The sequence below is a fragment of the Nipponia nippon genome, unplaced genomic scaffold, assembly GCF_047370975.1.
Source record: "Nipponia nippon isolate SJK-2023a ecotype South Korea unplaced genomic scaffold, ASM4737097v1 scaffold_16, whole genome shotgun sequence".
Taxonomy (NCBI): domain Eukaryota; kingdom Metazoa; phylum Chordata; class Aves; order Pelecaniformes; family Threskiornithidae; genus Nipponia; species Nipponia nippon.
The window spans coordinates 12678072-12799967 of record NW_028262332.1 but is presented as its reverse complement, the minus strand read 5'-3'; the positions used below and the strand labels follow the sequence as shown (position 1 = coordinate 12799967).

Here is a 121896-nt window from a genome sequence, read left to right as displayed (position 1 = left end):
AGTGGTGCACCCAGGCTTGACATGACCCCAGGTATACCCAGAATGCTACTGGGCCTATTGCAGTTGACTAGTCATAGCCATGTGCTTCAGAGTAAGCCTTCCTGGCACTGCCAGGAGCAAGAAACGCCTGCCCCACACACATCTTGGGCCTGACAGAGCTCCATCTGAGTGGCTGGTCTGGTTGCACCATCTTTAATTCCCACAGACCTCTCCTGTCCTAAACTAGTCCATGCAAAAATGGTTGAGGGCCGTGATGATGTGTAAAAGATCATCCCCATCCCTGCAGAGGAGCTCTCAACCTGCAGAGGAGCTCTCAACCTGCAGAGGCCAAAGAATAGGGTGAAAGGAGACTCTGCCATTGCCCTTGCTGTGTCTCCCCTTGGAAGAAAGGAGGGCACCCACTGAGCAGCCTGGGCTGTTCCACAGCACTAAAAATATTAATGCAGTGCTCAGCTGTCACAGTCCCCTGGTTTTCCTGCCTGAGAGAACAGTGGTGCCATGCCCAGTATACAGAGAACACGCTTCCAGTCTGCAAAAGCAAAGAAAGAACTGCACACTGAAAGAAAATCCTGCTTTGTTTACAGGTTCCTTTTATTTACAAATATACTGAAGTGTAACCTCTCTCTTTTTTTTTTCTTTTTCTGTTTTTGTTTTGTGTGTGTGTGTGTGTGTGCGCACGTGCACATAGGAAGGAGCATAATGTATGAGAAACTTATGTATCTTAGCTGCCAGGCAATGGTGGCAGGAAAAAAAAATGCAGTGAAATGAAATTTAAAAACACTAATAAATAATTTAACAATGACAAGTAATTAAATTAAAAAAAAAAATCCGATCTACATACATTATGGTGGTTTGTTACCAACACAGAGGGAAAGGAGCAGAGAATCTACGGTGAGAGGCAGATGGTTAAGTATGAGAGAGCGTAGTCATATTTTTTACAAGTTAAACAAATTGTAACAGACAACTACAAAATACTACATTTCGATAACATAAATACAGAATATATAAATATACAAGTAATACAGCCATACACAGCTAAAAAATAGGGTGTTCACTTAAAAACAGAGTTCCCAATGCAAAGTATCTGACAGTCCCTTCACAGTCACTGCTGAGCAGAAACAGGGTGTGCAGCACCAAGGGGACCCAGGCTGCATCCTTGCAGAGGGCAAATTGTTGTCAGTTTATTCAGATAGGCCTCAAATGAGCAAGACCGCGCTTAAATCCCACCAAAGCCAAAAGACTTCAGGTACCGGCCAAGAGGTAAGCAAGCGCCCAAGTACCCAAGTACCCCGTAGCCAGAGAGAACAGACATCTGAAGCCCTGGCCATGCTGCTGTGGGTGCAGCTGTTGGCTGTCCCATGCCACCAGGGTGAGGAGGGTGGGCTGGAGATGGACCTGTGCACACAGGGAGCATCTGCTGTTCAGAAATGCATGACGTGGTTTGGGCATGGGATTGTGTAAAGCACTAACCTGAGCACTTGAGACTTTGGGTACTGTGGCTCCAGCTCCCATGGCTTTGACGTGCTTCAGTAGCCTCTCTGTCCTTTCACTGTTGTGACCAAGCTCCAGGCTTGTAAGAACCCTTCCCTTCCTCCTGGATTCTGCTGTTAATTTCTAGTGACTTTTAGGGACAACCAGAATTATTATGACACAGTTCAAGGAGGCACGCTCACAAACCCCAGCAGCGTCCCTAGCAGCATCACAGAGCCGGGTTCCCTGGGGCACCTGGGGCGGTGGCTTGGGACATACTTCTGATCCTTAAGGAAACCGGAAGGGAGCCCTGAGCACAGTAGGAAGAGGTAAGTGGGTTCACATCATTCCTGGAAGGTTTGCCAGCATGAAGAACCTTCTCCATGCAATGAGGGCGCAGCGAGGTGGCTGAGTTGCTGCTGACAGAGCGGCAATGACCCCTTCAAAGGACCTGGTAATACTCATCCGACTTGTGCAGCGTGGGTCTGAAAAATCCACTCAGCAGCCATCGTGAGACTCACGTGAGTCACATCTCAGGCATGGTTAGCAGCAACTGAGCCAAGTGATCTGGATGTTTTTGATGACAAGAGTTTAAAGAAAAGGAGATCAAAATGCCTAGGATGGTGTTTCAATCTTAGTGATTGCAACCACCATGCTTTACTTACAGCAACACAATTGTCTTCCATGTCGTGACTGTGAAACACATTTACCACCGGCACCTAACTGCTTATGATACAGGGTTTAATCCATAGTGCTGTGGTAAACAGGGGGCTGAGAACAGCAGTGCACGGTAGGAATCATCCCCTCGACAGTCAGCCATGCAATGGAAACATGCTGAAGCCCAGCTGAGAGCCCAGCAGTGGGATCAAGGGCCACACTGCTCCGTAACCATTTCTGAACGCTGGGAAATCTCTATGTGCCACCATTACAGATCTGGTAACTGCACAATAAAGACCTCTGAGGAAGCTAGTACCTAGCATATTCATTCTGGTCTCACAATCATCTTTTTTAAACATTATTGAGCAAACACTGAAACCTAATCAATCATCTTTTACTTAATTGCATCTTGTCACCACTTTAGCTTAACATGTATTCCTTGCTTAGCCAAAACAACGTGATTGAAACACCGTGAAGAGCTCACTTGATGCATTTATATTAGAGAGGGGTTAATTTCCTAGGGAAAATGATCACTGTAAGGTGCATGTAATAAACTGCTGTCATGACCTCTAGCCTTCAAGCTCCCATATGTGCAATCATTGTTTGTGGTTTCCGTGGAAGTGCCAGATGCTAAGAATTTTTGGCAAGAGTTTATCAATTTGACTCAGTGTAAGATATTACTGTGATATGGCCTATTAAACATTTTACTTTCACCTGATCGGTGACATTCCCTTGACAATAGAAGAGTAAAGCAGAAATCAAAAAGGTCAGAGGTTGCTATATAATCTTTTACTGCAGGTCCCAGGTTAAAACCACAATGATCACACTCCAGTAGGGTAATTCATTCCACAAAAAAAAAGTGACATTTATTTTGCTTTAATAAACTTTGGCCTTTGCCAGATATAACGGGTCCACTGGAAATCATTGGCTATGCATTCCTTCCCTTGACCAGCAGCAACCCACAGTGGCATGGGAAATGTTACGCATGCCAGAGGGCTTGACTGTGTCGTGCACATGGCACCAGAGATGGTATAATATGTGGGAACAAACAGCTAAGGCATCATCATACAACACACCAAGGGACGAGGAGATGGTATGTACAAGCAATGAAAAGGGGGAAAAAAAAAAGGTCATCCAAAAAATCAGCAGAAGATTATGGTTACTTCAGCTATAAAATGGGATATCTGATTCTTTTCTTGGAAATGGGCTGTTTTTTCAACATCCAGCCCAGAAGCAGAGGTAGAATTGGGACAAGGCAGTTCTCCAAACTGTAGGTCACATTATAATTCTCATAAAAGTCCCTGTAAACACGAAAAATGCCATTTTGATCCTGCCAGTAATGAGGGATGAAGCAAGGTTGTGTCTATGTGTAGTCTATAAACCCGGTATGTTTGAGATGGTGAAGATCTTTTTCTATGACTTTAAAGTAGCACAGCAGAAGGGTGGGGAGGAAAACTTGATGAATCCATTGAGATCAGTGGTGACAAATGTTTATAATGTGCCATATGAAATCTGCTTGCCTTCTGCCCTGCAAGCAGTGAGGATCACCTGAGTTCTTTATAGATGTTTGCTATCATGCAGAGAGAGAGGAAATTGTTATTTATTTTGATACACAAGGAAAATGAAAAATAATTGAAAGGGATGGGTAACAAAAGAAAATTCTTCCAATTTCAAAACATATCCAGGGGCTCACAACCTTCAACTGAAAATCCACATCCCTGTCAGAAAGCGAGAGAATGGTTGCTAGTAAAAGCATATGGGTGCGATGGACCCATCTCCCTGGGCATGGCAGCCAGCAGTTTGGACTGCTGCTGTGGAGGGAGGAGATGGGAACCTGCAGGGAGGGGAGTGTCACTCTGACATCCTTGGAGAGACATCGGTCCCTTTGCTCGCGAAGGGCTGTGTGTGCGGCAGATGGCAGGTCTGCCACCACACAGCAGCAAGAAGGGTTTGCCTCGGGTCTGCGCTTTGCTCTCCTGCACTGCACACACATAGTCTTCTCCCCCAGTGCTTTCCTCGTCTCCACAGAGTGAAAAATGCATGCACTTATCTTGCAGATAAAACTTTACTTTCTCAAGAAACCTTTAACATGCTTGGTCCACGTTTCCACGCTGGGGAGGAATGTGATCTTATTTTTTCCCTTGGACCTATTATCCAGTCCTCGCCATCCACCCCTCCCGAGACACAAGGAGGATCTTTCTCTGTCAGCAAAGGGGCTGGCAGCTGTCTGTGGGGCTTCCCAGCAGGACCCCCTCTGCTGTGGCCGTGGTGCCCTGGGCACTCAGTGGAGCTGCTCTCTCCCCAGCTGCTGAGGCTGTGGGGGCCCCGCTCTGCCCCCTGCCACAACCGGAGTCCCAGAGAGTCCCGTGGTCCTGCAGAAGGTGCTAAGCCCCACGGGAGACTCTGCAGCACTGGCCTGGTACCAGTCCTCAGCCTGGAGGAGTTGGATTAACCAACACTTTGGACTTGTTTTGGGCTATTAGGGTCAATATATTAAAGGTATTTATTTAAGAAAGTACCTATCCTGCCAATCTTTCCCCATGAGCTCTATTTTGAACACACCCTATAATTACTGATATTACCCTGGCAAATTTTCCCCATGAAGTTTTCTCCACTAAGAGCCATGACCGTACTTGTCTGCCTCTCCACATTATAATTATCACCAGGCAATATTTATAACTATACTATTATTATTTATGATATTTTATGCCCTACGAAAACCTATATGACATATGCTCAAACTTCAGCATCTGAGACATTCAGACTTCAGCTGGGACATTCCCTTCAATCTGTGTATTTGTTCTTCTTACATTTGCACTAATAGGTTAGTTGGAGTATTTAATGTAAATACAGGAGTCCCGTCAGTGTGAAACCTGCAGGACTTAGGTTGGACTCCAGCTCAACATATCTAAACCTCCCATAGTGATCTTTCATACTTTTTTTCCCCCAGTTGGTGCACATTTCAGGACTTCTGGTGGTTCAAGCTAGAACTGTATATCATAGAATCTTGCTGAGGCAAGATAATTAACTAAAGGAGTGCTTAATTATTCCAGATGGACAATGGAGCATAGCACATTTATGCCTCGTGCAAAACATAAATAAACAGAACAGAATGAACAACACATGTTTGCCAGTCATGGTCTAGACTTGAAATTTGGCACTGCAATACTTACAAACAAATGTAAATGTTTTATTCTCACACTTCAAAAAAAAATTAAATAAAACTCTGTCTTATAAGCACCTTTAGTTTTAATTATTTAAGATCAATACTAACCTAAATGCCTCTGTCCCTAACATGCATCTCCTTTCCAGGGTCATAGACCTTTCTTATGAAATCACTGGCTTTCTCCACAAATATTACTGTTAACCAGTTTCCTCAGTATCATATGCATAAGGGCTATAAACTAATGAGCAGATCTAGGTTATGTAGAAAAAGTGTAGAAAGGAAACAAATGTTGAACGTCACATTTACATTAACTTCTCACAGTTCAAATGGCAATTTATCCACAACATAGTATGAATCATGCAGGAAGAAAAGGGAGGAATCTCCAGTTTCTTTCATTTATTTGTCATATGGTCGACTGATGTCAGTATCGGTGGCTTTAAAAAAAAATGTTTAAACATCCAAAAGAAAGGAAGAGAGAAAGGAGGAAAAGGTCTAGCTTTCCGCAAAATCCATTTCCTTTACAACGATGAGCTCAAACCAAACCAAACCAAAGGTTGCTGACGAGCAGGGTCTTCTGTTCCTTCCGTGCTTGTCTCGTGGTCTGGTGCAAGCTGGGAATCAAGGGTATGGGACTGGTGGATGTGTTTTGTTTATACATATATGTATGTATGTAGGCAGGTATTAATATATATATACATACATACACATATATGCACACAGATACAGTCTTCCTAAAAATACTCTTTGCAGTCCAGAGGCAGCAGGAGTCACTGTGAAGGAAGAGCTGGGCAACATATGGCTGTAGAGTCTGCACTGGAAAAAGTCACTGGCTAAATATACGCCGGCTGCTTGTTTTCTTTTATTTTCATGAGGCGAAATATGAGCTCTGCATAGAGTACAGCCTGTCAATGGGGTTTCCTACTCTAGCCTGCATGGAGTTAACTTCAGAAGAGGCAAGAAAACAGTCGCTCAAGCTAGTTAAAGAGGTATCACTGTCGATATCATGAAAAATGGAGTCGTTTCCTGCAAATGAAACGTATATGTTAAGCTGGAGTCTGTGCAGCCAGAAGAGGACACAGTACACGTGGATGCTCATAAGTTGCGCACTGCAGCAAAAGGGAATGCTCCTGGCTTTGTTTTTAAACGTTAACGTAATTTCGCTCTAAGGGTCTGACCTACAAAGAAGGCGGCTAGCAACCAATTCACAGAGTTCAACTAGCAGCAGTGCCACTGAAAGCTGCTGGGATTTAATTTATACTTCAGTCAGCAGCACAAAAGAGAGTCTTGGCTGACGATGGGAGCAAAGAGTGCCGGGGAGGAGCAGGTCTCTGGCTCTCCGTGAGCTGGGATCCAGCATTCATGAGGGCACCAGAGCCACCGAGGAAGGTGGAACCAGACACCGAGTGCCCGTGACAGCAAAAAGTGGTCCAAGAGCCATAACCAGTAACGGTCTTCATTTACACACAAGGTAAAAGACAGATCTACGAATGCGATGGGACCCAGGAGGAGACCCAGCTTCCCTGGCCTCAAGTGAGCTACAGTTGTAAACATGCTTTCATTTCAGAAAATTCCACTCTTTTTGGGCTGGTTTGGAACAGCACCTTTTATTTCCCTTAGCAACTAAGATTTCAGCTTACTTCAACTCTTAAGGTACCAGAAAGAGCTCTGGCTCAAGTCCTGTGAGCACTAAGGAAGTGTTAGTCTGGATCTTTTTCCTCATGCACTCATTTGAAATGGCTTTGTGCTATCTATCTCCTGCACTGGTCATAGAACCTGCCTCTCAAGAAGTTTTGCTTAGAAAGCCAAGCAAATTGTTAGCAACAAAATCACAAGCCATCTAATGCTCATTGACACTTTGGATGTCCTCAGCTCCTTACAGGATTTACCAAATTGCCTGGTGTGTGTCGTGGACTTGTCTCAGTAGGAAAGTAATAACTCAGACCCAAAGGAGATTTCTTGTTGGCCTGTGCATGCCATGCTCATGAAAGTGATATGCATGTGGACCTCTACAGCGAAGTGCTCCTGGTCAGCAGAAACGAGTCTGATGTAACAGGCCCTTGTGGGCTACAGCAAGGCCACTAATCACAGTCTGAGAAATCCTCTTAAATTTTATTTAAATGCCACACTGCAATTGTCCAGAATCAATTATCAGGCATTTAATGCTTGTGGTGCGTTTGGTGCACCTACCCACTTGATGGTGTGTGGTAAGGAAATCCTGAAAGTAAACCATCATCTTGATTTTGGGCAGAGAATAAAATTACGTAGGAGAAACGTCCTGTGGTAACAAATCCATGCATCCAATCTGAGGGATCTTAGAGGGGTGCTTATTCATTTTGGAATGAATAGATTACTTCTCTTTATTAGACCACTTTTCAAGGCACTTTTTTCCCAAAGCTTCTAAGAAAAAGGAAAAACTTGTGAGGGAGCTAGAATTTGGTACTGTTTATTTTTCAATGTCTTGGATAGTGGTTTAAAAAAGTGGAGCTTGAGAGGTGATGTTGCTTGGTTTATCATTTATCAGAATTATACTGTGAAATAGTTCTGAAGGGTGTCCAGAGCCTCAGATGAGCTCTCTTCTACCCCCTTATGTGTACATGAAAATATATACACAAAACTGACTGGTACAAATTCCCTGGTACAAATCCCAGAAAAGATATCATAAAAGCAAGTAACTCTACTGAACTTTCGGTGTGTGAACTAGCGTACGAACCCTGCTATTTCTGATGAGGCAGAATGACGCATGCCTTACCATAAGGGTTCATGTGGTCGCCTGGCATTTGTGGAGGGGTAAGACCCTGCTGAAAGGGGTCTGTGCCATAACTGCTTTGATCCATTGCTACAATCTGCTGCTGTGGTGGTGCAAGTGGTGTGTAAGATGTCATCATCCCTTCCATTCGGTTGGACATTACTTCTGCAAAGCAAACAGGAGGGCACAGTCACTGCTTAGGAACAAAGAGGCAGCAGACCCTAGCATCAGTGGCAATACTGAACCCAAGTGCAGAGTGAACGCAGCTAGGTGTGTCCCATCATTCAGAGGAGCCTTCCAAATTTTGTCTGAAAGTACAACCCTGAGCAGTAAGTTGAAAGACTTGTAATTTCTGACTACATTTCTGGAGCTCTTGGGTGCTGGACCATATCTTCCCAAAGCCTGTCCTGTGCGTGACATAGCCCTATTATTCCCTAACTTCTGTTGGTACCAGTTTTTCTGGCTCTGTGTAAAGAGGAGGATTTGAGGCTGCAAGGCCTTGGGAGTTGGAGAACCTCAAGAGCATCCACAGAGCAGCAGGGCAAGCCCTGGTGCCTCTGTGCAGCTCCTGCCCCAGCTGCTGGGGCACAGGAGGGGCTCCCTGTGCCTTGGCTGTGGCAGCGATGCTGACGCCGTTGCAAGCAGCCTGCAGATGCCGAGCTGAGCATGGTCCCCCTTTCTTCAGGAGAAAGCAAACTGGAGGATCTACCTGGAGTGAGCCTCCTGGAAATCTCCTCCAGTGAAAGTGCCTCTGTACTGCACGCTTCTAGAAAGGAGGAGGCAGCTTCTGTGTAAGCACCTCCAGGGGCTGGCCCCATGGGAGAACTCTGGGATAACCTGGGGCGGGCACTCAGACACAGCACCTCTGTGTGTTTCCACTGAGGATGGCACACATTATCCACAGACTTGTGCATGCCCTGTATGGCTGTGCTTAAGACATTATGTGGGAATAGCACTTCAAGAAACTGGGCAGATTCTTTTTCCCTTGCTTTGCCTTCATCACAAATCCCCTACCTTGCCCTAGACGCTGCGAGTTTTGTTGCTCCTGCTGCTGCTGATGCCTTCGTGCCAGTTTTTTCATCTGAATAAAAGAGGAAAAACAGAACAATCTCATGGCTGTGAATGCAACAATTTTGTTTCCTTACAAAACTCTCTGCAAACATCGAATCAATTAATACTGACCATTTCTATTCATGCAGACACCACTGTGGGTTCAGTTTCATTTCTAAGCTTAAACATTTCAGTTTCCAGTTCATATTTGCATGCAAAATTTACTCCCAACCTCATGTTGCTTTGAGCACAAGAACTTAATGTCTGTGTTTGAAAGTTGCCTTTCTTGTATGGATGTAGACACCAGTGCATGCAAAATATGTACAGTTCAGTCCCTGGGATCTCCATGGTATGTACTACATCTAAGGGGAGGAGGAAATCTGTGTTGGAGGACCATTTGCGCTTCACTTTTGAGAACTTGACAAGCAACCTACCTTTGCTCTTTGGTTTTGAAACCAGACCTGGACAACTCGCACACTGAGTCCTGTTTCAGCTGCTAGTGTTTCTCTGACCTACAGGAGGAAATGTTTAATGATGTAATTTTTTATATTTTTTAAAAAAAGCTGATCAGTTATGTTAGGAGGAATATGCCTGCACTTACACTAAAAACTGCATGTACAGAATTGCTTTTAAAAATTCCTCATATCTTTGCATAGTTTGTTCAAGTTCTGCCCTTCATATGGCTACTAGTTTCATAAGTACTGAACAAATAGTCTGAGCTGTGTAAAAATGACACTGTCGTTTAAAGATTTTTATTTTACCCATGAAACAGTTCTGTGCAAAAAGATACAAATTTGGCTATGAACATTTTTTTATATTATTGAGGTACAATTTCATACTTTAAAATGGCAAAAAGGCACATTGCACTGTCCCAAAAGACACAACTTGGTACGTCAGAAGGAGAATGTCACTTTTTGCAAAACTGACAGCTTTCAGGATGCAACTCCATTTTTTTTTCCAATCAAACTTAGGAGGAAACAGTTATCTGGGATGCTTTTCACAAATATTTGATTTTCACCAGCTTCATCAGTGAAGCAATACGTTATACCTTTCCCTAGCTGCTATAAACAAGATCAACAGCAGGGTTAAGTTTCATAAAAAAGCAAGACTGGAAGGACAAGTAGTGGCACCAAAGCTGAGCACCCGTCTCACTAAATAGTGACTTCCTCTGTGGTGGGACAGAGAAGGGCAAAAGCCACTTGTTTACCTGGGCTCTGACAGTCAAAGACTACTTCATGATTTATAAGAACCAAATATTGCTGTGCAGCAGGAATCAGTCATAGAGCTGCTCCACGTACTGTGGGTGAATATCCAGAAATAACAATGAGCTGGTCCTAAGCTGCTGATTGCTCCAGGCTGAGATGGTACTTGGGTGAGCATTGCCACATGCTGGCCTGGTTTCTGTATTCACTCCAAGGCACCTGCTGCTGTCCCGGGAAGGGGCAGGGAGATATCTGGAGCTGTGGCCTGACCCTGTCACCTCCGTGGCCTGGTGTCAGAGCTGACTTCAGGTCCCTGATGAAGCACCTACCTTCCTACAGGGCTTGGAAGACACTTCAAAGGATGCTTTGAATGCTCGTCTCTGCTGCGTAGTAAGTATTGTCCTTGGTCGTTTAGGTCTTCTTGGGTCCTTCCCATCATCACTTCCTTTTCCTTGGGTTACTTGTCCTTTGGTGGGCTTAACATCTCCGTCTTCATCATCGCTTTTAACTGGTGAAAAATAAACAGGATATAAAATTGTACTTGTTCCACCAAGATAACAGGGTTTTAAGAACTGCTCTTCAGCTGCCAAACTAGCCAACAGGTTCAACTATTATTCCATGTTTATTTGAATACCTAAAGTAACTATGGGCAGGAAGAGACTAGCTTAGATTTGTGTGTACTGCCTAAATCAAATGCCATGAAAACATAAAAATATGTTTAATTTTTAATTGAGGGCATGGGACTGATCAGGGGATGGAAATTCAGAACATGCTTCAATGTTTCCAAGAATTGGTACAGAGAGACTTTGTGCCCTTCCAGCATCGCTTGGTCCCCTGTGTGCAACCACACCGACTGACACACACTTTTCCCTTTACAGCAGAGCAGCATCTTCTCCTGAAGCATTCGCTGCAGACAGGTACTACTGCCCGCACTGCTATGGCAGCAAAACAGTGTAAACGCAAATATCACAAAAATATCTCAAAGTCTGTTTAGCTAAATCTCGTGTAGATTACAGTTATTGTTCTGAGTATTTTGAAGCTCCAGAGATAATATTAAATATAATCTTTGCCATCTCATTTCTGTGTCCCACAGAAAACGTCAGTATTCTTTCTCTGTGTATTTCAATGTATCTATATGTGCATGCACAAATTTCTCTTTCTTGCTAAATACATACAAGTATAGATGTGCTTGTGTAGACCAAATAGGTTATTTGTATTTTCTACAGTTAAATTCTGAATATTCATAGAATCTGGTGCAATTACGTGTGCTAGTATATTGTACTGGGAAATCTCAGTCACAGTGGCAGAGGTTGAAGAGTAAGTACAAATTTTGTTGTGAAAAACAACTTTTCAAGTAAGCATATTTTATTTCACCAGGCTACTGATTTTTCTTCCAGAAAACATTAATATACTATTATAGGGACTTCAACATGAAGAAACACACTGTCATTTTTATACACTTGAATGTTACGTTTGGGGAATTAACAAATTAGACTTTAATTCATTTTAGGGTCTGATTATTATGCACCTAGCAATCTAATCACCTTTTACTTTAATAAGCATCTTTTGCCTAAAGATTAAAGAGAAGTTCAGTCATTTTAATAACCATGACATTATTAACTTTCCAGCATGCCATTTCTAAGGAAAGGTTTGTGAGGATTAATATTGCTCATTGGAGAGTTACTTTTGTGTCCAGTGGATAAATATTTGATTGGAGAAGGACACATTCTCAGCCAGGGCTATGTGAAATCATTTGCTCTCACACAGACATCTGGGAGATCTGTGTTTTCAATGTATTAGACAATGGGAGAGAAAACATCCCATTTAATTTGTCAACTTGTTTTTCAGGTTTGGGTTTGGCTAACAGAGAATAATGAGGGGAAAAAAGCATCTCCAGGAGTAAGAACCTACCCCTTGTGCCAAGGGGAAATGAAATTGAAACCAAGGTTGTTTTGTGCTGCTGTGGTAGCTTACTGCTGATCAGAAAATACAAAGTCTGGTCCTGAAGGAGATCCCAGCTGTGCCCAAAGCAGATCTCAAATGCAGCCAGCTGGCAAATAGCAGCCACCAGTGCCCGCGCAGTGAGTAAGGAAGGCAGGGGAGCAGGGTCCCCATGCCCATTGCTGCAGCATGGGGACTGCCCTGCACATGCAGCTTTTCAAAGGGGGTTTGTCTGGACATAGACAGGCGGACAGCAGGATGTTGAAGTTGGCGATGAGAGAATGACACACTGAAGGGCAAGTAGGAAACTCACATGCCTCGGGCAAATTCACAAAGAGCCCAAACCCTGCAACATGAGATTTACAGAGAAGAGCGCTCAAGGTCCTGCAAATACAGTATGGCAATAAATAACATGCTGCTCCAAGAAAGGCCCCAGTCCCACACGTCCTGCTGACTCAGCCGTGACCTTTGTCTTGCAGCATTCCTGACACGAAAATATAAATTTCAGCAATGTGGAGAATATGGCGCTCAGATTAGAGATTAAGGATAATTACTGCTCCTAGCTAAATTGGAATAATGCATTTTCCCATAAACCAGAGGCAAACATTCATGTCATTTGTACGCTTAATGGAATGGTAATTGTTGATTTTCTTAGACATTTTCTTGGGAAACAAGTGTGCAATTGTGATGGCTAGCAGCAATTTGTGTACATGCTGTCTCTAGCCTTGCTATCAGCCAGGGCACACCGGCAGCAGCAGGTTTCCAGTCTCCTTGAGTGCATATGGCAGAGGAAGGAGGCATCCCATCTCTCCTGGAACTGTCTGTGAGCCTGAAAGCCAGTCCTCACTGTAACCACTGCTAGATCCCCTGGGTTTTGGACTGCAGAACCCAAATCCACTGTATGAACTACTTGTCCTGTGCAGTACTGTGTTTCCAGTCCTGGACAGACAGCAAGCAGCTTTTGCTCACTCTCTTTTAAAACCTTCCCTAGGAAATGGGTGGAGGAAAGGAAGTATTTGTCTCTCCATCACTGTGAAGAACTCAGGGAAGACACCCATCAGCTGCTACCAGGTGTGAGGGCTCCACTGTCGTCTTCAGGAGCAGGCAAAAGCTCTGGTCACAGTGTGGTGACCCTCTGCCTTAACTCCCAGGCCAAGTGGTGCAGACTCTTGCAATCATACTGTTCAAACCCCAGGTCCCTCTGAAGAGGGAGGTCACACCGCAGATTAGTAGTAGTGCATTTTAGTAAGATGTCAAGCCTGTTGTCCCTTGATCCTAAACAGTTTGCATTCATCAGGAACAGCGCAGGACCTCAAGGACACTCCTGGAGATCTGTAACAGGCAAACTTTGCATGTTTCACTTCTGTACTATATGTAGCATACAAACCTTAGTGGAGCTATCCTTGGGACAACACATAGATGATCTCCTAGGCTGGCACCAGAATGGTGCTCAGGCACAAAATAGCAGGTAGGCAACAGAGATGATCAGAAACTAGAGCCTGAGTAGCACAGAAGAGACATACCAGCAGGGAGAAGTCTGGATGGAAGTCAGGAGAACCAAGCATTGTACCTGGCCTGAAAGGATCCAGACACAGGCTCCCCTAAACTCCTCATTCAAGTTACTGCTTTTTATTTTTCTTCTTGTGTGAGTCCCCTCACCTGCCTTAACGGGAGTGGATATGCAGGCAGCCGCCCTGGCTTCCTGCACTGCACATGCTATTGCTGCAGCACAAACCCACTTCTCAATTTCCTTCAGATTCTCCTCAGTACTTCTGTGTTGTAGTTTTTCTTAAAGTTACTATTTGTGATTGGCAGAGAGAATACTCTTGAAAATAATATTACTACTTTTCCTAGCTCAGTGCTGAAAGTGTGTGTGCAGAAGATCCCCTGAAAAATATGTTAAATGGATGGAAGAATGCCTATGGAAAACAGCACACTTTGAATGAGGCCTCAGGTAACTGAAGTCACTCTGATTCACATTTTGTGATCTTACAGAAAAATACCTTGGGGAAAACAAAAAGTTTTTGTCCTTTACTAAGCAGCAAGTTAAGGAAGGGAGTCAAGTTAGGGAGAACAGACTGCAAGTAAGGATTTTTTTAGCTGTGCCTGCTAAATTGCATGGGTGGCATGTGCATATAGATAAAGTGGATGTGTAAATGGATATACTTTTCTATAAGAAAGCTCTACAAACCCTTGCGGCTTTTCCAATTGGAGCAGGTGTGGGAAAAGCTCACCTGAGTCTGAGTCGTCTGGGCTGACTGAGCTCAACAAGTCTTTCTCTTTTTCATAGTCACTTTTGCAGAGCAACTGCCCTTCCTTAAGAACAAATTCGTCCCCTTTCCTCAGCTGTCGTTCGCAAACACAGCAGCAGAAGCAGGTTAAGTGGTAAACACACTCCAGGGCTCTCATCACGAATTCTGTTGGGGCGATCTTTTCCATGCAGCCACTGCACTTAGCAGCAAACAGCCTGTAAGAAAGAGAGGCAGCAAAGTCAAAGGGAATGTCAGATCATACACTGCATGAATTTAAATACAGCAAATTCTTTAATTTAACTACAGATCAGCTTGGCTCATGCTTTTGCACACTGGGAGACTTGCGTCCTTAGTCTTGGAAACATCACAGACACGCAATTTATTCAAATCTCAATCCCTTTGGTCTAGAGATTCCCAAATCACCTTTGCTGGATAAAAAAATCACTAAGATTTGTCCTTATCTCACGGTTTTGTTCCTCTGCAAAAAGAGAAACAAATAGGAGCTCTCAGAGTTTGGATAACTTGTTCAAAACCGAATTTATTTTAATTCACCTTTTAAAGGAAGGGCCAATTCATGCTTTGTTTTATACAGGCGCTCTGGTTTCAGCACTTAAACCCTATTCTGAATAGATTTCATGACTTTCCATTTTTGGTATTGTCTGTCTCTGAGGGGGCTGATAAATGAACACAGAAACAAGCATAAAAACTTAGTGCTATTGCTGAGGAGAAGATGACACACACACAAGCAATCGCACACATGCAATTGATAAAGAGAGGAATGAAATAACAGGGCTTTTCTTTGGATGTTGAGTTATTCCAGAACAACCTGTCTCTGAAGAGAGTACTGTGCATTTTAAATGGTGTGAAACATCCTTTGGCAGAGATAGGTAGTGATACAATCTGCTAAATTACCACTATAATCGCAGCCTCTAGAATATACACTGTATTCCAGACTAGTTGTTATTAAACCTTTATAAACCCCCTCTTTCATCCATCATTAATTTTCTAAGTTAAAGTTAGAATGATTTAGATTAATTTTATTTTGCTTTTCTAATGGCAACTAGGAATCTCCCTAAGTGAGCTTTTAGGAAGAGGGCTGCTTCAAATAAAGACGAATAGCTAAGTTACATCCCTGTATCACACAGTGGGCTTGGTGATTTGAAATTCAGTGTCTTTTATGGCAATATATCAAAGTGCAAGGTGCATTAATATTTACATTTCGGCAATGAAATTAACACAACTGCACCCATGTGTTCACAGGAAAAAAGGAGATTCTGCCTTTTAGGATGGGGTATGCTGATTTTTTTTTTTCATCCTCAAAATTACCCCTTTTTTATAAAAGGCAATTATCTTCAATTTTAGAAGGCACAGGCTGTGGTAGTTACTGATTCCTCCAAAGCCTCCATTTTGTCTGAGCTGAGAATTACAGCAAAATGGCAGTCACTGGCTGCTCAGCAAAATGATAGAGTCACAGAATGGGCAGGAGGGAAAAGAAAATGTAAATACATTTGCATATGGCATCCAAAGAAAGGCTAAGTGCCCAAGAACTTGTGGGTTTTCCCCATCTGTATCTTTCGATCTAATAAAAGAGATCTACATGATTAACCTCGCCAGCTCGGTGTGTACCTGTGCACCACCACAGCCACAAGATAAGCGCTGTGCTCTGTACAAGCCATGCGAGGTGGACTGAGTGGCTCTTTTTTGGGTATGTAATGAATGAAATCTATTAAAGGGAAACTGATGCCACGCAGGACCCACAGCCTCTGCTAGTAAATAGGCCATCTTATTTCGTACAGTCTATTGGGTTTGTCTGCAAGGTTTTTCTTCTGTTAGAGGCAAACTTTAACAGAAAGAGAGAAACATGATTTTATGTTCTGACTAGTAAACATCACAAAAATATGACAATGCTTTAGCTAGCAAATTCCTAAACAGGAAACATTTTTATCTATACACAATAACATATCTGAAAGGATTAAAACACAAAGGGAAAAAAAGAGCAAACAGATTTTAAGCACTTTAAAAAGTTGTTTCTATTTAACTGCTTAAACCTATTTGACTCAGTTTAATTAAGCTTGTATCTTTTGTCTGAAGATTGTTGTTATGATGGAGCACACTTAAAGACTCCAAAGATTAGCAAATCTGGTGTGAAGGCATCCGGCTCCCCTAACTGGCATCAGTTCATTTGTACCACTGTGACAGTTAACCTGTGTACGCTTCAGTAAAATTCAATCGATGGCTATCAGGAGGGATGGGACAGACCCTATGTGTGGTACCATCTCTGACAGCTGCAGATGTAACAGCCAGACCGGGAAACGCGGCTGCTGTTGCTGTTTCTGCAGCCTCCAGGTTCCTGGCTCCGTTTGCATTTCAAATCAGTGCTGCTGGTCTGAGAAATATTAAAAAAGAAACTCCAGGAAGTGACCGTGATCCTGCCACTACAGGCACTGCGATCTGTCTGAAAACCTTTGCAATGCTGCTGAGATAACGACGATAAAACCCCAGCACTGTGGTCGTGCTGTTGATAAAAATAACGCCGAGTGATCAGCGTACTTCGCATCGAAGAGTTAATGTAGGATGCCTGCTCCACCAGCCCCCTTTGTAGGCAGACCACAGAGGCCAGGCTCGGACAGACACTGAGAGCATAAGGACTTCTTTCTCTTTGAAAGAAGAAACGGGAGGAGATGCTGGCTCCAGCGGACCGCACATTAGGTCCTGCTGAACCAAGCCATCCCCGATGCCAGCTGGCCGAACCTCCGCACAGCTCCGCGTAGGCAGCGCAGAGCTGGAATGGCCAGGCAGAAGGCAGCTGCAGGCAGCAGGCAGGCAGCAGGCAGGCAGCTTCCTGCCTCCCCACCTCAGCGAGGAGAGAATAGGGAGCCTTCCCTGGGAGGGGTCCGGCTGCAGCACGGAGCCGATGTGCGGTGTGGGGCCCGAAACAAGCGGGACGGGCGCTGCGGTGGCTGCTGCATCGCCACAAGTAAGGCCGCACTGCCTCCAGTTTTCTTCCAAGCAAACCACAAAATACGCCACCATCCAGTGAAAGTGAAAACACAAACGTAATACGGTTTACAAATAATTTTAAGTAGGAAAGCATATACCCCCCTTCACATTTCTTCTAACTGGGACATAAAAATAATCTACTTCTTAGCCTTGTGCTACAGAGTGTATTGTTTACCTGAGTAGCACCTCTGCTGTCATACTGCTTTACTGAGTGTTTGGGGTTTTTTTTCTTCAAAATAAAAGATGTCTAGCACATAAATAGAAAATATTTTGTGATATTTATTGGCAATTGAGTATTGCCAGAAAGATGGCGCTTTCACAGCAATGTTTCCAAAGGCAGTCTTTTAGTAACAACGAATTACATTGTCGTCAATGTAGTATTAACTCATTCAAATTAACATTAAATTGGCCTGACAATACTGCATGGACTTCATATCTTTAATGTGTCCTTTGTCAACATAAGAAAATTCCATACTCTGTACTCGGGTACTTTCTACATTATAACATGTACTCATACAAATACACACATACATACTGCATCGTGTTGGATTTAATTCTGAGATTATAAAATCTTCATTAAATCTATCTTATAAAGTGTTTATAGGTATTTTTTCAGCTTCCAGAGAGTAACCCAAGGTTATGCACTTTTTTTGCACAAGGCAATCTCACAACAGGAAACTAATCTTGACAAATGACCAGACTTTGATATCTGTGATCTAAACCACTGCTCATTAGACTGTTCATTTTATAAACGAATGGTAATAAACCTGTTGAGAAGTGTAGGATAGCAGGAATACTTTACAGATCACCCCTTTACAGGTTTCAATCAAAGCCATAAATTTGAAGGGGAGCATGCAGATATTCTGTGCTGAGACAAAGACTTCGTCCCACACCAACCACATTTAAAGTAGTATTTCTTTTGCTTTCTATACATTTTACAAATAATTTGCATAACTGACTTTTTACCCCCATTGCTGATTATCTCCACCTCTCTTAAGTTAATGTCAAACCTCAAAATCCTTGGACTTGTTAAAGTATGTGGAGAGTGGAAATCAAATGCCTTTATTAGGAGCCCCAGGAAATCTCCAACTCCTAAGCACAACGAAAACATTCCAAAGAAAATTGTTCAAAGAGGACAAAGGAGAAAAGCAGAACAAGAAAACCTTGTTTTGAATCAACGATTGCAAGAGTTTTATAAATAAATTCTGTTGCCTGGACAATTTTGAAAGACAACTCAATAGGTTTAGGAGTTTTTAAGTGTGTTTGCCTCTATGCCTGAAACACTTGGGGGATTCAGCTGAGCTAAAGCTTGGAACAATGGCCTGTCTGTCCATCTGAGTATTTGTAATAATCGCTGTGAAGCAACTTTACAGTACTAGATAGTAAAAAAATCTTTACCAGCTAAAAGTGGGTGAACTTAAATTAATTTTGCATATATATTAGGGGCAATGAAAATGCTAAGACATGTGGTCCTGTCTTTAAACGGTAGATGAAAATGTTCACCAGCGGAAGAGGCCATAAAGATTTTATTTGTTAGGATATCCCTGTGAAGTCAGGCTGAATCAGTAATCCTTAGAAACAACCACAGTTACATGATCCATTGTGCCTTCCTGCATGGGCACAACCATCTGGTGTTTAATATGTACTACTGATTTATTATCTCTCGCATAGTTATCTTGCAGCAAGTTTGACCCTGCTATGCTCCTGAGAATCACAGTTCTGCTGTTTACTCTTCTGATGTCCTGACAACCCACCCTTTACCTTTCTATTGCTCACCCAGGTCCTTCATTTCCTCCTGTCTGTGGGCAAATAGATTTTAATTGTTTTATTATAACTAATTTAATCTGTGCTGAGAGATCTCCACGTGCAGTGTGAAATTTGCTGTTCATATTAAGTGTGGTTCAAGAGGTTTGTGATACAGGACAGAGGTATAAAAATAGACTAATTCAGTCAGGTTGTTTATTTACTGGACCTCTGCCGTGAAGCAGTAAATAGGAAGTTATTAAGCTGTGTTTGATATATGCAAGAGGACAGATGCTGCTCTCTACCTATCAGAGACATTAAATCATTTTCCTTTCTGTGTTACTCTGACATTACGTGTTGCAAGAAACTACAGCAGATACCTGGCTTTTCTTTAATAAATATGCAAAGATGATGGTCACCAAGATTTTGTAAATATTGTAGGTATAGTCTCTAGCTCTGACGCTTTTCCTTCTGATAATAGCCTGTATATGACATCCCTATCGTGCCTATATAGCCAGCTGGGAGTTTGCTTGGCACTCGTATAGTACAAAATATGTTAGAGCTGAAGTAAAATATATTATGCTTTTCACACAACTGAGTTTTATTAAGAGAAGAAATTAAATTACTAATGAATGACATCTGTTACTTGGTCTTTGGGAGAAATTTTGATACTTCCGTCTTCTTTAGATGACATAGAATGGGGAAAACACTATGCATGAGGTTTTTTTCCAGCATAGGACTTGAACATTTTTGTAGTGTCATATAGCACGTGGGTGCTTATAAAAAAGAAAAACTGTTGCTTGGTTGCACTGAATTCTGAACATTCAAAACATCTCAAATGCACTAAAGCAAAACAGAAATATTATAATTTTATTATTTTCAAAAAAAATTCTAAAAAAAGAAACTATCCATTTAAAATATTTTCCCTGCAGAAAAAATAATTACGTAGTTTATTAAAGCCAATTTCATAGCTGAAACTTCAGTGAAAGGAAGCTAATTCCCTTTCACCGAGTAGTAATAAAACATGAGCAAAAATTAAAAGCTTCTAGGAAAAAAAAAGGAATATTTAGAGAGAAACTAAAACAAAGAAACCTTTTTCTTCTTCAGGGAGAACTGAAGAAAATATTTATTAACCCTCTCTCCACAGGTGCTGTAGTAAGAACACCAGCTACTGGTGAAAGCTTGCGTTTAAAACTGTGCTTCACGATGTGGATTTGGATTCACAGATTAAAACATAGCATACCTTGGGACTGAGTTACTTTTTCTTCCCATGAACATTTTATCTGTATTTTCATGAGAAGTGCCGTACTGCCATGCAAAGGCAACCTAATGGATAAAATAACGACAGAGACCACATGTTACCCCATGCTAAGTGAAATCCTGCTCTGAAGCTGGTGGGAGTTTGACCATGGACACTGTCAGAGCCACAAGCTCACGTGACTGCTCTGTCCACCAAACACAGGCCGCAGGCAGCATCACAGGATGGCCATACCCAGATGATGGCTTTTCTCATGACCATATCCACAAAAATATTACCCTTTGTTTGATTTCCTTCCCATTGGAATAAGAGGAAAAAGTCCCGTTTGCCTCGATAGGAGCAGGATTTGGTTAATTTTTAGACTGCTTCCCATTAGCGGCAGGGACAGCAGCACTGCGCGTACCTCTGTGCCATGTGGCAGCTCCATCCAGACCACCATCACTGGCCTCTACCGCAACAGAAATGACAACTGCCAAAAAGTCTCCTGCCCTGTGTTAATTTTCTCTCTTTACATAGTTTCAACAAAGGAAAAAGTCATCTGTGGACAGCGAGCTGATGCCCCCTCTTGAGCAGACAGAGCTCAGGACCCTGCAGGATCCCCACAGCCACTCCACCAGCGAGGGCCAGTCCAGAGGGCCATTCGTGCAGACCAGCCATTCCCAGCTCCCTCCCAACATGCCAAGATAGGTCTTGGCTGCCGCCTGCTCTGATGGGGCGGGTGTTTGGCAGGGGAATGGACTGGGACAGCCGCCCCCTCATGGGGTGACTGCTCGTCACCTTCTCGAGAGGTCCTCAGGCAGCCGGGCACAGGACTCCCCAGCCAGCCGGTACCCAGCCTCAGCTCATGCAGCTGAGGCGTCTCAAAATCCCTTCCACGGGTGGGCCAAGTGCTCGCGGACCAGGCCAAAGCTCTGTGCACTGGTGGTTCCGGGGTCGGAACCATGATGCTGAGATAAATGGAAAAGACCCAACGAATGGATTCACTAAAATGCATAAAGACACAGAATTCAAAGCAGCCATCCTAATATAACTTGTGCAAGTGTGGCCAGAACTACCTAAAAAGTTACATCTTCCTTAACTATAAAGTAAAACATAAAATGTAAAGTGCAAAGGAATTTCTTGCTTCAAGCAGAAAGTGACAGAATGGATTCTTCTCTTTGCTTAATTTTCATCCCCTAATTGACCACTTTGTTCAACTGTCTTCCATCACTGCCATGCAGTTCTATTTTATAGCATTTCTCCTTACAACACTTTGATGGAAAAATTTATGAAGAATCGAATTATTGCTGTTAGAAGGGAATTAAAACAATTTTTCATTTACAAAGTCACTGATATTGCTCTACTGTGCTCCACCTTTGGGAATCCAATTGCTCTTCTCAGCTACTCCCATTCCTCTTTAGAGCACGGCAATTGCACTGTACAGATTATGGCTGCAATTTTCTCCTAATCTCTTCTGTAGAATAGAAACTGTTATAAAAGTTAAGGGCTTCAATTGAATTGATAAAGCCAGGGCTGCAATTAAGAAACCTAATGGATTAACAAAATACGATGATTTTGTTAGAATTATATTTTTAGGCAGTCCAAACATTTGGGAAATAATGTTATTTTTGTCTATGAGTTTTAAAAAGGCTAACCAGGCTTCTGCTGTTGTGCTTTTTGTATTGCTTCAAATTATACTGAAGCGCTATAAAAGCATAGTACGTGTCGAGGAGTTTGTACTTCTGCTGCAACTCTGCTGAGCTAGGTCATTACTGAAAACCAATGGGTTTTTTTTTTTTCATTTTTCTTCCTTTGGATTTTTATTCAGTTATTTACACATATTAAACTAAATCCATCTTTATTTCCTACCTGTACAACCTCACTGATTTCCAGTGGGTGAAATGGCTCGCACTCTCCATGGACAGGGGGCTTTATTTCATAGCCCAGCTCTGTGTGAGGACCGCCTGTCTCCAGCATGCTGAATATTCACTAGTCTGATGAGACGTCTTATCCTTCTTGTTCACTAAGTGGCATACTGAATTTACAGTTGCCTTTGAATTTACATTGCCAACAACACAGGGAAATTCTTCTAATATAATTTTTATATGAAAATTCACCCTAAAGGCCCTATAAGCAGGGAAATTGTACTATCGGTGATTCACTGCCCCGGCCTTCACTTTTACAGAAAAAAATAATCATGTGTCAAAGCAATTCAAATGTAATTTCTAAGTTATTTCTTGGCTGGCATGAATGACTTAGGGAAAGAATTTACACAGGGCCTTTCCTCTCAACTAGGAACATTAAGAGGAAGAAACGATATTTGCCAGTATAAAACAAAATAACTTCCTGTGCCTGCTGCACTGATGCTGTACAAGAGCTTGTGCCCAAACCCATCAGCACAGCCAATTTAGCAACTGATTTGCAAGGGAAAGATACCTTAAGTCCTGTGGTGTTAATGTCTTTACAGTGGGGGGTCTATTGCCAGCTTCTCCAAACTCATCAACACAATCTATTATTAATACCCAGAAAGGCTTTATAGTATCTTTATAGCACAAGGCAATGAAAGCTCTGTGGTGTAATCTGTTATCTATATTGCAAAAACATGTGAAATAAAACAAAACATAGACACTTCATAAACAAAATGTTTCATCTGTTACATCTCTCTGCCTCTCCTATATATAAAGCAGTAGGGTGCAGGAAAGGCATTCAGAGAGATTTGCTGTTAGATGTGGGACTGGCTTCTTTTTAAATTTTATTTGTAATGTGACAAACTTTAAACTGAATGAAAATTTCTGCTTCTTTCACTGAGATGAAAACATTCGGATCTTTGCAAAATTAGGCTGCATTTGATTTGTAGAGCAAAGGGTTTTAGGAGCAAAATACAGCATCTAAAAATCCTAAAGGTAAGCTCTTTATGATATAGTGATGAGCTGGTCAACACAACGTAAGGACGCAGCTGTGGTGGGGTGAGGAGGGAGGTGCCGTCTCTGCTCCTGTGGTGGCTGAGCATGGTACCCAGGCAGAGGCAGGACCAGGTACTTATGTCACGGGCATTGCCATGGTAAGAGCTGAAGAATTTGTCTCCAGTAAGCAGCAGCAAAACCAAGTGCCCACTGGCATTCTCCTAGAGGCAGTTATTTCTTTGAAAGCATTCAAGAACAGAATCTGAGCAGAGTTGGGTCTTTTCTTCTGTTATTGATCTACATGTCAATATTTTATATGAAAAGCCTAGAATTACTCTACACTTAGTCCCTAGGAACAGACACAATTAGAAATATCATTTAGCAGCAAATAAATAAACACACAATTTAAAAACCAAGAAGATGTTGTTTTGAACAAACAGACTGTGGCAAAGGTGGAACTGAGAAAGCGGTACGGAGAAAGTTTTGTATACTTGGTGCATATATGTTTGCAATACAGTAAGAACCAAAAAAGCCCTCAATACAGGCCTGTCTTATTTCCCAGATGCCCTTTTATTTTCTTTGCCTTTTGAAAATAAATTGTTCTTTTGTAGTGTTTCTCTTTTCAGTCCGACTGTCAGCTATTATTTTTCTATTTCCTCTTTTTGTCACTTTGCATTATTTTTGGTGCTGTAATTCCCATTTGTTCCCACTCCTATCTTCCTGTCTCCCATTGTTCCATTTTTTAATCCCCAGTTTTACTCTTCTTCGGCTCTTTTTTGGCCCATTCTCAGTAGGGTTTGAGAGAATACCCAGGCGTGACTCCCTGCTATAGCAACCACACCTCCCCAGGAAAGCCACAACAATCTCTTCGGGAGGAGGAAAGTCTTTCACAAGCTGGCAGCAAAAGTAAATCCTTCTTCAAGGAACAAGAAGGATTAGCAGAGAGCAGTGGGCTGCAGACTTAACCCTACCCCTCATTTCTTTAGAGCACCAGTCACTCAGAACCCTGCTGTGATGTACAATTAAACAGAACCCAAAAAAATCCTGAATGACACAAGAGCCGGATTGTGTAAAGGTTTAATTCCACTTTAATACCTTTCCAAGTTCAGAACTCAAAGATAGCAATTTAACCCAAGAATCCCCATCTGAGCATGAAAAGTTGCCATTTGTCTTACAGAAGTCCCCGCTATATTCCGCTCTAAATCATGCACTATTAGCCTGACCTTTAATGGATGAAATTTTTTTCATCTCACATAGTTTCTCTTTATTGTCCTTCTTTCACAAACTTTGTTCTTCTGATAAGACAGAAGAGTCTTATCAGAGGCACAGAGCTTTGGGAGAAACTCTGTAAAAAGGACCACTGGAAAAGGAAAAGGAACACTAAAAAAACAAACCCAACCAAAACCCAAAAGCTCAGGCAACAAAGGTGTGTCCTGCAACATCTAGGAATGATAATTTATTCTTGTAATGTGGAGTCACTCTTATTAACATCATGTCAATTACTTATTATTAATATTACGATGGAAAATAAATAGCACTCTTAATATAGGCTTTTTTTGAAAACTCCAAACATCTGACTCATCTTTTTTACATTAATGAACAGACATCTGATTCATCTTAAGTTAATGAACAGACTAGCCTGGTTATTCTAGTACAGACGATTACTATAGTTGCTCTACAAACTGAATTTTTAGATTAACACGGAACTACCAAAATCTCCTAGCCCTGATAGAGTCCTAAAGACTTAGCTATTGGCATCTGTGTGTGTATTCAGGCTCTGGTAAACTAGATTCTCTAAACCCATACAAAAAGATTTATCAATAAGCAAGGCCCTATAGCATGTCCAGACCTTCCTTTTGCCTGGGACATTAGTACAGATTTTAAGTTATTCCAGCAGTTAAACATATATCACACAGGACACTTCTACATGTGTGAAAATGAAATCCCATTAGACACCAACAACATTATTAGGCATGCAAAGAGGATTATTCCCTTAAGCTCACAAGACTGAAAGGTTTGTCTAAACATTTTATTAACTTTTTCAGATTTTTTTTTTAATTAAATGAAAACTTGTAAGTAGGTCAAAGCTGGAAAATACTACTTAACTTTTGGTTATGTGTATGTATATATATTATACACACACATGCACAAACACATGCATACAGAGAAAAAATAGAGATGCCTGTTAGAGAGAAAGTATACAAAATCCCCACCACATCATATCAGTATGGCATTCCTTTCTTTTGGCGAGAAAATTTTTACGGCTTGAAATTGTTCTATAAAAGCACAGAAATATGCCATGGTATTCCTGAGGGTTCCATAAATGTTTCCAAAAATTAGGCACTTTGTTGACTATCTGGTTGAAAAAAAATCCTGCTCTGACTGTACCCTCCTTTCTACAAAGTTGACAAAGCACCTTTTTTTTTTTTTTTAAACAGAATATTTGCTGAAATAGAATGAAGTTTGCTCACCAATAATTCTGAGGTTAAGATCATCTGCTAAAGATAAAGAAAGGAGGAGAAGCTGTGTCAGTTTTTCCTTCAAGTAAGTGAAATGAAGAATTCCTTTGACACCATCAGGAACAGGATTGGGTCCTCATTCACAGGTAAGACGACTTTAAAAACGCGTAGCTCCACTGAGAGTTCGGTCCTAAATCTATTTTCTACTACTCCCTCACAGAATCCCCAGCTTTGACATTAAAGTGTTGTTAGCAGTGTCTCAATTTACTGGTGGAAGGAAAATTATACCTTTTTCGGATCTCACATCAACACATGTCACAATTCACAAAACAGCTCGCACTGGAAATTTTGTGAACGCCATAGGCGACACTCCAGCACATGCTTGTACGTGCTACCTGCTGGTCACGATGGACACGTCAGATGGTCACGTAAGGGGCACGGCTGATCTGCACATTTCTCTTGTTCTCATTTCGCTGACAATAGGCATTAAAATATTCAAGATTTGCTTCTAGCGCTGCACCAAGCAGGCAGGAAATGTAGAAGCTTGGGTGTACAAGTTAATGAAATATGGTTGGGTGAACATAAGCTCTTCATTTAGACAATAACAGTTATCGCTGCAGTTTCTTTGTACCCGCTTTATGAAAGTCATAAACTCTCCAAAGAAAAGCATGAGCTATTTTACCCTGATGGTCTTTGACTCTCTCTCACTACCTGCTGGCACAGTTAGAAAGTATGAACTGCCTTTGAACAGATTAGGACCAAGTTAAAGTGTGACAACATCTTAAGCTTTCTCCACATGTTGCCAATGATTTCCAACTAAAGATGTTACCCTCATCACTTCTGCCACAATGATAAGAATCTATAGCCCACTCACTTGAGGAGATAAAAGCGGTTTAGCTGGAAGTATAAGGTACTCTGACTTGCTAAGCTGAGTGACTGGCTGTCCCAACCTAGCTGAATTTTTCCTCTACAAAGCACAAAATCCTTATCATTAGGGACTTAAGCTGCTTTTTATTTTGAGACAAAAAGAATACTGTTTATTGGCATCCAACTCAAACCAGCTGTAAACAGTTGCTTTGATGAAGCAGCAGCTACAACTTCAGTATGCCCGAAGGCACATACCCACTGAGTGTCAATCATTAAAGGAAGAATGTAAGGTGTATACAGGGTCAAAAGAAGGCCAAGGGACATTTAAGACCTCAGGGATCCGGGATAGCCCGGTTTGCCTTTAGAACCAAAAGAGGATTTTAAGCTATCTTCTTTTCCATACAGCAGTATGACCTTTATCTCAAGTGGCAGCTCTGTGGCTAGGCTCAGCCCTGAATTTACCCACAGGAACAGCAGACTTGCAGTGTTAGGATTTTCTCCCCAACGTGACTGTGGAAGCAGCATGGTGAGCTTTGATTTGACAGAGCCTAAATGGCTCCAGAATGCTGCACTTCACGACAAACTCAGGATCCACACAGAAGACTTTGACAGCAGAAGTCCTGCTGGTTTCTACAGATATTTGAGTCACAATGTGCAGGGCACTCTAAGTAATTTTAATTCTTGTATTTACCCTTCTCGTAACTTATTTCTTTCATCAAGAATCACTTTACTGGCTGCAATAACTATTTAAGTTAGACATGCCCCACCAACCATTTTGGTGTGAGAAGTATAAAGTTATTGTAGAATTAAAGATGAAATGGCAGGAAGATCAAAAATGTAATTAAAAATAAGTTTGAGAACGAACAGCAATAGCTCCATCATGAAACATGTCTCCACAGTTATAAATCCTCTTGTAATCAGATACATACCAGCAAAAAGCCCAAACTTCAGGACAAGAGTCTCGAGAGTGCCTAGGGAATTCACAGATTCTGCTTCAAAAATAGTTGCTCTTGGATGTGGACTTGGAAGGGGTTCATAGTCATCAGAAGAAAGCAAAATAATCCCATTTTTGTCATATAGTTCACTCTGAAGCTGCCAGCTCTTTTCTGTTTCCTGGAGTGGGCTAGTCCAGTTACTACTGTCATCAGAGTCAGATTAGGTCTCAAGCAACCTTCCTGGCCCCACGTATTAACACAACCTCACAGCAGAAGCATTTGCCCAAAAAACGCTGGCCTGAAACACGGAGCAACACAGAGTGAAAATGCAATCACTGCTCCCAAGGACTCAGGGAACTGGCACTCCCCAGTGACAGCCAGCGTGTGGACAGGGGACACAGTGCCTGCAGCCCCACCACTAGCTTCAAGGTAGCCCAGGGTGAGCCTCGCACACTTCGTGTCACTGTCTAGGAGTCAGCTGGGTAATTCCAATGTACGTGGAACTAAATACTGAGACCAACCTGAGGCCTCCTTCATGGGAAACTCCGTCTTACACTCCAAAAGGACCCTTTTATAACATTTAAGTAAAAAGAGACTGCTATCAGCCACTCCATCCCCAGTCCAGTGCTGAAACTACCTGTAAACCTGTGTCACATTTGAGGCTCAACCTCATCAGCAAGGTACCATGTACAAGAAGCACATCCCATTCCAGCAGGGAATAAAGGACTGAAGAAATGTGCAGGTGAGGCTGAGGAAGAGCATAAGAGGGCATCACTGACAGAGGTGACACCTGGGGAGGGATCTGCAGAGTAAGGACAGCCCTGGGGGTTGGTCTCCCGCAGGATTCCAAACCTGGGGGAACTCTGGAGCATGGCCAATGCCAGCACACCCAGTGCAGGGCTGCTACTCAGCTCTGCGCTCTTGGCACCGCGGCAGGGCATAGCTGGGACAGACAGCACTTCAGGCAGTTGGTGCCTCACTTCTGCATCCCTGCAACACTCTCCAAGTCCCCTGATGTGGCTCTATTTGCAACCCTGCTTGTCTTGTGTGGCTGCGTGCAGCCTCCCCATGCTCGTGCAACTCCTCCCTGCAGGAGCTACACAACCGTTTGCAGCCTGCACGGTTGTAAGAGACCCAGCCCATGGCCCACACCTGCACACATGCCAGTCTCACAGCTAACACTTGGCTCCCGTAGCCAAGAAATACAGAAGCCCCAGGCCAGTCCTAAGCTCCACCACCCATCTCCTGCGGGTGGAAGGAAAGCAGAGCGCCTGTTCTGTGGCGTGCTGGAGACAACAGGCTTTCTAAAGACCAGTCGCATGGATGCAGACGTTCCCTCATCATGGGAACAAAGACACTCTGGGGAAGCTTGGCCACCCGTGCCTACAGCTTCGTGCTGCAGCCAGACTGACATGGACCCTTACAAAGGTTAAACGCCAGCTGCTCTGGGCAGCCCATGAGGGTGGGCTGGCATCAGCTGCTGGCCCTCTGGCCACCTTTCCTCCTCATCAGACCCTCTGCCTGGTGGATGCTGATGTTTGACAGTTGGTCCAGGCTTCCTCCCACTCCCTATCCCCGGCACAGCAAGAGAGCTGTCCCAAAACGAGCAGCAGTACAAAGGGTTTCAGCACTTAATGGCAGCACCAATCATCGGGTCATGGAGTTTATGCTCCTTCAGAAGACCAGAGAGACTGTTTCAGCGTGAATTCAAATGCTAAGTTAACTTAGCTACTAGGTGGGACAGGCTAACCAGATCTTTCACGCCACACGAGCTGGAACAGCTACATATTTTATAGAAAGTATTATTTCTGTAGAAGGCCCTGGTGCCACCAGAGATGTGGCTCCTCCAGGCATGGGCTCAGCACCTCCTCCTCCTCCCATGGCTGGGAAGATACACACCAGTTTTACCAGTTCCTCTGGTAGATACAGGGTGCATCTCCCTGCCCACATCCTCACAGACACCACAAACAAGTACCCTTGGTTTGGGGATTCAGTTCAAAATTGCTGCCCGGGCTTGGAACCCTCTCCTGGGCTCTTGGCAACCTCACAGCCTCTCCCTGTCCCCAGCCGTATCTGTACCCACAGCACCATCCTCCCACTGCCCACTCACGCTGCCCAACCAAGAGCCAGGCTTTCCTGCTGCCGCTGCTGCTCTCCCCCACCCTTTCACAGACCGCATCCACAGAAACATCTCTAGCCCTCGCTGTGCTGGTACCTGCCTGGCGTTCAGCTTCTGAACGTTCATTTGATGTAGTCTCTCCTCCCAGGTACACCTCACACTGCTGGAATTACATGTAATATTTTGGGGTTGCATGACAGGCTAAAGACAGCAGAAAGTTTGTGGTGCTGTTAGATTATACAACATTATGTACGTAGTATAAAAAAAATAAGCCTTTGTAATTTATTCTGTTAAGAAATTTTCCTGCATAAAACCTCATAAAATCTTTTTTAAAAGAGACAGTAGTTCATCTTCATTGTCACGTTGATCTCTTTATAAACTTACTCTAGTGATCTATAGGAAAAGCAAACCAGACAGCTCTGTATTTATGGGCATGTTTAAAAAGCCTCTTATATTTAACAACTGCATTTAGCTGCGTTAACTGCAAGTTGCAGTAATAAAGGCTCTGCACACTTCGATGCTAAATTAAAAAAAGTTCTGCTGTTCAATAATACATAGATGCTGTTTTTTTCATTACTCTTTAATATCATTTCCATTTAGTTTATAAATAATTGTAGCTAGCTAATGAAACGAAATAAAACCTGCCTCCAACCCATTCCCTAGAGCAAACTAAACTCCTCTTTTTAAAGCTTCTTAATCACCGCCCAGTTCTTACAAAATTAGCATAGTAATGGGCTTTAAATTGAGCCTCTTTGTTTTTTAATTAAGCTCCCAGCAGGTAAAAATAAAACAGATTATTGAAGAATATGCCAACACTAATAGCCTGAAACTCTTTTGACAATTAAAAAGATCCCATGTTAACCCTTTTGAGGAATCCTGCATGCTAATTAGTCACTCTGAGGCCCAAATCCATCAATATTCCATCTAGACACCTTGTAAAGTTGAGATGGTGAAACCGATCTCCGTCAATACCCACTATCATTTCCAACAGAAAGGTGAGGCACAAACTCGCCGTGGCAGCAGGACTGTGTGGGACCGCAGTTACGGACCCGCCAGCCATCACCTTGTAGGCGCTAATATAGCGGTTTGTGCTGGACACGTGTGGGCAGCATATCCACAGAGCATGGGCTCGGGAAGCCCTCGGATGATGCACGCTTTCATGCCATCCGCTGGATTCCCATTGCTGGCTGGGCTTGCCGACTGGCGGCAGCAGCAGGGCAGAGCTGGGGAGAGCTGCGCGGCAGCGGGCGAGGGGAGGCTGGCACAGGTATCGCTGGAGCTGCTCCTCGTGGCGGAGGCCACCCTGCGCTGGCTAGTGCCCGCTGAGCCCGCAGCCTGGGCAAGGCCGCAGCTCCAGGGTCTGCTCTGGCTCCCAGCCCTGCACAGGCAGCGTCCCAGCCCCAGGGCCTCTGCTTCAAGCTCCTGGCTCCCTTACAGCTCGCTCTGGTGCTCAGACAAAGAGCCCCTCTCTCACTCTTTTAACTCCAGCGTTCGCTGTTTGGCGATGCCTCCTTGGAGCCTCTGCTGCGTTTTGTACAAAAAAAATTAACTGGATGCCAGAGGTAGCAGCCCTGGTCGGCATTGCAGCCCCTGAGGCTTATTTGAAGTGTCTGCCTAGCAGCACGAGTGCCCCAAACATGCCAGAGACACAACTACTCTTTTTTGCTTAGCAACATGAAACTGCTCCAGAGGCAAAGGTAAATCTTAAGCAGAACAAGGGGGTTAAGAAAGAGCAATGTCGAAGCCATGTCATGGACAGCAGCGATTCTCTGGGAAAATTTACTAGATATTGCTGGCAGCCTAGAAATAGGAATAGCACTGAGTTTCACTGGTAGTTCTCTGTCAAATATTTGGAAACCCCCTTCCGAATCCCACACTTTATTTTCAGTGTCTGATTCAAGCGTCAGAGTGTGAAGTGCTGGCTGCACTCTGCTCATATCCAGCCAGGACTATTAATCCCTCGCTTTTGGGAGCGCGGTGTCCATCCCCAGAAATGAAATCAACAACATGAAAAGACCATTCATTTCCAAGAACGCTGATCACTCTGCATCCTTCAGAGACTCGCAGTAAATGGTACCAAATGCTCCTGTGTACTCAGTAAAACCCAGTCAGGTCTTAGGCAGCTGCAGTAACTACTGTCAGTTGCTGCTTTATATTACACCTTATACTGCGAGGGTCACAGTGATAGAATTAGGGGCCAACAGAGAATGTGATCACATTTAAGGGCAGACTCTAGCCATGAATATATGCTGCCTTCTTTCACTGAAGCATTTGGGAGCCTGTGACATATGTCCTAACGTTTCATTTTCAAAGGTAAGTGGCATTTCTTGTGTCTCTTAACTGATACCAGATAATTTGGAAAAAGAAGGTACACTTTGCTTAGATTAGAATATAAATTCATTAGGCAAGGACCTTCATTTACCCTCTGCACAGGGACAAGCATTACAGACTTCACTGGGCATCTCTGGACCGTGCGCCCTGTCACAAATAAATATCACTAACAGAATCATTCAAAACAACATAAATCCATCACAACTGAATTAACTTCCCCTGAACTACCCTGGAGTAGATCACATATAATTTATATAAGAACTAGAGAGGCTGGACTGCAAGATGGTGAAGATGACAGTTTCTTAGATGGGATTCTCGGTCCCACAACCCCTCTCCTCCGTGCCTCTGCTGGGCCTGATGGAGAGACAGCTTATGTGTACAGAAATGCTAATTCCTCCTGGGACCATTTCGATTATGGGGACCTCTCCAGGAATGTATTTTCTTTAAAGAAAAAAGCCGCAATGTTGAGAATAAGCTTGCAATATTTTCAGCACATCTGGTTGAGAACAGCTGGAGAGGCAGTATTCAGAACAAACTTCTCTATCCTTGTGCTTGAGGTTTGTCAGCTATTGGTGGGGCTCCAGGGGGCCTAGAGAAGAGAGCAGCAACTGAGTGAGGCGTTTCTCAAATTCCCACAGAACTGCATTTAGAAAACGCAGAATCCACTGCAGCAAACAACTGAACTCCAACCATTTCATACTGAAAACTTCCCACCAGACTGAGGATAACAATTCCCTATGCCTACGAGATTTATACTACAGATGTCAAACTGGAAAGCGTGTATGCATACATACATTTTTGCATTACATACCTTGTGCCATGTCACATTAAACAAGCTATTCTATGAAATTGTGCTAGCATAACCATTTTGGAGACATGCATTTATCCCAATGCATCTCAAGGACGTAGAAATACAAGAGATGCTCAGCACAGTGGTGCATTTAAAAATACTTCTGCCTTTTTGACAGTTTTTACCAGGCCCAGAGACATTCCTTACTATATGAATAATCCCTCTCCCACCACAGAATCAGTCAAAATGGAAGAAACTTTTTTCCGTGTCTAATCATGATTGGTTTTCAGCTGCGGCTGCAGATGGAACTACAACAAACCTACCAACTTTTGCTCTGTGTGCACAGGCTGTTATCTCCACCAGCGTCTGACCTTTTGCAAATGTGATCCAAGGTGACCTTTTACTATTATTGCAGCAGTAAATGCAGTTTTTCAAGGAATTCTCACTGGAGCATGTTTTACATTAGTAGTTGGTATGCATCAGAAAATCCAACTTCTCTGCTGTGTAGGGTTTATTAACACAGCTATCTCTATAGAGATGTACAATTTTATATGAACCTTATATGAAACTAGCATTATTATCACCAGGCCACTATCAAGCAGCACCTTTCAATGGGCAATGCAGCTGTCCAAACAGTGCCTGTTGTACCTGGGCGGCATATAGGTACTTGTTTACTCTCTTCCAGCAGAATACACAGAGGTAATTCTTCTGGATTTCATCACCGTCCCTTGTTTTATGCTTTATATTCAACCTCTCAGGAAATCAGAGAAAGGTATTACTTCCTAACAAAAATATCTGTCATCTGATCGCAGCTGGCAGCTTTAACCTCCCTTCTGCCCCCCCCAGACAAGTGCCTTTGTTTAATGTCTCCTTGGCAGGAGCATTTTATACCAGTAAAGTGTAATACAGTTTCTTTTGGATAGACTATCCAGCCATTGCTTGTTGAAAGCTCACACCATCTTTTGTCTCATAATGAAGCTGGACTTAATGGTTGCTCGGTAGAAGGAAAAAAAAAAAAAAGGCTACACATTGATTTTTTGTTTGAAAATTAGACTCTCAACAGATCAAAATGTCAGTCCAGAACCAAATCTGCCGATCCACAAAAGAGACTCCCTAATAACTTGGAAGCACATTCAGAAGTTAACAAATGCAAACAATAATAACAACATGAAAAGAACCCTGTTTGGATCCTAATGGTCTTTTAAGAGTACAGGTACTGGGAAAAACGTATCTGCAAAGGACCAAGATCAGAAACTGGACAGCAGTGCCACAGACTTCAGTTTTTCACTACACCCTCCCTCCTGCACTCATCTGGTTCACTGAAAAAATTGCACAGCCTTGTCCATATTAATCCACATATTCAAAAACTGGCATAGAATTTATTTCTTCACAGTGCACTTTTTTAATCACTTCCAGACGGCACCTGTGAAGCCTTGTGGGACCCCCAAAGTCCTCACACAGCTTCGCTTCACTCCTGCTCCACCAACCACTGTGGACTGCCAGTGACAAAAACTGTTTCACCCACCACTTGGGGACGATCATATTTCCCAAGGGTCTGGAGAGGCTTTGAAGAGCAGTTTCCAGGCATGTGCCTGCTGCAGCCGTCAGGCGCTGCTGCATACAGCTAGCAGATGAGACAGATCCTACACCTTCAGCAACTCTAGCTCATGTTTTCTTACCAAGAAATAAATGAAACTTGACAGCAGCAAGGAAACAGATAGGTCAGGGCTGGCTTTGAGCTGGCTGCATTTGTTCCTGCTGGTCTTTTCCAGTGAGAGCTCTGTGTATTGCCACTGGTTCTCCCCTCATCTGGAGAGTGGCACCTCATCTGAGGAATGCCTATGAGCGGGTGGTGATCTAGTAGATCTGTTCTGGCCCATGCACCATCTGTGCTCAACAGGGCAGGGAGATAAAACTCAGAGAAAGGCTTATAAATTTCTGGTGGCGATGACCCCAGCATTCCTGGTGTAAGAGCCACCTCTGTGTAGACAGACACAAAAAGCAGTGAAGATCAGATAGGGACCTGGGAGGAGACAGTTGTCACCTTGTGAGGGACCGAGGTGGGGTTACACAAGAAAACAGTTATTGGCAACTTGGAGATGCTCTGCGTGAGGACAAATGATTTAAAGATCCCTGAGCATTTACTCTGCTTGAAGACAGAGCAGCTACTGATGGCATTGCTTCCCACTTTGAACACCTGAACATGTTGAGGGAACCTCCTTCCAGCTCCTCATCTTGAGGACTTTTCACAGTAAAACACAGGCATTTCCCAAGAACATTTGCATTTTCTGAAAAGGTGCAAATTCTTTTGGCCAGGAAGACATTGTCTCACGGTTGTATGCTATGAAAACCTCTATTTGCTAATACAAATGACTAAATTTTACCATTGATTAAATTTATGAGGTTTAATGAAATCCATAGCTTTCATATGAGTAAATTTGGTATGAAAATCCTAAGGACAAACACAATCAGCCACTCTTCCACACTCTTTGAGACAGATATCTAAGGGAGATGACAGACCTGTTGAATCACTAGAGTTGCAATCTCATTTGGAAAATATACATGCTTTTTTATTTCCAAATTCTGTCGGAACTGGGAGGAAGATTGTGCAGGCTTGGTAGCTAATAGCACAGCAGAAATCAGCATTTTCCCAACACAAGGCTCTGGAAAGAAGTTGAAATACCAAGACTGTGTGCAATAGTCACCTGTACAGGAACTCCTGGGTTGGTCAAGAAAAGTTCATGTCCCTTTGTGAATAAGTACAGGATGAACAGATTAACAGGGCACCTTTCCAAATGAGCGCTTATTGACAAACATTATTGAATGTAGGAGAAGAATATCATGAAAGCTACCAACGATGCCATCAGCAATCATAGATACAGCGAAGTTTTGGGATGTCACTGGCAGAAAACATAAAACAAAAAGGGGAGCACCTGATTCAGATATCATGAGGATGCAAGCAGCAAGTCTGTGCATTTGTACTCTGAAGCTGGTGCATACCAGATAACAACCTACCTTAAGTTTCTATCACTTGTCAGTTCATGAAAAATTAATAAAAGCTTGTCAGTAACTTCCAACAAAAGCCCTAGCCTTTCTTGATAAGGCTCTGCTCCCAATTTTGTTAAATCGTCTTATAGTAAAGACTAGGATTAACCTACAAGAAGGACATTGAGGTGCTGGAGCATGTCCAGAGAAGGGCAACAAGGCTGGTGAAGGGTCTAGAGCACAAGTCTTGTGAGGACCGGCTGAGGAAACTGGGGTTGTTTAGTTTGGAGAAGAGGAGGCTGAGGGGAGACCTTACGGCTCTCTACAACTGCCTGAAAGGAGGTTGTAGCAAGGTGGGGGGTTAGCCTCTTCTCCCAAGTAACAAGCGACAGGACAAGAGGAAACGGCCTCAAGTTGTGCTAGGGGAGGTTTAGGTTGGATATTAGGAAAAATTTCTTCACCGAAAGGGTGGTCAGGCACTGGAAGAGGCTGCCCAGGAAGTGGTTGACTCCCCATCCCTGGAGGTATTTAAAAGACGGGGAGTTGTGGTGCTTCGGGACATGGTTTAGTGGTGGGCTTGGCAATGCTGGGTCAACAGTTGGACGCGATGATCTTAAAGGTCTTTTCCAACCTAAATGATTCTATGATAAATGCAAAAAGATGCAAAGCAATTAGAGTGGTTTCTGTAGTAAGACAGGGATGCAAGTGAAATTTCGTACAGCTGATGGTGTTCTGCCTCCTGGCATTAAACACACACTCTGGAGCAGGAAGATGGCCCCAGCGCTGAATAGCACAGCCTCTATGCACATGAGAACTGGAACATTTCTGCCATGCTATGTTTACATTGCGCTGAGAAAGGGGAGATCACAAAGCAGAAGAAAAAAGTGTGTGGGTTGGTTTTGGGGGGTTTTTTGTTTGTTGGGCGGAAAGGGGTGTTTTTCTTCTGTTTTGCCCCCTTGGGAGACTGCAGAGACTTGATGTGCTGCTGTTCTGTTTGTTTGTAAAGAAATTATGCCCGTACTGTCAGTATTTGTTGAAGGGAAGTAGATAGAAGGAGGAAGGGGATTGGTTCTGGTTTTCTGTGTCAGAGAACTCCAACACAGATGAGATACTGCAGGAGAACACTTTGGGGTGCCCTGCTGAGGGTGATGATAGCTGACATTAAAGTCAAACTGCACGAAGGGAGAGCGAGCACCTATACAGCAATGACTTACACTCCCACATTAGGAAAGGGCAGGGTCTCAGCCTAGAAATATTAAGAGGGAATAAATAGGGAAGTGAAATTTTGGTCAGTTCAGGAGGAGAAACAAGAGACAGACCTTTGTATTGTATCAAATATTACATTACCTATAGAGGTTTCAGAGATACACATCCATAGTATGTTTAATTGTGCACTTTTGCAAACTGGGCAGATCTATAAACTTTGAGGTGTTTATGTGTGTATGCATATCTAAATTGCAATGCACTTTCTGAGCCCTGTGATGGTAACTGCACAGAACCTCCACCACAGGGAGCTCCCGGGCCCGCAGCACCCTGCAAAGCTTCAGGCCATTCTGCAGTGGTGCCCGTGGGCTCACCAGGGCAGGCTGCTCTGCAAGCCTGCTGTTAGGGAGCAGGGGTCATCCCAGCCCTGCACCTCTGTCATTAATTACTCACAGAAGATGTTTCTTTACTGCCCTTTATTTAAGGATCACTGCCACACCCCAGGCAGACACAAGGGTAAAGGTGTGACTTGTCAAATTTCTACTGTTTAACTCTGTTCAGAAGAAATCTTTAACTCCTTATCGCCACATCATACTTTCTCATCCCACCATTGTGTCCGCTCTCATTTTCCTTTCTCGCTGTGCTCCACCCCATAAGGCACTGTGACTCTAATGAAGTATTTACCTCTTGTTCACTGCACGCTCTTTGCCTTTGCCTGGCTTTTCCATGTATACTCCAAGTTCTTCAAGGCAGCAGCTTTCTGCTTTCCTGCGCTGTAGGGTGCCGAGCCCAGCAAGCTAGGATCACTTCTGTCATAGCCGTGACTAACAGTGCTGATCTAACCCAGACTTAACTCTAGCAGTGAGTATGGGAGAACCAAGGCTGAGGAAGCAGGGCTGCTGCCTTGTGTTTTAGAGCAGTGCTCAGAACTGGGGAAGGGCTGGAGGAGCGGCTGTGCGGGATCCTGGTGCACGGGGGCCAGCTTCACTTCTCCCGCTGATCCGCAGTTGTGTCCCACTGGCAGCTACACAGAGAGCAGGGTTACACCTCCTGTATTTTTCTTGCTTATTATATAAGCTGACTTTGGTCATCAGCTGCCAAATGGCAGAAACAGAATAGGATAAATGTACGTGGAGCTGAACACCAAGCCCAGAAGCGTCATTTAGCCCTGCAGCTTCTTTTGCTCCCATGCACACTTCAGTATTTGACATTTCACAGAATGTATCGGTCAAAACTATCACCTAATTGCAGTAACGATGTCTTGGTTAAGAGCGAACTCTTGGCAAAGCTTCAAGCCCTAATCATTTCAGCTGAATCCAACCGCAAGAAAACTACCACCTCTAAAGCCGTCATTTCTGATAGCACGACCATTACTGCCACCCCGTGAAGCATACATGCCACGTCCTCTAAGTCCATCCTCTAGCTGACCCACATCAGCCCTCGAAATTCCAGTGGTTTTGTGATTCCCATTAAAAAGACCAAATTCTGGACAGTTTTGTGCATAAGGCAGACTTTTACCTGACAGTAACTCAGCAAACAATTTTGTAAATCTGAAAAAGATAATTAAACAAAAAGTAGCAAAATATGCCTCCTGGGCTCAAGACGTTGTCTTCAAATTTTCTCTCATATTTTTGAAGCAATATTTTCCAATTTAATTTTTGTCTATCTCAAATTATCTGAAAGTGAGATAAGCTATCCATGAATATTTTATTAGACTTGGCATTATGCAAATTAGAGAAGTTTGGACTTAACCATAAATTAGCTCTCAGTCCCCCAGAGGACTGCTCACATGATTTCCCACCTACTAAACACTGACCCTCAGCATTCTTCTGCTCTGGAGGAGCTGAAAGCAATTCCTGACTTGACCCTGTACAGATAGAGAGAGTGAGATAGGTTAGACCTTTAAAAGCCAGCCTGGAAAGCAGACCTCCTTCGGCTGTTGATGGAAGCGTAATTATTTTTAAAAACCTTTCAATGTAAGTGACATACAGAAAACAGGTATGAACACTATTTATATGACTTCCACACTCTGAAACAGTGATTTTGACTGGGCTTATAGCACTGTAGCGGTTTAATTCAGCAATTCTGCCCACTCATCTCACAAACTAATAGGGAAATCCATAATTAAAGGCAGATTGAAATGCTGAACTCAAAGTCTTCTGACTTGCCTGTTCCTCCCCTGCAATGTACGAACACGAATTAGAGCACCTAAGTGCAAGTACAGCCCTGCAATAACCATCTAAATACACCCCTTGATCCAAAGGCAAAAGAAACAACAAGGTATTTCTTAGGAAACTCTTACAATGATTATTACTTACAGCACACAGTTTATCTGCAACCACCAAACACTACAGGCTGGATGAATCTCCAAGCTCTTCTTTTTGTTACCCACCAGAATTAGAAGTATGATATGCTTAATTTAAACCATATTTCTCAAACTTCTAAGTGGTTTAACAGAGTGAAAAGCTCGTCATCCTGTAGAAAACAATTTTATGTCATTTTTCTATCAAAAATTCACAAGCTCCGATAAGCAAACTGAAAAAATAAATGACGAACATGTTCTTCCCAACACATACGTTCTTCCTTTAACACACATTTTCTTGAGCCCATGGCAGACTTTCTATACAGCACATTACAGCATAGCAAGATGCATTTGCCACAGGTATGTAACTTAAAACTGTTTGTAAGAAACATCCTAAACATGTCCCCTGCTGTAAATGTGACATCTTTACAGCATATGCTTAGTAAATGAAAGCCCTGGGAAAAGGAGGAAAGTCAGGATACCTCCCATATAACTGATTGTAAATTCTTGGGCACCAGGTTTATATTCTTAATAACCTACTAGTTAGACTTAGTGTGCCTGTTCCATCTAAGTCAATTTAAATGAGGTGTACCAGATACAGTACATAAAGTGTTTCATACTTGTGGAGATATGTTTAACTATTGTTTCTTTAGGAAAATCTAATAGCTAGCTCCATTTAATCACTGTCAGATGTTCTACATGTTGCAAGTGGTAACTTCCTTGACACAAACTGCTTTTAATCAGGAATCTCCAACATATCTTGCATACATCTCAGACTGACTTTTGCGATACATTAAAAAGTTTTTATAGTATTTATTTTTTGGTCACGTTACCCTGGTTTACTTTTTGCTTTACTGGGTACTTAGGAAAAACCCTACAAGGTAACTTTTTCTTTCTCTGGAAAAGGTCATGAATTCCATGGGGTTTCATAAAAATTAAAACACAAATGCAACACTCCCCATCTTCCCCTCCCACAAGTTCTCACAACACTTACTTGGAGTCTGGGTTCATACAATCAATTCTGTCAAACTGGTGCAAAACCCAGCCTTGGGCCCAGAGCAGTATTACTGTTCTCCCTGATCTCAACGGCTGTTTGTAAACACATCTCACATCTTTGGCTGCGAGCATGCGGATGGAGCACTGATAATAAGAGCCTTCAAACTATGTTCTTTAACTTCTCTGACTCTCAAAAGGCAATCAAAGCCACCCCCCAATGTGTGATTAAATACACGCAGGGGATAATCTCACCTCCAAAAAGCTGGAGAAAAGGTGGTGTCGAGACTGGTTTGAAGTGGCCTCCTTAATAGAAAAGGACGGTCCCTTTCTGTGTACATCATGATTTGCTTTGGGATTTCTGTTGTGCCCCGTAAGCCTACAGGATATTACAGCAGCTTTTGTGTCGTTGGTGACCCAGCTGTTCATTATTGAAAAATTCCACTGCTTGATGCTGAGGGCAGGAAGGCTGACCCCTCATCTTATGGACATTACTGTCTTTCAAAAGATACAGGATTAAAGGGCCGAGCAAAATCTGGAGGAAAGCTATGTCTGGTTTTCTGTGTTTTCGTTGTCTTTCGCTATATTGGCCCAGAGAGGGATGTTTGTACAGGATTTAATTAGTTGGAATCAGGCTGAGATTATTGTTGAGACTATTTACTCAGCAAATCTCCAGTCTGAGCCGGAGCTCGAAATGAGTCTGAATAAGAAAACCTAGGAGTGCTCAGTCTTACTGCTCATATTCTGTAACAAGAAGCGGGCCACGGATGTGAAGAGTCTGATCATGTGAGGTGCTGAATGCCCTTCGTTCCCACTGGGATCAGTATAGCATGGGGGAACTATCATTATATCACATGATTGAGCCTTAATCAGCTATAAATAGCAAGTGAGAAGATCACAAAAGCCCCAGGGGTTTAAGAAGAACTTTCACTGCATTCTCTTGGGGAGCACAGCAATAACACTAGTGCATGATACAGCACAAGATGCGATAAAAGGCATGTTGTTATCACTACTACAGTTGTGGGGATCCAGTCATTCCATATAGATCAACTTCTTATTATAAAAAAGGTTAGGAATAGAATATTTTTTTTTTAATATTTATTTTTTAAAATCAAGCATCAAGATTTGGACATGAGACTCTGGACCCATCAACTTCAGTGGAAAAGAATACATTGCATCTTGTAGATACGAGTAAGGTAGCTGGAAGTGGAAGCTGGAGGGGCAATTTATGTGGGAGAAAGCAAGGAACGCAGTTCTGCAGGAGGACATGAGCGTCTCTGAGAACACAGCACATTTGCTGTCGGGCCTCCCCTGGCTCGGGGAAGGAGGAGATTCTGGCAGGAGATTCCCTGGGATTCACATCTTAAACCCCTCAATAATTCAAGGCTCTGAGCTCTCTGCATTTCAAGGGGAGGATAGTCACTATTAGGAAAGGTTTGTAAAGGTCAATAAGCTGCTGTTCATACTTTGTACAATAACACAGGCGCTTCAGTCACCATGTGCAAACACAGAGATACCGATGTACTTTCTGGGGCTCTGGAGGGAGCAGAAGTGGTCCCTCCATCTACCCTTCCAACAGTGCTCCTCTGTGCAAGCATTCAGGTGGAAAGCCACTGCAATACAGTTATCGGACTACATTTCCTTGTAGAAGGACCTCTACCAAAATTATGAATAGCTGCTTGCAGATGCAGGTGGTCATTGTCCACTGTATTAGAGGAAGCACCAAGATTGCTAGACAGGAGAAAAATGTGTGGGGTCAGGTCCCCTTAGCCAGGCACAATCCTAATCAAAAAATTACTCCCTGTGATTTATTAGGATTGAAATCTTGATGATGACCCAGAGCTAGCCACCAGGACCTCATGTCTTGAACCCTAAACAAGCCCAACAGTACTACTGCAGCAACATCCCATCATTAGATGAGAGTGCACAGAAACCAAAATATTTCTGCCATGTAGAAGGATGTTTAAGGTGAGGCGGCCGTTGCTTTGGTTGCACTGGTTACTATGGCATGAACCTGGCCCTGCCTGCGAGGGAACAGGGAGCTTTGCAGGCATGTTGGTCTGCAGATGTTACCATTCATGAAGCTGCTCACTGTGGAGGGGAAAAGCCCTTCCCGGAGGAACAAGGCCCCTTGTTGCCTGGCTGCACTATTTCAGTCCAAATAATATTGTTTTAAAGTCACACTCACCACACTGAAGAGTAACAGATACAGAGAAAGCAAACACAAACTCCAGCAGATCCTCACCAGTCAGACACCAGTGACCGCCCATTTCAACAGACAAAAGCACTCTCTGACCCACGCCTCAAAGCAAAAGGCAGCAGGCATACTGAACATCTCCTCAACTACTGGAAAATTAAAATAAAGCAAGGAAGTAGAGGAAAATTCTGTGCTGCTCTCAGATCCCAGCTCTGACTTTTTAGCAGTTCTGAGCAAACTCTTGGCATCGGCTCAAAAGGCTTTCTGTGAGCAAGCATGTTGTCAGCATTTTTCCTTTAAAGACATATAACCTAAAGTAAAAGAATAAAGCCAGATTGAGATTTATGCTGCAGCTTGCTTTCACTCCCCTTCCCCCCCATTTTGGTAAATTACTGATGTTGATGTATTAGTCAGCTCTGCAAGCTGTGGGCATATGACTTCAAAGGCAGAGGTTTACCCTACCAGGAGAGACGACAGGATGGACCTCTCCAGTGCCAGGGGTGTGGATCCTGCAGCTGAGCAAGGCAGAAAGACATCTTATCTGTAGCTGCTGTGTAGCACTGGGAACTTCCCCAGACCTTTGCCAACTGTTCTCAACATGCCTGATGGATCACAGGGCCTAAGGAAATTATTGCCATGTTTATATTACATGGTTATATTATCTGCTTGCAGAAACCATAGCCCCCTTGTGCACTCAGACTCTTCTCCCTAAAGAAAGGAAGAGAATTTGAACAGAATAGAGTCTGAATAGCAGCGAGATGCAGCAGACAATGAACAGAAAAACATCTTTCAAATATTTTGCTAGTGATCCTGTATGAAATGACAAGTGTGCATTCCTCTCTGAAATGCCTTGTATGAGCTTTTGTAAATAAAGATTTTTCTGAAAGTTAAGAAAGAGCTGCATGGCTCAGCTCACAGGCAGAAATCCCCGGGCACTGTGCAGAGCGCTGCCGGGGTGCCTGATCCAGCTCTGCAGTTGGAGGGGGTCGGGCTGCAGCTCAGGCTTCAGGAGAGAGATGGCTTGACTGAATGGCTTCCTGCACTACTCAGCAAGTACTGAACATGTAATGTGTCTTGTAAAAGTGGGTAAACTGTTTATCTCCTCCAAGAGGAAAATTGCACATATTCACTGAATTATTAGTTAAGAAATTAACCATGAAGTTTTCTTTTTTCTTTAAGTAGTGGGAAAAACCTGATAATTTTAAACAAGGTAAAGCTCTGTGAGGACCGGCTCATTTAAAATAACCATGCCTCAGAGGTTTACGTATGTCCAAGCTGCAGTGAAACTCAAACCCTTCTGTTTTAAAACTCTGAAGCACAAAGGAGCACCACAGGAACACAGCACAGACTGTGAGCATGTCCACAGCTGATGCTGGACTGCCAGCACAGGCACTCACTGGCCACAGTGCCACTGGAAAGTGAACCGAGAGCAGGTTTGAGGCTGGAATATACGTGGGACATGGTGTTTTGGTGTGCCTGGGCCGACACAGGTAGATGGTGGACACACAGCAGTACCCCAAGGGCAAACCATTTTAATCCTTTACTACTGATGTAAACAAAGATACCACTGAGTATCCTTGAAGCACTACAACTACATCTCCAGCTACAGGCCAACAGGGCACCAGACCTTCACAGTATCTCTGACAGGCAAATCACCCCACAGCAGGGGCAGCATCAGGACCCTTGGCAGTTTTGGGACCCCCTGCCGCATCCGGGCGGGTTCCCTGTGCACACTCCAGTGCAGAGGAAAGGGGCTCTGCACGGGGGGAAGAAGGGCAGTGCAGGCAGCTGCATCTCATGCGCTGGCACCTGATGGGCAGGGTGGACCCTGCACGATACCAACACCCACATTTAGCGCAGTGTCCACCCAAGACCGCAGCACTGCAGCGGCATGGATGCAGCAGCCTCGGCTGTGGAGGAAAGTGCAGGCTGTGAATTCAGCACTGTGGCTCCGTGGTTATTCATCAGTTGACCAGAAAAGCACTGCAGCAAACGTTCATTTGTTTGGCTTTGCAGCCACTCTTGTCGAGCCGACACGCACAGGAACAGGGCGTAAAATGACAGCCAAAGGTGCCCAGGCTGCAAGCGCCACGCTCTGCCCCTCATGAGCCCTGTTGCACTGCACAGCTGGGCAGCCACACACCGCGCGTTGTGTTCACCCGGAGCTGATGAAAGCCCTTCCCCCTCTTTTTTCCTTTCTCTCTCTCTCTCTCCTTTCTCCTTTTCACAAAGAGTGGATGGATGGTTAAAAAGCCCTGATCTGATAGCTTCGTCCAAGCTGTGTTGCACCTTGAGAGAATCGACATCCAAGCTGTCGACAGCATGATTTCCCTATCGCCTCATCCTCCCATGGACAGCAACCAGGGCCAACATTTTTGGTGATCTATAAAGAAAACTGTTTTCACAGACAGAACATGAAAGACACAAGCTCTAGATTACTACTAAGATTAGCATGCAAAAATGTATTTGAATTTCTGATCAGCAGGAGGCTTCAAAGGGACCAAGTGCAGATTAGCAGGTGTTACGTGAAAAAAAGAGAGAGAGCTTTTGTGCTACAAAGTTGCGGGAGCAAAACAAATATGTCTTTCACTTTGAAGAGCTGGGGAGGAATTTGTGGCCATTACCATGGAAACTCAACAGGCCTTATGCTGTAAAGCCAGATTTTGGAGACAGAACTGCTGTTATGTCTGTATGCTGCTGAATACAACGTGTCTTTATCAGAAGACTGGTGGGGAAAGTTAAATGAAAATGTGACACCATTACAACACCTTTGTTTGTTTCAGCTGAATTTCAATTATCTGAAAAAGGAAAGAGCACAGCAGGCACTTCCTTTCAGTAACAGACCCTCCCAAATTACATTAATTTGGAGAAAAACGTCAAGGTTCCAGAGGACCTTGATTATCATTAACATCTAGCTAAGTTTTCTTGGCTAACATGGTCCCACTCAAAAATTGTGTAGGGTCGGTCTTTGGCTATATGTTTTAAAATTTTTTCCACTTCTTTTTTCAGCCATCTCATCTCTACATTGTAACTGAAGGGCGCTCACGCGAATCACTGGGCTCCGCTTAGTTAGCAATGATCTTCAACCCAACCAAAGCAGCCATTTGGAGAGCACACTAGAGCTGTTTTCAATACCCTTGGTGGCCACGCTCGAGCCATTACAACTCCACATCCTCAGGGCCTCCGAACGGTGCTTTGCTCTGCTGCTAGCAGCAGGCACAGGCGACCACCGCAGCCTCTCGGAGGTGTCCCCACGCACCCACCGCCAGGTGCCACAAGCAGCTGCAACATCCCCAGAAGGGACGGGAGACCAGTCCTCCTCCAGGGCAGGAGGGAGCAGAGAGAAAGGCAGCGCAGCAAAGCCAAGAGGTGGTGAGAAAGACCCGCTCCAAGGGACAGCGATAGCAGGACAACAGGCTCAGGCTGCAGAGCTTCTCCTGCCTACATGTGCCTGCCTTTGGCTGTCCAGTGTACCCGGCCCTGGTTACAGGTATTGTTTTACAAACAGAACACATCCACAATTAACCAGTTAGTCCACCACTAACTCATCACCATCAGCACACTTAAAATACACAATTAATTAACTGATGCCAAGATGTTACGCTTAAAGGTCACAGTATCTCACAGCTTCCTCTATACCGTTTAGCCTTTGCTTAGCAAGCAGCCCAGCAGGACTGATCGCAGATTTTATGACTGGGGAGTCTGCTTGGAAACCGCTGCTGTTGGGGGCAAGACCAGTTCTGAGGCCACAGATCTGCACTGCCACGATCCTCCACGCGAAAAGCCACCCCAGACAAAGGCCGTGGCTAGGCAAAGTCTCCTGCTTACTCCAGCCGAAGCCTGGCAGGACACTGCTTCCCCAGAGGGAGCAACCAGCGGGGCACGCCAGCTGCGGGGCATTCAGGGCTCCTCTCTGGCAAGGGCTGGGGGCAGCCACTGCTACCATGCACGGGGCCACGCAGGCACGGGGCCACGCAGGCTGCGGGAGGGAGACACAGGAAGGGGGCAACAGCTGGTGTCAGGCCAGTGCCCAGGAGAAAGGTGCTGTGTCTCCTGCCAGCCACCCCCCAGCCCCGGCAAGGGGCACTGTGGCAAGGAGGCCAGCGCTCTGCTATGGATTATTTAATAAAAATAAAAAAAAAACCAAAACAAACCACCACCAAACCAACTATTTTCCCTGTGAAAACATATCCCCCTTGGTGTGGCTGAGGCCTGTGGTGGCTGGCAGCAGAGACACTGGCACTGGGGCGATACGGCCTCCTTCCCCAGAGGGCATGCAGCTAAGGCCCTGCAACCACAGAGGAGGTCACTTCATGCACGTTGGAAAATGAGGAGGCAGTAAAGGCAGAGGCTGTTGATTTTCCACTCATTTGGATTCCTCCACAGGGAGGGCATGGCTGCTGACACTGCTACTTATGAGTGCCCTTGCAGCCGATGAGGAGTGAGGGCTCAGGGCGCCTGGGAGCGCCTCGCATGGGGTGCAACATATGAAGGAAACAAAAATTATGGAAGACTTGAAAAGGCAGGATTCAGAAACGCCTCCAGGGCCAGGGGTCAGCAGGGGACCAACGTAGCACTCTGCTACGCTTGCATTTCCAGAGGCAGAGGATCCCGCCTCCGGGCACCTCTCTGATGCGTGTTCAAGATTTTGTGCAATCCTCCTGGATGACATTTTACTTCACAGGCTCCCTGGGGTCTTTTTGGTTTTAGGGGGCTTGGGGGGGTGGGTCAAGGGCAATAATTATTAAGTTTTGCTCCACTTACAACTGGCCTTCCTAGAAAACCCTGGACAGAGGGATCCTGGCACCGTGTCAGACATGAGGCCAGTTCAGAGTGCCCTGGTAACACCGAATGAAGCTGGTTTCCTAGTTCTCAGACAGCAGCGTCAGAAGATACTTCCTAGAGACACTGGGTTTTGGTTAGCTTTCCCATTGAAAATCTGAATTGTTATTTAAAAAAAATAATCCACCAGTGCTTGAGTGAGAGTGAGCCTTGTATAACACCTTAAAATGCCCTACTGCATTAAATTAAGAACATATTCTGTACGAGGTAGAAGCAGCAGCACTGTCCAGACATTAGATATCAACTACCCGTGAAAATAAATGAGTGTAACGATAGTCACTGGGAGTGCTTGAAACCCAGTATACTTGCTAGAACATGTATTTCCTGCCTTAGATCTCATTTTTAACTTCCACAACTACTTACATAAGAATACTGACTTCCTTTCCAGCTTGACTTACCTTAGCCTACTTCATTCATATTTGCAAGTATGCATTTTGCCCCGAGAAATCTGGCAGAAAACGAAAGTGCTGTCCTTTTCTAGTTGTTGGCTACTTATGAAAAGACTTACAGTATTAAAAGCTAAAGAACTGGTTCCACAGAATTCCACAGAGATAAAGCATACAATTTCTTGCAGATACTGACTGAATTTCAGTGTCATTTGCGTTCAGCTAAGAAGGAGCAAAGACTTTTGTTTTTAATCGCTAACTAGTCACATGCCTGTATACACAAAGTAAAAGGCAAATAACACTTGCCTGTGAAAAAAGAAGCATGCTTTAAAATAATAATCCTTGAAGCATATTTCATATGGGCCAAGCACTTTTAAATTAATTAGTTTCATCCAGATATTTTCTGAAAGCTAGGAAGGGAATATTCAGATCTTTCTCCATGTCATGGGTTTCTGAAAAACTACTCCTTCAAGTGTAAGCATACAAGAAATATGCAAACACATAATTTATCTAAGAGAAATAAAAAATGTAGTCCTTACATTTATAGTCTGTTTATATTTCTAGTAAAAAATATTTAAATTTGTATTTAAATTCGTATTTAATTCTAAGATAGATATGACACAATAAAGATAATCAATTCAAAACAAATGAATATCATTTCGAAGTACGGGTTGGAAATACCCAAAGATTATTCTGAACAAATTAAGAGAGAAATTTTATGATACAGATCTAGAATTTGAGAGAATAACTTACAGTCAAATGCCAAGGTTTTACACTGTCAGTTATGTAAAACAGCATAAGACAAGGCAGCTGAATTTGTAACTCACAAACCCCTGACAAGTGTGGTCAACCTCCTGAAAGCAATAATTTATTATCAGAAATGTCACGCCTACACAATAGCCTTATTGTTGATTCATTAGGTAATTTCCCTTGAAGACCAGCTGTTTCTAGTGTGGTAGGATGAATAATGAGGAAGATATTCAATGTTCAGGGTACAAATGACAGACATAAGGAGGTTCTAACACCACCAGCGTCCCACCGCCTACGGCACCAGCTCTGTGCTAGAGGGTAAAGGTCCTACACCTCCCACTTGCACAGAAAACCTCCCAGGTGTCAGATTTGCTCAGAGGGCAGGTTGCTGTGCAATACCTTCAATAGAATCAGGAGACCCATGTGATATGGCCAAGCAGGCCTTGGGCTCATTGTCACCTTCTATTTCCATTGACGTGCCCTGAGGGTAGATACTTTCTCCTCCCAGCAGACTCAATTTATTCCCAGGTGCTCTAGTGAATGTCTCGCCACCAGTATAGCTTGCAAAAGACAGTCCTGATGGCTGTGCTCCAGGCAAGCTTTTATCCTATTTTCCAGAAGTGCCTCTTTTTCAACCTTAAGCCAAGTACTATCTAGATAATAATTATTAAACTATAATTTACTACAGCTAGTAGTACTATCTGCTAGTTGTTTGGGTTGTGGGTTTGTTTTGTTGTTTTTAATTTTACACAAATACATTATTCGTCCCTCAAATGATCCCTCTGAGGGCTACATCTCCATCACGTAAGTAACACTGCAATTAAACTGAGTTAAATTCACCAATAAGCAGACAAGCACCATGTGCTGTATGGTTGGTGTTCATTATGCTCAGTACATTAATGCTAACAGTTTGTCAAGTCTCTTCATGCGACAGCCACCTAAACTGCATTAACCAGAAAAAAAAAGGAAAACTTGTCTAAAGCCTGCCATTCACTTTAAAGTGAACCTGGAATACAAAAATCAGGTGGAACTATTTCTTTGCCTTTCAGAATGCATTTATTTGGAAACACAAATGTATGCTGAGCAGCACTACAGGCAGAAGCAGGAACACAATGCTGCACAGAGCAGGATCTGATTAGAATCACCACTGCTTTTGTTGTGTTCCTAAAGGCTGCAGCAGGATGGAAGTCAGGACATTGACAGTCACCTCTATAGCAGATTCAATCAACATAACTAGTGTGCTGATGCTCATGGGCTGACAGAAGGCAAGAAATTTTCATTGAAATTAAAAAAAAAAAAAAAAAAAGGAAAATAAACCTTGCCTAGTTTGCCTAGTGATGGCTTAAGCTTTGAGATGACGGAAGGATAATTCAAGTTCTAAAGGCCTTGTCATTTGCAAGTGTCCCTATTCCTGCTACATTTTCTTTTAAGTTGCAATTATATTAACACTTTCAATTAGACATGGCTTTATGACAACCAAAAGGAAACCCAGACAGTGAATATTCCTTAAGTATTTTTTTCTGCAGTAAGATGCACCTACATGGCACTCTGCTAATGGTACATAAAACACATAATTGTTTTTCAGTGGAAGCACTGTATAAGATAAATAATTTAGTAAATATCTTCTGCTGAAATCTTACTCGAGCTGCAGCTGAGATCAAAATTAAGCTATTGTCCTCACCTACCTGGGGGGGAGTGGGGGGAAAGGAGTGTAATAAAAACCTGGATTTACAGTTAATGAGATCTGCAGACTTTGTGACTTCTGTGTGCATTTTAGTACTGCACAATAGTTGAGTAACTCTGCATCCTTAGACAGCAGGATAGGTGTTCTCCTTCACCACAACCACACGGTAGTAATTCTGTTGCTTTTAAAACTGTACCTTTTTATGCTTCAATTGAATACAAAACAGAATATTTTTATTATCAGAAGAAAAGATGTGTGAAGACTTTTTTTCTCCTAACAAGGGGGAATGCTAGTCCTTAACGCAAACTCCCCACTCCCGAGCTCTCCATCTCACCCCATGGAAAGACGGCCCATCACTTTGGGTGCTCTGGCCCCACTTGGCAAGCTTGGAGAAACCCTCCTCCACTTTTGAAGTCTCCAAATTTTAAGAGTGGTTTCCAATGGTCATTAAAACATTTGCATAATTCATGGCCTGATCCTGTTCTCCATAGCAGGATTTTAAATTTGAAGTCACGCCTTGTCTAAATATAAGTACAGTTGAGAGAGTTGTTTGGCTTTATATTGCTAGAACCTTGCCCTTACATCCCCTTCAGTCAGCCTCTTTAAAACATGAAAGCATGAATTTACATCCTGGTTTACTGAAGTCATAGGTAAAATCACAGCTACTCAGGAGAGGGTGGCACTGCAGCTCCCGGTGTGTTCCCTGGGCTCACACCCTCCACCACCTCCACTCCAGGGAGGATGGGAACATGGTCCTGCAGCGAGAGCTGTGGACATCGGTCACTCTCTGAAGCTGTTGTCACAATAAAATCTTACTGCAATTAGGATTTAATCATGTGCTTCATACTATTAAAGAAAGCACAGCACTGACATTTGTGATTACCAAAAATCCAACCTTAGGAACCTGTTTGCACTTCTGAGAAGCCTCCCACAGCAGGAGCACCTCTTCCATCTTGTTGCAAGACTCCTTTCCATGAATTACGGACTATATGGCATTAAGATCAGTACACTTTAAGAACAACCAAGAGTTGAAGAACTCTTCCCTGGTCACTTGGCTCAGCAGTGCTACTGGGACACGAGCAGTGCCACTGACTGCTGTGAGACTTCACAGTGTTTCGGAAGGAGGGGACCCCCTATCCTATTTTTTGGCCTATCAGACCTCCAAGTCCAAATGTGGAGATATGCTCAGTACAATTTCTCCACAACGAAATTTATAAACTGTGCCCCACTACAGAGAGTTCTGTCTGCAGAAGTGGTTTTGCAATTAACAAAACCTTGTCCATGGTTCCATTTTAGAATCTGATTATTGTTCTACATTTATCTTAAGCAAAGTGGCTGACAAATAACTGCAAAATAATGTGATAAAAACCATTTATAATGCCAGCTTATTCCAGGTCTTTCTCCCTAACTAGTTATGACAAGGTAATAATGCTGGTTATGCATTTGTGTGACTTTAAATTGGTTACTTATAGTCATGATGGATGAGGGGAAAGATGGCCTTATTCTGAAAAGCAGCTCTTGATTTCTGATCTCATTTTTGCAGGTAATGAATTATATCTAATTAGTAGGTTCCAAATCTAATCAAGAGGTTGAGATGTTGACCCAGAGACAGCAAAAGAGGGTGAGGAGGCCTCCTTTTATGTTTGTTTGCGTACCTTAAATAAAGAATGCTTCATAAATACAGTATTCAGGAGAGCACTGACTACACTGGCTAAAGATGGAATCAATTTTAAAAGTCACTGTTTCAGTTAACAGTTTAATGAAACTCATCTCCACAGATGTAATTCTTTCCATTGGGAATGTAAACTCCTTATTCACCATTATGGTCTATTTATTTTATTATTTAGGAAAAGTATGAGAAATTATTGTTGTTGTTGTAAGCAAATCAGGCTCCAAATGAAAGAAATTACTTTTGATGAAATGAAAAAATTCTGTGAGTTAAGAAAAATTTCCATCAGAATTCTTGAGAAATAAACAATTATTAAAAAAATTCAAGGAGCTGGAGTGGAAAAAATAGCACAAGGGATGGATGGATGGACAGATAAAAATTGTTTTTCAGTTTTACATCATAGTAGCTACAAAACAAACAAGCAAATAAGCTACCTTTCTAATCACTTTTTGCTCTTATAAGTGCAATTTTCCCCACCAGAGCCAAAGTGATTATATGAGTACAAAATCTACCCCAAAAGTCAGTCAATTAGCTAGTCATGTTTGTTAGTCTTTGGCTTTCACACTAGGCCCAAACCCATTGTTTTACACCTAAAAAGATTCAAATGTATCTTTGCAATGTTAATGCATGTGCTACAGTTAATTACCTCCCTGTAATCTGCACAGCCCTGCATCCCCAGTGATGAGACTGCAGGAGGTTTGCGACCGCTACCTTAGGCCCTGAAACGCCAGCGTACCAGCACGTGGAATGACCTTCTTTCACAACTCCTCTCTTACTTTCCCTTTATGATGACTGTTAAAATCTACATTAAGATCTTCTAAGGAGTGTGGGCTATTAAAATAAAATGGGCATTTAAAAGACAAATATCTTCTGAACGAGGACCTATGCCACATGGTTTATGTTCATTAAAAAAGAAAATGTATTATACAAGTTCTTGAGATGCTGTAGCTAAAACTAGAATAAATCCCTTTTTCAACTAAAGTCCTAGATAGACCTAAAAATTTCCTAAATACTCCTAAAATATTGATCCAGTCTGTCTACCTAAAACTTACACAACTCCTAAGTCTAGCAAAATAGCTTACTCTAAAAAGGACAAAATCCTAATCCTGTTTTATAACTTGTGGATCTATCCCTATCCACAGAAAGCTCTAGCTGAACACAATTACAGAGCACCAACCCCTGCAAACAAGAATTCTACCCCTTGCAGCCCACCAGGCACACAGGCGAGGGCATGCTTGGCAATGAAGTCTGCAAGGGGGAAAGCTAAGGAAGCCAGAGTGGAAGGTAATTTCCAGAAGGTAAAATGGCATCAGGAAAACCCCACTGGGTGTTCAGCCGAGCCTGATGCTTTAAAGTGAGCTGGTGTACCAGCATCCTCAGGCCACGCGGGTTGCCTGTTCTGGAGGGAAGATGCTTGCATGTGAACCAAGCCACCCATGCAGCAGCCCACCCCATCTGCTGCGCTCACGTTCAGGCTGCTCGATCCTTTGCCTTGCTCGGAAGGCATGCCTGTACCAGCTCTTCCTGCAGGGCAGGGAGCAGGAGAAGCTGTGTACATATGGGCAGCTTTGGGTGTTTCACTTGGACTCACAGCTGCTGCTGTGCATCCCAGAGAAGGTTTGGCTTTGCTCGGTCAAGGCTTTCTCACTTCTCCAAGGGCCTTTTGCTGTGTGGATAAAATGATGCCCCAGAGAAGGATTTTGAGTGCAACAGCCATGCTTCCCCAAGTCTGAGGCAAGGTGAGAGAGATAAAAGGGCTAAACAGAAACTGCAGCTCAAAAACATGACAGGGGTTGTGCTGTGCCTGCAGTGAATGCTTTGGGGTAATAAGCCATCAGCTTTCAAAGCTTGCAGGGATCAGAGGATGCGAGACTAGAAGGCTGAAGCAATATAGTTCTGATTCATTACAGCAAAACTTTCCTGCAGCAAAACAGAGATGTACTTGGAGGCCTTAAAGCATACTGGGGCAATCTAAATTCCAATTTTGTGTGGTGACACTGTGGGTGTGTAGAAGCTCAGAGGACACAAACTCCCTGCATGACCCGTGCAGACTGTGTGCACCAGTCTCAAAACTGCTGACCAATCTGTGCTTTCCCAGGAGCAAGCAGAATTTTATATGATCTATTAAAAGTGAAATAATCATCAGTCTTCTGGTATTTTTACCTGCCAGAGTCACTACATAACTCTTATTTCTTGCTTTGATCATAATTTGGGAGTCTCTTCAGTGCTTGGCACACAGCATTCAGATCATTGCCCTTTCCAAGGATGTTCTGTCAAGCCACAAACCAGCTTTGTGCAGTCAAACTCAACGCAACGACACACTTAAAAACCCTAATGACTGCAGAGGGAGCACTGGACTGAATAAACCAGAGCCATCCAATGTCCTGCTTATGCTTAACACTGCTAAGATGACACTACCTGTTGATTAGTATGCTACTGAAAGGAACAGTACTGTATTTTTTTATATTGGAGCTCCCTGAAAACTCTTAGTACTTTGCTTGGATTTACCAAGTGCAAAAAGAGAGAGCATGCTCTTTTAAAACATATTGGTAAGACACCTGGATCAGGAGGTCCCTGGGCCACGTATTTACTGAAAGGGAGACATTATTCCATGTTGTACTCACTTCACTACGTGCCTGCCCTGCTCTTACGCTCTTCCTGATCCTGCTGACAAGCACTTTAGATCCTGCAGTACAAAACATGATGAAGGAACATTGTTATAATTTATAAGCACATATTGTACAGCAGTAGCAGCTAAGGTGGTGTTTACTGTAATTCCTTAAGTAAAGGAACGGCTTAGCAGACCATTGCAGTGTTACAGATAAGGCAACAGCAGCTCTCCTGTTATGAACCTTAATTTTATACGATTTATAACTGGGCTGCAAAAACTATTATTGGCTTAAATCCGTCTATACAAAGTCTCAGCATGGAAACTTTCTCAAGCATCTGAGAAAAACAGCAAGACAGCCATAACAAGCTCTGTGAGGTTAAACTGGACATTTTGAAAAGAAAAAAAAAAGTTCTAGTGAAGTCTCTGGCAGATAACGATTGCTTCAGTTCCATCCTTTGCCTTTTACAGTTACTTGGACAATGCCTAGATAAAATGAATATTCCCCCAAAAAAGAAGATTCAGACATCCTTTCAGCTCTGTTTCTAACACCAAGTTTATTTTGTTTCTAAAGAAAAATTTCTTTCTAGGCAAGTCTACTTCCTTCTCCTGTCTTAATGTGTTAAACCGTACTTAATGGTCCTGTGCAAGAACAGCAGTTTTAGTCTCATAGCTTCTGCAGGTAGACAGATTTCACCTCCATGTGCTCTAAGAAGCTGGCTACCCTGCTGCCCAGAGGCATGCTGCACAGGCTGTGATGTGCACACTCATCTACCCAACAAAAATCTCCTAATCCTTAGATTTTGTGGCCTGGAGTCGATTCTAAGTATTTGATCTGCTCAAGGGAGTGCATAAGCAAAGGATAATCTCGGGGGATGCACCGCTGCCTCGTGACTCGCTGCCTCACCACAGGCTGTCCAGAGCCCATAGGGCTGCTTTGGTATCAGCAAGTGCACGGCACTTCCCTGGACCACCTGACCAGCAACGCTCCTGGCCTTCAATCCAGATACTGCTGCTTCAAAGATATCTGCTCATCTCTGAGCACATCCACTTAAAGTGAAAAATCTGCTCCACCTACTACTGTTTTGTGATCGCCAAGGTCAGGCTTGTAAACCGCATGGGTAAGAGTAGTGGAGTCTTTAGGCAGGGGCAAGGAGGACTCCAAACTCCTTGACGTTAAGTGGATAAATGAATGTGTGTAACACTGAGCACTGTCACTATGAAGGGTTTTAAAGGAATTAAAATGAAGAAGTGTCAGGGCAAAGGAATTCCAGCTACATTGTTGGGAACACTCAGGGGTTTTATTTTAAATGAAGACAGGTATGCTTTAAAAAAAAAAAAATCTGTCAAGCTATTAATGCTTATTTTCTGGAAATACTTGTAAGACTTCCCAATATTTAACTCCTGGAACCCAACCACCATGGAAGGGCTGGCCCTGTGCTCCCAGGTATTACGTTTGCACGGCTCACCTTGTTACAGGGCACTGCAAACATGTACCGTGCAATACCTGTTTAGGAAGAGTAGCATTTGCTTGCCAGGCAGACTAGTAAAATGATGGATTCGTAGAACTGTGTCTTTCATCTAAAGAGGTTAAGTGACCAGTTCCAACTATGCCTGTTTCTCTGGCAATACCAGTTTTAAGAGCTCATTTTTAAAGCCAGACAACTCTATTTTGTGTATTTATCTATTTATTTATGCATTTGCAAAGATCACCACAATATTTACTCTGTTATTAAACTCCATGTGTCAGGCACTAATGGCCTGTAATTATCTTTGAAACTGGATTTGATGTTGCAAAGTTACATAGTGTAGACAAGTGTCTTAATGATGAATGTCAGTGTCAGGGCTGCTGTTAGAGTTTCATCATGAGAAACACTTCTGCTCCTGCAATTTACTTAGAAAACACACCTGCCATGCAGAGCATATGAAAACGGATCAACAACAAGCCTTACTTAAAAACTGAACGAAACCAATTCCCAAATACCCCAAATCTGTATGTCAATCAATTTCAAAATGCCCCAGAAGAAGAGTGTAGAAAAGAAAAACTAGATACCAATGCTCATATTCTGCAGCTCGTACTCAACTGCACAGGCCTACATGGACATATTACTACTTTTTCGTATACAACAAAATAGTTCACAACATAATTCCACAAAATTAGCATAAAATCAAATGTTTGTGAGTGGTATTTCCTTTGTTCCCCTCGAGTTTGGCCAAACCAGAATGTTCTATGTCATTCTTTTTGTGAACAAATGGCTGAGAGCTATCGCTGCCAATTCCCCATTATGTCCCTTTGCCCTCACTCATTCTGTCTTCATAGAGAACAGAAACCCCCCAGCAGCAGGAACACACTGCCATTAATTCAGTTACCCAGGGAATTTCACACCTTTGCCAGGCCCTTTACAGTTCTCATTTTAGTGCAACCTAATCTCAAATGGATGCAGAAAGCTGTGAAGAAGGGCAGCTCAAGCTGAAGGCAGCAATTAAATGATAATTAGGGCTTTACTTCATCTTGTGATTGATAGAGGCTTACTGGGCCCAAACTGCATCTTGTCCTTCTTCACTAATAGGCTAGGCAAGATACTCCACTCGAGTCTGAAGGATTTTGTCTTATCTCAAGAGAGATAATCTACTCAACAAGTAATCTCCTGCCTGTGGTAAAGTGCCGCTGTATATTTAACAGGCCAGTATTCTTCATGGTTGAGCTCTGAACGAGCCCTAGGACTTCCTTAGGAGCAAGGAAGCTGGGGCTTTTCTTTCCCATTTTCAGGCTTTCAGGTGTGTTTCCCAGTTCAACTGCCAAACAGGAACCAGCTGCTTTGCCTCCCCTAAGCACAGTTCGTCCCAGTGCAGACCCTCGCAAGAGCCACCACCTTGGAATCTCAGCAATGGAAAACTTTTGAACTGTTTTTAATCTTTGCTATTCCTGAGAAAGTTAACTGCATTACAAAGATCAGCCCAGCATCAGATCCAAGCCAAACACAATCTGGGCAGAGGCATCGCAGTTGAGAAGCAGGAGCTAATGCACATGATCCAGGGCTGCAGTTCCCGTGCCTCTAAGCTTGTATACCCGTCTGTGTCATTTGGGCCTTTGTAGACCCAATTACTTATTATAAACAATTCAGTTTATCTTTATCAGAATCATTATCTAAATTGGCTACATGACACATACTGTTTTCCTAACTGCACTCCTGGGAAAATCTGCTATAAAATCTGTGATTTTGTACTTTGTAATTATCCCTCTATGGGCTATAAAACATTACACTTGTGTTTAAAATAGGTATAGCTAGCATTTTCCACTGCTCAAAATGGAACATTTATTCTACCTCAGAAAATAAAATGCAGCAAAATATTTGCTGCAATCAACGCAAAGAGTTTTTGCAGCAGCCATGTTGTGGCTGCTGATCTGATTCCAAAAGCAAAGGAGTTTCTCGTGATGTGCTCCGCTTTTATTATAGAGTTTTGATCTCTTGCTTGATGTTTCTTTTTCTCTGGGCAAGGCAAAGATGACCTAAGTTAGTGTCAAGTGAAACATGGCCTTAGCTGGCATTTTAGTCTGGAAATGATGAGGTGTCAACAATAACAGCTAACAGGATCATACTCCCAGTGTCATTAATTTTCTCTTTTCAGTATCCTCCACATTTCCTGTTGTAAAAATGCTGGCCAATTCTTCCCTGTTGCTGACTTTTGTTTTCCTTACTGTTTTGAGAAATTCCTCCTTCCTCAGGATTTCTAAATCTATTTCACACAGTGCCAAGCCAGCAGCTCTCCCCATGATTAAAACAAAACACTTTAGTTCTAAAGAGCAAAGACCCAACCTCCCATCTCGCACAACATGAGGTGTCCCTGGCCTCCCTTTTTAGCTGATTCTGCTTGCTTGACGTACTTTCAGAAGTTCAGTAACTAGCAGCGGAGGGGTCATGTTTGCCCTCAAGTTGCTGCTTTTCATGCTTGACATGTTTTTCTACTGTCCAGTCCCTTAGCTGCAGCAGGGTCACAAGGATGGAGAAAAGGGTGGGGGTTACAGAAAGGGTATTGTATTACACAAACCCCAAAAGGTTTCGGTTACAGAATGTATATTGTCCATGCCTATTGGGCTCGTGGAGAAGTATCAAGTTCACCACATTCTCATTTGGGGACTTTGATCCTTTCAGTTAAAAAGAAGCTGCTTAGAATTACTCTGCAGAGCAAAGAAATGAATCAGTTGTACTCACTCACCCAGCACTGAGGAATGCCAATATTTCTGTTAGCCAGCCCAATCCTAGGGAGATTTACCCAGCTGCAGAGAGGCTGGAAGGGGCTTAAGTCTATCAACACAACCACAGGCTCCCCCCCTCCTTTCAGAAAGGCCCAAGCACCTTTTATGTTGCCTGACTTTCAATGATGTGGAGCTCCTTTACGCTTCTCTAGAAATGCACGTAATGTCACACTGGGTTTGAGTATTTTTATGCTCCTTTCAAACTGGAGTATTTTTATGCTCTTTCTGTAGCTAAAGCAGCAACGGGAACTGCAGCCATGCATCTCCTCTCCTCTCCCTCATCTCTGTTTCTCTAGGTTATCCATTATCACCCAGGTATTCCTGCTTAGGTAGCAAATCAGGCAGACAAAAATATATGTGGAATCACCATAGCAGTTGTTTCTGCTGCTCTAACTCTCCTGTCCCCCTGAGAAAGGCTGACACGTCTCAATGAACTTTTATTCTCCCAAAAAGTATGAAATACTGTAATTGTCTTTTCCTATAGGCATCTCTATATTTTTTTGCCTGGAACATATTTATGCACATACTGACTACGCTTTTTTTTTTTTTTTTGCATTTACATATATAGCTCCTTTATTCAGTAATCTTTGTTAACCTAATTTTTATGGCCTGATGAGCTATGTGATGAGCATACTATCATATTCCTTCTCATTGCTAAATCAGGAAGGCCTTATATATGTTTTTTTGGTCTGTATTTTACCAAAAGTAGAGAGACTCAGAGCCATCAGGTATTTAAGGGTCCATGCCTAAGCTTTTATCATCAGGACAGCACCTAACCATGATCTAGACAGGGCACTCAGAAACTGCCATAATATGAATAATAGGAGGAGTGATAGAAACTGGCTTTCCTTTTGCTACGTAACATGTACTTGACCGCTTAATGACTGGGAGCCTGGCAGGTCAGTGCCCAATCCAAAGGACAGTGTTTTTGCCAGCCCAACATAAAACTACATCATCTACCATAAGATGGAGAGTATTACTGCTTCAGCTACAGATTCTTCTCTTATTGCTGTAGCTCAGGTGTCTCCCTTAGCAGCGACTAAATGGCCAAATAATGCCTGCACAGAGAACATGCTGATGCCAGCCTCTGTTGATGACCCTCTCTGAAACCCCATGCATTCCTCCTCCAGTAGCAGGAGCCCCTGCAGAAGAGCGGGCAAGGGGAACAAAAGGAACATGGGAGATCCCTCAGTCTTTTTCCTCTGGGTTCCCCCTGACCAGGACACGAGACTGAGCTTTGCTGGAGAGTTGCAATACCCAATGCAGCATTTGGTTGAGCGACCATAAGAGAAGCTTTTTAGCATTCCTCCTTGCTGCAAAAGAACACAATACCGGCGGGGTCTGGGAAGGCAGCCACAGCAGACATCCAAGCAGCACCTATGAGCTGCAACTCTTCTGTGGGAAGTGATGCTTTTGTGAACGGGGTCAAAAGGGACCCAGGAAGGCATAATGAAGTGTTAGCCGATTTTTCAAGGGGCTCTGTTTTGTTGTATTAGCAATTTTCTACAGCATTAAGCAGTTTCATGGTACATTGTACTGTGTTGCCTGAAATGGTGTACAGACTATTTTCAGCCCAGAAAGGTGAAAGACTTGAGACTTCAAACATTGTGCTAGGCAGGGAGACCAGTGGCAGAACAGCAGCGACCCACCAGAAGCTTTCTAGTGCAACAAAACTGATCCTCCTTCCCAGGACTGCAGCCCCGTCAGGAGTCCCGCTCCCACCTTTCAGCAAGCTGCTGCATCAGTGCCTGAGAAAGGGTCTACATCTTTATCAATCACTACCTATGCCTATCTAACCTGTACTCTCTCCTTGCTCCAACCTCCATCCTTTGCCTTCTTTCTTCCTTCTTACCAATTCTCTTTAAAATCTTCCTGCCTATTTTTTTTCCTCAGTGAAATTGTCCAGAGATAATAATAACAAATAGAACAGCTTAAATAACTACGGGGTCAAGAACTCTCTTTTTATATAACAAATGCAATATCTATAAATTTCAATCACTATTTTCAGTTAAATTTAGATCTCTACTTGTCCCTTCCAGTTATGCAAGGAAAACAGCAAGTTATTGGCATGCCCACAGTGAGAGGGGCTGTACAACGGGTGTCTTAGGATGGTCACACTAATTTTCAGAAAAAAAGTTAGGACACAGGGAAGAAGAAAACACTACAAAAGGGCTAGATGATATATCACCTGTATGCCATAAGCAGCACACTTGGCTTTCAAGAAACAAACTGGACCACATCAGTCATGGCTTTTTAAAACCACAACACTCAAGAGCAGCAAGCGGCCTGATACAATATGCACAACACATCTGGACTCCACTAAGTGGTATATCACGTAGGGCCACGTCAACACGTGGGAACTGCACTGCACCTGGCTTGGCCTCTTCTTATAGGACATGGAGGAGTATTCGGGAGCATGTGCAGCTTGAAGGGAGATGAGGAATACTGTGTGGCTATTGGGGTCTTTATTCTTTAAGATCTCACCTTTTAGAATCACATAACATTTCTAATAGTAACAACAGTAATAATTTTTATTGCTGCTTGATTTCCAGTATTTGAATCAGTTTGGAATCAATGTCTTTGGCAAGGAAGAATTCCATAAGATGTTCTGCAATCTCCTTTTTATTTACGACTATAATCCTAAAATCACAGTCAGCTCACATTGGGAGAGTAAAGGAGCAAAACGCTGTAAAGACAGCTTGAAAAAAAGGAGAGGCCTCCTCTATTACAGGGAGTTCTGTCCCACTTAAAATTTCATGAATATTGGTCAAAATTATGGTTATATATTTGTCACTGGAATATTTCTCAACTATTATATTAAACTTCATAGATCAAACTCATGCAGTTTTTCAAACCAAATCCCCAAAATAAAGCCCAACCAAGGTGCTTAGCACCCTTTGCACACGCTGCTGAGGGATCGGACCTGTGTCCTCCATGGTAGCTGAACTCAGACTGACTTCAGCTATGGGGGGACCTGCCTGGTAACCACAGGATGTGTCCCTTTCAATTTACAGCAAGAGAGAGGAGGACCTCTTTGCTGAGCGTGCAGCAGTCACAGCCAACGTGGCTGCTGTGTGGGCAGTCACTTCATGGACCTCACAAACATGCAGACACTGCTGGGGTCTCCAGGACCTCCCCCTGCCAGACACCCATACTGAGATGCTCCTTAGCACAAAAGTATCTCTAATTTTGTGGATAACATCTATTCTGATGCTACCCTTGCCACCCATGGGGAGCCATGGAACCAGGAATGACCTGGAGGTCTGGATCCTCACTGACCTTGTGCCAGCCATTCACTACCTCCAGCGAGAGCCGTGCGTCCTTGCTCCCAGAGGCTCCCAGCGCTCATGTGAAGCAACGTTTGTGGCAGAAGGTCAAAGTTTGGGTCTGACAGCACAGAACACAGACCAAGGGGAAGCTGGGAGGAGAGCAGAGCAGGACTTCTGAGACTCCTGCCTGTTTTCCCCAGACATGCACTCTAAAAAAAAAAAGTATCCATTTGAAGAATGAGATCGTGCATCCCAGAGAACCAGAGTAACATCCGTGCTCCAGGGCAGCAGAGGAGAGGGAGGAACCATGTCACAGTGTCAGTGAACTGCTGATGTGTGTAAAATGCCAGGCATCATATCCAGCACCATGCCGAGAGCACAGAGAAGAGCACTGCTCATGGAAGCTGCGCCTACGCAGTGGGACTGTGAGCTCCACTGGGCCTCCATGGGGCTGTGCCTTGCCTGTCTCCCAGCTGCTTTCTGGGATAAGACCTGGAAATAAAGCATCCTTCTTTGCACCCTGATCTCCTTTGGAAAGGAGCCCAGACACAAAAGAGGAGATGCAGCCTGGTTGCTCCAGGTGGGGCACCACCGATCCTAGCCACGCGGCGAGGGTGCAGCAGTACTCTGCACCCAGGGACAGGCTCCTGCATGTGCAGAGGGCTTCCCTTCCACAGTATCCCACAAAGTCTGCCAGGAGTAACAAGCATGGAAGCTGGCCTGGCACCATCAAGTCATCAAGGGTATGTTCTGGTCAGGACTGAGCTGTATGAACATTTCTACTTCAGAGTGTTTTCTGCTGAAGTGTTGAGTTAATCCTCTAGCTGCACTTTCTCCGGCCTCAACATCCATCCTGCAAACCTCTATTACAATGCTGAGGAAGTCAAGGTGCTTACACAGCTGATTGCCTTCTCACAGCAAACTGCTGTGCATTCAATTGCATCTGCTAATATCCTCTGTAATCCAAACTATGTGGGTGAAAGCAACCACAAAGGCTCAGATTAAACAGCAACAAAGCTTGATGTTGTTTCTGGGCTGTCCTGTCCTAGATACTTACTGAAAACTGCACTTCACTTAACACTCATATTGTTGTTTTTCTCCCTAAAAGGTAGAACTTTTCTGCACCTAAGGACAGCAAATTCTCCATGTCTTGTCATCTTCTAGAAAACAACTTGACTAAAAGGAATTAACCAAAACCGAACTTCCATTGCAGAGAACTAGAAGGCTGCCTTTTTTGCTAATCGACATAAATTCTTACTGAAGGGACATTTTTAACAGGCAGCCTACCCTTCTCAGCAAGATAAAGTTTGAATAAAAGAACACATTAAAAGGAATATAAAAGAACACATTAAAAGGAATATAAAAGTACACATATGAGTGAAGAGCTGTTCACTGCAAACAGCCACAGATAAAAATCCCTGGAAATGTCATGCACTGTTTGTAGATACAGCTGTAGCCATATCTCTAAATTACAAATGATAATGAGGTGTAAAGATTTTATCAGATACCTAGCCTGCTTGAAAGGCCTTTGTGTGTTGACTGGTGTAGTCTCATATTAGGTGGTAGGAATTTTGTTTTCTTTTCTAAGTGGAACATCAGATTACACAGGTCTTATTTCACTGCTGATTGCAGTCGTCCACTTAACATCTTGACAGATATTCAAGAATGGAGCAAGGCTGGTGGCGCTGCCGAGTGAGGTGCACATTCATCCATCATCTGCTAACAGATCACTTGGAGGGCCAGGCCTTATGTCATTAGCCTGCCGCACTCCACAACTTGGTGGCTTTTTTTTCTTTTTTAATTCCTGCTAACTAGGTTTCTCAACAATTTTGTGACAGCCTGTTAGCTTTCGTTCCTACAAACAAAAACATCAACTGAAACATCATAGGCCAGAGCTTGAATAATACGGTAGGTTTTTTTGATATATTTGCTGGAGATAACACAGTTGTGTGATGGTTTGGCCTATTTCCAGCAAGCATTGCCACTGCACAGCCTGTGTATTGCCGAGTATTCTTCAAATGCTTTGTTTATTTTTTCACAGCAGCGGGACTGTGATCGCCTGTTGTGCCATCTCCTGCACTCCTGCCCCAGTCCACTCTGGCCCCTCCTGTGGAAGAAGATGGGCTCCCAGTTCAGCCTGTGATTCTGCTGTCTGGGGGTCAGGCTGGCAGATCTTAAAGTAAGAAGGGTCACTTTGGGGCCCAAACAGATGATGGGCACCAGCTCAGACAGAGGAATAACTAACCAGGACCCAAATGCACCGCATCACAGGGCATTGTAGCAGAGCAAGCCCCAGGCAGGACAGCATGCTCAGCAGCCCTGGTCCCCAACACCCTGCTGAGGTCCTGCAGCTGCTCTTGCCTGCACTTTGGCTCAGCTGAAGGCTAAGATTCCCAAAGAATAATCGCTGCCTGTGATCCAATCCTGTCTGATCCCCGACCAGTCTTCCTGAAAAGTCGTTTTCCAGAAGGGTCTGGCAGAGGATTTCCCTGACTCCAGGTGACCTTCATACCACCTCTGATGACACTGGCAAACCAAGTGCCCAACCTTGCTGTGACCCAACAGTGCTGCATATCAGTACGGGACAAAACGAGGACCCTGAGAAAGACTTTTGCCCCATGGAAGGAAATGTGGCAGTTAACAGTTTCTCCTCCACATGATCGCTATTGCTCTTGCCATCTAATAAGTTCAGAGAAAAATCTTTTTTTAAGGAAAATTTATTTGGGGGAAAAGAATTGAGATGAGTTACAAATGTAATCGATGTTTGTTGCTGTTGCCAGGTGCTGTGCAAGCGGCAAGAGCATCCATACCACCACGCTGTGGAGAGGCGCTGAGAATCTGTGGGTCGGTACAAATCTCATCCAAAAAGCCAACTGGTCCACCAGTCCAACACGACTCCTGAAACATTTTGTGAAACACAAAGCTGATTGTTCTGTATCCATTCATTAGTGCTTTTGGCACCTCATTCCACCTCCTTTATGACTTCTTATTTTTGTCGGCTTTTCTACTTGGTTACATTAAAAGAGGAACTCTCTTGAACCTCTTTAATGTTCTTAAACTCATAAACCACAAAGCATGTTCTATTTCTGGCAGCCTGTAAGATTTATTACACTGACTGGCCTTGTGTTCACACCTCTGTTGAAAGACAGAAACAAACTCCTCAGCATTCGAGAAAGAGAATCCTTGTTTGTCAACATGCCACTGCATAGTTTGCCTTCCCTAGACGTATGAGGAGAGTAAGGTTTCTCTCTAACACTGTTGCCTGTGAAATAGTCCTTAACAAGAAGCAATGAATACAGAAACTTGAAGCTACCTGTATATGTGAAATAGTTATCATCCTGCTTTCATGTAACACTCAGTGCAAAAATGCATTTGCTTCTATTTGGGAAACACTCAGTAAAATCATTAAAAGCCACAGATGAAACAATATAAAATAGATTTGTGTTTCCTTGTCCCAGTATACTCGACATAACAAAGGGCATATACTTCTTAATGTAAATAGATCACACTTGCACAACACTATTCTAAATAAATCTGGGGCTAATGTAGTTTATGAGATACACTGAGGAGGTTAAATTGTTTCTGACTAGGTGGTTAATTAAAGGATTTATTTTGCAATTGCAGAGGACCCATAACTCATGAGTTACTGCACAATAAAAGTGTTGTAGATGTGTAAAATAACACCACGATTAACTCCCACAAGCCACCTAGCCCCATGCAATTCTGTGGGCCCCTTCTTTGTGCCAACAGCCCCAACCCAAAATTCAAGAACTACCAAACTGTGGCTTGAGGTTGAGGTTTCTATTGATGGTGGTGGTTTTGGGTTTGGGGTTTTGTTTTGGTTTGTTGAGGGGGTTTTTTAGTGAAATAGGTGCATCTGATGAAGTGGTTGGCCCAGGGCTTCTGCCAGCTACATCAGAGGAAAAAAAAAATATATATATGGAGGATTAATTATCAAGCAAAAGTGGTCTGGAACAGAAGAGAGAAACAGCCCGATAAGACTTTTTAATAGATGGTTCTCATTCTGTTTCTGTCTCAAAAGACTCCTGAGGATCTTTGAGCTCTACAGTGAAGCCTCCATCAGAAGACATATTGCATTTGTATCTCGTTTGGCAAGGTCTAGCATTTGTTTTACCATTTCCTCAAAGTAATCTTACTGTTTAATGAAAAGTGACAAAGAGGAAGTGTAAAAAAAATAGAACATGGTTTTCCTTTTAGTTAAAACTCTGATTGTTTTGGTCCATATTAAAAAAATTATTTTCCTATATATTTAGCCCTCTAAAATCCATGCCATTCGGCCACCAGCATTAATGATGTTAGGGTGAATTATAAAGAGAAATCAAATTTTCCATAGCATTTGAACGCCATTAAAATGCCAAACAATAAACTACCAGACTGCAAATTAGATCAGCGGAAATATCAAACACATTGCGGTATAAAATCCATAATTGCATTTAGCGCTTTGGCTCCCAGGGGACAGGCTGCTAAAGATCATCACCGTGCCACATATGAGAAGCTATTGACAGAACGATAAAAATCGACAGGCTAACCAAATAAACACTGCAGGCTTCATTAAATATTCAGCAACTGAAATTTGACTATCATGCGCCTTTTTTCCCACTAGATGTGTCCTGCTGCAGCGCTCAGAATTTTTACTGTGACAGCAATATGGGATGCTGTGCCCTGCAGGCCTGCGCAGCACCGAGCGGCGGCAGGACACGGTCAGTGCCGTCAGGTACCGGCACCATCAATAAACATGCTGCAGCTCAGACAGGGTTATTTTTCTTCTGAATACATTATTAGCCTTTGCCCCAGGAATTTCTGGCTCCAAAGACTTTAATTAGAGGAAGTATAATATCCACAAAAGTTTAACACTTCTCCTATGAGGACAGGGCCATCTCACCCCTAACAAGGTGCTCTTTAGGAGCTGAGCACTACATCACCTCCTCTCTCTCCTTCTGCTGGGTGGGGTGATGCAGTGACCGCGGGACCCTACACAGCCAAAGAAAGGAGAGGGTCAAGCTGTTCCAGGCTAACCAATGCTCACATGGCCACCTGTGTTTAGAGCGTGCTGCACGCTCCAACAGCTCTACACCCAGGCCAGAAAGCGCCTGCTGGCTCAGGCTCTAGGATGCTCGCCTCTGCATGGCTCCAACCTGGGGGAAGGGCAGTTCGCTGTATGTAGCTCTGGCTTTTACACTGTAAAAGGGACACAAAGGGAATGAGTGTCCCTGGCAGAAGGCAGGATGGTGCTAAGTCTGAATTTTATTAACCGCTTATTTCTTGTTACTCTCTTGGATTACCTGCTGCCAGGAAGAGTGCATCTGTGGCTTATGCAGCCATTCTTTCTGGTCATGGTGAGATAAATGGAGCTACAGGAGAGCCTGGTAGAGGCAGAGGTCACAGAGCCGTGCCACGTGCTTGTGGAAGAAAAAGAAATCTAAGAAAAGCCAGTATGTCCTGAGGAGTTCTGCAAGCAGAACAATACTTGCTGCTCGTGGACCTGGCCTGACTGAAAGGGTGAGAGACTGAGACTTGGGACAGAGTTTGGGTACCAAACTGTTTAAAATATTTAAAATATACAGGCACATTTCTTAAAATTACATTGAACATTTCAAATCCTGGAAATGGTTCCCAATATCCTGTCAAGATACTCCTTAGCCTGCTTGCATGATCGTGTGTGCAGAGTGGCACACTTACTGCTGCAATAGAAAAAACGACAACGAAAAGACTGCACGTTTCCTCTCTCTGTTCCTACAGGCCTTGAGTCTGAAATTAGAACAAATAAAATGTATAATGCATGCTCTGGAAGCACCCAATAGGGTTATAAGCAGCCATTCCCTTTTCATGGAGAAAAAGTTTATGTAAATGACTGATGACAGTGTTATTGTGTGAGGAATATCAATGGAGTAATTACAGTTACATAGCTTGCTGCTGCACTGCTGCTCTAAGCCTGTGTTAATTTTTCACACCACTCCCCTGGGAAAGATCGCAGTGTGCTCCTAAGAGCAGAGCTAATAATCGGAGCTCTGAGCCACTGCCGCTGAAACTAGCCCCAAGGTCTTTCTGAGCGGACTGCTAAACACTGACTGTCTCCCCAGAGAGAAGAGAACAGAGATAAAATGATTAAAAACTGCCAAATTGGACTGGCAATCACTTGGCTATACTGTCAGCCCAAGACAAGACAAATCTCAGTTATTTTTTCTTTTGTGAGCTGCAGAACTAGGATAGCACAAAGCAGCGTGGCTGCAAACAGAGCAGCAGCCTACCCACATTTCGGGTCTTCACAAGTACTGTGTCAACATCTGCAGACACAAATGACGTGTCAGTGATTGTATTTAACACCAACACAAATCAAGAATCTGAGAAAACCAATTTCTATTTAGGCCTACTGGGACCCTTATTATTATGAGTCAATTCCACTTGTTTGATCCCAAGAATAATTTCAGGACTGAGCAGATCACAGACTCAATAACTACATTGTACTCTATATGAGCAGCTCCCTGAGGTTAGATACTGCTGATACCGTATGTCCTAAAATTTTAGACAAATGACATACTCTGGTTAGTTCTGTATAGTGAAAGGCAGAGTAAGGATTAAGTGACAGAACACATCTTAAACTTTGTCCAATAAATGTGCTTTTAAAAAGTCAGCGGAGGTATCTCTGCACCTCAGTGGGCGAACACTGAGAGAGGATCCCAAGCCACATCTGATGATCAGTAAAACAAGGTACCGCTTCCTACTGGGTTGGAAGAAACACTCCATATCAAAGAGAAACGTGTGCCACAATTAGCCTACCAGCTACAAAACAACAGCCTACAGCAAAGCGAGCGTGCAGTACTGCCATAAACCACTTCAAAAAGGTACACCAACCTTTCCTGGTGAGGGGATGCAGAAGAACAACAGCCTGAAATGGCTGTGGACAACCCCACTGTGACCTAACGCATCGCTGGTCCGCAACCCCTGTGCGAGTTGCATCTCCTGTGCATCTCCCGCCAAAGTCGGTCGACATAGCTTCATCCCTGTGAGGGGGCAAAAGGGTGACAGCCATAGACCTCTTCTACCTTCCAATCACAATCTTTTTGCCTTGAATTAATTGCACAAAATCATAAGTGCAGGTGTCAGCATTCATGTAACCGCCTACCCAGGCCCTTTACTGGAGTCCAACTGTCAAGTGGCTTGTGCATAATAATGGAAAAAAGTTATCCCAGTCTGGAACTGGGGCTCACTGACTCCCTCCTATCTATCCATAGAAAGAGATGACACAGGGGCTTTTCTCCACCATCCTGCAAATTTCTCAAACATTTGTTTGTGATTAAAAATACTCCTAGCCCATTCCCTTTTGAAGCAAGAGGAAGAAATCTGGCAAGATTGAACACTGGCAGCTGGCTGGGATAAAGTTTGGCTACAGGAGGCAACTTGCTTTGATAAATCCTCCAATGTTTCCAGTTTTCACTGAAACAGCCATTGCCACATCTACTCCCCAAATATCTTGTTTACAGGACAACTACTGGAAGCCTCTGATAGAGTTTCACAGGGATTAAGATGGTATCTCAGCTCTGACTTTTTCTTTATAGGACTGTGCTAGTCTTCCCTGTATAGGGGTGTCTGGCACTGATGTGTGCCTGGGGACTGCAGTCTCCTGCCACCTACGCAGCACCCACGTCTTCTGCGGTAACGGAGCGTACCCTACACGTGGTACTCTGCCAGCCCTGAAAACCCTGCCCAGAACCGTGCACAAAACCAGCTGCTTGTATGAGCAACAGGCGAGAGAGAACAGGTTCAGTCCTCCTGATCCTAAGAGAGACCTGCATTTTGGAAACAAGGTACTTTCGAAAACCTGCACATGACAGAAGGAAGGAAGCAAAACAACCCCAACACAGAAATTATTTTATTTTGTTTCCATCTCAGAACAGCCCTGTTTTAACATTTTTGCTTTCAGCTCTGCATCACGTATGGGGTGGGTAGAAGGGGTGTTTGCAACAAGCCAAGGGTTTCTCAAGAGGAAGGCCTGCAGCAAGCCCTCCTCTCCCCATCCCAGAGAGGGAAGCCGAAAGAAGTCATGTGAGAACTGCACCCCGCAGGCTGCCCCGAGGTGGGGGGCACGCAGGGAGACTTGGGGGCCTCAGGCTGAAACGCCTCCCCCCGGGACATCGGTGGGCACTGCCGAGCTCCCGAGTGCAGCGTCTCCTATGGGAAAGCTGCATGCTGGGGCTGGAGTCTGGCTGGATTACTGAACTGACGCCACATCTAAGGCAGAGTATACTGCAGTTATTAAAGAAATTTTAGTTTATTTCATTGAAAGCTCATTTTTAGCTGATTCTTTTTGATCTGTCTCAGTGACTTGTCTGACATGTCCTGCAGGTCCACCCTGGCTCACTCAGGCTATGTTAAAAAGTACCATCCCTCCATTCAAACCCTATGGCTTTTGCTTTTCATCAGAATAAGACAAGCAGAATCCTTTCCACCTATTCCAAACCTGATATTGCACAGAGAAACAGCAGAACCATGACACAGAGCCCTGCAAAGTCCCATTTATTACCTCCCAATTATCTATGAGTTAAAGCTAATGTTTCCTGCCTGTAAAAGAAGCTGCTAGGGTGGGTCTCTCAACAAAATTCAGGAATGATATGGCTGTATCTACAGCCCCTTTCTACTCAGCTACACACACTGATATATTCACACACAAACTACTCAATTAAGAGAGTCTAAATAGGCATACACTTGCAGCCTGGGAAAGTTTAAGTTACTGGAGTCCTCTCTGTAAGGCATTTGTGGAGTGGAAACACCTTAAGGGCTGCTGCAGCTCGGAGTCCGCAAGTCCAGACTGCGTGGATGTGCCACAGCCCTGCCGGACAGCCCTCATCTCTGTCTTCAACAGAACACAGCCATCTTGCCAGCTGACAAACCTTTTCCAGTGGAAACAACATGGGTTTACTTACTGTGTTTGTTTTCTCATTTCTAATCTTAAAAAAAAAAAAAAATCCACTAGAATCTTAACTTTCGTACACAAAAATATACCCTTTTCACACATGAAATATATAGTCTACGCACACACAAGACGTGCACTTACCACACACTTAAAGGACATTATTATGAACAGAGGGTCATATTGTAAACAGAAAAACAACTTTCTACTTCAGCTGCTATAGATCCAGATGCTTTCTCTGTTCTGCAACACTCCAGACACATATTATTAGAAAGAACATACCAGGTATTACAACTATTAAACTGTTAGATACAATTTACAATGGCAATAACCCACTTGTCGTTGGTCTTTGCTAAAGTTAACCAGAAGTTTGTCAGATATTTAACAGCCCGTGGAGTGAACTGAGTTTGTGACTTGTTTCACAGAAGTTTATTCAGTTATTTCTTACAATCACTAACTTTTGTTTTAACTCAGTTTGCTCAAGTTAAGAAAAATGAGGCTAACTGATATGGGACTTTTTATTTTTCATCCGTTTATACAAAGTGTTCTATTTCATTCGTATTCAGAGAAAACTCAGACCCTATTCCTGCTCTGTACTTGCAGAGGGCTGAGGACTGAACACCTCCCGCTGCAGGCTGACTAACTGCCCCGGAGCAGCGCCAGAGCCAGGCGAACGCCTCGAGGACTTGGCGCTGGACAAAATGACCCCCGAGCCTTAAGGGCAGAGGCTGCCGACACACGTCTGGGCACTGGGGTGCCCACGGCAGGGCCACCAGACTGGCCCCTGTGGGCCACCCAGCCCCGCACACAGACCGGGTACAGCCTGGCCACACGTCCCACAGTGTGAATATGGCTGGGGAAGGTCAGCCTCGGTGGCCTTCAGCTTTGGAAGTGCCCCAAGGGATCAGTTCAGAGGCAGAGGGACGTTTGGTGGACCACTCTCCGGAGCGGAGGCAGGAGAAGGCACCAGGCTGGCCTCTCTGATGCACCTCCCTGGCCCTCCAACAGCGCCGGGAGGTGCAGCACACCAGCTCTGGCACAGACCTAGGTGGACAAGGGTGGTAGGACTGGCCAAAAGACAGGAGGGGAATGAGCATCTGGCAGTGTCCTCGTTTTATAGGAAATGTTATTAACTTTGGTAGCGATGTATGAACCAGGAAAGCTGCTGGTGCTCATTCACTGAGAGTAACGAGGTTTGATGGATTTTTCTCAAGATTATGAGATACAGGCTCCCCTACTCATCAGAAACAAGATGTAGTGTGGGTGGATGTCTATGTTTCCCGCAAAATCTGAACAATTTAAACATGTGAGAGCACGTACAAGTCACCATAAAGATACTCTGTTATTTGTGCCCCCACTGGGGCAAGCACTGCAAAAGGAAACCACCCCAGCCTCAGAACAGCAAGATGCAGCATTGGAAAGGATCAGTAAGAGCTGAAGACGAGGCAATGCCTGAATGAACATTTTCACACTGTAAGTCCCTAAGCTCAGCTTGTTGCCTGCCACCTCCAGCTAAATTCACACAGAATTTAGCCCCAAACTTCCCTGGATTTTTAGCTTAACAAATGATCCCTAGGCTTAGCAATTCCACCAGATGATGAGAAGGCCAGTTTACAAAATGTCTTAACTTTCTAAATTTATTTCTGGAGAGCTGATAATTTAGGGCCTGACACCACGTGCAAGTCTTGCCTGAGCAGGAACCCTGCGTGGTGTAATCGTTTCCTGCTGCGAGGGCACGGTGTCTGGATCAAGGCTCGCAGCCGACACGCTTCTGCCTGACATCAGGTTGGATCAGCTGCTTCTCCGTGCCATCAGCACAATCCTTCAACCATTCCTCATCAGCCAACTTTCTCTTTCAGTGGCACAAGTGTTATCAGTGTATGAGCTGCTTTTTTTTTTTTTTCCCCCTTTTGCTTCAGTTCTCAGGGGAATGAACTGGGAGGTGCAGATTTTATTATGCTAATGAAATAAGAACACAACAGCCCTCTGAAGCATGCAAGCCAGAGTCTACGGGCAGTGCTAAAAACTTCTCCCACAGGAAAAACAGATACAAGACTGGCTTTGAAAGTGGGCGTCTTCTACACTAACCACCGCATTGTCAGAAAACCACAGCTGTCCACCACATGAGCAGGCTCAAATGTAATTGCGTTGGGGCGTGCTGACAGTACAGTGCCCGCAGCGCAGCACGCCCAGGGTGCTCCCCTGCAACAAGGAGCAGCTCCTCGGGCTTCTCGTTGCTCCATGCTGACGGCCTCGCAGACCAGCACTCGTGAGGAGAACTAACAGGGCACAGCACGGACTAGGCACCAAGTCGAGCTGTGCCCGAGTGAGCTTTCCTGTTTGTCTTCCTAAAGGGGAGGTGCACAAGGGCCTCCCTGCGTGTTTTAACATAGAACTTCTTCCACACCCCCACCCCCCACTTCTTTTTGACTCTTCTATGTGTGACAGTTTTTATTGGTGCATATCTAGCAGCACAGCATCAGTATTAGCTTGCAGTGTAAATGTGCAGCTGAGAACCTGCACGATTCCTGGTGGATGTCTGATCTTTTGAGATGCTGTGCACAGCCCCTCTCCAGATCAGCTGTTTGCCGTCACGCTCTTACAGGATATGCAGAACAGCTTGGGTCTTCCAGAAGAAAAAAAAACAAAACACCCAAGCTATTATTAAAATGAGTTTAGTAAACAATAATCATAGGAATAGTTAATAAGCACAGCCCTTCTGTGTTAAGTAGGAAATTAGATCCACTGCCCCATTACTATTTTGAGTGAGAAAGCAATGATGCCTTTAATTATGCATAGTCTGCTTTATTTGAACTGTGTTGGCTGTTGTGAGGGAAATAATCAATGTAAACGCCTCCTGAGGTCGCTCCTGAGGCAGACGAGAAATGAACTAAGTGAGCAGAGCAGTGCGTATAATCATATCAAGCAAATCCCCAGGTACTAGCCCGAGAATCACACATACATATGATTTATACACTTGCAACAACTCAACACTGACACCCCGAGCCATTTTAACAGCAGAGCTTGCATATTGCTTTGAATTCTTATCTGCACATGACAAGTTAAATTTTTGAAGTTGGAATTAATTCTGTGTGTTTTAAAATGAATAGAGCCTATACTGAATTTGGTGGAAATCCTGCTCGATCACAGGTCATGGAACTCAACTCCTTTTTAAAAACAGTTTGTATGCCAGGGTTTTTAGGCAGAACTCCCCAAAGAATTTCTTCAGACCAAAGATAATCTTTAGTAGAAGTTCAACATGAAAAGAGTTTAGGAGCAAACCCTACTTTAGAGAGAGATGCAAGGATCAGTCTGGAGGTATTCTCTTTTAATTTCTATATTGCTATAGTATTTATTCAATAACAAACTTTGATCTGTATTTGTTTACAAAGCTACCCAGCTTTTTTGACATTTTTCAAGTTTTTGAGTTCAAGCAAATATTTTAAATACGAGTATCTATTTTTAGTGTGAATTGGCAACATGTGTGTTAAAACTGTGAAGGAGAGAATGCAACACCTGAAACGACTTTCTGGGTCAGGCTCTTTTACCAATCACCTTTTAGTAACTCAGGTACTGTGGCAGTGCCACAGCTCGCCTTTACATGCACTTTTACTGCTGTAGGAAGCCTTCACCAAGAAGCGTAATGAAAAAAAAAAAAGGGGGGAATTGTGTCGTGATTCAAAGAATCTATTTGGCTGCTACAGCTTGTAGGAAAAACTGCAGTGTGCGAAATCCCGCCCTGGAATAACCACCGAAGCGTCTTCCAGCTCTGCTGGGAAGGAATTCGCTCCAGAATTCCTCAAAAACTGGCATGCCCTCCCCGGCGCCCCGGTCCCGGCCGCGGGAGGGGCCGCTCAGCCCCCCGCCCCAGCCGGCCCCGCCGCCGGGCCGCAGCGGGGCCTCCCGCGGCTCGGCCGGGACTGCGGCTGCCGCGGGCCGGCGCCGGGCCGGGCCGCGGGTCCCCGCCCGTCTCGGAGCTCCGGGCCCGGCCCAGCGCAAACCCAGGACGCCGCTGGGGGCTGCCGGGCGGCACCGGCGGGGCCTCCGCCGCGCAGCCCTCCCGGCGCCCCGCCGCAGCCGGGCCGGGGCCCGGGGCCCGCAGCCGCCGCCGCCCCGCGTCTCTGCGGCCGTCGCGCAGCCTCCAGCACGAATTCGCTCGCTGCCGGCCGAGGAAAGCCCGCGGACGAGCAGAGCAGGACGAATCCTGACTGATTTACACCCATGTGAACCTAATTGCTTCAGTTTGCACCCTGTACATCATACCTGCCAGTGAAATAATCCTGCCACTCCCGTGCACGCAGCCCAAGCCTGTGATGGATTTGGCAACAAGACTCGGGTATCAGAAGTCCCAGGTCAACACATCCATCATTTATTGGGGATGGCACAGAAGTCCTACGCTAAACCATTTTTTACCACTGCTTGCTGCAAGAACTCTTTTCGGTTAACCCTGATGAGCTTGTTTTCTCCCAACCCATGTGCTGCAGCCATGAAAAGGTGATGTTGCACCTGTGACATCACCTTCATTGCCATGGAGATGGACCATGTCCTCAGCTACACAGAGGGCCTTCTTGAAATGCAAATTTCTGTGAAGCAGAAAGTACGCAGGACGCTGCTCTGTGCGCACAGAGGTTGGACATGTCCGACTGGGAGCAGAGCTGTGTCCCATGGCTCTGGACATGTTCTCCCCAACAGGAAAAGGCCGTTTTAGAGAAAGTCTGGCCAACCCAACCTGCTACGGGATGCCAGACTGCGACATACCCGAGCGGTCTGTACCATATCGGCTGTGAACAGCACCAGATGCTTGCTGCTCCCTGTAGGTTATCCGCTGCTTGTGCTGCCTGTCTCAGAGAAGGCTATGCTCAACCGAGCAGCAGGTGTGCAAAGCAAGAAGCTCTCTGCCCTGTTAAATGTTTTCCTTCTGTGACAACTGCATCCTCACACAGTTCAGAGACTGTGCTGAACTGTGAAATTTGTGTATTTTTTTTCTCCCCAGAATAAAGTTTCTAAGCTGTTTCATGCAAGGCCTTCTGCTCCAAGAAGCACAGTGGAAAGATCTTTTGCTCGCAGCTGAACTACCATAGCGTTTGCTCAGCACAGTTCTCTGAAATGTCATCACTGCTGGGGAAGGAACCATATCATAGTTATAAAGAAGTTTCTCAGTGCACGTTTGGGTGTTTGTCTACGGACATCTGCTCTCCACTCCAAACGCAAGATTTCTGCAGGTCCCTCATCCATGTGTTAAAGGGAGTTTGATCTTTCACAGAGACATGCACTGGCATGAACTTCACCCTAAGGAGTTAAATCAGCATTTGCTATGGAAACTCTCATGATAAAAATAGATCTTCCTGCTCTAAAGGATTTGTACTGTGCATGATTTAAGGGGGCTTATTGAACTATCCTGTGCAGTTTGTTTTCTTCCACAGAAATCGTATTTGTCAAAAATGGCTTTCTTTCACCAAGATTCATTTGAATAGGTTCTGCTGCACTGGCCATATTACAGGAAAACACTAGCATCTCCTTTTCAAATAGAAAAGGCAATCTTACACTTCTTAGCATTTTGGCTAGAAGTTTTACGGAGTAAGAGCATATGGTGATCTAATCCTCCAACCTATCCATAAGCATGTTACCATAAATCTTTAACAGTAAATAAGTCTGAATAGAGGTATCCAGAATCATGAAGAAGTAGTATTTCGTGTGACTTCAGACTTTTCAAGTCTACAAGCAAAACAGCTATCTCTAAAACACGCTAAAAAAATCCAACAAGAGACTATGGGCTATTATTTGTGTTCTTTGCTGAATTTGACTATTTAATGCTCTTAAAATTGAAATGCTGTAATGGTGATTCTAGAAAAATATATTCAGCCGCATGTTTTCTGAGAGTTGGGTAGGCACAGAGTTGGGTATCAGGAGCTTATTTTAAGATTATTTGAATGCAGAAATATTGTTGGTTGATTTTAGTTTTAAAGAGGGCTGTTCTGGTCACCTGAAAATGAATTGCAAGGGTAAAGGCACATCCAGTCACCATAGGCTTGGCAGGCCTGGAAAAAAGCAACTGGCATGAGTTCTGAGTAAGGCTCAAGGCAATGATCGGATGAACTATCACCTTACTACCTGCCTAGGTAGCACCATGCACTGAGGATATTATCTTTTTGAATAAGAGGCATAGTATTTCTAATCTCAGGTTCTCACTTTACCCTATATAACACGTACAAGACGTAAAAGTATTTTCTCAACAGTTTATGAACTGTGAGCACCAGTGAAACGATGCATCTCGGCACCGCAATGCGTTAGCACGTCTGCCAGAAGGACTGTAACAATGGGCTTTGTCAGTGCGCGCAACCACAAAACGTGGAGATGCTCCAGGAGCATTGAATAGGCTCCTATGCCACACACACAGCTGGAATGACCTGAAATTCCTGTCCCCTCTCTTGAAATAATACGGGCAGAAGTGAACAAGGTTTCCAGCCCGGGGTATGATCAAGAGGCCAGCCTGCCTGCGGGATGGTGTATCACAGGCAGCAGCAGCCCTCCTCCACCTGTGGGTCTGCGCCGCCCAACTGCAGAGCCGGCGTTCCCATGGGCTTATCCTTCAGGCAGAACTTGGGGGATCACACAGCCATACACACATGTGCACACAGACACATCTGCACACACTCACATTTTCCAGCCCCTTAAAGAAAATAAATTGCATGAACGTCATGCATATTTTAAGCTGATACCCTGGGGGATTTTCAGACCAAAAATGCCTTAACCAGAAAACTTTGTATTTTCCTTGCTCTCAAAAAACTCAGAAGAATTCATATACAAACGATGACAAATACTTCATTCAAAGAGACAGTTACTCCCAGAGCAGAGGGAATAGGGCCAGCTCAAGTAGTTAGAATGGCTGCATGCAGCTAGCCCCTTTGCTTCAAGACCACAGGAATTGTTTATCACTGAGACTCTCCCAGGCTAATTGAAACCAGCCCTGACTTTTGAACCTGCCAGCACTAAAGAAACTTTAAGTGTTTTCTCCTACTGAGATTTGGCCTATGGGGACTGCTCATTGCTCACCCCTCAGTCATTTTCAGTTCATTTTATTTCCACCTTGAATGAATCCTTAGTCTAAAAGATGCTTAAGCAATTCTCCACTAAAACACTTCATTTATAGGACAATGACATTTTGAGACTGTGCTGCCCGTGTTGCATCCTTCTAAGGACACTAAGTAAGTTTGAATCCATACGTTAAGGACCCCTATTACGAGACAGTTTCAATAGGATCTTTGTGGTTTACATTTTACAAATGTAACTTACTGACATTTGCAGTGTACAGCATGCTCTCACTTAGGATTTTCACAAGCTCTTGGAAACAGAAATTTGCACAGGGAATTGGAAAAAGAGTCCAGTCAACCTCAAGCTGGTTTAACATTTGCTAAAACTAACCTGAAAAACATTACTGTCTAAAGGCAGACTTCCCTAGTGGTACATGCTGTACTAGACAGGTATGCTGGCCTGCCCTGCACACGGAAGGGGAAGGATTTTTTTCCAGTACTTATCTTCATTTGGATGCTGCGATAACAGGACACCAACGTGTAATGCCTCCCTACAAAAAAACATGTTGGAAAACATTGCAACCATGACGCTCTACTGCTAACATGCAATCCACAGTCTTATCATTGATGGAGAAACTGATACAGGTCACATCACCAGGTCCTGGCAACCTGACATCCCAAGCTCTCTTCCAGCTCTCCTAATCCCCCCAGGACACTGCTTGGTGCATCACAGATTAAGTCAGGACAAGCAGGCAGGCAGCAGCAGATTTATCTTCTCTGCAAACACCAGTTCCAAGAGAGATTCCACAGATAAGACAAGTTCATTCAAATTCATTCATCTGAGAATAGAAACCTGAGCCAAAACTAACATGCATTTTATGCTTATTTACAGACCACCAGAGACTAAAGGATTCACCAAGAAATTCACAGGTACCTTCTCTGCAATTGTAGTGAAATGCCACAGACTCGTTCTCCTGGGAGGTTTCACTGCACGCCAGGCTGAAGTTCAGCTCCTTCCCATGGCTCTTCTCCGGTCCTGCCCGCATCCTCAGTCATGCTGTGGAACCGACCTTTGCCCACGCAGCAGTAAGGAGGACACGCTATGCCTGTTGCTGTCTGGACAGATGATCCACCTTGTTATCACAGTAGCCAAACACCTACTAGCCCACAGGCCCTAAGAAATGCTTGCAACTTTATCACAAAAATAACTTCTCTGCACCCTTAGAGCTGAGCACATTCATCTGCCCAGAAGCTTGGGACACCCTGAGGAGCAGCCCAACTCTTGTGCCTGCAGCACTCCAGTCCTGCAGCCCAGCACATCAACCAGGAAACACCCCAGAGGGCAAGCGGCCGTTTTCAAACTTCTGGAGAGCTCAGCAGCAGGTGAAGCTAATAACAAGGAGCTACAGACCTCACCTGTGCCTCTTGGGAGAAAAGGAGCAGAGGCTCAGGGAGGAGTAATATAATGGTTTAGATCTTTGTCTCCAGGATGATTCCAAGATGCAGTGATGATACACTGCTGGATCCCTTGCTTAAAGTCCCTGCAAAGATCAGCTCCTTCTCTGACATCTTCTGTACATGGTACATGGAGCTATTAGTTGCCTCTGTATATGGAATACAATTGATGGCTTGAAAAAACGAGGCCAGTTAAGTAAAAAACTTTGTGTGTGTCGTGTCCAGTGGAACCTAGTACTCAGATGTTGTCAGTTCATAGACAGTAGCCAGGTCATGTCATACATGAGTAAGTGGTGATGTCAATGAACAAGAGAGAGGGAATTAGAAAGACCTTTCTCAGTGAACCTATGTCATGATCTCCTGTAGAAAAAAGGAGCAACCGAACCCTCTTTTTCTCATTATACACCTTTTCCCAACCTTGCCTCTTCTGAATGTGTAGCCAGTAGTCCAAGAACCTCATCAAAAGAGGACACTAAGCAGCCATGCCTCTCCTTATGGGAAGGACATGGGAGATCAAACAGCATGTGACAGATGTTAGTCATAGTGATGACTATAACGTAGCTAGATGACATTGGGTCTGGAGAGTCTAAATGCTGACACATTTAACTATGAAAATCAGGAGGGTGAGAGGACTATGTAGCTTAGAGCTCCATGTGGCCTGAGCCTCAGCCGCTGCAGCAGTGAGTGCTGGAGCAGGAGCTGGAGAGAGCAGGCTGCCCAGGGATGTAACTGGGCACACCAGCCGGACTGTCTAGATGCACAGATACAGCTGAACTGATAGCCGAATGGATACAACTCCTGTGTCCACAGCCAGGGTCCCGTTCGCTGCTCTCACAGACACCAGCACACACATTCAAACAATGAGGCTGATGGCTGTCCCCTGGTCACCTCACCAGGACCTCTCCTAACAGGCTTCCGGCAATGCTGGCGTGCATCAGCAGGAGTAACAACTTCCAGGAGCTCTGCAGGCCACAGCACCAATATTTTCCACACATGCCAATACTTTCAAACTGTGGGCACTCCCTCTTGACAGGATGCAGGAATGCTTGGGGGCTTTGGATGAGCTCCTGGAGCTGGAACAGCCGTGTCAGCATGGCACTGTGCCCAGGCTGAGAAAAGCGGGGGCGTAAGAGTCAAGTTCACCTGGAAGTGGGACAGGGGGTAAAACGGCTTGGGAAATGCTGACAGAGGCTGGTTGACACTCAACCTGTCCTGAGGAAGCCTCAGGAATGCCTTCGTGCTCAGTATCATGCAGGGATCAGCCTGACAGGCTCACACGTGCACATCAGTTGTTTCCCCTGGGACCGAAGCACCAGCAGCAACATCCCATCACCCCACGTCCCAGTGCAAGCATTGATGCAAGTGGAGAGTCACACCCAACTTGCACAAGGCCAGCCTGCCTAATCACCTCCTGACAGCCTCGTGCCCTCAGCCCTCATGAAGGGAAGAGCTTTACACCGTGCTACTATTCCTTCTCCACTGTGGGCACCCGTGCCCAAGCACATGGGTGTCTGCACATGCCATCTCACAATATGCAGCAAATTAACGCTTCCTTTACCAAGATGATGTTGCCTTTGTACGAAGTGCTGACAGTTACACCCCAGACCTGAGAAGAGAATGGTGAAAATGGACCGCTCGTGCTCTCTCTGTGCTCTCAGTTGCTGCAGGCAGCCGAGATGCGCAGAATAAAACATGCAGAGCAACTTCGCTGGTGGAGCGTGAAGATGTCCTTGCAGGTGCTGAGGCTGGACAGGACATCGCTGCTTCTTTTGTGGGACACACATTAACATATGTTATCCTAGAACAATGCAAAAAGTAATTAGAACTCAACTGCACGGTACAATGGAGAGGCCTTCACCTGAAGGCTGCAAAAATGAGATTGTGGGCTGCAAGTTTGTGGGTTAAGGAAGTGGGAGATATCAGTTCAATTCTCTCCTCCCCTTGAGGGGGTTCACACCTTTCACCACCCTGGAGAACACCTTCACCTGCAAGCTACAAGGTGTCTGGGGCAGGTCCCATCTCCACCCTCCTGCAGATCCGCTCCTCCACGCAGAGGAGTCACTCGGTGAGCGTCCAGGGGGCCTGTGATTTCTGGGCAGACAAGCAGCGAGGGCACTCACCCAGCCGAGGCCAGCAGGTGCCAGTCCCCACCCAGAGCTGCCCACCACTGCTGCCAGGGTGCTGTCAAGAGGAGCAGGGCGCAGGGCTCCCCGTGAGCACTCCAGGCTGTTGCAGAAAGGGGGAGAAGGAGAAGCACCACCAGCTCCTCCTCTGGCAGTGCTTTAAGAGAAGGTTTTGGCTGCATTTTGTACGAAACCTGATCTTGTCAGTGTGCGCAGTGTGCTCTCAGCATGCCTACCGCGTCGAGCCCCGCAGGGCCCGGGCGGAGGAGCACCTCCTTTCTGGAGCGCAGTCAGCTGGGCGCGAGCCAGAGCCGCGGGAGAGGACGGGCAGCCCCAGCGCCTGCGCAGCGCTACCCCGGTGGGCAGCGGGTCCGGGCGCGAGGGGAGGCAGCCCCTCACCTCGCACGCATACGCCGCAGAACACGCTGCCTCTGAGACCTACTTTACACCTTTGGCTTGGCGTTGAATTCGGCCAAACTATCCACCTCCACCGGAGGCCCCGCTGTAGCGGCTCTGCTGGATTCTCGCTGACATAAGCAGCAGACAGGATGACAGGCCTCATTGCCCCGACCTCCCCGCCTCCTCCAGAAGGAACTGCGTTCTAGGTATCTGCAGAAGAAGGACCAGGGACCGCAGTCTGCCCCAGGGCTGGTAAGTGCAGTGCCACGCAGCATAGCTCACACTGCCCTGTGGCATCACTGCCACCGAAACCACCCCATCCCCTCAGTCCTGTGCTAGAGCAACAACAAACACCGGGCATGCAAGCTCAGTGTATTGGGTCTGGCTGAGATGGAGTTAATTTTCCTTACAGCAGCCCTCACAGTGCCGTGCTTTCTATGGTAGGTAGAAAGGTGCTGATAACACACCAGTGGTTTGGTTACTGCTGAGCAGTGCTCACTGCATCAAGGCTGTCTCTGTAACATTCCCCCCTCACCAGCAGGCTGGGGGTGGGCAAGATCTTGGGAGGGGACACAGCCAGGACAGCTGACCCAGACTGACCAAAGGCATATTCCATACCATATGACATCTGCTCAGCAATAAAAGCTAAGGGAGGGGGGGGGGGGGGGCGGGGGCATTCGTTATTACGACATTTGTCTTCCGGAGCAACCGGTATACGTAATGAAGCCCTACTGCCCAGGAAGCGGCTGGAGATCGCCTGCTGATGGGAAGTAGAGAATAAATCTTTTGTTTTCCTTTGCTTCTGCTTGCAGCCTTTGCTTTTGCTTTATTAAGCTGCCTTTATCTTGACCCATGAGGTTTTTTTCCATCTTATTCTCTCCCCCCCGCCCCTGTCCTGCTGAGGATGGGAGTGATAGAGCGGCTTGGTGGGCACCCGGCATCCAGCCAGGGTCAACCCACCACGTTCAGTTTCTTTACATTATTTATATCAGCAATAGACCTACCCTGACTATTGCCTGCATGCACATTCTTCACAAGAATGAGATGGAAAAAGGGATTTGAATCCAACCTTTAGAATAAATATTTACATATCGAAACTGTACAGGCCAAAGTTTCTGAAGACTCGCTCCCCCGCCCTTGAAGTTCCCAAGTCACAAACCTCCTAAGGCTGGGAGAGGTCATGGGGCTGCATCCCCCTATATGCCCTGTCACACCGTCTTCTCCTCCCGAGCACCGTGCCTCGCCGCTGTCAGAGCACCTGCCCTGCTCCGACCCTCGCAGCCACTCACACGTTTTATGTTCTTCAGGTGAATCAAGTAAATCCTCTGCCTTCAAAATGGAAACACAAAACCAGTTTCTATTCATTTAAAACAACCACAGACATTAATTACAGCTATTAAAAGCTACTCTGTATTTATACTTAATAACAGGATCTTTATTGGGGGCTTGAGAGTTCACACTCATCTGAGAGCCCTTTTCTGGAAGGTCTGAGCTAGATAAAGTTGCATAAACTTTACACTGGCTTTGCCCTGCTTCAATGAATGTTGTAGATTTACACTGCTGTGAGACAAAAATTTGGCTGTAAAAATGTGAAATTACAAATCTAACCTCTACAAAATCCCAGCATAAGACAAACTGAACTCAAATACCAGGCACAAAATATTTTCTTTTAAAAATTCTTGCGTTTTTAAGCATGAATTCATTCCAGCCCATGTGACTCTAGCTGGCAGCCAGCTTAGTACTGCTCCCTACTGTCAGTACTAAAACAAACAGAAATTTACAGCCTTTCCTCCATTCAAAATTGCCATAGACCAAATTACGAAAAACAAGCAGCATATCTCTTGATTACACCCTTTCTGCAGGTCAGAGGGTTCTCTGTGTGTTCTTGATGGGTAATCAGAGTAAACATCCCTCTTTGTAACCTCTCTTCCTTATCAGAATTACACTATATTTTATTTTGCACATTTTCCTTATTCTAACCCCAGCATTTGTACTCTGCTTATTATCTACCATAAGTCACAGCGCACTGCATCCATGCATTGCTTTGGACAACTGCTCCCAACCGTCATGGCATTTCTAAACGCACATCGTGAGATTCATTTTGAAGAATAACCAAGAGTTTATTTGTTGTGTTTTTCACAAATGCGTATACAAGTAAAGCTTAATTGCCAGGCCGTTTCAGAAAGGATATGCAAAAGCATATTGAGAACAACAGCTTTAAAATAAAAAGTCAAGGGAAATGTTTCTTGCCCTTCCCTGCTCAGAAGACACGGTGAGTGCTGCCCTAATGTCCCTCGGGGAGGGAGCCAGCATAACATCCCTGCCTCTGGCCGCTTGCTTTCTTAAGCTGCAAGTCTTTGACTTGTCTGGAAGAGCGAAGACAGCAAGGAGAAAGGGAGAGAAAACTGCAGCGAAGGTGATGCACTGCAGCAGAATGGCCGAAGAAGTATGCTCACATCTGCCCGCCGAGGCTCAGTAATACAGATGATGCATACAGATTCGCTCCGAGAGGAAGACTGAGTTATTTCCCACTTCTTGGTACAGCAACTGGTTAAATGTGGCATTGTCCTGTACCGACACAAGTTCTGCATATCAGCTAACAGGAACGATGCACCCTTTAGGCAGGAAATGTAGGATCAAGATTTTGGGTTTTTTTGTTTCCTCCACAACACCGCAATTTGGGTTTTTAGCAGCGTCCCAGCCGCTGTTCCCCTATCCGGTCATCTTGGCAGGAATGCTAGCGTAGCTAAAACACAAGACGGCACTGATCCTGAGCCATGACTGACCCCTACTTGATAGTCCTGTTTTTTTCGTGGGGTATTAGTTCATAAAAGATTCTGCAGATCCACCTAAAGCTCCTTCCTCTCTGAATTTCCTCATGATGCAATCCATTGAAGTTTCAGGATGGCCTTTATTACAGCATATGCTGAGGCTTCAAATGTAAAGCAACATTTTGAAAAGGCAGCATCTGTCTCTGCAGGCAGAAAAACCCTTTTGTTACCATATTGAACTGTTACACATAGCAAGAGATGCAGTTCAAGCAGTAAACTCTTGATCTTCACTCGAATGTCTCTACTTTCACTTATCAGCCTGACATCTCACAGTGGGGCCACCTGACCAGACTATGGGGCTGGCTCCAGGGCTCGCAGACTGGAACCAGACCTCTGAGGGAACAGGGGCGGACGGAGGTGGCCAGCTCCCTGGGACCCTCCAACACAGTTCAAAGTGACATGTTTCAAACAGTCCTTTCCTCCGTACCCCATTGCCTTCAAAGCACAAACAGCTTTATAGCCTGGAGCATGTAAAGCATTCATTCAGGGATGCACGGCAGTTGCTCTTAGCGGAGGAAGGAGCGCGGCTCTGCAGAGACGTTCGCATCCTGCGTGCTTCCAGCATTTTTCTAAAGGAGTTTAAAGCCGATTCCCTTGCCCTAGTCCATTCTTTGATTTCTGCCATCCCATTTCTGCCAGATCGTTGCAGCTCTCTGTCAGAGCTCATGCACAGAGAATTTTAAGCAGAAATACAGTAACCCAAAAAAACAAAAAAAAGAAATAAAAGCTCACCAGCAATTGGACTCCGAAGTTCAAGACAAACTTCTCTGAAGTAGAAAATGAGTTAACACATAATTAGGGGTTTTCCCAAAGAGACTGAATAATTTATGGAAAGTTACTGACATGTTCCTGACATGTTTAGTCCAGTTATGCCTTTGTACAATATTAGGCTGTGACATCACAGCACTAAAAGACAATGTTTTCAAAAGAAAAATCAGTTATTGTGAAGCCAACGGAGTAGAAGCTCCAGAAACTGCTAAACTTAGACCATTTTCCTAAATCACTATTTTATAAAAGGAAAAGGAAAACATTCCTGGCTGTGTGCAATGTGTGCTGAAGTCACAGGATCCCACTTGTAACAACTTTCCTTCCCCTTGTCACAGCTTAAATTAACTGCACTCACAAGGAGGCAAATGAACAGAACCAGAGAGCTCTGCCTGAGTCGTTGAGCAATTTGTTACCAAAATTGTTCCCGGAGCAAAGACCTACTCACCACTGGTCAAAAAGAGTTACTCTAAAACCGAATGGACAAGTTTTCCATACTGATAAATGGATTAATGGAGTACGTATTTTGCAGAGAGCTGCAGGAAAACAACTGTCCTTAAACAAAGAAAGGGTGCTTCTTTCGATGTGAAGATACAGACACTGTTTATCTAATGGTTGGAAAGTTTACAAGAAAACAGCAAACTTCGTGCTGTGGTTGTTGAACTGAAGTAGTACTTTACTAGAACCAGGTTTTTTCGGTAATTTTGCGGTTGTAACAACTATTTTCTTTACATACTGCTATAGAAAAGGGACTCTTTTTAACTTAATTGAAGACACTATCAAGAGTAAATATACTGGGGCTTTTAATAAAAACAGTATGAGGAGAACATTCAAAGCTAAATAATCAGAAGCAATTTGTGTTCATGAGCAGAATGATGTGTCATTTTTTTCCCTTGCAACGCTCTGTACTGGATCAGTTTTGAGACTGTGGCAAACTTTAAACCTATCTTAAAATAATGAACAGCAGTGAGGGTTGAAGATAGTTTGAAAAATACGCTGGAAAGAGAAAACATATGCCACAGAGTGTGGTGCAAAAGTCATATTTCATGCATGACTTTAGAGAATGTTAATAAGGATTAGAACCATACTTCGGCAGAATAACAATCAGTCAAAGAAGTGTAATTAATTTTTCTTTAGATCTCTGTTAGACAAAAATACAGGAGAGATAGCATTGTTGCCTATAGATTCCGCTCCAGCTAAGAAATATAGCCCTTAAATACACATCGTAATTGTACACTATAACTGGAGTGTAGTACATGACTCATTTGCTTTATAGTTGTTGGTTTTATAATATTATGAATCCAAAAATATTTTAAACTTCAATTTTTTTGCTTTGGCCAATAAATATGATTAAGATAATACATCCAAAAACATATGTAAGCTGTGTATGTGGGACATATGGAAAGCAGATGTGTTCTTAATTTACATATGACCTAAAAAAAATCAGCTGATTACCAGAGATGGTACTTCGTTAAGCTGTTTTGGACTCAGAAGCATTGTTGCTAGCTCAGCACCATTTTAAAGTAGGCAGTTTGCTTCTCTTGTGTCTGAAACCCCAAACGCAATGCTGCAGAAAGACGGTATCCCTGGAACAGCGATCATCTGGCTTCACACAGAACAGCCCAGAAATGGAAAACCAAGATCATTTGTTTCTAAACACAATTGTTATTGAAAACTTCTCTTTAATATTTTAAGTGTATGTTCCAGCATATGCTTACAAAACTTCAGTTGTGCCCTTAAATAATGCTGTTTCAACCATAACGATAATAAAGGCCATGCTCAGTTTCCATTATAAGCCCAACTCAGAATGCCAAAAGCAAAAGGCAAAGCTGTACCCATCTCACTGGTGAGAAGTCATGCTGAGGTGGTAGTCACTTTTTTCAAAATCACAAAGTCACTTCTTTCAAAAGCACAACAGATCAGGGAAGCAGTTTCTTAATTATGAACTCTCGTGATAGAGGTTCTTTGGGGACTGTGTTCTGGTTTTCATTTTTTTAGCTATACCTGATAAGAAAACAATAACTTACCATCAGATATAAAACGCAATGAAAAGCTTTGCTTATGAGGCTTTCTCAGTAGCGCATACAGCCAAGAAGGAAAGTTCCCGTGTCAGTTAGCATCAGAAGAAGTCAAAGCTGGGCGCCAGAAATACGGGGTTCCTAAATCTTTTTAAAGCAAAATATTTTCTAGTCTTTTTCTGGAAGAGGTGGTTCAAATCGCAAGGGAGACTGTCAGAGGGACGAGAGCGCTTTTCCAAAACATAGGCTAATTGAACACACCACTGGTAAATAAAGACACATTTTTTCAGGCAGGCATTTGTCACAGTTAGGAAATTCTCACTCTTCTGCCAGGCTCCAGCTTGGCAGCGTCCACGGGAATTGCTCCAGCCAGAGTCCCCCTCGCAGAGGTGCCAAGATGCAAACCCGCTGCTGCCGCCTCTCCCTGGCGCTCGTGGCGCTCCGCAGCCGGCACCCGGAGCTGCGGTGAGGGGCTGGGCAGGATTAGGAGCTCGGGCCTCGCGCTGAGGGCAGCAGCAGGAGGCAGCTTCTGCCAACTTCGCTGCAGCCCCTTCTTCACCCCCTCCTGCAGCACGCAGCGGACGTGGGGAGCCATCCTCCTCCCAGCGAGACAGATGCCGGGAAGACCTTGCACGGCCTCTGCACTCCCTCAAGCCAACAGACAATTTTTTTTTTTTAGCAAACAACATTTTAAAATCTGTCTCCTCTCTCCTCCCTGCTGACACGTAATTCGGGATTTGCTGGTGCAGCAGTGGCTGCAGCAGACCTGGTGAAGCGAGCTCACGCCCAGCCCCACTGCTCACCCTGCTCCGGCGGCAGGGCGGGACAAGGCTTTCCTCCATGACTTCGGGGAGTCCCCCCTAGGCAAGGATGCCCACCGCCACTTCCAGGCACAGTGGGGACTGCCCGGCAAGGGCATGAGGTGCTTGCTCAGCCCGCGCCCGCCTCAGCGCTGCAGGGCGGTCTCCTGGGCATCTTCCCCCTGCGCTTCCCGCCTGGGGCTGAGGCCACAGCCCCTGTGGGACGATGCCTGGGAGCTGCCCCTGAGCCCCGCACGGCCCTGAGGCACCAGGGACCAGACCCCTACATGGGGGCCTGGGCACGGACAGGGTCTCCCTCCGGCAGAGACCCCAGCACGCACCCAAGCACAGCAGGACTGCTGTCTGCTGTTTCTCATGTATTAAGCTTTAAACCAGACACAATCAGAGGTTGTTTCCCCAACTTGGGCTCCGCAGCCTATGCTGTTCTCCTGTTGCTTGTACATACGTTAGGTATATAATGCTGGTACACTTTTTCACAGCAGAGCTGAGGTGTAAAATTCATACGACTCTGGCCTGGCAGCCGTGATGCTGAGATACTTTGCCCCAGCTGTCACATGGGTTCAAATCCACGCTCTGGGGCTGGATCTCGGAGCTCGCATCCGCAGGGTTTGGAGCTGCCCCACGGTTTCTCTCCACTCCTTCCGAGTGCAGGGACGCCGAGCTCAACAGGCAGGCACCAGGCAAAGAGAGCCGCTGCGGTGAGCAGCCAATGTCACAGGCACTCAGCAGACCTACTGCTGAATTAGGATCCTGAACAATTTCTCCTCCTGCTCCCCTCCGCCAGTATTTTTCTTTCCTTGTCCCAGAATCTGTCCTCTTTCCAGGAAATCTCTGTTTATATCAGACAAAGCAACGGGACATGCAGTTATTGTTGGACTCTTGTCCAAAAACTATTGCTCCTCTGGCTCTGCTCCTCTGCAGACAATCCTCTGCCACGGGCCACTGCCAGGGCTTGCAGCACACACAGCCAGTCTGGGTACCCCCTGCCACCACAACACAACTACAGGGCAGAGCTTGTAACAGACTCCCCAGGGAGAAATTAAAATCTCACCCTACTTTTCAGAGCTACCTAATACAATGAGCACAGATCCCTAATCCTAAAAACTTAATCCTATGAGATGCAGCATCACTACATCAAGGAAAAGAAAAAAGGGCAGTAGAGAAGAACTCAGCCCATAGGCTGTTGGGGGCATTTTCTCGTCATCATCAGAGACCTCATGATCTGAAACATCTGCATTGTCTTACGCTGGTCATCAAGACCCACTGTCCCTCTGAACTCCAAATGTTTCCCTTCTCCACTGTTCGATGCCTCCCTGGGTCACAGGCCCTCGCACACAAATCATTTCAGCCTTTGGAGGGGGGCTGAGAGGAAGGCAGGGAGGCTCTGAAATTCAATCCCCAAAGGTTTTTTACTTTTTTTTGGTCCAAACAAAAGTTATTTTTCTTTCAATGAGAACGCTCTAGCATCAAGTGCTGCTAACACAGAAACAGCACCCCGGGCTGGCTGCGGGCGGATGGTTGTTTCCCCTGTTTACTGACCCTCTTGCCCAGAGAAGGGCAGGACGTGTCAAGAGGAGCTGCTGTGTAAAGCTTCAGGACACGCTGCGAGGACAACGCTTGGTTGCCTCTGGAAGATGCAGAACATGCTGCATTGCCTACGTCCTTCTGAAACAGACCCGCTCATTGTCACTGCAGGATACATACGCAGGCACCGCTGCTAGCAGAGCTGCTGCCTCGTATGCACCAACTGCAGCGAAGAGCCCTGAAGTGTCACAACGTTAAAGCCGTGAGATTAATGGGATTCCAGATCGCTTTCTGAAGCCACCTCTTCTGAAATACACACAGCCTCGTACCACATCGCTTTGGTTTGCATTAAACATTTCTGATGTGTTAAAATACTCCTGTTCTTGCATTTCAGTGAGGCTTTCTTTGAGAAGTCTGATGTTTTGACGGCCGTTTACAGTTTTCCTGAACCTTGTCCCCAAGCACAACCTGACATCACACTGTCTGCCACCATTCACCTATTAGTTAACTGACCTTAAAAGTTTACAGACATTTTATAGACTCCTTCACCAGCTTCACTGATTAGCTGGATATTTAAAACTGTTTTCAGCTCACTACATTCAGTCCTGTCCTTGCTGCAGAGACTGCTGCCAAACTGATACCTGATAACCGATCCTGAGATTCGTGCAGAGCTGTGTGTTTAAAGCAAACACACTCTGCTAAAGGAAAGCCGCTACCTTGTAGATTCCTTCGCTTGCTGTTTTTTTTAAAATAAGGCAGTGTGTATGTTCCCTTGTTTGCACTGTATGGTGGCAGCTGCTGGTGCTTAAGATGGAACAACAAATCCCGGCAAAGCAGCAGCAAACTGCTCTGCACACCCCAGACATGAGAACTTTCCCATCGCGACTCTTGGTGCAGCCTGGTCCTCAGAAGACATGGGAAGAAATGGTGTGTCCCAGGGATGAGCGCGCCCGGGACAGGCCCCAGCCTGCAGGAACCCTGGGCAGGTCGCTTTGCAAAGGACTTTGATATCTGCTGGAGGAAAGTGCCACGAGATGCAAACATCTCCCAAAGGTGAGATGTGTGCTCAAACGGGGGAGCATGAGGTCGCCAAGAGACTGGGTGGGGGGACGGGGAGGAGAAAGGGGAATTCCTGAAAGATAATTTCTTAAAACATTTAATTAGCACTAACTTTTAACATCTAAAATTACTTTAAAAATGAGCATAGAGATGAAAAATACAGAGGAGCTGGACACGCCTTCTAAAACTAGGACTGGTGAGTAGTGCCGACTGAACCAGCTTGTAGCAGATTAGCTGAAGGAAGTTTTACGCAGTATCTCTACCAGTAGTGTCAGGCTGGATGAACGGAAAAAAAATCTTAAAGCTTTCCCATTCCCTTGCTTTCTGTTATAGCTTGAAAAATACTTAACACGAGAAAAAATAATTAGCCTATCCCCGAGAATGCAGTATTCTTTTAAAATTTCCCAGACTTCTGTTTCAAAAATTACAGCAACCAGTATAAACTTCACAAATCCACCGAGGAGGCAACTCTTCAAATACCTGTGGTTTCCCACATTTTCCAAGGAAAACAAAAAGATTTATAGTTTCTCATGTTAAATCTGAGAGGCTAAACTTTGAGAGACATACTTGCCCACCTGCTGCATGTGTATTAGTTCTAGCTGAAGAGAAGTCAATAAAAATGGAGAAAGAAGAATTTGCAGAGCTGGTTAAAGTAATAAGATTTGTTTCAGAGCATCTGATCTTTAGACTAACAGACTTCCAAACAGTTGGACAAGTAAATAAAGCACCACAGGGAACCGCTAGTTGAAATAGGTTACCGCAGGGATACGCACAAAGGAATTCCTACAACTAAGAAAGGGCCGGAGCTATGAAACTTATAGTACCAGTGATTGGGATGAATTGCTGACTTCTGTGACACTTAGGAGTGAATTCTATAGGTACTCACGCTTTGAGAAGGACATAAAACTCTGTTTCGAGCTTCGGGAAGTATTACACCCAATAACAATTACCACTGAGCAACAACAATATTTTGCACTTCATGTTGATCCTGTGCTTCTGAAAAGATAGGTTTTTTTAGTTCCACTTACTCCTTTTTCTGGATGGAAGGTGTGAAGAACCTTAGTGATACATTTCACTACATGGTCTTACATACACGATGCAAAAGGAAATATTTCCTTTAAAGGCCTTACTTTCTTTAGAGAAAGAAAAAGAAAACCCAAACAAAAGAAGTTAACCTGTGAATCCTCCTACCATCTCCCTGGGATTTTTCTGCACCACACACACAGCCTCCCCTGGATGGAAGCAGGACAGCAAACACACGTCGTGCAGGGCAGTGCAAGATAGGACCCGTGAAAGCCGTGCAATAGTCCCAGCTCCCAGGAATCGGGAGCGGGGCTGCGTAATACAGCAGGCAGCAGCTCTGCTCAGACAGAGCAAAGCGCAGACAGCGAACAAAGCAGGAGATGTCCCATGTCCATCCAGCAACGAGGGGGTGGAGGTGACACTGTTGTAAGGTGCCATCTGATCAGGACTTCTTTTCTGTGCTTGACATGAATAAGGGGATTAGGATGGCAAGTTTCCGTGAGCTCACTCTATCGGACAAAAGGCCCTGAGGTTTAGTGTCACACTGCCTGATAAAAGTACAGGAGGCTGTCAATCAAGGGCTCCTAGGTACTTGTGTCGGTGACATAATCTTATTAGAAGATAAACCAGTGAAATCCTTTTCATGATGAAAAGTTACATTTAATTGCTCCTTTGCTTTTCTTCTCTTTCTCTTGTTCATTTGTCCATTTAACTTTGTTAATGTTAGCTATTACAAGAATATAACGGCACAAAGATGCAAGCCATCTACCCCATAGCCATGCTCATAATAAATGGACAGCTAAGGATCCTGAAGGTTGGCAGTGTCTGTGCAGACACACCATCAGTTCAGATCTTTTAAACAGAAAGTCAAAAGAGTTACTGAATGTTACAGGAGCGCTCATGCACAAGGATAAAGTTAAGTGTTATGTCAGTTGCTTTAGTACCAAAGTAAGCTGACAAAAAGACTAAAAAATGGCAAAGCTCGGTCTCTGTGCAACAAACAAAGGGAGACTTTTAATATCCTCTTACAGGAGCAAATCCATATTAGCCTTAGTAATGTGACTCTTTCAGCCAATTTCAGGTTGTTTCTTTTCGGTTTCACAAATAGGCCACTGATGCTGATGGCATGAGTCACTGCACACCGCTGGGAATGAATCAGGAGAAACTTCACCAGAGCCCAGAGGGGTGAGTTGGGGAGCGTCGGTGTCTGCATCCCCTGTGTGCCCGCCGTGGCACCCAGGACCTGCGTGCTACGCCATGGGCTTGGCTGGGAGCAGGTCGGGATCCAGCCTGTGTCACACAGGCCAGGGTGAGCGGAGGAGCCCTGGCACCGCGGAAGCTCTCCTGTGCCCAAGAGGAAGGCCTGAGAGGACACACGCAAGACCTGCACAGTACTCTCTTTTGGGGGGGCAGAAGGGCAGGACACTCTGCCCAATCAGAAGATCCCAAACCCTGGTGCAGAGGAGCTGGCTCCGACACTGCCGTCCCTGGACACCCTGCAGCTGGACATCTGCATGGCCGTGCAGCTGTGGCGTGAGCAGCCCACATGCGTGCACCTGCCCCAGCCATACCGAGCACAGCCCTGGGGCAAACACAGGACTCGTGTCCTCATCCATAGTCCCCCAGGCTTCCCAAGACACCCCAGCCATCACTCTGAGCCAAAGGAGGCTGTCGTGCCACCCGCTGTCGCATCACACGGCTTCGCCATACGGCACAGGCACTCCCTCACGTGTGCACGTCCGCACACCGCACTGCTCTGTGTGCACGTCTGCAGTCCGGCCCTCAAAACCATCAAGGCCAGGAAAGAGAGGATGAGCTGCCTTCGCTGCCGTTACCGCCGGGCAGTCACTCTCTCTGCACGCCCGGGCGGCCGCAGGCAGCTCTGCCCACAGCCGGGGGCCCGGGGCGGGTCAGCCACCACTGAGCGGCAGTGGGACTATCTGGTCTGGCTCGAACTCCCCAGCAATGCCAGAAGCAGCAGAATAGCAGGAAGCCATGCAAAGTTTTAAAGCTATTCTTCAAATATTTTCAGTTTAGGAAAGAGAGCTTGGATGTGATCTTGCTTTAACAGGACTGATCCAACAAAGGCTGAATTGAAGATCAAGAAGTTTGTCCTGCAAAAACCAAAATGGACACAAAGATTAGCCAAGCCTTTGCCAGAAGAGAGGAGGAGAGTTGCTCAGGTTACTGTGGCCCAGACTGCCCCAGAAAATGCCTCTGGGAAGTCAATGAGCATTCGCCATGCAGTTTAGTTACCCTAAGGCCCCCGTTGTTCACCTAGTTGTGCATGCAACTTTACCTTGTAAATAGCTACTGAAGAGACTGAGTAAAATTAACCACCTAATTAATGTGCAGGATCACGGGCCAAGCTAGAAGCTGTGCTTCTCAAAATATATATTTTTAAAGCATCGTATAATTGCCACAATTAATAAACTACAAACATATTCTCAGTAAACGACTAGTGCCATTTAGTGCCATGGAGTCCCACTAAAATGAGTTTTACACAAAGTACCTGAGTGTGCATATTATCCAAATAATTTAGCTCCACAAATGTGAAATGTGTAAAGAAAAAATGAATTCCATTCATTTTACACATACTGTTCCTTATTTTATCCAAGTGCCTGTCTGACTGAGAACAAACTAGCACTTGAAGCTGAAATGCTTTGAGAAATTAAATGTGTAATTCTCTCCCATAACTCAGATGATCTTAAAGAAAATAAGTGCTCTAGAGTTCTTCAAGAAAACCACGTTTTCATTTAAGGACTAACAAAAAAATTCTGACAAATGTCTTAATACCTTGCTTTTCTAGTAAAAGTATGCATGAAAAATCATAAGAGAGAAAGATCAGAGGAGTTGATGGCAGAACAAAAGCAGCTGAAAAATGTGATTTAACATTCGCTAAATCAGTGGTAGTTGGTGATTTAGTGAAAAGACAATTGTTACATGACTGGGGTGCTGATCACGTCACTGGCATTCTACAGACGCTTCGACAGTGGAAATCTAACTCCAGCTTTTGGGAAGGCAATTTCAAAACAGTGCAACATGTTATAAATTAATTACTTGACCTACTATTTTCTCTCAAAACAACAGTTTCTGCATTATACATATTTACAAAATCCTTTATTATGTTTTCAAATATTTAATCACACATATTTCATACCTGCCAGTTCTGTGTTAGACTCTAGAGACTCCAATTACGAAATTGAGAAAGCCTGTCAAAAATATTTGCATGCAGGTTACTTGCTATGCACCCAGATTTCTCTTACATTTTTTCTGAAATCAACATGAGATGTGGAACAAGATCAGCCCCCTGCTCAGCTCTGCCCGGTAGTCATCCTGGCCACCTCCATCTGAAATGTTGCACCACATCGGCTAATCGATGAAGCCAAACTCCTACAAATGAATGTTTAAAAGCTTTCAAATCAGCAAGGAGGAAAGAACAATGGGTGAGCTAAGCACAGAAATTTATTTTTACTTATGGAACTTAAGCAAATCCAAGAAACCATTAGGAAGTGCTGTCAACTAAAGCTTGAAATCTAAGAAAGTAGCCATTCGAAGCACAGTAGGCCCTTATAAACAGTTAATCCACGCAGCTGCAGTAGTTAAAGCAAACACACTACCCTTCACTGCGCCATCAATTACACCTTCCCAGAAAAAATTACACAAACTTTGTAGGATTTTTCAGAGAGAAGATGGATTCTTTTGGAGACTTGAGGTCAAGACTGGGCTGTTTAAAGTATATTATTAACAAATAAACATTTATTGCAAAAAAACCCTATAGGCCTTTGGGGAGGAAAATTGTGTTATTTTTGGCATCAAATGACACAAGCCATTTATGACATGAATGGCTATCACCAACAGACTGATGAAATGGCAAATGTCTCCCACTTAACTTCCCCTGGCTTCCTGAATAAACTTTTTCAAACACTTTTTTCCTTCTGAAATGGCAATAAACTCCATGTAATTTCGGTTTTCTCTCTGTTCTAGCTGTTTCAAGATCCGTAGCTGGAAAGGGTTGAAGGTACTTCCAGATGGAAGCTGAAGACTCCCCAAAGACTGGTAAGGCGATGAAAATCACATTGTTAGGATCTGGGGCTATGTACTGCCCTTGTTTGTATGTATTCTTGCTTGAGTGACAACTCGCAATTGGCTTTCAGATGGCTGGGTGAAAAAGCTGAGGTTTAATTGTGGCATCCAACAAATTGAATGTTATAGCTCTTGTCATTGAATGTATCCGCTACACGCTCAGACAAACCCCTGCCAAAATATGAGCTGAGTTTTTAAGTAAGAAAAAAGCCACAAATGGAACAGGCTTCAATTATGCTAGACAACCAATATTCATAGGACATGTATGAAACGAAGACAGCTCGCTTGCCTTGGGCTTGTTTTCCAACCTTTCTGTAAGACACGGATCAGTACAACGAGCTCTGCTACCGTCCAGCGCTCAGTCCCGTCACCCTGGGCCAGCCATGGAGCGCAGTCGCTCGGGGGATCATGGACCACCATGCTCTGGCCTCTGCCACGAGGGATGCTGCGGGTGGGCAGCCGCAGGGAGCGGCCACCCCTGGAGTGCCGGCACTGCTTCGCTGAGTCCTCCCATCTCCTCCGTGGGGATCAGCGGCTGGATGGGGAGGACGCCGCGCTGGGCAAGGCTGCTCTCCCTGTAATTGCTCTGGAATCTCTGGGGATTCTCCCACATAAAATTAATGCAGGCGCCATCAAGGCTAATGTATTCCACACCCACAAAACCATGCTGGGGAACTGGCCCGGGCACAGGTAGCGAGGCCGAGGCAGCGAGACTCTAAGGACCAAGCGAGCAGGAGCTACCCGCCCCCAGAGCACCGCCTGGTCCCTCCGGCTCGGGACGCCCACCCAGGGGCTCAAGGACCCCACAACGGCCATGCATGCCCCCGCAGCCCCCGACGCAGGACAGGATGGAAAGCTGACGCTAAAATACAAACTCTGCCTCATCCCTGCAACGCTGTTCCATGGCAGCTCCCGCCAGGGCTGCGACAGCCACAGCAACCAGGGGCAGTGGCTGCAGTGGGGGATCCCCCCAGCAGTGGGATTCCGCCTATTCCTCCATTAACAAAGTAGCTGTCGGTTGTAATGCTTTCTACTCCCATCAGCTGAATCACTTGTTTGTTGCAGCTCCAACCACCAAGCCTGGCAGGTTCAAAGCAACGATACCAAGTAGAGATAGTATCGCTGCAACATTTCACATGCCATTTATTCCCTCAAATAGTTTTACTCCATTTGCACTTTTACAACTTCATAAACTGCTCTTAAGAATAACCTGGGTTTTGTACTGCAAGTACTCGCATCACTGTGTCTCATCTGAAAAAAAAACAGAGCGTTGCTTTTCTTTTTACACACACACAAGCCAAAAGGCACACAGAGGACATGGTAATATCTGCTGCGAGCATCAGCGCTGATGCAAATGCCACGATAAGCACAAACAGCACATGGCTACAACACTCGTACTGTCACCTGTTCACGACTTGCCAAGGGAAAATGTGTGGACAGCTTCCTTACAGCTTGGGAAAATGTTGGTAAATGAAGTAATGAAGTAAATCATTTCTCATATGTGTGTGTAAATAAATAAAAGTGAGAAAGTATCCAGATATTGCAAAGCTTCGGCATGTTTGGCTGACAAGAAAAGGAATCCTTAGAAGAGCAGCATCGGCCCCAGGGCAAAGCAATGCCCAGAACATGGGAGCTCTTCCTCCCTAGACCTCAGGGAGAACCAGGCTATGAAAATCCAGGTGGCTGAGGCTGTCAGTACTGCCTCCCCCAGCCCCAGGCAGGCAGGGGCACCGGCACCGCAGCAAGGCTTCCCAGCCAGCTCTCGGCACCAGTGGGTGACAGCACCAGAGCCCACGCTTGTCAGCTGCGCGCCTCCGACCGCAGGGCAGACCCTTGCCAAGCTGGAGCCTGCAGGCGCAGGGCAGGATCCGCCCGATGGTGGGCAGCACAACGTGAGCCCCCAGCAGATGCACACACCTGCCCGCAGCAACAGCAGAGCGGGTGCTGCTGCCACCCATGCTCCCACCCTCTCCTTTCCGCAAGGGGAGAGCTGGAAAAGGGCACTGTGGCAGCGGCAGAGCTTAGAGCCGCCACCTTGCCGCACGGGGCTGAGACAGTGTCAGACGGACGGGCTGCACAGGACGGCGAACCTGAGCTCCACAGGCGCAGGCAGGGTCACTCCAGTCCTCTCACCGCAGCGTGTGCCAGGGGCATCTGACAGCAGTTGCCGCTGAGCCCCGGCAGCACGAGGTGGTACTGGGTTCCCTGCTGCCCACCACAGCAGGGTCTGCACCCTCACCTGCAGGGCTGGCAGCAATCCTGGAGCCTCTGCATTTCTTCCTTTCCAGGTTCAAATGGAAATTCTACTGGTAGGATAGCTTGGGGGGCTTTCTCTGTGTGGCTTCGGTCCCCTGAATTTCACTGAGCCTTCCTTCATCACCTCTGTCACTGTTACAAAGGTGAGATGCTGAGCCTGTGTGATTGTTTGCATGTAATAAAAACCAGACTGACATGTAATAAAATTAGTATCAATAGGATCACTTCAGAAAAACATTTTCTCTTAAGATTTCAAGAATGCTGCACACAATATGCAAAACTCATTCGCTGGGGCTTAGGGCAGAGTGGCTTTGCATTGACCTCTGCAGAGAGGTAGGTCTTGCTCACTGCTCCTTTCTTTCTCTCTTCCTTTCTCACTCTGGACTCTAGCTATTAATGATCAGAAGGTGACTGGGAAGCACTCAAAATACAATATCTGCATTTCCCCAGTGCAGTCATACACCAAGTGGCTTGCAGAGGACCACAGAGCCACCAGCAGAGTGAGGAGCACATGCTTGGCTTTGTCAGAATGCTTAATGAAGGGAAGGGATTTCTAAAGCCTGATTGCTGGTACTAACGTTCATACAGGGCCCCACCACACTTTCCTCATCAACTCTAGTGTGAGTGGGAGCTGACCTGTAGGGTTACGCTCCACATGTGAAACTTTTCTTGTCATCAGATGAAGCTCATGCCAAGATCCAACTGAGAAGACAACTCACAACATTAAACCACGACTTCCATTTAGGGTGGGTTTTGCCCGTGAAGAGCCCCATCCCCAAAAACTTCAGCGAGTGGCTCCACCGAGTTCTCTCTAAACACTTGCTGTCAGGTAAGTAAACTGACCTTGCATGACACTGCAAGCCACTGCACGTCAGGGCAATTGGCTTCAATGGCATTACTCATGGGAGACCTGGGAGCAGGGATTTGCCGGCTCAGGCCCCCGACGGGGCCCACGAACTGGCAGCGTCACCCCCTCCGCGCCGGGAGTGCTCCCGGCGCTGGTGACTGCTGCGGGAGGAATGTGCTGCCAACCTCCGCGAGCACTCACAGCCTGCTGCGCGCACCGGTAATCTGAAGATTGCTCTCTCAAATTATAACAGTTAGGTACTGACTCAAGCCTGCATGTACATACAAACCTTCATGGAGCGGGTACTCGGTCTGCAAGCCACGATTATTAATAGTGGCGGGGAGGAGGAGGGACGATCAGCTCTTTCTCTCCTGCAAGTCGGAAATGCAAACCTCTTGATGCCCAACCAGATCCACCCGAAGAGGTAACCCGCGTGATCCCAGACACGCAGGGAACCCCAGCTCACCCGCCACACGCCAGCTCCCACTCACCCACCACAGCCAGGAAGAGCCAAGCCCGTGGCTTTTGACCCGTGTGGGCTCACCAGCAGTGCCAGCACAGCTCTGATATCCTGAGCACGTCATTCAACTGGCAGGGAGGACAGACCGGGTAACCTAGATCCCCAGCTGCTGGAAGAAGGTGGAAACAGGGCTGTGTGCCCGGCCAGCTCCAGCCCGTGCTGCCGCAGTGGGACCCTGGGAGCTGGGTCATCCCGCGGTCCCCCTGCTCACCACCCTTGCACAGCTCCGTGCAACTCCTGGTACCTTTCCTGTGGCTCCTGACCATCTGAAAAGCTCATGACGAGGCTCACGAGCTGGGCAGGCTGGCCTGCTCCCAGACAACATCTACTCCAGAACCGAGGGAACAGCACCACTAGAGTAAATAGCTGAAGAGCTGCTGCACTAGAGACGGCTTAGCACAGACCATCAACTACAAAGGAACGACTGCAGAAGATCCTGAATATTTATGAATAGCGCTGGGGCTACCAGGCTGTCACGTACAGCTGCACCTTATTGTACCAAAGTTTCCCCCTAACCGAAGGTAGCTCGCCTCTTCTGCGGTCATTTCAGTGTTTTCGTTTGCATTTTTTCCTCAGTTTCATGATTTCCTACAGTGCTTCCTTGCAATTTGCTAATAAACCTCTTCATACAATACAGAATTAAATACTTGTCTCATTTCACATGCATTATCAAAAGAAACCTCAGCAAGCGCACCCGCATGCCCCCCCTAAAACTGGATTAAAGTTGTGACATAGGAGCGAACATGAGAAACCAGAGAAGCTGCTTCCATTGGGAAGCTGCCGGAATAGCTCTATCAGGTGACAGAAAAATGGTAGCTGTAGGCAAGCTGATTATGTCAAAGCACAGGATCCCACAGGTTGAAAACAACTGTTCTGTGGAGTGGATGTTAATGAGAACTGTAACCTTTCTCACTAATGAGTTTTGGCAGGTATCATGCTGCAGCGCAAGGGTCCAGTCCCGCAGAGCTCCCAGTGACCCCAGCTCCAGCTGTGGCAGGCAGCGGTGCCCAGCGCTCTGCCGAGCCCCACCTCCGGAGAGCAAACGCTATCCCCAGTCATACCGTCCGCGTCCGCATTCTGTAACAAATGTGCTTTCTCACGAATACACGAGGAATACACCAGTGCTCAATTTGTAAGGAGAAACTACTGCAAGAAGCAATGATGTTTCTATCAGTCTGAGAGAACAACAAGTAACCGCTGGCTGTAATTAGAAATGCTTTAAAACAGTATTAATAATTTCTTCTGCAAATTCAAATTTGCTTGCTTCCTATCATAATAATAATCTACAATAAAAGTAATAACTGCAAAAAAAAAAATTATTGATTAGACTATTCTTTTTTTGGTTTTGTTTTGGTTTAGTGAATGGTGATTCAGGTTACACAAAGGAACAAACACATGAAAGTAAACTTCCTAACAGCTACCAGGAGGATTTGGCCCTCAGCATGTGCACATAAATTCCATTAGCTCTTACTGGGAGAGTGCACATGCATTCTTGTACATTATAAATAATACACCGATTGCAGTAAAATCAAGAGCCAAATTCTATCCTTTGATGAGCGAGGATGGCTCTCATTGAAGTCAATAGGAATTGCATGTTCACAAGTTCATGTCAACATTTGTGGAGGAAAATTTTGTGCATATTAAAAAAAAATGTTGTGTTTCGGAAGCAAAGCAAATGACCTCCACAACAAGTGTTCTCTGTAAATGTATTGGCTTGCTACAGGAGCATCAGAGTATAAAATTCTACAAAGTTCCCAAGAAATACGTTATTCCTTGTTTATGTTGATGTTAAGGGCATTTAATCAATTTGTGCCACAGCAGTTCTGCTGCATCTATAAAGATGATCACGGTAAAATTTCAAAACCAACAATATAACAAACTGGAATTAATCATATTAACAACTCCTTTACTGTAATACAATCTCACAAATGTCTACTTGTTCAGTTGCCCACGGGCAAATAGTTTTTGAAAGGTGAGTAAAATACCCCAGTTCTGCAGGAGCATCGCAATGAGAAGCACGCAGGTGGGTTTAGCTGGGCTGCTAGATTTCCATCTCCGCCCCAAAGTTGGTGTAACAGATCCTGGGTTCCTCTGGTAATAGTGATCTGGATGTTTCACCTTCTCGAGACAGTGGGTACTTAATGTTGCATGCAAGATACTTCATTTTAAGGGTTGTTCTTCTACATGATCTGCATTAAAATTGCATAATATGCCACACACGGTGCTTTCTGTTTATAAGGTATATTTAGCATCCAGTAAAGGGCAATGGTAATACATATATTCTGTGTATGTGTTGGTCATATAAAAGGAGAAAATATTTGTTATCGGTAATTTGTTTGGTAATAACCAGAGCCTATCTTGCAAAATGGCTGTTTTGAGAACAGCCTGTTCAGGGCCAGGGAACAGAAGTCCCCGCCGACTCCTCACACCCCGCTCACAGCAGCAACTCGCCCTTACTTTCCATAGCACCCGCTGATGCCAGGGGCTGGCTCTGGTCTCAGTGACTGCGTTAGTCACAGCAACGGGGCAAGTTTGTCAAGATATGTTCAAAGCAATTGCAGGCATACCAAAAAGTAAAACAAAAATAAGACAATATTTCATTTGAGGAATATCAGTCTAGCCAAAGCAAGTCCAGGAACGCAAAGTAAATGCAAGGTTCATATTTAAAAAAAAAAAAAAAAAAAAAAAGTCAAAGATCTGCCTCAATTTTATGTTTAATTTAAAGAGGCATCTAGAAACAGTGAATAATTTGCCTGAACAAGGCATGCAAGGTTTAGATCTATATGAGCATGCACGTTAAAAACACCAAAGAGCATTACATTTAAAACCAAAAGTCAGCTCATTTTACCTTACAAGTATTGTCATTTTTTTCTCTCTTATGGTCTCTATTCTCAAACTCAGAAGTCTAGCTTTACTCTCAACATTTACTTTAAATTAGATATTAAGTTGCTCACGTTTTTTTTTTTTTTTTTACTTAGTTACTAATGGAGAAAAGTGATGCCTCCTTCCCTAAATGTTACCAGTGCTGTTAAAGCTCCCACTGCTGCAAAATAATCTTATCTCCCTGCTACATTTTTTAAAATATCTTAACTCAGAAAACACCTCTGCTTTCTAAAAAAAAAAACCTCTAATATGTTTTCATCAAACAAAATTCAGTTTTAATTCATAGCTTTAGATATAGCATACCACAATTACATAGTCCGCAAGGTGTATATTCAGTAATCGTTCCCTGCCCACTTGATATATTTATTCCAATTCGCTTAAAGAAAGGAAATTTCTGTTCTTAATTGCACCCATCTAAATCCAAAGTAACTCCTCCAGTTTCATTATTTGGCTGCTAGAGACTCAGCTGTCAAGGTTCACGTCACATTGTTACTTATAACTAACCTTATTCTTTGTTTCAGAACAAATGTGGAGTTTTTATATTTTGTAATGAACAAGAAACTGTCATTTTATTATGAGTCAATCTTTGCCTCGTGAGTAATGCAATCATCCCCAAATCATGCCAAAAAAACCTTTCTACCACACTAAACCATCCAAGAGCAATACCCGGTTTGTTTACCTTTACTGGAGATTACTGTACAATTCACTTCACAGTTTCATTTATTTACTTGCTTGCTTTCTTACCTCACTTGAGCAATAACGTGACATATCACACGGGCAAAAAAATGTAGGCAAAGAGAAGCATTTATCCCTGTTTTTTCTGCAAGTATGTCGTTTGACCTAGTACACCCTTTACAGAGGATACCGTAACCGTCTTTTTCCATCTCGCTGGGGTTTAAAATTCACAGCCTTTTTGTGAATCTGCATTTTATGCAACCTGTGACATGGTCCAAGCCAGCCCAAGCAGTAGAAAATCCCTTTCTGGTATTATCACGAAATATTACTGTTATATTTACACACCACATTCTTCCAAAACTGCCACAAAAACTGAACAGCGCAAGGAGTATTATGCAAACCAAACAGACATAAAATGTACTTGCCTGCTCTTAGCCTAGCAATGATAAGAAAAATGAAGTATTTTACTTATCCCTCTCTGTCCCCCCAAATCACCCCACCGAGCACGCCAGCAGACGGCCGTGGGCTTCTCCACGCGTGTGTGCCGGGGTGGGAGGTGTACGCGCGCGTCTGCGCGCCCAAACGCCCCCCCCGCCCGCTCCCCAGCGCGGTGGCTCTTGGCGTGGATGTCATTGCTCCCAGGGAGGGCCCCGTCCACTTCTCTTGTGCACGGAAACCTCCCGCTGACTTGCACACTGAGTACGTGGGGAACTCAAGCTCTCATCCAATAATTTACTGTATCTGCTGTATTGTTCATTCTGGGAGAAGGAGGTATTAAATAAAACGAAATCAAGTCCTGTTACAACAAGAAGTAGCAGATTTAGTATAAATTTAAATTTTGTCTGGAATGAAAAATAAAAGTCACAGCTGCATTACAAAAAGCATACTCCTTTTTCTCCTGCATATTTCTTCCCAACTATCGGACTAAATTAAGCTGCCTCTTGTTGTTACTAAATATGCGCCCACCTTTCAAGTTCACCAGAGTAGTACGCGTTTTAAGATGTACCATGCTTTATAGGTTGCTCCATAATGGAGGCAAGCAAGAGGGGTATATATTTACAACTGAAATACACTAATAATTAGTCTAAGGAGAGACATTATAATCCAGCTATTTTAGCATGATATATTATTGATAGTTGAAAAGGTGTGATGTACACCTTTGAACTAGTTCAAAAGTTTAGGCCAAAAAATGATAGATGTGATTTCTAAACAGAATATAAAATGTTCCCATTTGTTACATATTTCAGTGAAGAAATTTTTGCAGTGTATTCATATTTATTGGCTATTTTTTCTCAGGTTAGTAGTTAAGCATTATAAATTATCCTCTTATTAATCTAATTGCATATTGCCTACATTGCAAAAAGATCCTCCCTATCATTTTCTACCATGGATTAGTGCAAATTACGTATTAACGTTGCAATTATTTTGTCCAATAAGGTTACCACAGTTGTAGCAGAAAACCAAAATGTCTCCCCAAATTCTCAAAGCACGTTCCATTCCAGGTCCCCGCTAGTATTTACTCAGCCTAACCCCTAACCAGCCCTAGGCTCGTGGCTGGCCCTGCCGGGCCAGTGCCGCCCCAGCGCCCGTGCCGTTATCTGCCCCGCAGCCTCCCCGCGCGCTGCAGAGATGAATTCCTGCTGACACGGGGGACCTGCGGGGGCTCTGCCCGATCGCGGCTACTCTGATGACGTCATCGGCAGAAATAACAGCTACATTTCCTCAGTGCTCCCGCTTTTGGAACTGTTTCGAAGTGCTACGAAAGCCTGATCACACAGAGAATTTTTAAGCAGGCTGCTGTGTCTGATAGTGCAGGGCTGGTTGGATTTTCAGCAAAAATGCCGGAGTATTTCAGCAACTTTTAAAGGCATTTTTCGTGGATGACATAACTTTAATCATTACTCCATGTCCTGGGCATGTGCTTAGGCTACTCCTCATCTCTAAGTTTCAGTCAGTTTTTATGCTGTTTCCTACTGACACACGCACAGGGGCCAGTGCCAGGCTGGCACGAGAGGCAAACGAAACGGAGGGGGACACCACTGCTCTACACAATTTTGCCGAGTTCAGATGATGAACGATTGCACTGATGAGTGTAACAGCGCGCCTGGTGCTCCTCAGTTTAAAAAAAATGTAAAGCTGAAAACAAATAAAATCTTCCTGTTCGCAAATAGTTATTACCCATTCTGCATGTAGCAGAATCTGGGAGCTCAAGTCACCTCTTGTACCACGGATCCTGCCTACATTCCACAGCCTGCGCTCACGACAGACATGCGCTCGCTCTCTCTGGAAGAAAAACAACATTCACAAAAATAAGAGACATTTACTAATAGGAAGCTTTTGTCTTATTTCAAATACAAAACACAACCAAACTGGGAAACATCAGCCTCAGTATTATACTCATGTGAAAGAATTTCCAAAATCTGGAGAGGGTAACGTTCCCCTACAGCAACGAAGCTTCGCAGCATTTTCTTTCCTCCCTGCGAGGTAGATGCTGCTCTGTGCTGATTGTACATAAAAAATAAGCCCAGTCACTGACAAGAAAGGGCTCAAAGACGGAGAACGAGCAATATACCAGAAATATACGGAAAGTCTAAGGATGCTAAAACAATGCCTGACATATCTTGAAGAATCTAACAAAAATCTAAATATTTCTCTTTCCCACCCTAAGCAAAACTTAGAATGCACTAATGAAAAATCATGAAATAGCAACTGTGATTGTTTGCTGTCCTATCCCTTGAATAAATGACCTCTTTACAGCCTTTATTTCCAGAATTCCATTCCTAGAATAGGAATATGGATCTTTCTAGAAATTATATGCATTTCTTACATATGAAACATGCAACCTGAAACAGTTATTTTTCATAGCATATCTTTTTTTAGTATCAGCAATAACTAGGGCAAATCGTTACCTAACACTGAGTAGTGAGATAAAAACAAACCAGAAAAGCACAGTCACAAAAAAATGAAAATATACAAATGGTAAAGAAATGTAATATTTCTAATTATTAATGTTTTATAGCAGGAAGCACTGTTATGAGTGGTACAATAAATAAATAAATTCATTTAAGCAAAGAACCAGAATGTAACTACTGCAACCCCCCTATTTTTGATAAACATTGATTCTGAAGGTTTCAGTTTGTCAGAAAGAAAACTTCTTTTAAAGAAAAAAAGTGTAAATGTAAGGTTCCAAACGTGCAACAATCCTGCAATTTGGCAAAGCTCTCATTAAAATCAAAGAGATTCTGTTTGACTTGGGCTTGTGAGAGTCAGCCTCTCTGGTGCCATTGTACTACTCTATTTTTTTCCCCTTAAAAACCTTGCAATCAAATGTACCTGTGACCCTCAAAACCTTACATTTTAGCAAAATAAGTACTTTGCATTAAATCAAAAGATCAGGATGTACTCGTGAAAAAAATTTTTTTAATCTCTTGTATAAAAAGAGTCTAAAATACAGGCATAGCTTGTCCCGCTGCTGTACCGATGATATTTTTGTGATAAATGACACTTATCAGGCACCTCTGACTACTTCAAACTGTGCTTGGGCCACTAATTCATCTCCCCCAGGATTTATTCTAATATTCCGAGCATGGGGGTATCTTCAAACAGCCAACATTTTTATTAAAAAAAAAAAAAAGAAAAAAAAGGAAAAATGTTTTCGCCCTTCCCCCTAATGTGAAATGCCCTCATCCAAGGATGGGCAGTAATCATTCCTGACCCAGTGAAAGGTTTAAGGTCTGATATCTGACCCATCAGAAGCTTGCTTTCATTAGAAAGACGACACACCAGTTTTCCAAAGATATACACACAGCACTTGATTATAGTCCTCGGAGTTCTGGAGAAATCTGACCTTTAAATTACATTACTACGTACAGAAAAATCTATTTAAAGCAAATTTCAGTAACTAAGATATTTAAGTAATCTTTATTCTTTCTCTCTTTTTTTTTCCCCCCCCAGAGATCTGTAAATAGGACTCAGGATAACAAAAAGCATCTGATTTTACTGATACCGGTCTTCCTCTGTACTGGTACCGTTCCGTTTCACTACTCCAAAGCATACAGGCATTTTACATCCCGCTATGTTACAGCGCAGGGTGATGGCTGTAGCAGCACGCTGGAGACGACTTGCACAACTTGCTCATGGCTTCACTCCTCCCTCCGCACTCTTACTGATAAAACTGATCATCTGCATTGCATTGCACAGCCCAGGAGAACTGCTTGCACGGATGAATAGCTATTTTTATCCTTTAGCTATCAAAAAAGAATACTTCTTCGAGTCTAAAAGGTAGCAGACAGGGAAAGCGCACAAACAATGTCAGTGTAGTTTCACATGTTTGCTCTTTCGGGCTAATAAAATTTCAGAGAAAACAAATTTTGATTTACCGTGTCTCCCCTCCCCTTTCCATGAGCTGCTGCTGCTGTCAGTCCTTAGGGGCACACACAGCAGGTTACCATGTAATGTCACACTAGGTGCTGGGATTCAACAAAGGCTAACATGTTGATATCTTTTTATTGCTCGTCAGCCTGGTTACCCCATTTCCCCCCTAAACAATTGGACACCTTTGATAATAAAGAAAGTTCTGAAGCGGTGACATTTCTATTTTCAGTCAGAAAAGTATTTTTCTTTTTACAAATCAATAGTCTACGATCTTGCTTTTTAAGTAGCAAAGTGCGATCCTTTGTTTTACAGAAACTAGAGATGGGACTTAGAAGGTACATTTGTTGGCAATTAATATAAATATTTACATTGCCAAATAATGCTTTTTTAGGTTGCCTAAAGACTATTCTAAATTCTTTCCTAATTAACAAAAATATCTAAGGTAGTACTACCTAGAGAGGCAGAAATTTCATTGATCTACAACTACAGCTACCACGAGGTGTTTTATTTTGCGTAGAAGTAAAAAGACAAAGTCCGTGGATATGCTCCCTACGCAGGGGTATGAGAAAGCACAGATAATGCTGAAGCCCCGGCCCCTGAGAGGGCAGGATCGCGGCGGCCCAGCGGAGGCAAGCTCCGGGTTATTTTCCTGTGAAGCGCCCAGGCCCGTGGAAGACTCTCTGGTAGCGTGCTGGTGAGGGCTGCACTACGAAATAACACGTTTTGTTGTAATTCCTAAACAGGGGGACATTTATCTGGGCCATTTATACAAGAGTTATAACCCTAACAATATTTATACTCAGCATGTCATGTTAGCATTTACTACCAGTTTCCATGGAGATGGATTTTCATGCTGTAGCTATGAAATGCACATTGTTGCCACTAAGCCACTTCAGGCCTTTCTGGAAGCCTGCTGAATGCCTGACAAAAGTTGATGCAAACCAATAGTTGTTGTTCTTTGTTTGTTGCCAGACTTCTAGCAGAGCCATATTATGTCCTAGTGATTGAAGTGCCCATGTTCGCCCCCCTCCCGGCACAAAAAGGATCCTCAATTTCGGTGACAAGCATGAAGTGGGCTTCTGCAGGGGAGGACAAACACGGCGCGGGGCAGGGGCTCCGTCTCCACGCAGGGACGCGGCGCGGCGGGGGGCCGCCTCCCGACAAAGCCTGACATTTGGGGATAAAGCCTAAGTAAAATAAAGCGCGGGCAGCGCCCGGCCCGGGAGGGACGGAGCCAGCGCCGGGCTCCTCCTGCCGCGGCCGGCCGCGGAGGCACGGCCGGCGCCAGTCCCCGCGGCTGGGCCCCGCGGGCATCGCCGCGGCCGCCCGCGCACCCTCCGCTCCCGGCGGCGGCTCGGCGGGAAGGCGGCGGCCCCGCGCCCGGGCTGGCCCCGCCGGGCTGGCCCGCGGGCGCGCACCGACGGCCCCGCCGGGCCCCGCTCGGGCGGCCCGGCCCCGCCGCCGGGCAGCCGACATCGGCCGCCGCGCTCCGCGGGCGGGTCAGCGCCCGGGCCGGCCCCGCTCCCCGGGGCTCCCGGCGCGGCTGCGGGCGGCGGCGGGACACTGCTCGTCCCGGGCAGAAGGGCCCCGCGGGGCGGCCCCGAGCGCGGCGCTGCCCCGAGCGCGGCGCTGCCCGGCCGACCACAGCCGCGGCGGGCCGGGCCGAGCGGGGCAGAGCCGGGCCGGGGCGAAACGGGGCCGCCCTGCCGCCGCCGCCCTCCGACGGCGCCACAGGGTCCCGGACCGCGGCGGGTCCGAGCGCTGCGGAGGCCAGGGGGCAGCTCCCTGCTTGGGACGGGCGCTGCGGCTCAAAGTTTCTCCGGGCCCGCCCGCTGCCGCCCGGCCCCCGCCCGCGGCGCCGGGGTACCCGCTCGCCGGGGTACCCGCTCGCCGGGGCCGCCACCCGCGCGGCCGCGGGCCCCGGCGCGGCGTTTCCCCGCTCCGCCAGGCTCTGGGCGGCGGCCCGCTCAGAAACACGCTCCGAGCCCGCAGCGCGCCGCGGGGCCGGGCCGGACCGGGCCGCCAGGGCTCCCCCGCCGGCGACGGCACCGCGCCGGGCCCCGCCGAGCCCCGCCGCGCTCTTACTGTTGGTAGTCCTGCTTGCAGTAGAGCTTTCGGTCCCGGAAGTAGCAGCTGGTGGTGAGGGCTTGCTGACACGCCGCGCACTGCAGGCACTCCTCATGCCAGGAGGACTCGTTCACCCGCATCAGAAACCGGTCCGAGATGGGCCGCTGGCAGCCCTCGCAGACGGCCTGGTGCTGGCAGTCCGACCCTGCGAACGGCAGAGAGCGGCGTGAAGAGCCTGCCCGGCCCCGCTCCCGGCCCCGCTCCCCCCGACCCGACCCCGGTCCCGCTCCCCCGGCCCCGGGGCAGCCGGTGGGCAGCGCAGCCCGGCCGGCCCCGCAGCTCGGCGGCATCAAGCTTGACGGCCGCCGCCGAGCCCGCGCCCCGCAAACGTCGGTGAGAAAGTTCCGCGCCCGCCAGCAGCCCGGGGCGAGGCGGCCGCAGCCCGCAGCGGCCCGGCCGGGCCCCGCCGGAGCGCAGCCCCGGGCCCCGAGCGGAGCACAGGGGCCGACCGCTTTTGGCGCAGCCGAGAAGCGAGTGGCAACTCACCCAGCAGCACTCCTAACGTGGCCGGACCCGAGCGCAGAGGGTGGTCTTCCATTTTAATACCGTCCAGCATCTTTGAGCAGTCCGACTGGCCCCGCGTAAAGCACCTTTCCAAGGACTCGGGACCTGTTGCGATGTCCATGGGGCGGGCGGCGGCGCTGCCCGGCGCTCCGGGGCGGCGGGGGAGAGGCGCTGCCGGGCGGCGGGGCCGGCTCAGCCCCGCGTCTGGCCGAGCTCGGGGACACTCTGCGGCCGGGAGGAGGGAGTCGCTTTTATTTTTATCTGGGAGACATGAGGAGCGTTTCCTGCCCGGGCTTCCAGAGACGGGGGGCAGAGGAAAGAGCCGGCGCCGCTGCCCATGGGGGCAGCCCGCGCTACACGGGCGCGCACATGCCGCGCACAGGGCGCAGCGCAGCCCGCGGTGTCACCTGCTCGCCGGCAGCGCCGCTGCCCCACGCCCTCCGCGGAGGGCCCTCCCGGGGCCGGGCCGGGCGGAGCGGCGCGGCGGGGCCGGGCGGGGCGGCGGGGCTTCCCCGGCGCTCCGCAGCCCATGTGCCATGCGGCGTCCCGAGGAGCCGCGCCGTTTAGAGCAGGGGCCGCGGCGGAGGAACACACCCCCCGGCGCCTCACCCCTCCTCAAACTTGCTGACATTTGAACTCCATTGGTGCGCGCCGTATCGCTGCGCCGCGGTGATCCGTCTCATCGACGTCAAATAGTGCCCTGGCCCCGCCGGGCCCCCGCGGCCCCCGAAGCGCGGCGGCGCCCGGGGCGCGGGGCGGGCGGGCTCCGCGCACCCCGGGGCGGCCGGCGCGGCCGAGCGGCAACGCGGGCCCGGGCCGGGGCCGGGGGCCGGGCGGGAGAGCGAGCGCGGCCGCCGAGGATCGCGGCGGAGCGGAGCGGGACCCCGTCCGCGCCGCTCCTCCGCCCGCTCCGCTGCCGGCCCGACGGCGGCTCCTGGCTCCTGCCCTGCCCGGGGTAGGTAGCAGCGCGCGTCCCCCGCCGGGCCGCGGGCAGGTGGCGGCGGGGCCGTCCCTCGGGGCAGCCGACGCCGGCGGGGACGCGGCTCTGTCCCGCGGGCGGTGGCGGCGCGACCGGCCCTGGCGGCGGACGCGGGACGGGGCGCCCCCGGCTGCTGCGCACCGTCGCGGCGGGGCTGCCCGCGGGAGGGCCCGGCCCGCGGGGCCGGCGGGCAGCGGCGGGCGCGGCCCCGGGGGAGCGTCCGGCGGCCCCGCGCCCTCCCGCCCGCCGCTGCCCGGGCGGAGCAGCGGCCCGAGGGCTGCGCGACCCGCCCGCGGCGGCGGCCCGGGGGCGATCGGCGGCGGCCCCGCGCCCGCTCCCTAAATCGCGCTTACCGGGGGTGGCGCGGAGCCCCGGCCGTGCCGCGCTTTGGCGCGCTCGATCGCTAAAGCGTTTGAACGCGTAGAGGCTCCGCTTGTGTGTGCAGCGCGTGGATTTGCACACAACGTGCGTGTGCAGAAACAGCCGCGTTTGAACACGCTGCGCTCTTTTATTCCGTCTTCGGAAACAAAACAAGTGAGAAAAGCGATACCCACCGCTCTCCCGGTGCTAGGGAGCGCGCCTGAAATCCCGCGTCTTGGGCTTTCCTTTCGTTTTTGTTTTTTGCCGATACCGTTAAAAATCTAAATCCGAGGAAATAAAAATCCGGAAAGGATTCTGTGCGGGGTTTCTTCATGTGACCCATGATATGCTGTGACCCTGCCGAAGGAAGGGAGTTTATTTTGTAATGCTCCCAAAATATTGATATTTAATAGGCAGGACAAGTGTTAACTTGAATTACTTAATGCTTCTTTTTCTGGGTCTTAAGATAAAGCCGTCTTTTTTATGCCGTTTTCGTACAGAAACACCTCTGAAAGAAATTCGTGATTATGTTTTAGTTAAATATTTTGGGAAGGGTTTTCAGGAATAGAGCTTATTTGGTTTTTGTTCTGGACAGTACAAATCTGAAAAACTTTGTAGCTAATGCTGAAAAAATAATACATGATTATTTAATTCTGAGATCAAGATAAAAGCTGCTTAGATTTCTGAGTTCAATCAGTGGAGAAAAACCTTCTCGTTTACATTAATTTTTTATGTTCCCTTCCTATTTTTGCGTAAGGATTCAGCGTTCTCCATCACACAGGGCTTCCGTCAAATTATCTTCTACAATTGCAAGGAAAATTAGAGCCCCTCTTTCCGCAGTAGTTTTCGCAACTTCTCGTAAAAATAAGGGGGGGGGGAGGGAGGCACCGCTGCGCGGCGGGACAGTCGAGAGCGGAGCGGGAACCCTCCCAAACTCGCACCCGCAGCAATAATTCAATCTTTGTTCGTGGGCTTTTACTCACAAATATCACACCAAAGATTTGTTGCTTCTTGCCTTGTGTGTGTACGAACGCTGCACCGGATAATTATTATCCCTGCCTCTTACCCCGAGAACAATTCGATGAGGTGTTATATTCGGTTTATATAGTGCTTTTAACGAAAAACAAAATACAATTAAAACACCCACGCACAAAACCATCACAGAAATAAAACCAAACCAAGACTAACGCAACCCCACCTCCCCGTGACTTGGTTCTAATTCTCTATTTATTTGCAAGACAAATCTTTTTGTTTTGAGGTGTTTTGTTTTAATTTTGAGAGTCGAGCACGAAATGCAGCCAGTCACAATTCTGCGTTTCCTAAACAAGGCAGGGAGGAATGAAGCACCGGAATAAATAACGGAGGGCTGAGCCCGCCTGAGGAGCCCCGGCGGCCGCTGCAGCCGGGCTCTGTGCTCGCTCCGACCCTCCCGCGGCGGGGCCGCTCCGTCGGGACCGGGCGCCCGCTCCTTTCCCGGTCTGTGCTGCCCGCTGCACCCGCACGCCCGTGCCAGGCGCTCCGGGGAGCGCTGCGGGGGCGCAGCCGAGGGAGCGCGGCGAGACCCCCCCCCCGTGGGTCTGTAGGGGTGTGCGTGACAGAGCCGCCGCGCCCGGCGTTACGCGGGTGCCTGCCCGGGACGGCGAGGGGCCCCGGGCTGCTCGGCAGCGAGAACAGAGGAGCTCCCCGCTTTCTCTGCGTAAGCGTGCCGTCCCCGGCCGGGGTGCGTGGGTGTCTGTGCGTTCCGGGTGCCTGCATGCGGGCACCCCCGCGGGGCGCGGCGCGGGCTCCCCGCGGTACCGACGTGCACCGCCCGCTCCCCGGCTGCGGCGGGCGCGTCCCCGCGGGGTGTCGGGGGTGCTGCCCTGGACGCCGTGTCCGCACCTCGCGGGGTGCCGGGGTGCTCCGCAGGGCGCGGTGTTTGCTGCGCTGGTGCGGGGCGTGCGGTCCGGCCCTGCCGTGCGTGCGGCCCCGCGGCGTGCGCTGCCGGATCCGCGGGTGCGCCCCGGCCGGGGCAGGCGGTGACCGCGCAGCGCGCACGGCCCGGCGGGGTCCGGCACGGCCCGGCTGGGCCCGGCTCGGCTGACCCCGGCCCGGCCCGGCCCGGCTGCCCGGTGCGGCGGGGCCTCGGGCGCAGCCTGCCCCCTGCCGGCGCGCGGCGGCACGGCCGGGGCTCCCGCGGGCGCGGCGGGGCCGGGAGCGGGGCCGGGAGCGGGAGCGGGGCCGGGGTCAGCCGGGGCGAGCAGCGCACACGGGGCCGGCCGGCCCGGGTGCTGCCCCGCGGGGAGCCGGCGGCGCTGCCCGCCCCTAGACGGGACGGACCGACGTCCCGCTTCGCCGTGCGCGGCCGCCGGCCCCCGGCTCCGTCTGCGGCGCCCCGGCGGGGGGAGCCCCGCGGGCAGCCACGGGGGCACCGGCTCACTTTGTCCTGTTTTTCTCCACCCACAGCTGGATTCTGCGCCTCGCTGCCCGGCGGAACCCCGGCCTTCCCCGCCCGCCAGCGGCCGACGCCGAAGCATCGCTGCCATCGGCGCTCGGGGAGCGCGGGGGCACCGGCCGGGCCGCACGGTGGCCCGGGGCCGAGCCCGTCGCGGGTGCAGCCACCGGGACGGAGACCGGCGGGTGCCCCTCGGGCGGCCTCGCTGCCGGCGAGCCGCGGAGCTCCCCCCGCGCACCGGGCGCTCCCCAGAACGGCTCTGCAGCCCGCGGCTCCGACCGAGCCCCCGGCGGCGGCGGCGCCTCCCCGTGACGGCCCTCTGCCCCGGGCCGCCGCCGCCGCAGTGCCCAGCGGGCCGGGCCGTCGTGCGGGGCACTCACACCGCCCGCCCCGCCGGCCCGGGAGCCTCGGCGGAGCGGCCCCTGCCCGGGAAGAGCCGCCGCCGAGTGCGGTCGGCGATGACTGGTTCAGCCCGCTCTCCCTCCCTCGGAAGGACAAATGTAAGCGAGCTGCAAAGTGTAGTTACTAATAACAATAACAATAAATTATCGGGCTGTTGCTCAGTAGCGCAAACAAACGCTTGCCGTGAACCACGCGGAGCCTCCCCGCGCCTCGCAGCCGCCCCCCGGGACCGGCCTGTCCGCCGGGCCGGCTCCCAGGAGGGCCCCTGCTCGCCCGGCAGCCTCATGGAGCCGGCGACCGGGCCGCGCCCGGCTCGGACCAGCGCCAGGGGCCGGGCCCGGCCGCACGGCAGCCGGGCCGCCGAGGTGCCCGGCTGGGCGCGGCCGGTGGGTGGGTGGGCCGGAGCCGGCGGGGCCTGCGCTCCGGGCCGCCTGCGCTCGGTGCCGGCGCGGCCCTTCAAAGGGCCCGACCCCCGCCCGGGGAGCCGGGGAACCCCCGCGCCCTCCCGGGGGGAGCGGGCCGGCAGACCGCGGTCGGAGGCCGCGCCGCGTGGAAGGCGGCGAACACCGAGCTGGTATTTTAATTAAGCAGGGTCTCTTTGATATAGGCAGCCTGATGCTATCTCTGCGCGCTGTTCCCTTCACGGCAGCTTTTGGGTAGGAAAATTGCTGAGAAAGCTGGATCACACGGAGCGCCGGAGCCGCGCCGAGCAGCGCCAGAAAGCCCCGGGGAAGGCGGCGGGTGCGTGTGTGAGTGCGCGGCGCGCTGGGAGTTCCAGCTCTGCTGTGGTGCGGTGCGCGCTGGGTCTGGGGGGCCTGGAGGAACTAGAGTCAATTTACCATGATTAAAGGCACAAGCAAGGAGGCGCCACGCATTTGCATGTGCCTTCATCTTTCCTAAGTGGATTTTTGAGGGCAGCGCGGCAGACACACTCGGGCTCCGCGTCCCCCTGCGTCGGCGGAGCGCCTCGCCGTGCGGTCCCGGGGACTGGAGGTCTCGGACCCCTCCCCGCCCGAGGCCCGAGGGAGCCGCGGGACGGGCCTCGGCACCGGGGCCCCGTCGGGGCTGCGCTGCCCCGGCGTGATGCCGCTCCGCCGCCCGGTGCCTCCTGCGGCGACCGGCGCGGCTCCGCGCTGTCCTCCCTCTCGCCGCGGGCCAGCGGCTCACCCGGCGCCGGGCACGACGCGCAACGGCCGCGCCCGCGGAGCGGCCTGGGCTGGCGGCGCGCAGCGGGCGCCCCGTGCCCCGCTGCCCGGCTGAGGCCGAGCCCCTCGGCTCTCCTCCACCCACCTGCCCCGGCCCCGCGTCCGGGCACGGCCCGCGTTACCAGCGCAGCCCCGTCCCTCGCCCGGGCCAAGAGCAGCGCAGCCCCCGCCCCGAGCCCCTGCTCAGAGCCGCACGGACGGCCCGGCCCGGCCCGGCAGCCGCCGCGCTGCGGAGCCGCCATCGCGCACGGCCCAGCGGCCCGGGGCGGGCGGCTGAGGCGGCTGAGGCCCGGGGGCAGCAGTGCCGGACGCCGGGGTCGCGCCTGCCGGCTCCGGGTCCGGTTCGGAGCAAAGCGAAGCGCTCTCGCGCCCGGCCGGCTCGCCTCCCCCACCGACGAAGCTCGCCGGCCCGGGGCTCCCAGCAGCCAGGCGCGGGCAGGGACCCGACGGGGCGGCCGGGGAGGCCGAGCCTCCGGCTGGTAGCGGCGTGGCGCGCACATGTGGCCCCGCGGCGGCCGGTGCCAGGTGCGGGGCTGGGGGCAGAGTTTACCGCCAGGCTCTGACGGCTCCGCGGGTTTCCCAGCCCGGGGGGCTGGGGGGGGGGGGGGTGTCTTTTCCAAGTTCAGGGCAAATACCTTCGTTTCACTGGGAAATTTAACCTCTCCTTGGAGTTGGATCCATTATACGGGTTTAATATCCGCTCTTTTACAGCTCAGTGTTGTAAAGGCAGCAGCCAGGTCTGTGAACTCTGACATGTGCACCCGCGGGAGGGGGGGGACGGGGACGGGACCTGCCGGCGCGGGGCGCGCCTGCGAGCGCTGCCTTTCATCTGCGGGGCCGCCGCACCGACCCCGCCGGCCAGCAGCGGGAGGGGGCGGCGGGGGTCCCACCCGTGCTGGCCGGCCGGGCCCTCCGGGCCCCCGCCGCGGGGTTCCGCAGCCCCCGAGGCGCCCCCGGGGGTGCTGGCGGGGCCCCGCCGCTCCCGGGCAGCGGGCCGGGCCGGCGGAGGCCGTGCCCGTGTCGGTGGCCCCCGCCGCGGCAGGTGCCCTGGGGGCGCGGGCGGGGGCCTGGGCCCCACCGAGCCGGGCCCGGCGCTGCCCGTCCCGAGGGCTGTCCCTGCCGGCGGGACGCGCTCCCGCGGAGACCCGCTCCGGAGAGCCGCCTCTCCCGCACAGGCGTGAACGGGGCGGTGCGTCGGAGGGACGGGAAGGGACGAGGCGACCCCGAACCTTCCGCTTTTTCTCCCGCGGATTGGCAGGTGCGTGGGGCGGCCCGGGCGGGGGCACCGGTCCAGCGCTGACCGCGGGGCCGGGCCGGGCCCTCGGCCCTCGCTAGCCGGGCAGGCGGGACCGGCGGTAGCGGCCTGGCCCGGCCCCGCGGGCACGGCGAGCGCTCGGCGCCGGCACTGCCGCCGGGCGGGCGGTGCTGCGAGGCGGCGCCGGGAACCGCGCCGGGAACCGCGCCGGGAGCCCGCTCCGCCGGTGCGGACGGCCGTGCCGCGCTGCCCGGCTGGATCCCGGCACCCGCGGGGGCAGCAACCGGGAACGGCGGGTCCCGCCGCACCCCGAGCAGCAGCCCGGCCCCCGCTGCGGGCGGGCTGTCCGTGCCGAGCGGCGCGGGGGCCCGTCGGGCCAGGGCGGCCGCGGGAGCGCCTGTGCGGCTGCCGAGGGCGGCGGGGCCGCTCGGCGGGCGGGGAGCGGGTTCCCGTTGGAGGGGTCCGCTCTTGGGCGAGGAGGGAGCTGGCCGCTCCGCTGCTTTTCCGACGCGCTGCAGGATCGTTTCTATACGTTTAATCGAGGAATCTATATAAAACTCGATTTTCAGGAAAAAAAAAAATCCAGCATTCCAACAACGAGAAATCGTTTCCTCCTGGGGCTGGGCAGTCTCTCGGTCACGACTAACGTTTCCCCCCGCCGCGCCGACGGGAGCGCGGACCGCGGCCGCTCCGAGCCGCTCTCCTCCCTCCCCTGCAGCGCCGGGGCCGGCGGAGCGCGGGCAAGACGGCGCCGCGCCACATCGAAACCTGCTCCGGCGGCCGCCCGCGGCTCCGCGCACCCCGCGCTCCCGGGGCCGCCTCGGCCGGCGGCGCAGGGCCCGCTGCGCGGAGGGAGCCCCGCCTGTGCCCGCGGCCTTTCCGCGCCTCCCGACCCGCCGAGCCTCCGCCGCAGGGTGCTTCTCCCCTCCCACGCCGTCCCCGAGCGCCCGGAGCCCCGCGTGGGGCCGGTGCGGGTGCGTGGGCCAGGCAGGGCCGCGGCCCGGCCCGTGGAAAGCAACCGGCCCTGCCCCGAGGCCGCGCAGACACCGGTCCGCCGGCGCGCCCTTTGCGCGCCCGCGCAGCGCCGCGCTAGCCGCGGGCAGGCTTCGGCCGGGAGCCTGCACCGCGGCAGCGTCCTCCGAATCGGCGCTGCCCCCGGCTCCGCCGTCCTGCCCCGCCGGCCCGGGGAGACCCTCGGGGGTCTCCCTCCCGCGGGAGCCCGGTCCCCGGCCTGTCCCGTCCTGGCAGGGGGCCGGGGCGCAGCGGGGGCGAGCGCCCACTCCCCGAGGGGTCCGGCGGGCCGGGGGACGCCCGCGGAGCCGTCTCCCCGGGCAGCGCTGCCCTGCAGCCCCCGGAGCCCCGGGCCCAGCCGGCCGCCGGTAGCTGCAGTCCGCCCCCGGCGCGGTGCCGGGATGGACCGAGCCCCGCTCCCGCCGGCGCGGCTTCTCCGCCCGGTGCTTCTGGAAGGGAGAAACGGAAAGCAAAGGGTTTGGAGAGAAAGAGGAGAGGGCTTTGCCTGCAAGACATACCGCTTTTTACGTAAAGATATTAATAGTTAGCAGAAAATGCAGTCGGTAGGTAATTGTGTTACGTTATCTGATTGGGCTTTTCTGCTGCGGCTCTCCTGAACTGCCTTTGTAAAGAGAAAACAGTCACGTAAAATGGGGAGATATCAGAAGCCGTGCAAACAGAGTGCTGCTAACCTCGCCGGTCTGAGCGCTCCCCTGAAGAGCGGAGCGCTCCTTTCTGGTTTGTATTAGTGATTATTGCACTGTCATTAAGGAATGCAGGGGTGGAAATATTTGCTTCGGGACCCTAAGCGTACGCGGTAAAACAGGAGGGAAGCCAAACGCTGCAGCGTGCGTGGCGCAGAGGGAGCGGAGCAGGGCTCGGCAGCGCCCGAGGACGCCCGGAGGCGGGAGAGCCCCCGGCCCCGCCGGGCTGCCCCGGCTCTCCCAGACCCGTCCTGCTCCCAGGCGGCTGCGTCCCAGCTCCCGAGCACACAGGCCTGCGGCTCGCCAGGCAGAGCGGTGGCGTGATGTAATTCCCCATGACACGTTCTCACCTGATGCCAACTGATCACTCCGAAAACGCACACGAAGCTGCAGCCTCTGCTGGCAGCATTTTCTTGTCCTCTCTCTCTCCCGCATGTCTGCGTTTTGCCTGCCGTGCCGGGTGCCGGCAGGGCGAGACCCGGAGCCGCCCTCGGAGGCCTCTGAGACGGGCGGGCTCCGGTCGCCCGGCACCGGGCCGGGGCTTTGCTGGCCCCGGCGGCCCTCGCCGCGTTCCCCTCAGCCGCCCGCCCTGCCCGCACCCCCGTCCCGTTCTGGGACACCGGCAGGCACGGAGGAGCACGGGTATTTTGTCTCCGGTTATCAATTAGCACAAAGCTTGCTACTTCTAGTTATCTCGGAACGTCAGTTTTTATAAACTCAGCTGCGGCAACGGATTGAAGAGGAATCCCTTCTAAAGGTGTTTTCCTAAAAGAAATCCTCTAATCCCGGGGCTCAAAGGTTATCACGAACAATAAACACCTTCACCCTCAGCCTCATTTAGACAGTGACAGATGAACCAATTCGACACTGCTCCCCGCACCGCAGATTTGCTCCTCTCATTATTTTAGCATTTTTATTTTTGGTCAGAGTTTGGCGGCGGCTGCGGTGCCCGGTGTTGCCTCTGCTGCGTTCTGGTGTCCGGTAGCTCCGCCACGGGGGCGAGCAGCCGCAGGGCGAGGGAGCTCGTTCGCCCGCTCCTAGCCCAAGCCTCGGGTTTGCCCTTCCCGTCGAGATTCCCCGGGTATTCCTGCAGTTCGATATTTGCACTACACACGGGGAAAGGCGTTACCCAGGAACAGTCAGGTTATCCGATAAACGTGTACCGAAACAGCCACATTTACCACAGATTTGGAGCACCCTTTCAAGCTGGGGGAAAAGGGACTCTAAGGCAGATAACTGGAACAGCGGATGGAGGACTTCAAAGTGATTTTCACTGGGATCCCTGCAGACGGGAATGCATTCGGTTGCAGCCTCGGTCACCTGAAAGCTTGGGGGCTGGCATGCCCCCCCCGATGATGACCTCATACTTTTGAAGCAGCGAGTTTCATGGCATAAATTCTGATTTGTTCGGTCCCTTGTCCACCCAGAGCGAGAGTTACACTCTTGTTCAACCCGCAGCATTGTTTGAGCCCGATTTAAAAAACCAAACCAAACCAAAAAAACCCACACGACCCCAAGAAGCCCGTCCTATAAACTAATCGACCAATGCTTTCAGGTGTCCGGGTGCGGCTGCGCGGGTGCGACCAGGGACCGGGCCGTGGCCCCGCAGCAGAGGCTCAGCGCCGCAGCCCGGGGCGGGCGCGGCACCGCCAGAGCCCCCGCTCGGGACCCCCGGCGCCGCTGGGCGACCTGGCCCGGCCCGGCTCGGGGCTGCGCCGGCCGCGGCGGGCTCCGGAGGGGAAGGGGAGGAACGGCAGGAGAGGGCCGGCCTCCCCCTCGCTGCCTGTGCGGGCTCCGCGCCTTTTCCCAGCGGCCGCTCCCGGGCCGGCGGTGCGGGACCCGGCGGTGCGGGACCCGGCGGGCTGCCCCCGCCCGCGGCACCGGCTGCGACCAGCATCTGCTGGGACAGGCACCCAGGCTCAGATTCTTAAATACAACGGCACACGAGAGCCTGGGACTTAATTTTTACTAGTGTCAAGGAACAAACCCATTGCTCATAAAAGTGGGGGAAGACTGAGTATGTTGATGTGTTGTTATACCGGTTTTTTATATGACAGGTTATAAGATTACTCAGGAGGCCAATACAGCACGTTAAAGGGGCTCTCACGTCCTGTTTTCCTCAGCTGTGAAAGTTGGTGAAGTGATAGGATTAGGGGTCATACACATTTAGACTCCCTTTATCACATGGAGGAATTTCACAGCAGAACACAAGGAAAGCATGAAACCTCAATTAGCTGATTTCAAGCTATCATCATACACTGGACAGCATGCAGGATTTTTAAAATTTTGTTTCTGACGCCTTTTATGCTAGAGATTCTGTTCCCTGCCTTTGTGTGAGAAGGAGTTGCAATCAAAGATGCTAAGAAAAAGTGTGGTTAATTGGTAAAAGACGATATTAAAATAAGATATTAATAAAATATATTAATATAAGTTCTTGATAAGATATTAAAACTCTGCTGTTAACATGGGAAAAGAGAGTTGTGAAGCCTGTAAGACTTTTAATTTTCAAGCTCAGCTCGCCAAAGAAGATGGAGAAATGTTGCACAACGTTAACATTTTGTTGTGAAGTCCCAAAGCATCTCTGCTGCCAGGGCAGCCACTACTCACTGAAGCAACTGCCCTTAGTTTCAGATCTCTGGCCCATCCCTGAGGGCAGGTACGGGACCCCGGGACCCCCTTGCTCCTGGGAGGGAAGATGCCCCTGCCTGCCCCGGGCCAGCCCCCATCCAGGACCGGGCTCTGTGCGAAGCGGCAGAGAGGAGGGCAGGACAAAGATGGGCTGAAACTGCCTGAATTTAAATGCTGAAAAGGCTGGGAAGAGGCAGATAACAGGATGTATGAAGGGCGAAACGTGGGAAAGATGAAGAGGAATTTTCAGGGTAACGTTTTGTTTCCTTTTGGCAGGTGAAAGACATACAAAGCTGTTGTTATTGGAGGCTAAACGGAGTTTTCAGTGCTCTGACATACACAGTTGAAAACATCGTATGTCCACCAGCAAGAATGTATGCTTCTAAAATATAATTACCTTGGAAAAAATGGCATTTTAATTTCAATTACAATTGTTCTATGAGAGACAGATGTGAACTGCTAAAATGTTTATAACGTGGCTTAACAGTAAAAAAACAAATATTAATGAAATGTTTTTCACTGATGAGATTTGATTGGCATGCTGTATTAATTACAGGCTTTTCACCTCTGAAACTGCTGTTCTAATCCTGTCAGTGCCCAGGGAAAACAATTTAAAGCTTGTTTATATATTCTAAAATGATAGAGAGTCATATA

The 121896-nt window shown here is 47.0% G+C and overlaps 1 protein-coding gene and 2 long non-coding RNA genes across 4 annotated transcripts; 1 reads left to right on the top strand and 2 right to left on the bottom strand.

Annotated features, from left to right (window-relative positions):
* Positions 1-590: 590 nt before the first annotated feature.
* On the bottom strand, positions 591-110687 carry LMX1B (LIM homeobox transcription factor 1 beta). Its single transcript, XM_087753081.1, has 8 exons — positions 110247-110687; positions 109719-109905; positions 14467-14699; positions 10621-10799; positions 9524-9601; positions 9054-9120; positions 8043-8204; positions 591-6316 (listed from the first exon to the last, which is right to left on the bottom strand). Exons 1-8 carry the CDS (start codon positions 110383-110385, stop codon positions 6159-6161), a joined length of 1203 nt encoding a protein of 400 aa, XP_087609207.1. The 5' UTR covers positions 110386-110687; the 3' UTR covers positions 591-6158.
* Positions 78325-79292, bottom strand: LOC148056270 (uncharacterized). The gene is made up of 3 exons (XR_015703701.1): positions 79194-79292; positions 78909-79090; positions 78325-78525 (listed from the first exon to the last, which is right to left on the bottom strand). It is a non-coding gene; the product is annotated as an uncharacterized LOC148056270 (long non-coding RNA).
* On the top strand, positions 81906-100815 carry LOC148056269 (uncharacterized). Of its 2 annotated transcripts, XR_015703699.1 has the most exons (7): positions 81906-82203; positions 84216-90963; positions 93101-93177; positions 95980-96051; positions 98367-98477; positions 99014-99163; positions 99592-100815. It is a non-coding gene; the product is annotated as an uncharacterized LOC148056269 (long non-coding RNA). The 2 variants fall into 2 exon arrangements; XR_015703698.1 differs by having other exon boundaries at positions 98367-99163.
* Positions 110688-121896: the final 11209 nt, after the last annotated feature.

What these genes read in the sequence shown, in the direction of transcription:
- LMX1B (XM_087753081.1), bottom strand. Translation starts at nt 110,385, where the DNA reads ATGGACATCGCAACAGGTCCCGAGTCCTTGGAAAGGTGCTTTACGCGG. An exon ending in CTTCCAAGCCCTGTAGGAAG is followed by an intron (nt 9,602 to 10,620) that starts GTAGGTGCTTCA and finishes TTCCTCCTGTAG; the next exon opens with GTCAGAGAAACACTAGCAGC. An exon ending in CTCGCAGCGTCTAGGGCAAG is followed by an intron (nt 8,205 to 9,053) that starts GTAGGGGATTTG and finishes TTTGCTTTGCAG; the next exon opens with AAGTAATGTCCAACCGAATG.